The sequence below is a fragment of the Pocillopora verrucosa genome, chromosome 5 (assembly GCF_036669915.1).
Source record: "Pocillopora verrucosa isolate sample1 chromosome 5, ASM3666991v2, whole genome shotgun sequence".
Taxonomy (NCBI): Eukaryota; Metazoa; Cnidaria; class Anthozoa; order Scleractinia; family Pocilloporidae; genus Pocillopora; species Pocillopora verrucosa.
The window spans coordinates 15,598,739-15,742,917 of record NC_089316.1 but is presented as its reverse complement, the minus strand read 5'-3'; the positions used below and the strand labels follow the sequence as shown (position 1 = coordinate 15,742,917).

Genomic DNA, 144,179 nt, shown 5'->3' with positions numbered 1-144,179 from the left:
TGCGAAAAGGCTTAATCTGATCTCTTCATTATCTTCCTTAATACCATTAATATCTTTACTACTGCGTACACTAATACAAAGAATTTCTAGCGCTATGATGAACAGGTAAGCAGAGAGGGGGTCTCCTTGTCTCACTCCCCTTTCAACTGCAAAGGGCTGGGTAGAAAAACCATTGTTTATGACACAACTTGAGATGTTGTTGTAAAATGTGTGTATCCATTGCAAAAATTATGGACCAAAACCAAAAGAGGTTAGAGTGCGAAATATAAAATCTCTACTGACAGTATCGAAGGCCTTTTTGAAATCTATACAAATCATTCTCCCTTCAAGATTATACCTTTGTGAGAATTCCATGACATCTTCTATCGTTCTGACTGCGTCAAAAATAGTTCTTCCCTTAACATATGCACATTGATTATAATGTATGATGTTTGGTAAGACCTTCTCTAATCTTTTTGCAATAGCTTTTGACCCTATTTTTACGTCCACATTGATAAGTGAGATTGGTCTCCAATTCGACAAATCCCGTTTGTCTTTATCCTTTTTCTCAGTTAAGGTAATAATGGCTTCCTTTTGGGAATTTGACAACTCGCCACAATCATAAGAGTAGTTTAAACTGTCTACCATCAGATTTCCTAAAATGTGCCAAAAAGCTCTATAAAATTCAGCCGTTAATCCATCATTACCTGGGGACTTGTTGCTTTCAAAAAGCTGAAGACTCTTGTAACACTCGTCAACTGTTAATTTTCCATCACAGTTTCGAGCCTCATTATTAGTGAGTTTCGGTATTTCAGAGTTATTCAAGAAAAAATTTAGCATCTCCTATGATGGTCTAAGGGGATCATGTTTACAAAGATTGGAATAAAAATTTTTTATCTCTTGGAGAATTCTTTTAGGGTCTGTGATTAGCACACCTTCACTGTTAAAGACTTTGCGAACAGAGCTTTTAGCTTTTTTATGCGTTTCCAGATTTAGAAAATACTTGTTGCTTTTTTCGCCTTTCTCATACCATGTGGCTTTTGATCGAATAATGGCTCCCTTTGCTATCTGTTCATAAATAGAATCGTATTCCATTTTCAACATTTCAAGCTCCTCCTGATTCTCAAAGGTTCGTGACTCATTGCACTTTTCCTCACAAATCCTTAGAGAGGTCTCAAGATCAGAAATATTTTTTCTTTTTTTGAGCGCTTTCTCTTTACTATACTTAATTGAAACTTGTCTGATTCTGTACTTAATTAAATCTCACAACAGTCTTTTATCTGTAACTTCTTCGAATTCCTTTAACCACATAGGCACACTTTCATTTATCAATGTGACAAAATCATCATCGTCGATGAGACTGGCATTAAATTTCCAAAAGGAAGGACCGTATTCCGGTTTGTCTAAAGTATTAAGATGAAGAAAAATTGCCGAGTGGTCTGAATTAATCGAAGGAATGATATCAGATTTCTCAATATCATCCTGGGAAGAATCATTGATTAGCCAATAGTCAAGTCTTCTCTGAATGAAAGGATTTTTTTGCCTCCACGTAAAACGTTTACATTCCGGATTTCGAATTCGCCAAATGTCTACTAAGTCGAAATCGAGACATAAGTCTTGTATTTTTTTGACAGACTCTTTCTTAAAAGGTTTTCCACCGGAACAATCAAGATCGGAGTCCTGTGTGACATTGAAATCTCCCCCTACAAATATCCTATGCTCTTTGTTAACAGCGAAATGTTCAATGTTTTTATTTAAATTTTCAAAAAAACGGCATTGATCTTGAACCTTGTTGGGAGCATAAATATTAACAAACAAGAATAATGAGCCTTGTACCTCAGCTTCCAGTATAATTGAGCGGCCCTCGGTATCCAAATTAACGGACTTAACGCTAAAATCAAGGTCACTTCTCACATAAACCATGTTAATAAACAACTAAAGTGCGTAAGCCGGTAACTGTTTCATCAAGCACGATAGTTTGAATGACATTACCATACAAATAGACAACAGCTCTCTTTTTAATTAGTATGAGAAAATCAACTGTGATGAAAAAAACAAAACGAAAAAGAAATGTATTAGATTCGAAACGAGCTTGTAATTTGCGCACAATATTTGCACCTTGATTAAACGTGTTTTAAGAAAAGACGTTATGATGTACAGCTTGTATGACAGATTAATATGAAAAAAACCCAAACACATTTCAAGAAAAAAATTCACGCGTGAATTCCTTCTAGTGATAAATTACTTTTGAAAAGTTGAGGGAGGATTATTCACCATTGTGTCGAGGTTAACTGCTTGGGTCGGCTTGCCTTTCCCCTGTCATTACTTCACAAAACATTTGATTAAAGAGGGAAAATGTCTTGGGTTGTTTATTTAAAAAAAAATGTGTATGAACGGCAGCTTATAAACTTGGTTGGTTTTCTATGAATGTCAACTGTAAATTCATCAATAGCGGAGAGCTATGTTGTGGGCATTTCGCCTTGTAAAAATCCTCTTCTTTGCGTTTTTGATGAAGCTTGTCCAGTTAATGATCTTTTTATTTTTTTTTATTCCATTTTCACTGCAGTTACATCGTCACATGATAAAATGACAATAATAATAATGATAATATTAATAATTAACATATCAATTAATAAAACTCTAAGTCCATAACAAAGCAGTGGGGTAGAGTAGAAGGGAACTGACGAACCATGCGTGCTAGTCAACCCATTATAAGAAAAGCTAACTTACTAACTAACAACCTTAAGATAATAACAATAATGATAATAACAGTATTAATAGTTACAGTATCAATCAATTAATAAAAAATCTAACTCGTTATAAAAATAATAACTTACAGACTAGCAACCTTACTAACTAACTGCTGATTTTTTCCCAGGTGGTATGAGGGCGCTCAGGGTCAAAGGCCTTATCTTTATAGAAGGTAGTGCATAGTTTCTTAAAAGAAGAAACACTGAAATTGGCAGTCCTCAGCTCATCTGGTAAATTGTTCCATAGATACGGAATCCTGTTAAAAAATGTTTCCTTAAAAAGTTCCTTCCTAACTCTATTCGAACCCACCGAGTTTTTTCGGTAGTTTCTTGGTGGGTAGGAATAAAACTCAAAAGTTTTGTCATCAGGTTTATGATATCACCATATAAAAAAAAAAAAAAAACCAAAACAAAAAAATACCGTTCTTGCCTGGAGATCATCAGGAGGCCTAGTGGCATGGTTGAGCTGGGGCAGGTCAAGAGGTTTAGGCTCGAGACCTTGCCGGGTCATGAAGTGGTCCCAGGAACTTCCAGAAGAATCCATAAAAAAGCATACTCGCTCGAAGAAGGGTAGGCATAGGTTCAATACAAATCGTTCTTTTCTTCGAGTATCGTTTTGGCATTTGTTTAAAATCTATCTTAGGCTAATATTTCCTTTTGGCATTTTTCTTGCAATCGGTTGCAACTTTATTCGTTGCAAAGTTAACAAAACTGTTTTTACATCCCCAGGAGATGAATACTACAATTGTTTGCTAACAAAATATAAGTTTTCCACGAGTCCTGACTGCTTTTCTGATCTAACCACTCCTTGATTTGTCATGAGAAGGAATGAGACGAAAAAAACAAAAAGAAAAAGAAAATACACAGGAAACAACTTGCAGAAATTTTCCCTTTGAGGGCAAATTAGTTTCGTGAAATTAATCCCAATCGAAAAGAAGTCATCGTGAAAACTAGCCTTCAAGTTACACGAAATTCACTGCATAATTATGATCAATACTTAACAGTCCTTAGAATTTACCAAAATTGTCAAAATAGTTAGGAGTTCTCGAGCAGACTGAAGCGCGGAAGATTGTCTGCTTTTTCCTAACTTTATCTTTGAGATTTTACCTGTAAATCATGTTTTTGTTTTAGGCCTAAAAACAACTATTCGCAACCATTTTAAATGAGTAATTCGATAAAAATCTAACAAAAGTTTTGTGTAATACCACATTTAAATTGCACTAAAAAATGCAGGGTCTCTTTTTTTTGTTTCCTAAAGAATGGCGGTATTTTTAAGAGTGTTAAGGTAAATTTGATCCTGAATCGTTCCTTACTTGTGAACAATAACACAGCCGAGAAGTTACCTGTCAATGCAAATAGTTTATTGACGATGCAAAGCAAAATAATGTTTTAATTTATCTCGTCTATATATTTCGAGAGAATATTTACATTTTTTTAGTTGCCCCGTCTTATTAGAGGCGTACAGAATCACTTTTTAAGCTATTTTTCTCTGTTTTGTTTTCTTTTGGATGAAAATATTGGTACTTCTTTTTAACATCCTATCAATTATTCTCTTCCGATGCCACCGAAAGAAGTGAGTAATCACGCTTGTCAGAAAAAAAAATTAACAATGTTAATGTTGAGTAATAAAAATGATAATAATAGCAACGAAGATAATGGTAAAAATACTCTTTCTATATGCGTATGAGATTATGGACTATTTTGGTAGTTCCAGAAGTTTAACCAGTTAAAAATATGAGTTTTCAAGAAATATTGACGTTTATGAAAGGATAACAACAAATTTTAACACGGTCTTAAACTTTATCAATATACTTCATAAAAAACTACTTGGAACATTAAAAATCCCAGAAAATCAACTTGAACTTGAACAGCTTGAACTTTAAAACAAAAGAAGACGAAATTATAAATTATATTGAAAAGTTCGTTCCAGAAGCCATTTTCATCTTACGGACAGTTTGGAAAACTGACGCTGGAACAAGAGAAATGGTTAACAAGAGAATAGAGCTTAATAACTAAATACATATGCCAAACGCTAAAAACTCTTGGAATGTATGCAATTCAAATCAATTCAAATAAGTACCCTACTTAAAAGTTAATTCGAGCGAGGTGATTCTAAATCAAGGTATAACGAAGAAAAAAAAAATTCATGGAGCTGATATTGGTATTGGAATTTTGGAGGTAGTTCCCTCACAAAGCAGAGGAGAACTTGATTGAGAATAATGAGTGTCAAATATATATCAGAGAGGCCGTCTCAGAAATTTCTGCTCGCTCTAAATATTTTCGCCTGTCGGTTTTTACCTTTCCTAAAGGATTTGTCTTCGCTTTCGGTATTAATAGCACAATTCCGTAAATTTGGCAATTGTAGAATTGAATTTTTTTCGGAAATCGATTAATGTTTCCACAACTTTTTTTTTACATACATTATTAAAACGGGAAATGAAAATAAACATGTTCTGTATCTCATTAAAGTTATTAGGTCAGATCTGACGGGTGCTAAGACATCAACTTACTGCCATTTAGCATTTGTGTTTTACTTGGAACATAAATATAGAAGCCTGACATCAAGGAGTGAGAATGGAGAGTTCTGTGCTGCTCGTTTTCGTGACTGGGACTGCGCTGTTGACCCATCCGACGTTTGCAATTGGCGAAGGTGAGGAACAAACTTGACTCAGTTTTGTTCCAGTGTATTTATTTGTAGTTGATACTCAATTTCGGAGCGATCGTCAACAAAATTTCGAGTATATAAACGAGTTGATCGAGTTCATCATGAGTTATCAAGAAAAATTTCGAATCCCGAATAAATTCACTTTCTTCCATTTGATATTGACGGAATCTTTTCAAGCCCGTTTTTTGCTTTAAAGAAGATTTGTCATTTCCCTTCAAAAAAAATTTAAAAACAAGTAACTAAACAAACCTGACAAGTTAGGATTAGCAACAAAGGCAACTTAAGATTAACTTCATGCCTGTCAACTATATTTATGTTGTCATGATCACCATTGAAGACCTCACACGCTAATGTCGTAAATTTCATTTTAGTTTGAAACACTGAATCTTTATGGAATCGCATAGACACAGATTTGTTGCCGCTCTTTACCGAAATCGAAAACTGTTTTGGCATAAGACACAGGGCCAATGGCGGAATATAGCCTTAGATAGCATTTACATTATCATGCATTTTTTAGGCCGGAACATATCATTTATCCATCACAAGATGTTGATCAGCGGATATTTCTGATTAAAGGGAAGTTCTTGAGTCGAAAACTTTAAGAATACGTTTTGAAGGGGGTATTACCCTAAATGTAAATTTTCCTGTTAAAATTGCGCAGGTGACTTCGATCAATATAGACTTTCTTCACTCTATTTATGAAACTGCAACGTTGCGCTCGTTGAGATCTGCCATTCATTCAAAAGACTTATGTGTCAGAAGCCATAATATCTTTCTTTAATCTTCTCTCTCCTTACCATTCAATGCTCTAATAACAAATTTTCAACAAAAGAAAAAGGGTAAATTACCGATTTTATTTGTTCATCAAGTCACCCAAAGGAAACTGTGACATTTAACGGGTGGTAGTAAGTTTATCAATATTTGGAAGCGCTCCCTGTAACCTGTAAATTGTGCAATGTTGCTCGCTCGAGTTAAATTGTCGAGATTGTAGTGAGTGAAAAATGGTATGAGCTGTTATACTAGCATTACTTGGTTAGTGGTTATTAGTCATCCATAAAGTTTTCGCTTTTCTAAATAAGAAAAATGGTTACAATCTATCTCATATGATGAGAAATTACAAACATTTATTCATTCGTGTTTATATGACATTTCTCTTGTTAGAGATATTCAGATTTCAATTCAAATATACTTTTATATTATTTTACTTCACTTTTGATTCTTTCCTTTAACACTGGTCTCTGATTCTTTCCTTCGGTTTGGAAATGAATCGACTGTATATGAAGACGCTCGGAACATATTTAGAGAATGCCTTATTTTACTTCTTATTAAGGCAGTACAGCGTATGCCCACACCCCTGAGAGACAAGCATCAGCTAAAATCAATCAACGAGTTATTCGTATAATATTTTGTTAACCATTTGATGTAAAAGATAACGAGACTGACATATTACCAATGCCTTCCTGTCGTTCCTAGATATCGACGAGTGTGCTTCAAATGACAATAAATGTGCTAAGGGTGCTGCCATTTGTAAAAATACGGTAGGATCCTACAATTGTACCTGTCATTTTGGACATGAATGGGATGGCACTGAATGCAAAGGTTTGTTGACTTCATTTTTCTCACTAGCTTCAGAGTCGGAGGGTAGGAAATGCAACGTCTTATGGACCGGTACCTGTGTCTATATGTCCCTCTTTCTGTCTGTCTGCACACCTGCCTGACAATTCCTCTTCACTGATACTGAAGTGCTTAGCAAGTGACAGGCGCTATGGGTTGAGGTGAATTTTTTTTGTTCCAGAGGGAAAATATCAAATTAGCATATGTGAGACTAAGTGTTTTATTTGTTCAAAGTTAACAAAACGACGACATTGTAAGTTCAATTTATTCGAGTTTCTACCATTTAGCTGATGTATGCCAACTCAACACCGTTCTGTACGATGTTGATAGAGACGTAAGCCACCATGACCCGGAAAAAACAGAATGTGACCAAAATCTCAACCCTGATTGGTATCGCTTCCTGGACATTCCAGGAATAACAATGCCGACTGAGTGTCCTGATCCTGATAAGTGCGGCACATCATTTCCAGGCTGGTTGAGCAGTAGTCACCCCACAGTGACTGAGGGAGAAGTAGCAGGGACTGTTTGCTTCAGCAGAAGCTCGGATATGTGCTGTCACCAGTCGAAAAACATAAGGGTGAAGAACTGTAGTTCCTTTTACGCGCGTCTACTATTTGGTGCCGACGAGCTGTCCCTACCGTTACTGCTTCACACATAACTGAACATCTTAAAACTGTTAAATATTTAAGAATATTGACAGCTTGTTGGGTTAAAACGTATGCTCTTCTTGGGCGAGGTTTCAAGGCAACGAAGCCCAATACGAGAATATTTTTTAACCCAAAGCCGACAATATTTTATGGTCTTGGTGTCTGAAAATCGCACTCAGTTGTTTTTATAGTGATCCATCCAGTAGAAGGATAAGTAAAACTACATACAAATTAGTAAGTGCATGATCAAAAATTCCATTCTCTCTTTCTTTAATATATATCCATGGGAACAGCATCTCGAAGATGAAGTGCTGTGGCGGGTATTTGGAAGATTTTGTAGCATTTTAAATCAATGAGCTTATCTGGAAGCGATAAAAACTTACCAAAATATTCTTCTGGTGAGCTTGAAGTCCGAAGACCTACCAAAGTATAATTATGTAGCATTCAGCTTAAATGTTTTCAGAATGCTGTTTAAAGAATTATTTCACAATGTTTAGGCAGAGGAAGGCCAAATCGGTTGTACTAAGTTAAGGAGCGAATCTTACCTCGTCTGGTCCCAAAGAAATGATACTTCGGTGGTCGGAAATAAGGCTTACATAATTTCTGAGGTGCTTTTTGTCGTGAACATAGAATAGAAAAAGCTATTTTCCTATGTAAACTCTCCTTTGAAATACTTCAAAGATTATTTAGCACCTGTTCTTCATTGATCCCTCTAGTTGTTGATAGTAACATTTTGACGGTTGAAAACTATCAAAAATCTACTTTTTTTTGGTACTTTTGTCTCCGTCTTGGTCCCCTATAATGTTATCGTAGGTATCTCCAACTCTTTATGAACCCTATTGATTCAATTTAAGACTCGAAATTGCAATGCATGAGGAACTGTATTGACCTTGGTTACGGTAAATAATGACCAGAAACTAGCAATCAGGAAAGGGGCAGGACCTTCTGAAAAGAGAGTCAAAACATTTCTTCTTATTAGTAAGATTTGGTAAGGGTGAAACTCTTAGCCGGAAATTCTTAGGTGGCTTTGGTGTAAAGTTCGTTAACTTATCATTAAACATATTTCGACAGAAATAACTCTTGTAATATAGTCATTTCTGTCCGAATATATCAGACTTAGCGCTTAAAAATAAAAAATACTAATACAAATAAAATATTTTTGCCTCAAAAGATAAAAACTGCACATCTTATGTTACCTGCCTTTTAGAATTGATATTAAAAAGGATAATTGGGATTCCATATGGACCTGTAGCGAAGTCAGTGAAAGGCTTACTAGATTTTTTCGTATTTACAATAGAGCAAGTAATAAACATCCACTTTTCAAAACAGCTAAGATTAGACACAAAGCTTATAAGCCCTGGATTGCTTCAGGATTGAGTAATAAATTTTATAAGAAGTGGTTGACAACTCATATAATATACTTTGAATTCGTATAAACGAAATAAAGGAATAAAGGTTTCGTATAAAGGAACAAAATCGCTGATGATCCACCCACTTAGATGTAATTATTATTCTGTTTTTTTTCTGTATCTTTCATATGGTTGTGCACTCTGGGGAAATAATTATAATTCACCACTTTCTAAAGAGTAAAATTAAAAGATAAAGCGGTTCGCATTATCAATGATGTTCCTCTCATGCAACCAATTACTCCTCACTATACAGCTTTGGGACTTTTGAAAGTTCCTGACATTGTCAAACTCAATACATGTTTACTTCTCTACGACTATTCAAATGCTGACAAACGTTCAAACTTTAATCTCTCCTTAGTGTCCAAGCTCCATGATTATGACTCTCGAAGTGTATCCTCCAACCATCTGGCAAATACTTCTTTTCGACATACGTCGGGAAATTTTGTTTAACAATTGTCGGTAGGTATATCTGAAACGATATTCCTCACCCTATTAGAGAGAAACCAACTAAACAAATGTTTTAAAAAAGCACTTTCACATTACTATCTAACTCAATAGTAATTATTCAAGTACTTCATCCTCTGTCTTTCTCTTTGATCTAAGCCGTTTTAGTTAAGTCTAGTTTCGTCAATCACTTTTTATCCTAAATTAAGGGGGAATAATTAGGTATCTAGATGTCCCCCTCTCCTCTCTAAAATTTGAATGCACAGAACTAGAAATGCTTCGTTAATACTTTGTTTATTGTGTTACTTAACTAAGTACTACGTGGAGTGGAAAAATGAATAAAAATAAAAAGAAATATAAAGAAATACAAAAGATTCTCTCTTGAGTGCAGGGAAGTTCATCTTTCTAAAAAGAAACAGCTGGTTTTTGAAGAAGCGAAAGGTAATCGCCATCATGCTCTAAAGGAACTATCCAATGCTCAAGAAGATTTGTTGCTTCGCACCGGTGAATTCGGTGCTGAAAGCCCTGAAGCCCTCCCACGCATAGTTTGGTGGTTATTGGCACTGCACATTAGATCCGTGCCCGAGACGAGAGCGGGAAACTAAAACTGGGATACTTTGTTCTTCAAACAGGCAACGAAACGGGCTAGGAATTTCTGATTTGAAAATCAGAAAGAGGATAAAAGACCCACCGCGGCAACGGTGATTGTTCCGACGAACGTTGGTCATTAATATTTACGCCGTCCGTTGGGACGGCCGAACAAAACACTGCATGCTAGGATTTAAGTCTTAACTAATTAATATTCAAATCGGTCGTGTTAGTTAGTTAGTTGCCGTTCAGCAGTCGCCGAGTTCGGACAAAAAAAAAACAAAAAAAAAACAATACGTTTAGTCGCTGCGTTTTCGTTTTCGAATTTTGTAATAGTTGTAGAATTTATCGTGAAACAGTGATACACGAGCATTTAATCCAATCTCTTAAGAGTATGATGCATAATGATTATAATCCTTAATCTGGGTTCAGCTATGGTCTTGAATGGATAAAATTCCTTAAGCTAACTACATCTCTCCATACGCAAAGATCTTAGGTCATTTGTCAGCCTCACCACACTTGTTCATCACATCTCGGCTTATCATATCTGTAGTCATGCTGAAAATTAAGGCCTAAGACAATAAGTTGAAAGCATTGTAATATGTTAAAAATATCTTAGTACTCATCGATAGGCCTCTTCCTCCTCAAAACAATTTCACTTTTCAAAGAAGTCAGAAGGAATGTGCCAGTTTTTTGATAAACGTGGCTATCCTGTTTCTGTCATTCGAGTGGGTCACCACCGCGCCCAACAAATTGATTGACATTCAGCATTAGCAACGACACAGAAGGAAAATACCGATCGTATCCCATTCACTCTCACATCTCACCCCCATAACTACGCAGTTGATTCTATCTTTCTTTAAAAATTTAAATTGCTTCAAACGGTTCAGAGACCATTGGTATCCTTTCACAACCTCTACTTATTTCATTCAAACGCAACAAAAACTTAGGCAACTTTTTTTCAGAAGTTTATTTCAAACCAATGAGCAACCTGGGATTTTCAAATGCGCTCGCTCACGATGCATAACTTGTCCTTTCATTCATAACGTAGAGAGAATGTCGGGACCCGAGAGACCCATTAAGATTACTGTCATTTTAAGTGCACCTTAGCTAAAGTTATCTATTGCATAACTTGCACTCACTGCAAAAAGTTATACATCGGTGAAACGGGAAGACGATTAGGTGACCGACTCCAAGAACACCTAATGTACTCCATAAGTTCACATTTCCCATACTTTTGATTGGCAGGGTGGGTAACGATTGCAAATTGACAAACAGAATGCCATGCGTAAAAGCAAAGTCACGCCAGTCAGTGAAAATGATTCAGAATGGAAAATGTCAATAACTAAATTTTTGTTTAGCGCATAAACAGCCACGCCGCCTTTGTTCCTATAACAACGACTAGATCCTATTCTTCTCAGAGATTGTATAAACTAGGAATATTGACGACAATCTCTGCTTTTTCTGGTTTGAGATGTTTCTATTACAACAACACACACATTGATGTCATTATTCATCAAATCAGTTTCCAAGGCTACAACTGTTTTAGCTTTGCTCTTAGTTGGATCTTAGTCTTTTTTTGCTCAGTATTTATTGCTGTCTGAGTAATTCTGAGTATTATGAATCAATTTAGTCTGCCACATCCAAGGCCAGCTTTGAAACTTGATGTATACTCTTTACTCTTTGGCCTGATCCACACCACCAAATAATACATACAGAACTCACGTTAAGCACTGTGCTACTGTAACAAACAGACGTCACGAAACACCTATTATCGTCGTTCGTTTGTTCATTATGATACTTTCGTGACGTTTTTTTTTTTCTGCGACGTGCACATTCGTTTTCCATATGTATAGGTCGTTTTCAGTTACGCTCCGAACATAAATCCAGCCTCCAAAGTTAATGCTTTTCAATTTATTAACACAAAGAGAAGAATTTCGGCTACACCTATCATACAGAGAAAGTTATCTTTTCACCAACCAGTCTTTCTGTAGCTCTAAACATTGTTTCATTTTAAGACGTTCTAAAGATTCAACCGCTGAAACCCAAGAACCCTTGTAAGAGTCACATTTCCCTGTAAGTTTAAAATGCTAGCTGCAGCTAATGGCTCATCGTAAGTGTGCTGGAGGGTAGCCCGGTTTCAGAGGCATTAATAGGCTGGGAGTGATGATACTCGGTGGAAACTAGGATGTCCGTACATGGCCAGGTTACCCTTCAGTTTTTTTGGTTTACTGACATTTTCTCAGTATTCTGATACACTCTTGAGTGGAGACGGGCACTGAGAGAATATTTTTTGTGAGAGGAAAGCAACACAGTGACCCAGCCGCAGCTGAACCTGGAACTTTCATCTGGCGGTAAGGGCCAACCAAGAATACCAACTCTGATACAGCCAGGCCTTAGTCAATCGGAAAGATGGCGACAACGGATTGGAACGGATTGGAATATTTTGCGGCGTATGGTCTGTACATTTAAGTGATGGTGAACGAGAGCCGGTCAAGGCCTTTGGATCGGTCAATATCACAAAACTGTTATTATAAATTATCTTTGACGAAAATTAATTAAATTATCTTTCTTCATCGTGATAAGTGCGGATATTGACTGTGACTACGGATTAACAGCTGTAAATATTTCTAGTTATGATAACAAACACCAAAACCAAAAACATAGAATCTATTCTTCTCTCAATGTTGTTACTCTCCTTGGCTTACAACTGAAAAAAAAGAGATAAGGTTGTCCTTAAAACAGAAGAAACTACCTTAGATATTCATTTTCAGCAGAACTGGATAAGAAAATTTGTCAAATACAACTTGATTGTACATAGATTAATTAAAGAAACCCGAATGGTACAGCATGTTTGCCTATTTTCAGTCCTCCTCAATTGCCTATAAAGAATTGGTTTATGCTTAGCAAGGGTATTTCAAGTTATGGATGGACATGGGAAGCTTGGAGAGCACGAGAGAAGCGCAAGAGTTGCTCCAAGTGCAGTCGAGAGCAACTCTAGCTTCTTGAGTGCTCTGCAAACTTTGTAAGTGCACCCATATGCGCACAGCTAAAGGGGTGAACCGAATCTTACATAATATACCATGCAGACAAAATTCGTGCACTGAAAAAGGGTTTAATTAAAATTGTGTCGGGTTTACCACTGAGGTAAATGTGTTTTACCCGAAAACTATGAATAAATAACACGGCAAAACGACCAAGAAGTATTTCGAGACCAAAACTTGATTATCTAAGGTTGTTTTCCAAAAATAGGGTGCCAAATAAGGTCGTACTGCGCGCTGCTTTTTACAGATATTCCTAAAGGTGCCCGAGAAAATAAATTTTAAAGTGGAACAATAGAAAATATTTCGGTTGTTGTCACGCGCGCCGGGACGTTACAAAGAAAATATTTCAAATTTTGTCAAAGCCTCCCACGCTTTTGTTAGTTAGTATCTGGCCAATTTTCTTGAAAAACCAACAAATCAACATATTTTACCAATTCATTTAAGTAGAGGTAACTCGCGTAAAATTCACCTTGAGTTTTAGCCTCCAAAGAAATTCACAGTTTTCACACCTCATTGAAGCGCATGTCGATGGGCTCATGCTGCCGCTCAATGAAATGCAACATTAAAGCCACTGGAACGTAAATTCAACGAAATCCAAAATTCATCGGTAAAAACAAAAGGAAAAGTGGGCAAAGGGTTTGGGTTAAGGAAAATGAAAACTTAAATTCGATTTCATTGGCTCTGGCTCTCTTGCGACTTTCTCTTTATGTCCGTTTGATGAGGACTCTTATTTCTCAACGTTTTGCGAAATGTGACAAATGTCCATGAATGATTCCTTTTTGATCATGATTACATAGTGTTCTTGTTTGTGATACCATTTGTTTCAGAAACTGAGGGCAGATTTTGAAAGAGTTGCGTTCTCCCGCAGTGATGAGAGGGACGGGGGGTAAGCTTTTTAATTTTCATAACTCGTGAAAATACGAGATTAAGATTGTGAATTTTTCAGCTTTTCGCAATACCTGATTTTTATGATGTGGTATAAGGAAGAGTTAAATAAAAAACATCCTAACCTGCTCCTTGCCATCCAAGGTATACTTTCTAACTGACTTACCGTCACATAAGGGAAAAGAGAAAGCCGTCAGGAGAGAAGCCAGGGTCTTCATTTCAACAATGTTCAGTTTGTAGCACCTGCTCGAAAGAACACTCTTCTCGTGTAAAGATTTTTCTCGGTAGTTATATCGTAACATCAATTGCATAAATATAAGGGACAATTGTGGGCAATTATAATTATGAATAGCCGAGTGAAAAAATGGTTGCCCAGCGACAATATTACATCCCCTCCTGGACGGGATGCTGTCAGGCTTTCCTGACAGCTTTTTGGATCAGATTTGTCAGAGAAGAGAGTCCTGTTCAATTACGAACGAAACACAACCATCCAGTCTTTGTCCGTCAATTGGTCGAAGAAAGAGAAAGAAACCGACGAGAACTCTTACTATCTGGGTAAACCATTGTTGAAAAAAGAAAAAAAAAGCAAATTCGTTGTCAGAGATCTTGCCGCTCATTTACTCTTTCTATAAAATACAAAACAACTTACGGTGTCATAATGATTCCTTACAAGACCTTGTTAGCAAAATAAAGTATTTCAGGAATAGTGATTGAAACACTGAATTTTAATTATTTTAAGGATTAGACTAGAATTATGTTACTTTTTGCTATTTTTGCACAATTGACTGTCGTTTTTGTGAATTTAGTTTGTATCATAAGAGGTTTTTTCCTATAACAGTATCAATTTTGGGAAGGTAAGTTAAATGTGTTACGTGCTCATGTATGGTATCACGTTTGTGTCAATCGCCTGTAATCTAATACTGACGTTTATCGATAGAGCCAAGAGAGGCAAGAGAAATTAAAATAAGCCCTTCTTCACAGGGAGTTAAATTTAACCGAGTTCGAGTTGACTGAAAGCAAATGACTGAAAAAATGGAGTAAAATCAAAGGGAAGTGAGATTTTGTTCAAGTTAGCGGGGGGTTCGAGTTAATGGGGTTGTGCTGTATGCTTATTTATTCTCTTACTTTATTTAATGATATTTTTTTGGTGTACATTATTTTTGTAAGACAGAGTCGTGGGGCAGATCATGGATAGCTTAGTGAAAGATATGATTACTCTGACAACTTATTTTCTCATTTATTTTCCTCTCTTGAATGACATCAGCATTCTTGATATTTGTTTGTTTTGTGCCCATCGACATCAATATTAAATATTCCATTTTAAAAATGAAATATCTCCTTTATTTTCCAGTATTACAGTTTTGTAAAACCCACAAAGAACTTCAAGGCCAACTTATTGCCGTGAAAACTTAAAAGCAATACTAAGTTGCAAATAGATGTCATCTTTGAAAACTTGTCTGTTTTTGACCAATTTTCTTGATCAGTAGGAGTCTGCACCTATTTCCATGAAATGAGTATTTTTTATTTCAAGCTTTTAAACGCTCTACTTGAATTGCTACACACATACGCAAACTTCTACAGTGACCTTGAACTTTTTTAACGTATATAATAATAAAAACAAGACATTCGTTTCGAATCACATTTTATGAATTTTATAAATATAATCATGCTTCTGATAAAAGCAGGAACATATGGAATTAAGGTTTTGGGACCTGATCATTATTAGCCGAAATTTACATAATATTTACAGGGCTGTTCAATTATTACGATTGCTTAATTGAATAATTTATGACTGCATGAAATTTATTTTTCAAGTCTCCCCAATGTGCCAGCTTTAAGACTGTAAACATATCTTGAAGTTAGAAAACTAGGAAATTTAAGACAATTTAAAGCGCACACCTTAGATTCTATGAATTTTGTTTTTTCACAATTTAGTTGACCCCATTGAGGGTCTCAGTGGGGTTAACTTTTAGCTGCAAAAAAAAGTAAATAAAACGAATTTTGCCGAATGACGAATTGACTGATAGAGACGAGTTATTTTGTCTTCTGCATGTACCACAAAGATTAACAAATGATGTATCCTTTTACTTAATTCGTTGCTATGGCTGGTGAATCAGCCTATCAACCTATAAACTCGACAGTACTTTTCTCTTTCATAATAATCCTGCAAACGAGATGTTTGGTGTATTTTTCAATTATTTGGCCTCCTTGGGGTTCTTTTCACCTGGATCAGACCGAATGCTGCTTTAATCTATAACACTCAAATTCTGAGCCAATCATAGCTCTCACAAGGAACAAAATGGCATAAAAAATGCATGACCTCGTACTTTCGTAATATCAAAAGCAGCTAAAAGAACCTCAGAAGCTTTTTAGAAGTCACCAGCTATGTCAGAACGGAATTGCTCGAATTAGTTTTCAACATGGCGTTTTTGAACAAATTTTATTTCTTCCTAGTCTTGTTATCTTTCTTGATGGTAGAAGATGCGGGAGGAGAAAGTGAGTTACTCTTTTATTCATCTGAGCAGAGTTTTAGTCGCTAATGTGTACCTTAGGTTTTATTTTCTTGATCGTCACTTCGTTCCTTAGATGAAGTGTCTATTCTTGAAGAGACTTGAACTTAGCGTACACACCTTTAAGATAATTTTTGAAGAATATGGATTTTACGGAAACAGTCCTCTGACATTTTGACTCGTGGTTCAAAATGATAGCAACGCAACTTCACTCCTTAGTGTTGTCGGATGGAAAATTACTCTCAAAAGCTATAAGACCAAACAAACCCATGGTCAGTAAAACTGCTTCTGGCTAGGGAATTATACCCTTATTCCCGACAATCTATGCACATTTTGGTCTTCCTCTCATCTGGATATTTTGGATGGATTATCTTCACCATGCCAACATGTACCACAGAGAATGTAATCATAATTCACACTGCTATTTCAATTATTCCCTCTATGGGATATTACAAAAGGTTGTAGTTCAGAGTTAGTAGGGGACTCATCTTTTGAAAAAGCAATGGGTTCATAAAACTAAAGGTAATCAAAGAACGCACTCTTCACTTAGAGCTTACAGGAAGGAAATATTAATCCTAGCCTGCTGCTCTCTACAAACTTGACCACTCCTCGACTGTTTAAGAGATAATGACAGGTAAAAGCGACCTAAATATGCTGTGAATTCCAAATTACACCCCGTAAAAGAGTTGCATAGGCAATAATGAATTATTGATCGGTTATCATTGAAACCATAAAAGTGGACCTAATTTAATGCATTAGAAATGTTTCCTTTCTCGAAATAGTGCTCGTTTTCATTTATTACGACTTCCTACTCAAGACAAAATACTGCACAAGTTTTTTTTGAGCAAATCTTTATTTTCCCTTGAAAAAGAAAATTGCTTCTTTCCTCGTCAAGATATGAAGTTGTGAGCTGTAAACTTACGTAAAGTCAAATGGTGCTGATCATATTATCTTCAATTCTTTATAGATCTATGTCGTAAACTGGAATTTACATCATCTCTTGCTTTCCATGGTAAACGACTCATAAATCACCTAATAAGAACCGTAGAATCCCTTGTGCAAGACTTCTGCTCCACTCTATGCTACATGGAACTCAACTGCGTCAGCTACAACGAGGTAGTGATTAGCAGCTCTCCGACAGTTACTAAATGTGAACTGAATAATTCCACACACAATGAGCATCCCCAAGATCTCAAGCCCTGGCCAAACTACAGCTATGGAGCAACAATGGTCAGTGCATTCTTAAGCAAGTGTGGCCTTCCCTTCTTTAGTTTCCCTTTGTATTGTTAATTGATAAATTCTCCAACGGCTCTCCGTTGAGCTCTTCAACGGCTCTCCGTCCATCACTAAATGCTAGCTGAATAATGCCACACACAGTAAACATCCTCAGGACCTTAGGCCCTGAGTGAACTACAGCTACAGAGGAGCAATGGTCAGTGCATTCTTAACCGATTTACCCTTTATGTCATAATTCCTTTTAGAGTAAATTTCCACCTATCAAGTTATTCACATGGTAGTTCATTGGCTCACCGTTTTCCTGTAATTACCATAGATTACATTTCAACTGTCATTTCAAATTATCGTAACCATTTGCTTCTCTCGTTTACATACTTTTGCGCTCAACCCCTCTTACCACACTTGTTAGAACACTTGTGGACAAACTCCTTGCCAACACGATGGGACTTGTCAGACTGGATTTACAGACAAAGGGTATAGATGTCTTTGCCCAAAAGGATACGAAGGCAGCAATTGTGAGATAATTAATGGTATGTAAAACGCTTTTATTCCATCAAAAACTTTAAATGAGAAAAAAATTTTGGTTATCTATCTATGAATCAAGCCCCATCCAAAAGTCCCTTTTTATCCCTCTCTGCCTCTCTGCACTCTAAGTCTGTTTGTCTTCCTTTTCTTTTCTAGCAGCAGCCGTCTTGCCTTCTAACTTGTCATCCTATTTGTATATTTTTTTGGAAAAAATCAAGAAGGCCTTTACAAACCTACTGATCTTTTTTCCCAGCCATGGGATGGATACAGATGTCGCCGTCTACAGTTTGCTTTGGCGCCAAAGATGATTCGTATGGTATCTTTAGAACAGCCATTTCAGGTAACATCACTACATTCAAATTAACATACCAACATGGTCATGTCACCTGTCATGAAGCGGACCCAAGCTATCAGTCTAAGTGGGGCTGCCTTTGGCCTCCTCTCATTCCTAATCAAATGGCCACTTTGATAACTGACAATGACCGTAATCTCCTTCTGCCTACTAACGATTACCGATCAAATTTTTTGGGATGTACGTTTTACAGCTTTCCTTGGGCCACAACCGAATCGCCAGATCCGCTCTTTGATAACTTTTCTTCCCCGCTGATGGTGGAGTCGAACCAGGAATTCCAAATCTGGTTCAGTGAGGACTTATTAAGATGGGGCCATTCTGATAACGGATTGGAACGAACATGTGTAGCGGTGTATGGTCTGTATGTTTGAATGGCGGTGATCGCGTTGCCCAACGTTGTTTCGGAACTTTCGCAAAAGTTCATATTTCATAGTAAGTAAGTAAATAATATATCGAGAAGGAAACAAATTCCGGCTCATGTAAATTAAAAACAATAATTAATTCATCAACTGAAGTTAATCAAAGAGCTCCCCCCTTCCAAATAAATTTCTGAAGGTTAACTCAGGGCTTGAAGGAAGGATATACTAGTACGGGCATTTTGCTTGCGATAAACTGAACAATTACGAGACTGCTTGAGCGATAATAACAAGTAAAAGCCACCTAAAAATGCTGTGAATCAAATGCTGGTCTAAAGGTCTAAATTTTAGCGCTTCCTGGGCATTGTGTTTTGTTATCAAGGGAGAAAAAATTTTCAACGGACCTGTCTATCTTTACCAAGTATGGATGAGCAAACTGCCATTAAATTCTGTTTGTGAAATTAAAAAATACTCCTAAAAACGGGATGAAATTTAGCAGGGTGGGTAACACGCCAATCAGTAAGGTCACATAAACGTATCTCAACATTTTCACCTTGTGTACGAGGCAAACAGAGACCAAATGCAACTGGGTTTCTGGAGGGGAAGGATCAAAATTCCCTAATTATTGGGTTTTGCTCCACCACTTTATATTTCGAATGGCAACTTTTTCCCGAGTGAATTGTGTCCAGAGTTCATTGAAGAGGGAGGCCTTTGATCAAACCTTCGGAACGGTCAAAGTCATTAAAACTATTAACTTAACAAAAATTATCTTGAAAGGAAGTCTGTTTAACCAAAAAGTCCAAACGATAGTGACGGAAAATTTTGTAAATTAAAATTGTACGACAACGACGGGCAATGCTTTTTCTTGAGGAAGGGTTCCGGTGCGAACGTGTGGAAGACAAATGCTTCCGTTTCCTTCAAAAATTAAAAATAACTTCGGCGGAATATCTCAACCAATGCCCTGATTGTAACTGTCTGTCTCCTCTCTCTGTCTTGATCAGAGGACCACAATGAGAACTACTGTTTCTACCAGTAATTGTGTAATCCAATAAAGTCATTATATTATTATTATTATCAGGGCGAATGTTGACTGTATTATGTTCTTTTATTTTCTTCTATGGATTTACTGCAGCAGATATTAAAAATATATTGGATGAAGTTTAATATGATATCACGAATCATCAAAAGTAAAGTCTGAGTGATCTGCTGAAGCCAAATGCTGAGGTAGATAACACAGACGTGAAGTTTGATACCTCATGATATTATACGAAAACCGAATTCAATAATTGTTTTATTACTCATGTGTTTAAGTAAACAGCAAAAGAAAACACTTCTTTCTGAGTTTGCAGAAGGATGTTAACACAACACGGACGGGGGAATGGGTAACTAGGCAGTCTTTGAACTTGACATGATAAATGAAATATCTGCTGCAAATGTTTGCTGCAGATATCTGATTGAATGCTCCCGACCGATCAGATTTTTCATTGTAAGTCTAATGTATAACAAATGTAGTTAAACAGAAGGAAACTCTTCTCCTGTTGATATCGATGTTACTCTCCATGGCTTACGCATGAAAGAAAAAGAAAGATCGTCCTTAAAAATGGAAAAGCTTAGCAGCATCATGGATGGAGAAGACCGGAAATATATTTCCAAGGCTTTCTCATGTATCTTGAAAGAAAAATTGAAACATGGAAATAAATCGCTATAGCAAACAAATCTCTAAGCACCTTCAAAAAAAAAACTTAGATTTAGTTTAAAATAAAAAAGTTTCCAAACGCTTGATATCGCTAAGTGCCTTACGTAGTGTCTACAAAACATAAATGTTATGTAAATGACACCTTATAAAATTCAATGCTTAGATCTCGCTCGCTATGGCTATTTTATTTACCTGGTTATTCTTATCATTATTAGCATTATCAATATGTCGTTTAAGTTAGCGTTGCTATTATTCTAATAAAAAATAACAATTTCGGTATGAGAACATGTAAAGTGTGTTCATTAGTAATGTAGTTTGCGCAAGCGAGGTAAAGCTGCCAGTGTGTGCACGTAAACTGCTTGTACGTGCATGTTAGGTATCTGTGTAAGCAATGTAAACTAGATTGGTTTACTAAGTTACGCTTATTATGTAATTATGTTAGCCTCGTAACTTATGTAGTTTGTAAGTACTTTGTAAGTGACTGGATGAAATAAATTTTAAAACCTTATGGACAGATAACTGTGCCATTGGCCACTGATAGTTTTCTCTTTGGGAAAATTTTTGGCAAATTTTAATGGCTAAATACTCTCTTCAGACATTGACAACGTCCAATTCAGAAAGGAGAGTGTCTTCCAATCCGGGAGTAATAAATATTTTACTTTTTTGAAGGATGGTGGTTCTTTTTCCACAATGGAAATTTTACTTCTGAAGTTGTGCGACTTTTAAGTATTTATTTTTATCAAAAATTGGATAAAATCAGTTCATCAAGAAGGAAAACGTTTCTCTCACAATTTCATTGCTCACAAATTTCATTTAAGTTATGTACAAGTGTTTGCCAAACTTTGCGACGAACAAATAATTATTCTAACCTTCCCATGGAAATTTCCTCATTATTATGAGGTATACGAAGAGTCCGACGCAAAATGCAGTTGTGGTGTCCAGGAAGTCAAATTATCGTTGCTCACCTCGGAATAGAGACATCATGCAAAGGCGGTCGTCATTTCCCTGCGAATTAAGGGAGTTTCTCTGGTGTAAGAACATCTGCTTCCAAAATAGATTAGATGAGTCTAAACAGATTTTAGAATGTTATCATTACTCCTTGATAGATGTCAGGGTCTCGAGGAATAATTGTGTTGATATCAGTTCTTTCTTCTTTCTCTTAGGTTGATTACTTTTCCTGTCATAAAAAAGGCCTCTTGTCTTTCATAATTGCTGCTAATAATAACTTAAAAAAAAACTGCCTCTCTCTATAAGAAACTCAATCCACTGCATAACCTACCACTTGTATTAATTATTTCCAATCTTGCAAAATAAAAGCCTGATGTTTTTTATTTCGAGGGCTACACAGAAACAAGCAATTATCTATGGAAAACATGTCTATCATTTTCTGTTTTTGCAGTGACTGTTTTTGAAAGGTGTTGTTCTTCCTGGAAGGTGAGCATGTTTCTTTGATGTTAAATCTATTAAAAGTGAAAGGCTTCAGTCACACTTATTTGACAGGTTACCAAAAAAATAAGATTGGACAATCCTTTGAGAAAGCCGTAATACATCGGTGATTTGTTCTGACTTATCAATAGCGAAAATAGCCTGAAATCATCGGAGGGGTGCATTCATTTTCATGGTTTCACTCAAATCACTTCGAATCAACCACCATTACAGTATGTCGTTTGCAGAAGAGAGATTATATAGCCCACTTTATCTTCGTGTTTGCTTTAGTATGTCTAGAAGACATAAAACTCTTTTCTTCCTTATAATGCTAGAATAAAAAACAGCCCTTCGCCCACCTGTGAAAAGGAAAAACTGTTCTTGGGCGGCAAGCACATGATGTTCAGCCTCCAATCCCTGAGAAGTGATCGCCTCGGATTCTTCGTTTTTCCCTTGCTCCAGCTCGTTCAGACCCTCCAGCAAATCCCCGCTGATTTCTACTTTACATTATCTGGTACAAAACAGACGTTTTAACTACTTCGTTCCAACGAGTGGCCAAAGGATTTCCCCTCACAATACCAATCTATTTCCTTTGGGTAATTATAATTTTCCATCTAAAAGGATAAACAGACAGTTTTTGCTTCACACTCCTCAGAGACTTCCACCAAATAGTACTCGCTGGCCTTCCCAGGCAACTGAAACTTCTTGACTATTAGTCCCAGCGCTTCTGAACAAGCAGTCTTGGACGATAAGGGAATGAATCGGTAGTATAACGTCTTCATACTCATGAAGACATGCAACATCTGAAAAAAAAAAAGCAAAACAAAACAAAAAAAACAGTGAAATGAATGAAATTAATAGAGCATAGCACGATCTATATATCTCAGCTGAAAAACGAGTGACCATAGTGATTTTAATGCCCTTCGAATGGGTTTGTAAAGCGGTAATTTTCACAGGAGAAAATCCGTCCTCTAAATTACTCAATAACCATTTAATACGATAATTGGCGTGTAAATATCAAGATTAACTATGCGTTACGTCTTGAGCCGATGACAAAAGAAAACTTAGGCTCTGTACTACTGAGTTGGGAGAGGTACTGTTGTAACTTCCAGTTGAGTGAGGTATTGTAAGGTATTGTAACTACTAGTTGAGAGAGGTATTGTAAGGTATTGTAACTTTCCGTTGAGAGAGGTATCGTAAGGTATTGTAACCTCGAGTTGAGAGAGGAATTGTAAGTCCCAAGAACTCAACACAAAGACCCTTACCAGCGTTTGAGCCCCGACTGTTTGCCATGAAGTTCAACCATTAGGCCTGCACTTCTCTCACACCTTAATCACTCCTTCATCCCTGCACCTTAACTCAAAGCGCTTTTTGTCAGGATCAGCCTAACGACACTGACAAAACAGAGGGCATCAGTAAGATCATGACGTAAACCTGAAAGGAAAGTGAGCAGTTTACATCAATATTGATGACAACAAACAATATATTTTTGAAGAGAGGGACGATAAAAATTCAAAAACTTATCAGCTGGAATTGTTGATCAGATCCTGGTTGCTTTAAAAGAGGATAATGCCGTCGAAATACCGAAACGTGATAGGATAACGTTTTATGTGTCGGACATTGCTACGAACTTTGAAAAACAGAAGCTTAATGTGCATCAAATTCTCGTGACCAATATTACAAAAGGAATGGAAAGGATTAAGGAGAAATGCTATTCTGATAAGGTGATGCAAAAAATCAGCAAATTAAAGATGCCAATTAAGATCAAAAATGACACTTCTCACAACACTTTTCAAAGCTTTCCCTTTTTTTAATCCATCTTGTATTTATTGAGACGCCATGCGAAGGTAGTCACTCGTTGCCTAGTCGATTTAGGGAATTTTCAGTTTTTTAAGGACACGGCCTGTTTCGAGGAGAGCCACGGTAAGTTCTGTCTATACAGCCAATTGAAGCTGATGATCAATTCACAGTAACGTGGGAGATTTGATAAATCCTAAACTATTTTATACAAAACCAAGGACTTCCAACAGGAACATGGAATCATTTGTCAATTACACTTCTACTAAAATAGACTCGTAATTAGAAGATATGTTTATTTCATGAGCGAAGTTGCCGGACGCTATATATTAATAAAACGACCATTCAAGAAAGATATTTTATCTCTCTGTAGGAAGAAAAGAAAAATGCTCTGAATATGCCTGTCTGATCCTATGAATTTTGAATGTGTTGAAGGAATATCTAAATGAGCTTCAGGCCAGGTGTCTGCTTGCCCTGCCGGGGGTAGAATATTTTCACCTGTCATTTATTTGACTTTCTAGAGGATATATTTACAACGTAACTCGCAGTAAAAATTGCGCCATCAAATATATCTGCTAAAATCAAATTGTATTCCCTCAGTCCTGAATCTTTCTATCGACCGAAACAAAATCGTCAAAGAGATTCTAAGTCGCAAAATTTATGATTGAATTCGTTATTTTATTTACCTCAATACCCTTATAAGGCGAGAAATGACAACCGCCAACTTTGTTGACTTAAGCTTCATAAAATGCCATCTTTCATTAAAACAGGTTGAATTAAACCACCTAATAAAAGACCGTTGTCTTTTAGTAAGCATGGAATTTTCTGCGCTGTTCATGATTGTATCCTACATTCCATTTATGACTTATTTAACGTTTGGTAAAGGTGAGTTGCAAACTGGGATTCATTTATTCTAAGATTCATTTATGGTTGTATCTTCTTTCATTTGTCTATTCAATCGATTTCACTGGTATAAAGCTGTCGCCGCACTCGGCTGATAATTAACATGTCGGTGAGATATAAGTTAACGCTTTTTCGTCACCCTAAATCCAAACCCTGTGTTCACCTTCCATCAATGATTTATCAGAAGAGGCATCTCATAAAAGGACTCGTTTTGGAAAATTTTTGTGGTATCCCATTCCAAAGAAAATTAAAAATTAGTCACAAGGTAACTCGCAACGGCGGTGGCTTCTAGTTATGCTTATGCTTATGCTCTCCTATCAATAACATTCACCAGGGATACTGGTAAAATATAATTCATCACAGTCTGGTAGCGGGAAATTTGAAGTTTTTACATTGTAGAGAAGTAGATCTTCACCACCCTTAACCTACACGAGGAATCATTTTAAAATAAAAATAATGCTGACATATGGAATCAACGATTTACATTTTCATCGTTGTCTATTTGTTAAGAGACATTACTTCCATATATCTACCGAAAATTAAAAAGATAGCATTTTTTTTTGCTGGCAAAGGACAGCTCGCGATACGAACACGTTTTAGGATTACGTTTGAAGGAAGACTTCAACAATCTCAAAAAATAATCAGTGACCTTAAGTGGAAATGCTCTAGTTAAAATTTGACGTAAACGTTTCGTGCAGCTTGAAAACTTTCTTCGCTTTCGAAACTCAAGCCTCTCCGTCTGCTGTTCATGAAAAGTATTTCAGTTGTCACATTAATTCCTTTATTTTTTCCTTAACCTCTAGTGCTTTGATAAAAAAAAATTTTTTCAGCGGTTGATAATAATGATACGCACCGACGGTGATATTTTGGGGCTGGTAATCTGTGGGAGCTGCAACTTGAAACGAGTGGCAGCTCTCAACCATCAAAAAGTGATAACAAACCATGCCAATCTCCATAGTGAGCGCGTGCAAAAAAAAAAAAAAAAATTGGACTATTCCTCGTCTTTGAATGTCAGTTTGACTTTTTCTTTTATTTTCTTACTAAATCATCTTCTATCGCAATATCAATCAGCAGCGTGATGCTAGACAACAATGGATCATACGTCAATATACGCAAACTTCCTAAATTAAACTACCTAAGCGGTGACAACGAAATCGAGAAAGGCAAATGAACACAAACTTTTTATTGTCTTCAGAATATTGGACATCTTGGGAGCGAACTTTTCTCACGGCGAACGATCTCAGAAACAAAAAAAAATCCTTCATTTAGATAATTTCATGTTATCCTTTTTTTCTCTTCAAAGTCATCCCTCTGGCCATTAATTTTAAGAGTTTCTTTTAACACGTCCTCATTCCTTTTGCCGTCGTGATGTGCTTGAGATCGCAGATTTTCGCCAAGGAGTTCGGTGTCTAGGCTAAATGTGTGTGATGAAAACAAAAGTTTTCTAAGTATATTTTTTATTGCTTTATTTTAGAGCGAAATCGGACAATGATGTTTCCAGATTACTTCTTCTTTGCTGAAAGACGTTTGGTAAACCATAAAATCGAAACTAAAAACGTCAAAGACTTGGATCACTGCGAACTTTTCTGCTACATGAACGACAACTGCGTCAGTGCTAACTTCAAAAAAGAGCCAGAGACTGGAGGAATGGACTATGTTTGTGAATTAAATAACGCAACTCATCTTGAATATGGTATTGACCTGTCGACTGATGCTGTTTTTTACTATCGTGGTTCAAAGGTAAACTATAAACTATAACTCAAATTCAGCAACTTGACGCTTTTCGATGAGTTGTGAAAAACAACGGACGTGTATCAAAACTTCCGTTCTTTCATTCATCTATCAATCATTTAAGACATCCATCTTTTCTTTTAAATTAAATTTTATTTTGTGTTTTTTTTTTCAGAACGCCTGCGGTAAAAACCTTCTGTGTCAAAATAATGCAACTTGTCAGTCCGGTTTCACAATCAAGGGATATCAATGCTTGTGCCATCCTGGATTCGAAGGAGAACATTGCGAAAAAGGTTAATTACAGAATATGCCGATAAGAACAATATATTTCTTAGAGTATTGGAACCAACCGTATCTATATATCACGTTTGGCCTTGGAGTGCGTATTATAACGGAATGCTACTAAGGCCGATCTCTGACGACTGATATCCGGCTACAGTTTGGAATGGTGGCCAGAGAGAGATTCCGCTGCAGTGGAAGTTTTTGTTTAGTCTAAATTAACAATCAATTTGTTACAATGGTAACTAACTAAAAGCTTTGTCCCCTCATATGAAAAAAAGCTTTGTCCCCTCATACGAGTTTATTTTGAATGTATATCTCACTCGTGTAGCCACTACCGTTGTAGAATTTTTCTCTTCTGTTCCAAAATTTTTAGATATTGATGAATGCCAAAAAAATATTCACGATTGTCACTGAACACTACTTGTCAAAACACAAATGGATCCTTTATGTGCACCTGTTTATTTGGATTTAACGGAGATGGACGGAACTGCAAAGGTAAAGGCCTTTAGATTGTAATTGCCTCGTTATGACTTTGAGAAATGTAAGTTTTCTTGTGTTTGTTTGTATGTTTGTTAAATTTGTACGTTCCTTCTTGGTTTGTTTGTTTGTTTGATTGTTTTGACAAAGTAGTAACCCTCGCCCTTAGATTTTTGACCAATGGAAGAAAATGAAAATCCTTAATCCCATTTGAAAGCAAGAGGCCAAATGCTGAACATTTTCGTTGTCCAGCTTTCCCTTAAATAAAACATAGCGACCAACAACTCACAAATGAACATCTGCGATGAGAACGCCTCCTGCATTAATACCCAGGGCTCCTACAGTTGCGTCTGTAATCCTAAATACATTGGGGATGGTTTGAATTGTAAAGGTTAGTCTCTTTTAATCCCTATACATTTTTATAGATGGTACTGGCTGAAATCGCTGTAAATAATGTTGAGTGAATGGCTATTCTTGTTTGGCCATGTAACAAATCACATTAGTTTTTAGTGCCTTCAGTTTGCTTGGAAACGTCCTTCGACAAACCATTAGAGAAAAAGAAAGATATATTTGATTTTTTATATCATATTTGTAGACTTGATGTGCATCGTTTTTTTCCTCCAGGAGAGAAAACAATGATCCCCTTTATTTATTCTTGGTGATGCTTTGAAAGGATTGAAAGCAATCAAACAGAATAATCTAATTGGCTCAAATTGATATTGACCGCGGTCAAGATTTTCCCATTTTGATCTGACATTTTTTAATTTTTTTATTAAATATTCCCTACCAATGTCTTTTTCGGAAGATACAATAAGAAAGAGAGGTCACCGTGCTTGTTTGAGAGGCACCCCACTTATGCCTCTACCAGCAGTTTTTCACGCGCGTCATTTCACGGTACATTTTTCGGTAGCTAGAAGCAAGGGTTTTCAAAGTAAACATTAAAAAAAAACAACAACAATTTGAAAGGCATAAATTCTTGAACGTAGAAAACAATTTTATATATAATTTGTGAAAAATCAGGTAATTTCAATTGGCATCGACTTAAAACGTTCCTCGAGTAGTTGCTCTCGAGGTCATAATTTTCATCATCAAGATAATTTTTTAATTTCTCCGATTAAAATGGGATAACTTATGCAATGAAAAATAAAGGTCACCGCGCTCGTTAGAGAGCTGAGGGGCATCGAACCTCTTAGCGTGGTCCATTTATTGAATAGCAATACCGGGTTCTAGGAATTCGCGTGCGAATATTCGTCTGATTACGTGATTTTTATGCGCGGTACAGGGTGGCCAGTACAATACTAAGGAATCTCCTTTAGACTGATAGCAAAATTAAATTTGTTTGGTTCATTTCAATAGCAATTTATTGAAGAATAGTTGCCAAAATTAGGAAGCAGGCAAAGGGAATAAGAAAAACGTAGATCATGATAAATTTGAGTCTAGCTGACAAAGATCCGAGCAAAGTATGAGGTCGAAATTGAAGACTTTTGCAGGCAGAAATCCAAAAACACTTAATGCGAGACTAGGAGTGACTTAAAAAAGTGTTCTATGTTATAGAGGAGTTGCAATGTAGTAAATAGTTCTTCTTCAAACTGATCCTGCATGAGCAGATATGCCTGGACAACTTCGTTGGGAGCCGATTACTGTTTAAGCAATAGAAAACCTTTTTTCGGTGTTTACATTTTCTCATTAAAACATTCAGGAGGTTAGGAAATTTCTTGAAAGTTATGCGAACCCTCGACTGCGTCTCGCGCTTGCATAACTTTCTCAGATTCTCCCAACCTCCTCTCGTGTTTAGATGAGGGTATGTAAGCACTACAATTCCACTACGACACAGCAACCTTTTTCACAGTCAAGTAATTCAAGCTTTTGGCATTTTTTACGGGAGCATTTATTAACAAGTTTGATGGCTTTACATTCATCAACAACCTTTTCTGTGGTCAGCAGTCGATGATTGTAGGGCCGTATGAAAAACAAATCACTGAGCGATCGAGCCACGTCACGCATTGATATTCGGTGAATATGGTAACTTTTCAAGGATTTTGCCTCGAGGCTGTATGAAAAGGTCGGCCATTTTGTCCTTATTCAATAAATAGAAAATAATACATAATGCTCTGATAAGGAATTTCTCTTTGAGTGTTCAATTCGCTCATCAAATCATGAGCGAGAGCAGCGTACAAATAAGGTGTCGAGCAAGAGAATATAAACTGTATCGAGTAGGTATCGAGCTGAACACAAGAGGAGAAGTTTCATATCTGTAAGCAGCTATGTATTATTTTGTTTATCATATAAACACAATAGGCCTCTACTGAGAAAAAAAGTCGACTTTTCTACGTTGAACAATTATAGAAACCGACAATGGGCGTAACTTTATTTCCACAAAATTCTCAGTTATCGACTTTTCCTTAGCGAAAGAAGAAATTTTTTCATTTACACGGCCAAAATCGGCCTGTGACAAATCTTTCAGTTGTCGATATGGTTAACGCTTTGCCATACATTTATTAACCTAACACAGCAGATTGGCGATATCAAACGCGTAAAAATTAACGTACTATTATATGCGCGCTGTTACGAATTTTCTCAGGGCGGGAAATCCTTCGAAAGCACCGCTGTCTTTATGATGATTTTTTTTCCTTAAGCTTTCTTATAGAGAAAAATATATAAAACATCGCGTTAACCGAAATTCAACTTTTTAGCCGATCCGTGCCATAATTACAGAAACCTAAGCGAGGCTGACAGAAAGAGCACTTACATCACACCCCACGGCAAAGAAAAATGTGACCGCGAATCCTCATCCATAATATTCGGGGAATGGTATCGTTTTGTGGGAGATGCAGGAACAAAAATGCCAACCCAGTGCGTACCGGATAATAGATGTGGTGCGGCCTTATCAGGCTGGCTAAAAGGTGATCACCCCACACTGGCAGATGGTGAGGTTTCTTCAAAGGTCTGCTTTACCAGAGGTGGAGATTGTTGCAAGAAATCAAGGGACATAAAAGTGAAAGACTGCGGATCCTACTTTATTTACAAACTACTAAAGGTAACTGCTTGTGATCTGCGCTACTGTGGCACAGACTAAATGCTATAAGCAAGTCCTTCTGCAAAGTAAAAGGATTCACAAATTGATTTACTGGCATGCACATGTACATCAATGATAGCAAGGACTTAAAGAATTTCATATGATCCACTTTTTACGATTAGTGTTAAACAGTGAGTAGTTTCAACACAAGAGTACCTTTGGACTGCTTAGTTTGATCGTCCCAGTAAGAGTACTCCTGAGAAGTTGTGACAACAAGTAGTCAGTAATAGTGACTGACGTTTCTATAACCTCAGCGGAAATCATCATCAGAGTCGACTGAACAATAGTTGTTTAACCGAGTATTAGAACAGACTCCCCCCCCCCTTCCGTCCCCCCAGCTAATTTCAACAACTATGGGCATTAGTAAGCTTCCAAATGGTCATAATATCTCTATCTATTCCAATCAAAGTGCTTCACTATGTAAGTTTTAAGCACTCTTGATGTTTACTGAGGTCGTTAGAAACTAAAGCAGCTTAGGTGTGTTGTTGATAGAGACTGTAATTAATTTCTAGAATCGCATAATTGTTATTCACTGTTGCATTGATACTCAAACTTTCTGATGACGTAGTATGGAAAACTAGAACATTCTATCAGGCTATGTAATTATGATGTATTTCTACCACAATAGTTGTGTTGTAAGCTTCGAATTCCGGAATGTTTTGAAATACTGACTGTAAATATATGAAAATCATGTATGTGCACTGCGGTGAAGAAACAAATATAAGAGATCCTCGCAGTTATGAACACTAGTGAACTAGTAGTTGAAATAAGACCTGAAAAAAATTCAGGCCCGTACGGGATTTGAACCCATGACCTCTGCGATACCGGCGCAGCGCTCTACCAACAACTGAGCCAACAGGCCAACTGGAAGCTGGTCATTATGTTGGATCTCTTATATTCGTTTCTTCACCACAGTGTATATATGATTTTCATATATCTGCAGTCATTATTCATCACTTGGAAGGTTTATTTGGATCCAACATAATAATCAGTATCTAGTTTACTTGTTAATTCAGTTGTTAGAGCACTGCACCGGTATCGTAGAGGTCATAGGTTCAAATCCCGTGCGGGCCTGATTTTTTTTCAGGTCTTATTTCAACTACTACTTCAGTGGTGTTCATAGCTGAGAGGGTCGCTTATATTAGTTTTGAAATGAGTTATGAATGTACATAAGGACTCAGTCAGTTAGGAGTAGTAATTTTTTTTTTGTCGGAAAAGATCGACTATTTAGGAAGCTCTACCAAAAGATAGCTCCGTACTGTGATATACTTCAAAGATTGTGTATTTTGAGGAGATTTGGAAGCAAGGGTGAGTCTTTGGTATCAGTAGAGAGCAAAGTTATAGTTTAATAGTGAGTTAAGTTTTTAAATGACAATTATTGTATTGCGTATAGGAGTAAGTCATGAGAAAGAATTATTACAAGTTGTTTAATAAAATAGTTTAAAATTGTAGGAGTATAGTATTCCTTATTTTGATTAAATCATACCTTAACAGGTGAATCTTGTAGGAAGACGAGTTGCTATTAGAAAATGCTGTCTTTGCTAGTAGCTCTTCTACAAGCCATTCTAACGAAAAACTGAACAACACCAGAAAGAGGCCCGAAATGACGACCAGTTAAAACCTAATTTAATAACCTTTTTAGGCTTCTTTCCGTGTATGCAACCGGTAACAGAGAAGGTGTAATCTGTTACTCCGGTTGCTTTAGTTATAAATGACAATGAGCCTGAGACAAATATCACGTCCAAGTAATCAGAGGTTTGCATGTCTTTGCTGCACTTTAGAAAATCTAAATTGACTTTCTCAGAGGCTAAACCTTCTTATCGCCTGCTATTCAAATTCTCTACATGTAATAAGTTTAAGGTTACATGAGACAATGAATTATCACTTTCCAGATGTCAGTAAACCAAACTGATTCCACTTTATCTTTTTGTTGTTGTTAAAGGTACTGTCGCTAGTGTTGTTGAAGTGCAAAGTTCATCATATTCCTTCGAGTGAATGATCGATAATCTTCGGAAGGGTTTCCGAACTTTAGGAAGAGAGAGGATGATTTGCTGAGATATCTCTTTCCTTTAGTGAGACATAAATCGCCATCTGGTACTTTTTAAATATATCAATATTATCTAGGTTTAATTAAACTCTCGACTTTTAAATGAGCTTTCCTCTAAAATTTATGACGACGAATTTCTGAGAGAAACAGGTTCGTTGATCAATTCTCCCTTTAGTCAATTATTTGATAGAAAAAATCTTTTCAAGAAATCCCACAGAACTGGTATCTCTGAGACATAATTAGACGATACAATCGACTCGTTATCAACATATCCCGGGCAGTAATAAACTATCAGACTTGAAAAACGTTAAAAACATTTATTCTTAAAAGCAATAATTACAATTATTTTAAAATTAATACTTAAATTTGTATCCGATCCGTGTTATGAAGCACAGTGACGACAAAAGAAATACCATTGACGATACACCACTAAATGGTTCAGTGTTCTGTGTCACACAACTCTCCGAGGGATGGTACCGTTTCGTGACAGCTGTAGGAACTAGAACTCCAACAACCTGCGTTGATAGTTATAAATGTGGTAAAGCCAACTTAAGCTGGTTAACCCTTTGACTCCCGGACGCGATTAACCTGTTACTCCTCCCAACAAAATCCATTCATTATCCAGGTAATGAGAATACCCAAACTTATCAGGAAGAAGTTGTTTACCTGAGCTAACATCAAACTCTCTAAACGTATTTATAAAGAAATGTGAAGCACCTTAAAGGGAGAATCAACAATCAGATCTTGGGGGTTAAAGGGTTAACTTGTGCTACTCCCGTAATGGAAGATGGTGAATTTAACAGGAAGATCTACTTTAAACATAAAAGTGTAGGCTGTTGCCACCGATCAGTTCAGATCTAAGTAGAAAACTCTGGATCCTACCATTTATAAAAACTTTCCCTCCCACCGACTTGTGATCTGCGCCACTGTAGTACAGACTGACGTTGAGGAAAATAACTCCACGTAAAAAGACGATTTATGAACCGCTATCCATGTAGACGCCTATCACAAATTTAACAAATTCTATTTCTCATCATAATAATTACCTCCATTATTTTAACTCTAATTGTAATAGTGAATTATTGACCCAAGCGAGATACCCGGTCTGGCTGAATGGTAACCATCCTATAAGTCCTAAGGTTTGGTCCGCTTTGGCACGATTAAAGCACTTTACCAGTGTTACTCAAAAGATTTCTGAAAAATTATGACATCAGCTATGTATACAAAATTGCTTTGAACAAGCTGTGAACTGTGCTTGAGTGGTCCAGACTAAATTCGAAGCAAATAATTGCACCTAATGAGAGGATTCATATATAAATGCATGTAGATAGATGTGTATCCTCCCCTCGGTCCTTTCCTTATTAACATGACGCGTGAGAATTTATTAGATACCAAAATAACTAATGATAAAAATAAGTTTCCAACTTTAGAATTTTGAGAGGCGCGCAATGAGAGTGAAAGGTTTGAACAAATAAAAAATTTCGTGTTTGATTAACAAAGTTATGGCTGAGTTTAAATGTTTACATAATTCAAGTTACCTAGGGCTCGTTTACACTTGAAATTTTAAGGGAGCCATTGACCTTCTCTTCTTTAGCCAGCGGTTACAACAAAGTTAAGCTGCTGTGCTGCAGGAACTGCATCCCAAGCTATCAAAAGTGAGCCAAAAGTTTCATTCACATGTAGAAAGCTTTGAACAAAGTTAAGGAGGCTTAACAGCTAACAAAGAGAACACATTTATTTATTTCAAGTAACACACTTGTATGAGTAAAGACTGCTATTGATTCCCTTACTAAAATAGATGCCGAAATAATAATTCGTATGAAAGACCAGATCTTTGTTTGTGAAAGATAACTTTCTCGTAAACTTAGAGAAATTAAAAAAAAGGTGAAGTAGCTGACGTTGTTTCCCAATTTCTTCTTATCTGCAAGGTATTTCATCGGCTTGATTAGGATTGAGAGGGAAGCAAAGGAAGTTAATAATCTCGAACTAATGAAGGTTGATAAAGTTATCAGAATTTGAAAATAAAGTATATAAATAATAATTCTATGTCCACAAATAAAATGACTTTCTCTTCCTAGTAACAGAGTATCAACAAAAGCACGGAACTTTTTCTCGATTTAAACTTGACGTGCGGAGAACAAGCTTTGAACCTGTTCCTTTTGTCAGACACCTCATTAATTACTTCAAGCCACATCATTTATGCCATGTCCACTGGCTTCAGTGACGGCAAAAGAAGGGTAAAAAAATTAATATTTTGATCTTCTGGGAATAAAAATTACACCCGTTCCTTTAGTCGATCATCATAAGGTCAAAAAATTTTAGAAACCTAGAAGCGCAATTATAACACTGTTTACAATTATCTCATTAGCAGGATATTTCGCATGCTGTTCAATCGATCGAACTTATTTTAATTAACGCATTTTCAATGAGTTTTATTTACCTTAATCAAATCGAGTGCCGCCTAAGCTAAATTCTTAGCAAATCGAAGTTCCTGCAAGGCACAAAGTCGCAAAGAAAATCCACATCTCCTTATGGCATGATTAGAACTCTCTACATACAAAAGAAGTAAACAAACATCAAAATCTTTCCAGAAGTCACCAGCGATGATCCTACATAGCGACTCAACTTAGTCTTTACCATGGCTTCTTTCTCAAAATTTTACTTCTTGGTCGCCCTGTTGTCTTCATTCATAACTGAAGTTGCTGGTGAAGAACGTGAGTTATACTTTCATTTCCTCCGAGCTGACATAAAATCATTACAGTTCAACTAAGTTAGACGAACATTCGATTTCGTATTCGTTATTTTCAGTTTTTTTCCATAGATATATAGGTAACATAGTTACCAGAATAGAGACCATCTAGCCTAAACTTACTCAGCAAAACTCTTAGATAATTGTTGAAAAATTTTGATGTCACATGAACGATAAGCCAAAGGCCGACATGTTGATTTTGGTAAATAATAACAACACATTTTTTTTTGTTTAGTGTTGTTAACACAGCCCAAATTCTAAGCCGCCTATAGCAGCCCACGCATAAAAAATGCATGTCTTCCAGCTGTATGATTAAAATCAGAACGGAATCCTGGTTAGTTTTGTTACAATGCAAGGACAGGAGAAACTAGTGGGTGACAAAACTGCCCGCTATCGAGAGGCAACAAGACTCTTCTTCAGTCTTCTCTTCTTGTTCTTCACTTTACGTTAATCACCCTGAGTAGTTAAGAAAAAGTTTGAAGTTCACAGCAGGCATGGACTTAATGTCTCATCCACATGAATTGAACTAACTTGTGAGATCACCAAATCAAGGATATCAAACGCCCTCTCAATCAAAACAAAAAAATTCAGAGGGTTAAACTTAGACTGGCTTCTTATGATAAAGATCAACGCTGGAATGTTGCTTCTTTCAAATTTAGGCCATCACCCGATTATATCAAATTACCGGTATGCTAAGAATTCCCAATTGATTTTTCAAAGAAACAGAGATATGTGTCTTTATCGATGCACATTAGCAAAAGCGAATTAAAAAACATTGTATTCAATATCAAGTAAAATATGGGGTCGAAAATTCCTTAGACGCGTTAGAAATGGTTTTAACTTCAAATAATTCGCATTTCTAAAGAAATACACGATTCAGTGTGTTGTGCTCCAATTTTTTTAAGCGTAAACTATATACATACTGCTATAGGCAGGGTCGCACTAGTGCTTTTGGTGTTTACATTGGACATAAAATCTGTCATCGCATGCTTGCGACAAGTGCGACCCTTTTGTCGCGCCCAGACATAACTATGTCTGAAGGACCTAAAGATCAAACAAGCCGATGTCCTGCCTCAAAGCAGGTCATATCTTGTCTAATGGCCTTAAAATAACAATTTTTTTGCTTTTCTTCTGTCGTCAACGTCAATCAAATCTGAAATACGGGCAAAAATTGGAGTTTTGCAATTCTGCAAAGACAACACGTGAGCACTGCTAGCTACAGCTATCGGGTTAAAATTTTAGTCACCGGTTTTCTCTTCCAACGTTTTATTATGGCGAATTTCAACCCATACCAGTTTACGAATTTACGTTATTCACCTGATTATTCGCAGTATGGGGATGGATTGTTCGCACCCTTTGGCTCGCAGATTTTTTCCCAAGACTCGCAGCCATCGACTTCGACCTCGAGCTCGCAGCCGTCTTTTGACCGGGCTTTTGAACATCGCCAGCCAACCCGGCCATCACCAGTCCCTTCAGCTGCCTCAGGTGAAGCAAAGAAGTCCAATCAAAGGGAGAGATGGAGTTTCGCCGACGAAAAAGTTCTATTGCAGCTTTGGGCTGACAATATTGAAAAAGTGGAAAGCAAAGATAGACGCAAAGCCTGGGAAGAAATTTGCAAGGCGCTGAACGAAAGACAAGGCCTAAAGAAAAACGTCGACCAGTGCCAGCGCAAAGTTAAGCATTTGAAGAACCAGTACAAAGAAAAGAAGGACTGGAATCGTCGGCAGTGGGGGAAATTTGCGCAAAAGTCCTCATTACGACATAATTGATTCTGTCCTTGGCTGCCGTGATATCATCACGTGTAACAACGTGGAGCAAGCTGGCACGCAGGCTGCAGAAAACAGTGGAAGCTCGGCAAATAGTCCAGAAACAAGTGCTGCTGAAGCGTCGAGCAGTTCCAGTTCGGCTGGTCGCACCACCCCTACAACCGCTGGTAGTTCAGTGGCAAGAAGACGCGAAAGAAAAAAAAATAAAGGGTCAAAAGCGGCCTGCTCGCGTGCACGACAGCGACAGCGAAGATGACACAATTGGCGAGGCCATCAAAAAGCTTGCCACTGAAGGGAAACAAATGGCTAGTTTTATGGAGCGGATGCAAGATTCGCAAGGACAGCAAATTCGCTCATGTCCCAACTTGTTGGCTGTTTTAATAAGTATATGGAAAATAATAAAAAGGAATGAACTGAATGAACTGTCTGAATAATGAATTGAACACACAAACTATTATATTGTTACTGTTATTACACATTGATACGTTATATGTATAGCTGCAAACGCTAATCACTCGTATTTCAAACTTTACTAGAACAAACTTGACACATTGTTGAATACGGTAACTGAAAATGACAAAATACAAACACGCGAATGAGCATAAAATAACTTACATCGTATGAGTGAAAGTACTGGAAAACGACAAAGCGAAATAAACAAGGATACTTACAAGACGAATGTGACCAAACCAAAGACGAAAACATGAAACCCAGAGCTAGATATGTAACGATAATTTTCGCAAACTAGACAACTAACCAAATAAATTACGCGCAACCAATATATATACGATATGCAAATAAATATAACAAGTACAAAACTGGTAACTGACAAAGGACACTAATGAAGACGAGAAAATAAACACCTTACACGAAATTATGAAACGCCAACACTAACAAAAATGATAATAAATATTCTTGCGCCTACAATATGATCATTATTATTTTAAAGTACAGTGAGTTTTATTTTCAAATATCAGATGATTCCATGAAACGATTCAAAATAAACTGATTATAGCGACATGTTTGAATGATTGGGCACATTTTAGCATAATGTCTAGGCGTTTTTGTAGCACTCTCCAACGTCCCTTTAAAATTCCAAAGGCACGCTCTACAACAACTCTTGCCCTGCTTAGCTCTTTGTTGAAGGTTTTTTCATCGGGATCATTTGTTCCCTCTGAAAAGGGCTTTATAAGCCAGGGTGTTAGCGGATAGGCACTATCTCCAACTAGGTATGGACCTATATCATTCCCATCAAAATCTATCCGTGGAGCCTGTACAACGTTTCCCTGTTCAGCCTCTTGGTAAATGTTACTGTTTCTTAAAACCCTTGCATCATGAGCACTCCCAGGGAATCCTGCAACTGCGTCAATGAATTTCCCAGTACCATCTACAATCCCTTGAACAATCATATCATGCAGCTGGTAACGACTAAAATAGTCAACTGCATCTTCTCTGGGCGCGATGATTGGGATATGTGTCCCATCTATAGCACCTGCAACGTTTGGTAACTCGGATCTGGTTCTCTCAAAAGTTGCAATGCACTCAGTCATCTCCGGGATTGTAGTAGGGAACTTGATGTAACGATTTCGCAGATCGTATAAAACGTTCACGACATCTTGTACTGCTTCAATGACCGTGGATTTCCCGACATTAAAAAAGGGGGCAATGGAAACATATGAATTCCCATGTGCTAATCTGTATAAACCTATCGCCAAAATCTTTTCTGCTGGAATACAGCTTCGCATAGATGTATCTTGTCTTGCGACATGTGGACTTACGAGGTTCAAAAGCTGATTAAAAGTTGTTCTTCGAACTCGGAGCTGCTGTTTAAAGAAGTCATCAGGAATGCGGTGATCATTATAATGGATCTTGAACCATGATTGTCGTGGCCGTGGTAAACACCAAAATCTAAATCGGCGATTTCTTCTTCTCTGCATCCGTCGACGTCGGTTTAAAGCGGCAAGGGCCAACATTTGCCGTTGGCGAATGTTGTACAATGCGTACAAACCAGTAAGGTTTTGTACATCGAACAAATTAAACAGAGATTGAAGAAATGTCGCTTATAAAACTAGCACCAGCCTCATGTCTAAAAATTATATTTGGCGCTCTTTTCGCGCGTGAAATATAAAGAGTTGACAGTCTGGTTTCAAATATCATTTATGTCGCGCACGTGCGACCTCCATGACTCCCGTGGTGTAAATGTCGCGACATATTTATGGGACAACTAATGACGCGACATAAGAAAAATAAGGCCACAGTGCGACCCCTGCCATAGTGTTGCAAGTAAATTGAATTTATAATTGTAATAGGACCGAGTGGAGTCTAATTTCGCTCACTCATGAGTATGATTGAAGATCGAATTGGATGACACAAAGTCCCGTTACCGATTGATCATAACCATTACAATTTAAGAAGCAAATTAATACAAGAACATTTACTTGAGAAAATATCTTCGGTAAAGACACTGTTTTGTGGGGTAAGTGGTTTTTGCTACGGTTATTGCAATCAACTCTGTGACTGGGTGATTTGGAGGTGTGGACTTAATATGATAAGCTGCTTTAACTGTCCGATTACAGGTGTCAGAATTGAGTGTCCGATACAGTTGACTGTCCGATTGCCCTGTCTGATTACAAATCTACAGACTAATTAGTGCTAAAATAAAACAGCTAGAGCACCGAAATCATTTGAGGACATTATAATGGTTATGACTGGTCGTGGAGGAGAGAGAGGCGAAACTTTTATGTTTTGTTACTTATACAACTCGTTAGTTTCATCACTCCATTACCTTTGCTTAGTCCCTAAAAAACGTAACTGGTTCTTTACCTGTCTAGATGTAAACTATAAATGGTGCTAATCAAATCCGATTCAATTTCCTACAGATTTCTGTCGCAAGATGGAATTTACATCTTCTCTTACTTTCCCTGGCAAACGGCCCATAAACCACTTGATACGAACCGTGGAATCCCCTGTGCAAGACTTCTGCTCAGCTCTATGCTACATGGAACCCAAATGCGTCAGCTATAACGAATTAGTAGCCAGCGGATCTCCAGTAATCACAAAATGCGAACTGAATAATTCCACACACAATGAACATCCTCAGGATCTCAAGTCCTGGACAAACTGTAGATATAAAGAAAAAATGGTGAGTATATTCTCATCCTATTTGTGCTTTTCGTTTATCCTTGGTTTGGTGAGTTTTGATGGTTGGTTGGTATCCTATCATGGCCAAGCGAATAACATTACTTGTCATTTGGTAGATTAGTATATAAAGTTGGCTCAATCTCGGGTGGTTTAGCTCGTAAATGTTTCGACGGTAAGTTGTTTCACTGGTATGTTGTTTGGCTGGTTGCGCAAGGTTTTTTTGCAACTGGTTTGTATGGTTGACGGGTTGTGTGGCTGGTTGTTTGGTTGATTTGATCTCATGTGACATTTCAATTTTCATTTCAAAGTATTATTACCACTTACCACTTCAATTGGCATATATCTGCTTTTAAACCTCGTTTTCACACCAGAACACTTGTGGACAGACTCCTTGCCAACATGATGGCACCTGTCAGACAGGATTTACAGACAAAGGTTACAGATGCCTTTGTCCACCTGAATACAAGGGCACCCATTGCGAGGAAAGAAACGGTAGGTAAAATGCATTTTTCATTCGGTGAAATACTTTTATGAAAAATTCTACCTAACACTTTAAGTTATCTTTCGATGAATCCAACTGTAAGTCTTATTAAGCCAGCCACTCGTCCGTCTGCTCCTCCAGATTTCTGAATCCCCTTTTTTCCATCCTGCTTTCCTATCCATCTGTCTGACTAAGTGGCTGGCTGTCCTGCCGTTTATTCTTTTCACCCAACTCAAATTCTTTTGTTCAAAATCAATTCATCATATATGTACTGGTTCGTTTCCCAACATTAAGATGGATACAGATGACGCCATCTACAGTTTGCTTTGGGGCAAGAAGTGATTCGTATGGTTTCTTTAGACCTTCCAAGACGGGTAACATCATTACATTCAAATTAACGTACAAATCCGGTTACGTGACCTGTCATTTATCGAACCCAAGCTATCAATCCAAATGGGGATGCCTTTGGAGCCGTCTCATTCCCAACCAAATGGCCAAGTTGACAACTGACAAAAACCGTAATCTTCTTCTCCCTAAGAGTGATTTCCTCTCAGATTATTGGGGCTGCAAGTTTTACAGCCTGCCCTGGGCCACAACCGAATCGCCACAACTGCTCTTTGATAATTTCTCTACCCCGCTGACGGTGGAGACGAACCAAGAATTCCAAATCTGGTACAGTGAGGACTTGTTCAAATGGGGTTATGGCGATAATGGATACGAAAAGACGTGTGTTGCAGTGTATGGTTTGTATGTTTGAGTAGTCGCCCAAATTACAAAGTAAATTGAAGAAGAGAGTGCCAAACTTGTTGTTCATGCCTTTATTACTTCAATATTAGATAACTACAACTCACTACTATATGGTCTACCTAAGTATCTACCTTCAATATTACAATCCGTTTAAAATACAGCAGCTTGAATTATTACACGTACCAGGATGTTGATCTTATGACCCCAATCCTAAAAAAAGCTTCAGTGGCTTCCTGTCCGTCACTGTATAGTTTATAAAATTCTTTTATTGGTTTACAAAGCTATCAATGGAGCACTGCCTTGCTGCATCAGTGGCTTACTTAACACTATGGTCAGTCCTCTTTTCAACACCTTCTGGCGACCACGAAAGCGAGACTGAAGACTTGCGGAGAGAGAACGTTTGTTGTGGCGGGACCAGGACTATGGAACTCGATCCCACTCGAACTAAGATCTAGTTCTTCAATTGACAGTTTTAAAAGGCATTTTAAAACGTATCTTTTTAAACAAGCTTATAACTCCTTTTAGTTTTATTGATGATAAATAGAGAATAATACATGGGCGCGCGTAGATATGGAATTTCTCTTCGAGTGTTTGACTCGATAGCTCACGAGTGAGCACAGCGAACGAGTGAGATGTCGAGTTAAACACGAGAAAAGAAATTCCAAATCTACAAGCAACCATGTATTATTTTGTTTATCATATAAACACAATAGTGCTTTACTAGGAAGAAAAGCCGACTAGTGCTTTACTAGGAAGAAAAGCCGACTTCACTAATGAATGAAAATAAATGAATCGACAATCCTCGAATAACCATCGTAGACGAAAAAATGCGTTCAATCATGTTTACAAAAGCAAAAATGGACGTAATTTTCAATTTACAAAATTCTCATTTATTGACTTTTTCCTTACCGACAGAAGGAGTCTTTCAGGTAAACGGCTGAAATCGGCCAGTGGCAAATCTTTCAGTTGTCGATTTTCATTCTCAGCTGAGAGAAATGCTAACACCAAAGCCACCGAATACGTTCATTCATCAACCAGACCGAGTGGCTCCAAAGGCAAGTGATGTGTCAGCAGCTGATTGGCTATATCAACAGACGTGAAAAAATACGATATTTTTTCACGCGTGTTGTCACGGCTTTTCTCAGTGCCGGAAATCCCTGTATAACACCGCAGTTTATGTGATAAATATGTTTAAGAGCGACGGTCAGGAAATATCGACCATTGAGTGGCAAGAGTTGAAAAATGAATTTCGCTTATTTTCTGACTATAAAAAGCTACTAAGAATAGAAGAAATTTAATGTATTTCTTTTTCTTCCGGAGCGCTTTAATTCTGAGAAAACTGAGAAAAACGAATTTGACCCGCGACGATCCCGAAAGGTCCCGCAAGCAAATGTGAAATTGATATTTTAAAATGACTTTTGGTCTTCAAGGAAAAACGATTCAAAGGATCATGACGCCGAATTTTGATAGAGTGAGTAACGTACTTTCCCAGAAACTATATGACTTATCTTTATTGTTGTTCATAAATAGCAAACAACGCGCAGGAAAGTGCTGTATTTTCAAACGTGAAAAATCCCGCAAATACTTCCTTAATTGAAATGTTTTTTTCACTATGTGGTATAATTCAGATTTTCCTTTTAACTATGTCATTAGAGGGATTTAAGGTTGTCCTCTATAATATGTTAGAATAAGCACGGGTTTCCTTTACAGCGCCTCACGCGAAGGTTTTGAAATGACAGTAATTCATTCAAATTTTTTACAACGACTGAGTAAACAATTCTTGCTGCGTGACCGTAACGTCAAGCGGAGTTTTTATACAGCAGGCCGGAATATACACGAAAGCGTACTGAAAACGATTCTGGTGTGAGCTTTTCGTCTTTTTTTATTGAAAAAAAGGCAATCGGCCGAAGAGGGGTTATTTTTTATCATTGTTAAGGTGAAAGTTTTCCTTTTCAGTGTAAGATGTTTTCCTGATAAATATCAGGATGTCATTTGATTAGCTCTCGGCTAACCTGTTTAACTTTTATACTTGTTTTTTTCGCTTCCTTTGGTTTCAGAAGAATCGGAACGGAAAGAAAAAAATCATAGATGCTTTTTAAATTGATATTTTCTTCAATTGTGAGGATTTATTTTTATTATTTGTTGAAGAAATGACAGAGTTGGCTAAAGCTCGAAGCAGTTTACTAGCCGTGGTAAATTGAATTAGTCAATTAAATGCAAAGAGGGAAAATTTAATTAGCGAAGTTGGAGTGAATTTATTTTGCCAGTTTTGTGTCATCATGGACGTTAAATACTCTTTTAGCTCCTTAGTCGGCGGTTCTTGCTCTTATGACCCCAGAGATAGGAGCAGATCAACTGAGCTTATTCCATTTCTGAACTGCAAAAGAGACGTCGCCGGTCATAAGTCTTCCTAGTCAATAACTGACGTATAAACCGAAATCGAACTTATTTTGGGAAGAGTATCTACATCCTTTTCTTCGGAGTAAGACCTTTCGGAATTAACAATTTGTCCCCAGCACTGCTCATCCCTCGGTATTGGGTGGCGTCGAGGATCGAATCTGTGCCGAGTTCCTCCGCCAATCTCGAAGCACGGCGGACAAGCCCAAAAAAACGCAAAGGCAGAAAGAGGACTTGGCAAAAGTGCTTGTTATTTGATATGGAAGAAACTGGGAATTTTTATGCCAGTTGGTTCAGGTATGTATACATCATTTTTCATCTTTTTCAACCAAACAGACCAGCCCTAAAATGGTGGTCCAATGTAACACTTCAATTAAAGCACTTTGTAAGCACTTTTCTTTTTTTTTTATTTTGACTTTTTCAATAATTAAGAGGCTGTCTCTCTTATTTCCACCCGGTCAATTTTGCGTCAAAAATAATTTTGCCTGAAACTCTGTTAACAGAAAGACTTTACCTAGGAAAGAACTAAATTAGATTTGGTTTGATTCGAAATAATTTTCTGACTGCATTACGGGCCATAATTATTTCCCAGTCCGTAGGGACCGTCGCAACGTCTCGAAAATTGAAAAATACGCATATTTTGTAACGTTGTAAAATATTTGATTCGCATAGTTAAGCCACAGAATTTATATCAGATTGCTTAAAAACCTTTCTAGTTTGCCAAGAAAGTTAGAATTTGCCCTCTCAACAAATTTGAAAAGGCGAATTTTAGCATATTCTGACCACTAGAAATCGCCATCGGCCGATGGCCGTAAATAACCTTGATTTAGACGCTAAGTTTTGGGATTTGGGACCTGGTTGACGATTCTATCCTACACAGCCGTTAAGTTTAGACCTTTATAGGCAAAAATATGCAAAAACCCCTGTACGTTTTCGATTTTTCAAAAGTTATGACCGTTTGAATCAGCACATGTACGAGCATTCGCGATTTTTTCGCCTACACCAAAATCGAACCACTGGAGCAGATTTCGTCATAAATACAGCTTACCCGCTTTGCAGCCCGGCTTCATGGCTCACTTCAGAATTTTTCTAATAACCAAATTGGTGAAATCCATGATAACTTCAACAAATAGCTAGGTATTGCCTTCGAAAAGTTGGCGGCATCCATCGTGATTCGTGGTATCAAAACAAATGCCGGAATTGGCCACATTTCGCGGTGAATCACCCATTTAACATCGCTGCAGAGCTGAATTTTTTCCAAAATCAGAATATAAACTCACCATGTCTGGAAGTTGAGGGAGAAATGAAGGTTTTAGGCTTCTGAAGTGAAGAAATAATCGCTTAAATTTAGATCCAGTTCGATGTTATACTGTTCTCACAAAGGTCCGCACAAAAGAGAAGACCGCTGATAGCTTGTGCCGTAGGTTGTGCCATATGGTTTTGTTTTGTATCCCAAAGTAATATTTGGGCAGAAAAATTTTGGATGAAAAGAATAAATGCTTTTACCTGGAGTTTGATATCATATAATTAATAAATCAATTTCAAATATCCTGAGCTTGCTTCTCTCGGTTCCGCGTCGATTGTGTCCACAGAACAGCAACATGTCAATAGCCGGAGAAATCATGGGTTTATGTGAAATTTCAGATATTCCTCGCTTCCCAAACTGGTGAACTGGACTTTATGATAACTCCAGCAAATACCTCCAAAATTAAGCGGTCGGCATCTGTCGATACTCTTCTTTGACTCGTTGTTGCGAACTAAACTCGAAAACTAAAGCCATGTTTCGCGCTTAATGTCCCTTTGAAACTTTGGATTGCAGCTGCATTCTCTTCAAGAATCAGTCATAGAACTCCACTTGTAAGTCTATGTGTCGAAGTTTGGCGTTTTGGAATTTAAAGCTGAACGATTGCACTATCGCGTATAACAGAGGTCCGCATTAATCATTGCGGGTGAACCCGCTAACCCTTTATTTTTTTTGGAAGGCCTGCAAGTGTAGTATGGCATGCAAGTGCTTTTTCGAAACCAGAGAGGCTTCAGTCTGTAGCGAGCCTTCAGCGAGTTTGTTAAAGCTTTCATTGGACAGAGGATACGCATTGACGAAACACCCAGTGAAGGGAACAACAGCTGCAGTAAGAATAGTAGACGAATCAAAGAACACTCTGTATAAATAAGATCGAACATTTTAGTAGCTTCCACAACTTCGATTCGAATATGGAGATATCGGTCTGAGAGTTTGGAAATGTTATGGAATCGGTAAAGGGAAGTACATTCCATATGACGTAATTTATATTAAGCACCAAGGTCAAACGTCCCTTCAAACCATAGAATCTCAAGGGTTTTATGATCCTCCTGAAAAGCGTGTGGTCAAGCGCGTTCAAAGGGCAGCAATTATTTGAATGCTCTGTGTTTGGATGTGTTGAAGTGTTCGAAACCTTTTCGCAGCTGGAGCTGCACCTGGACGTTGGAAAGCATACAGTCAGCCGGTTAAAGCCAGTATGATGCAATCAAAAGGGACTGGGCCCTTAAGTTCTCGTCGATAGATACCGCTGGTATCGAGTGTTCGAGCTGTTCGTTAGATTCTAGTACACCACTCACTTCTCTCGTGGATACTTCGCCCCACTCGTCTTTACGAACAGGATGGGCCGTAAGCAAACTAAGGGGCAGCGTTAGATTTTCAGAGAAGGTAAAAGAATACCTAACGGCACGGTTTACACTTGGAGAAAGAAATGGGCGAAAGCCCGACCCCGCCCAAGTTGCAGTGGACATGCGAAATGCGAAAAATGAATCAAATGCACGTTTGTTCACTAGAGGACAGTAGCTGACAAAGAACCAAGTTCAGAGCTTTTTCTCCCGGCTAGCAGCAATGCGGCGAAAAGATCAGGGTGTGATCGGGATATCACTGGATGAGGAGGAAGATATCCAATGCGTCCAGGAAAATTCCGAGAGATAAGATCTGGTAGACAAAGTTAACAAAGAGATCAAAGTCTCACATCCAATCTGCTACGATACGTAGGACCTCTGTGAACGTTACCACAATAACACACTTCAGAAATTCAATGTGGTTTTGTTGAGAGCCATCTGTAGTCATTTTAAGATCCCTGTAAAATTGAGAGACAAAAAACAGATCCTCATAGACAAATTTTCGGACGTGATTAGTGATTGTCAGTGTGTTTCTCAGTAGACTTATGTAAACAATGTCTTATACGGTGGCTGAAAGTGTAGAATATGCACTACAGATACAAACTACCTTTACTTCCGATATCAAGTTCTGACGGCGTTGTTATAGTGTAATATATTATAATATCTAGTAGTCAGTGAAATGTTTTGATGAAATCGATTGAAAATTTACCAAAAGCAACACTTATAACATCTGTTCATACGAAGCATGTGTCAAGTTTTTAACACGTTGGTAGCCGATTTCTCCGGCTATTGACAGGTTGCTGTTCTGTGGACACAATCGACGCGGAACCGAGAGAAGCAAGCTCAGGATATTTGAAATTGATTTATTAATTATATAATATCAAACTCCAGGTAAAAGCATTTATTCTTTTCATCCAAAATTTTTCTGCCCAAATATTACTTTGGGATACAAAACAAAACCATATGGCACAACCTACGGCACAAGCTATCAGCGGTCTTCTCTTTTGTGCGGACCTTTGTGAGAACAGTATAACATCGAACTGGATCTAAATTTAAGCGATTATTTCTTCACTTCAGAAGCCTAAAACCTTCATTTCTCCCTCAGCTTCCTGACATGGAGAGTTTATATTCTGATTTTGGAAAAAATTCAGCTCTGCAGCGATGTTAAATGGGTGATTCACCGCGAAATGTGGCCAATTCCGGCATTTGTTTTGATACCACGAATCACGATGGATGCCGCCAACTTTTCGAAGGCAATACCTAGCTATTTGTTGAAGTTATCATGGATTTCACCAATTTGGTTATTAGAAAAATTCTGAAGTGAGCCATGAAGCCGGGCTGCAAAGCGGGTAAGCTGTATTTATGACGAAATCTGCTCCAGTGGTTCGATTTTGGTGTAGGCGAAAAAATCGCGAATGCTCGTACATGTGCTGATTCAAACGGTCATAACTTTTGAAAAATCGAAAACGTACAGGGGTTTTTGCATATTTTTGCCTATAAAGGTCTAAACTTAACGGCTGTGTAGGATAGAATCGTCAACCAGGTCCCAAATCCCAAAACTTAGCGTCTAAATCAAGGTTATTTACGGCCATCGGCCGATGGCGATTTCTAGTGGTCAGAATATGCTAAAATTCGCCTTTTCAAATTTGTTGAGAGGGCAAATTCTAACTTTCTTGGCAAACTAGAAAGGTTTTTAAGCAATCTGATATAAATTCTGTGGCTTAACTATGCTAATCAAATATTTTACAACGTTACAAAATATGCGTATTTTTCAATTTTCGAGACGTTGCGACGGTCCCTACTGACTGGGAAATAATTATGGCCCGTAATGCAGTCAGAAAATTATTTCGAATCAAACCAAATCTAATTTAGTTCTTTCCTAGGTAAAGTCTTTCTGTTAACAGAGTTTCAGGCAAAATTATTTTTGACGCAAAATTGACCGGGTGGAAATAAGAGAGACAGCCTCTTAAGTAGCCGTGATAGTCGCAAATTCAATAGCCTTTGTTTATTTACGTGTTTCTTTTCCTTTCATTATTCTAACATTTTATATTAGTGATTGTAGCAGCAAAAAGGTAAATTTAGAAGCCTTCACCGGACTCCTAAAATTACAGCTTTTTAAAGCAGATTCCCCGATGGCCTATAGATAGTTACAGGGAGACTCAGCCCCTAAAGGGTACCTTTATCAGGCTTCAGGTATATCAAAGGGTAGGGAATTGAAGAGTTGAAGTATATGAAAGGGCAGGAAAATCTATCATTTAAGTTTTTTAAAACAGGTTCCCTTACTTGTGTAAATTAAGACCTTAGTTGTTCAGAATAGTGATTATATCGTATCAGCAAAAACCTGTATTTTCCATCGATTCACTCAACAGGTATTTGTCGCAACTGCCGGGTTAATCTTGACATGCAGAAAATAGGGGAGCTTCCCACAAAGCTTCCGGAGACCAAGAACCTTTCTTACGAGGAAACTGAGACCATTGAGACTTCTGTAAGTTCTGAACTGGCACTCAATGGAAATAGTGTTATTAACAGTGGCACCAAACAAGGCCCGCGGGGCAAAAAAGATAAAAAAAAAAATGGATAGGGACCTTATCATCACAAAGTCTGCATGAGCGGGCCCCGTTTCCTTGCTGCCTTTCCTTAAAATGTAACGAATAAGGATAGAGAGCACAAATTAACCGATTTCGTAGACCTCAAACTGTGTGCTGGTATCCAAGAAAACAATGCCATATGCTTATTTTGTGCTTTCTACGTCAGTTTTTCCTGAGTTCCGCAGATAATGAAGAGGTTTAATACCCCGTGCATTTTATGTCGCCCTTGCGTCTGCACACAGTTTAAATTTATTCAGCGGATTTTCTATTTTTATTCTCACCAAAATCTGAGAACTTGAAGCAGTGGCAACAAGTTAAAGACCACGTAGTCCGCGATGGTAAGCTGAGGCCAAATTGTTCTTTTAAGAATAAAGGGTTCATTTAAAAAATACTGCATTTTTGCTTCCACTTGCCCCCACCTACACACACGCATCCCTCCACTTTATACCGCCAGAAAAACGCTTCGAGTTTCCAATATACCACTCCGGGTTCCTCTACCACTCGCTTTAAAGTTCGTACTTATTTGTCATAATGAAAGGTATTTTATGTAATAAATTAGGCACTTTTTATCATAAATGAAGGCAGCAAAAAAGGTCTTATTTTTGGTCCATAATAAAGGCAACAAAGATCAGGAGGGATTATTGATCTTTGTCTAAGTGTTGGTTAACTTTGATAATTACTGTTTCCTCGACCGAAGCGTTAACGGTATAAAATAGCCACGTTTCAAAGGACTTTCTGTTGTTTATTGATGAGTCTTTCGAAACCTATGATTACAAACAGTTTATCAGGTTATATGAACAAAGTTCAAAGAAAACAAACCACAGATTTTACATACCCGATGGCCTCAGATGTCGACTTCGGGAGGAAGCTTGCCGTACTAATGTTATTAACGGTGATTAACCTAATTAAGTAGCTATGACGTATCTAATTTTCGTCGCGGCCGAAACAATTACGTACCCAATTAATTTTTTTAATACAGTTTACGTTATATTTATTTTGCGTCCTTGTCTAGGGCGTGATGTGTAACCTTTGAATTGCTGCAAGTACTCCTTGTTCGGTGGTAGCACATGACTTACTAGAGCAAGAATCGTCATTATATTTACCATCAACCCTCCTAGAAGAAACCGAGACAAGCACTACAGGAATGAAGTCGGAAGAACCTATTGACCACCTTAACAGTTTCTTAAGAAGTCGAGACGTTAGTCCTATTAGGTACACCCTAAAGACACCTTGGAACGATGCCAGTGGAAGGACCAGACGACTGCATGAGCGCATAGCAAAGCAAGCAGTTTCAGCTGTTCTTGGTGAAATGGCGCCTAATGATCCAGATCTTCTCTGGGAATCTATTATGTCCTCAAAACAAAATAAAACTGGAAATCACACTTGTTCTAGTGGTTTGTAAAAAGAATTGATGTACACGCTGGCAAACTGCTACAAAAATGCAAACGAAAGGGATTCTTGCAGGCAGATATTGTCTATAATGGCGGATAAGGTTAGCTTGGCAACAATTCAACAGTGAAAACAAGTTATCGGTTTAAGGTCGCCAAGCAGCATGCTGTAGTCCATGGCAGTGGAAAACTGGTGCCTACCAATGCACAAACGAAGTCATTCATACCTGAAGCAAAATTAGCGCATTTCCTAGACTTTATCACAAGCTCCCATGTAATTCAAGATCTTCCATTCGGAGCCAAGACAATAACATTGTCAACTAACGAGGTATCCAAGTTCCAAATGTGGTACGGAACATGATACCTGAACGAATCGTTTGCCAGTACCAAAAATATTCTGCCGAGCATGATTTCACACCCATGAGTCGCAGTACACTGCTAAGAATTCTGCATGTTTGTTCCGCTTCGACTCGCAAGTCATTGCAAGGGTTAGATTACGTAAGCTGTTCTGGTGCGCAGGCATTTGAAGATCTTGCGAACGTTGTGCACCAGCTCGGGGAAAACGGAATGGGTCTTACATGGGCAAAAACACAAAAGGAAGCTTTAAAGGAGGCAAAGCGGTACCTCAAGACTGATTTCAGGGTAAAATAAGAAAGTGAAAAAGGGAAATAATTTTGTTGCGCGCCTGGCGTAGGTGTATTATGAATGTTACTCGACTGCCTACTACATGAGTGCTCTCTAATTGGTTACTGCTCGCGTCTAGGTAGGTGAATAAGGGTGGATTCCCACTGTCGCGTAAATTTCACGTGCATACACACGTAGCTTTTAGGCGCGTAATTTAAATAGAGGCAATGCTTGAAAGGTCGCTCGTAAACGTAAAAGTTGAGCGAGGTTAAGCTTTTACGTTTACTCGTGGCATTCCATACGTTCTTCTATTTTATTCACACCCTTAACCCTATTTAGACCGGGAAGGGTTTGAAGCCCCCCTTTGCTTAAAAGTTGAATAACTTCAAATCCGCTCAAGCTTTGAGCACCAAACCTAGCGGCTTTTCCTAAAAATCATCTGGGGACATTTTAAATTCGTCGTAACTTGTACGTCAGCATTGACGTTACCATGGCAACCGAGTTTTGAGAGCCATATTTTCCAAAACTTGCTGTTTTACTCATTCAATTATACCTTACACTGTTCTCATACGCCGTCAAGAAATGCAGTGTTAATATTGTGATTCCGTGACTGGTCGACTCCCCAATATCACGTTTAGTCACGAAACAATTCGTCACGCGGAGTCTCCGGTCGATAGAGTTTAGCGTTTCAGAAATGGCTAAAATTCACCCAGTTTGGCTTTTCTATCTCACTCTTTAAGTAAAAACGCAACTTTGCAACTGTAAAAATTTACAAGGATTAAGAAAAATGAGTATTTGGGGATCAAATATCCACTTTCATGGATTTCGAAACTGGAAGTGTTTACACAATTACCGCCGACATACCATGAAAATTCCTTAACTTCGATACCGCCTTATAGAGATTTCATTCAATAACCCAAGCTAATTCCCAGGTATGTTTTAGATGTATGTCTAAATGTGGGATTTAACTAGAATGAAGTTAATTTGGAGTTGTACCACATGTGCAATATTGCCGTCGAAAATCAATAACAAAACGGAGTTTTTGTTATCCATAAAACCTATTCCTCATTTTTGAATAATTTCTGCTCGGTGAGTGTCGCTTTTGCTCTAAAAGAATCTTCTAGTAAAAGAAGAACAGTGATTCTGTTGAAATAAAGTGTCCAAATTTCTCCGTGCGACTTTGTTTGCGAACGAGAGGCAAGTTGATATATGCAAATTTCACGTAAATGATTAGCCAATTTTGTGACTCCGACCACAAAAACCGATATTCTAATTTTTCTAAAAAATAAAAGGCTTTTGGCGGGAACAATCCACATCAGGTATCTTATCCACCTAAAAACTATTTATGGACAAAAAACGAAAGAAAGCGATTTTTCAACTCTTGCCACGAAATTAAGATTTTGGTCGATATTTCCTGACCATCGCTCTTAATTACTCAGAATTTTTTAAAATTTATTTAGATATATAATTTTTTTTTCTCTTTCCCCCCTTTCTTTTAGCTTTTCTATGATCTTAACGTAAAGTACCATGGACAATTAGTGGATTTGGCGGTGTAAAAATATGTTTACTATTATCATTTATAAATACATGTACTTATGACATCAGGAAAAAAATACTCTAACTTTAGTGACGTTCTTCTCTTCGATTCAAGAACGAAGGAAAATAATGCTTGTCCTGGTTAAGGCTTTGCTTGGAATTGAGAATTCATGAGAATGACTTGTGCGACGATATGCACCCTGAGTATATAGAGATGAAATAAAGAAACTTGAATATATGCCAGTTTATTTTTATTTTCGCTTTGCACCCTTTCCTACAATGGTTGGCCTCCGGATTCACGGAACATTTGAGAATGAAACTGGCAAGTTCAAATTCAAATTCTGCCTCTATTTTCTTATGTAAGATATCTCAAACTGGCAATAGTCCTACAAGCATTCGCCCTTTTTGAATTTTAAAGTTCAATTTGCTGCCCTAAACACTCGCTGAAAAACAAAACTTACACTGATTTCCGAGAATACTTTGTCAGTCGTACTCGTAGGTTTTCCACGAACTTCATAATGATTTTCATATCCAGAACCAAATGATGCTCAGCAGAAAGTAAGGGAGGCAACAAGGTAATTAAATATTATCAACTGAGTTGATAACCTAAATTAGCCACCTTACAGAGTCTAAAGCTGACGAATCGAGCGTTAGTCCGTAGTTACTCGCTCTGACGAAGGGCGAACGCTCTAAACGTCAGCTTTAAAACTCTTTACGGATTCCAATCTACGTTATTAACTCAGTTGCTAAAACTAAATTACCCTGTGATACTCTCCCATCCACGCACCAAAATTTCTTTAGAAACATCTCCCCTCTAATATAAGAAAGTTGGGTTTCTTCTCCATAAAACACCTTATGCATAAACCTTTTGACTTATTTGGAAAATACTCCCAGGGTAAAAAAAAAAAGATAAGAAAGATGGTTAGATTTCAAGCCCGCTAAAGAAATAAAGGAAGAAATCGGACCTCAAATCTTCGGAATCCGCCCTCCGATGCTCTACAACTGAGCCACGGAGACTGTGGTGGGTAAGGCCCACTCCGAAGTTATGCATGATACGCGTCCTGCAAACTGCTAGGATCAGCAATGTCGTTAACGTCATGTTTTGTTAATAGAAAAAGAAAGATGGTAAGATTTTAGGCTCGGTAAAGGAATAAAGAAAGCTGTTTTTTCATCTTGTCTCGGGCGTGGGACGAAGAAAAACTCTGAGCCTTCGCGAGAAATCGAAGCTCAGACCTCCAGATTCCGTGTTCCGATGCTCTACTACTTAGCCACAGAGACTCTATATGACTATAGACTTCTATACTATATTAAAGTTCATATATCAGACACTCGTCCTGCATACTGCTACTATCAGGGTAACAAAGGTCAACAAATAGCGTAACAACAGGGTAATTGCTTTCATCAAGAGAAAGTAATGGTCCCATTATTTCTTTTGTTTTTATTTTTAAATTCAAGTTTTACAGGAAAAGGAGTGGCAAATATTCGTGGGTCATGTGTAACGAGTAAATTGTCGCGACAAATTTTCGCAGGTAAGTATCACGGGTGAATTGAAAAAAAAGGTCGTTCAGTTAGAAAAAGCCGTGAGTATAGGACATTGTCGTAATAAAATCTGCTATTAATCTTACACCTTGAAATTCAAAAAAGAGATGGGGGAGAGAGGAGTCAGCTGGGAAGAGCTGAGAAGAAGGCAAAGGGCAAACAGCATTGGGAGCCTCTGGCCACGGCGAAGATGGACTGAATTATGGTAAATAGCAATATAAATAGCAACACAAAATTAACACCAACATATTTCTTTCTTTAAAACTTAAAGAGTAATAATTCGACAAAAAACTTTTTCGCGAACTGAAGGACGAAAGGTCTTGAAACCACGCTGTCCGCAACGAAAATAATGGGTCGGGCGGTGCACGATTTTTCATTCACTTTCCGTCATTCAATATCCTTTCCTATCCAGATTAATAACTCAAACATTTAAAAAATAAACGAATGACATTGTGGCACAACGTCTATCACATATCAATTTCAGATAGTGCACGGTTGTCGTTCCCCGCTTCGCATATGTTGTAATCAAATCGTTTTTCTTTGTTTTCAGATATGGTAGCGGATCACAGAGCAGTTTCGATAGCCCGTCTACAATATTATAGATCATATCGCCACATAAATTTAAAACTGCCTTATTCTGATTTTTTTTTTGTTTTGAATGTTTTTTTAAGGGCTTCGAACACATTTTTCACGAAAAATGTCGATCGCAGTTATTAATGTAACTCCAAAAACTTTGATGACAAATTTCAGAACAATTGAAACAGGATTATGACTTTCCTATTAATTTCATGTTTATTATTACCAAAGTTGGCAGTAAAATAATTATACGTCGATAAATTCAAACGCGATAAATTTTGCGATGTGTTTATCTTTTTTGCGCGGGATGCATTTTTTGATCTTTCACATTTTGAAAGTATTTGGATCAAAACGTTCAATAGAACTTGAAGGTTTAAGTTTCTGTTATCCTAAGAATATGAAATGATATTCCCTAAGAGACCTTATTCCTTTTTATTGAGCACAGGGGAAAACAACTATTTGCGTCATTTGCGCTAATTTCCACATAGAACTGACAGCTGCTGAGAGCTTTGTTTGATGTATTTTCACGATATGCTTTCCTTCATAACAATAGGTCGGTTTGGGCTGCTTAGTCCACTGCTGGGAGCTGGTGATCGACTTAAAACTTTTAGCACACGTGCAGGGTAGAAATAGAAGACCGTAATCTTGAATTGACTTGCTTGACGTTCGGTAAAGGTGACTGGAAAACTGTCAATCATTTTCCATCGTCGATTCATTTATTAGTGCAATCTTATTTCATATATCACTTTCATTCTCTTCGCTGATACAGAAAGAATAAACGTTACAAAATAAACCAAATAAGGAAAACAGCCACGTTCAACATCCACCCATGACTGGAACTCATTTTTGTAAAATTAAAGAGTATTTAACGAAGATTTTTAAATGCATCCTACTCAGAAAGTTGGATATAAGATGCAAAACACAAACAACTTCGACAACTACCAATTAAGTCAATTCAAAAATCTTACATTCCCAACTCTCTTCTCTCAATAACATGCACGTATTACACTGTTAAGTTAACTTCCATTGTAGTTTACTAAACGGAATTTGATGTCTTTTCATCGAAAGGAGGTAGATTTTTACCGCTCTCAACCATCTCAGAGAATTTTGTTTTACCTTAGAACATTGCTGGAACATGAAATAGTATTTTATAAGTTCTAAAGAAAGCTATTGACGCAAAAGTCTCTAAGGACTAGTTTAATATACTCTCTTCAAAAATTTCACCAAAAACTTAATGACCCAGTATGGTTAGATTATTGGAAAAAATTTGCATAAATGTTGCGTACAACTTGTAAAGTTTCTCTAGTTTGAAAATTTATGGCGTTGCAACGTTCGCTCGTTTGCCATTTATCAATAATAACTTTGATTTGGAAAGATGCCTCTTAATCTTTTTCGTCGACTTCAAATGCCAAGATCAAAACTTTTTACAGAGGAAGAAATAGTTTTTGCCGTGTTATTTCTGGAAAGAACCTCATTTATGCTGGGTGTACATAACAGGTGGCATCTGTAAACAATTAAAAAAGAAATGATAACTTGACTACTCTCCATCTGAGATGTATAACGTTCAAATTTCAAATTTATTTATCTTCCCGGAAGGGTCGATTTATCACGTCACTAAATTTATCAGTAAAAACATTTTTAATCTGCTGCGTGATGTCAGGAAACAATGGTACGTCTCATTGCGTATTAGCATAAATTACCTCGACTCGAAGGAAAAAAAAACTAACTGTTTCCCTCAGGACCAAACATTTAGTGCAGCAAATATGTATATTTTTTTTATAACTTCTCCACTATGACTTAGATAAGACACTTTAAAAAGATTGACAGATCGCTTCTCTTTACGGATTTTGTCCCATCTCCGCTAAAATAATATCGTTCTGGAGAATTCATGAGAATGCCTTGCACGATTTTATGCTATTCATCACAATCATAAAGAGATGAAATAAAGAAGCCAGAGTATATGCTGGTCTACTTTCATTTCTTTTCAATTTCTTTTTAATCTTGATTTAAGTTTTTGTTCGTAAGTAGATTTTGATAACTCGATCTGTTTCAATTTTCCGTCACATTTTTTTTAACTTTTGATACAGTAGTTAGCTTTCGGGTTTAAGAAACATTTAGTGATGAACCTGGTGTGTTGGAAATTTAGATCCTACTCCTATTTTCTACTGTACGTTATCTCAAAGTCGTAGTAGTCCTGTAAATGTTCGCATTCTGTGAACTTTAATGATCAGTTTGCTTCCCCTTAACATTTGTTTGAAAAAGAAATTTATATTCCTTCCGCGAATCCTTTGTCATTTGCGTCAGGTACCTGCAGTTTTTAAATGGACGTTATAAGGATTTACATATCCAGATGTAGATGCTACTCAGAGGGAAGGGATCGAAGTATTTTGTTCGTTCATAAAAAGCCCTCATGAAAAAACAGTTTTAGCAAATTGTTTAGAAAATAATCTTCGATAAACTCCTTTTTTTTGTTTTCTTTTTTAAGATGGATGATTTGGTGCAAAGTGTGTTTTCTTTTCTCAATCCAAGGTAGTTTGTTGAATTTATTTTTGTCAGTAAATGCATATGGTGTTTATATAATAAACAAAAAAATAGATGGTTCCCTGTAGATATGGAATTTCCTTTCCCGTGTTCAACACTCACTCATCTATTGTGCTTCATGATTAAACGCTAAGGCACATCTGGAAGACAATAATGGTTAGAGTAGGAATAGTGGTAATTAGACCTAATAAATAATTAAATTCCCCATTATCCCCATAAACATCCTTGTTTACCTTGAAGCTTATCCGCAATTAGAAGAATGCATATACCAAAGAAGGCCTCACTGTCAGTGTGTTACCGTGTGTTAAAGACCTTGGAACCTCGAGAACATGTGAGGACATGTAAATCAACCGTCACTAACGTAAGAAATTACCTAAAGCTTGATCGTGAAACTCAAACCACTTTCTTACTTAGATATAAAAGTAAATATGTTCCTAACTAAACTCAGGGTCAGGAAACAAAGTAAAGAAAACTTGGAGAATCTCGCACAATCATCGATCAAGCTTGAACTTGTCGGGGAAAAGGAATTTAACTTATTTCTGATAAACGACCACCACCACCGCGACCGTTGTGCATCATTGAATTGATAAATAATATCAGAATGTAATGACTCGAAGTTTTCTTCTGATATTAGTTAACCTTATCATTATTTTAACGCAACGTGGCTGAGATTAGGAATGCCCCACTTTATTTCATAATCCCTTTCAAGAATTGGAAGGTAAAAAATCCAAAAAGAACACTATTCACAGACGCAATTTTTGACTACAGACAATTTTGAAAAACAAGGAAAACAGGTTGTCATAGCCCTCTTAGATATGTTTATACCAAGAGAGAATGCGTCTGTTATAGACACGATATGCAAAAAGACGGTCGTCAGATTCCATGAGAATAAATGGAGTTTTTAGTAGTTTAAAAGCACCTGATGGTGGGAGATATCCACACGCTAAATTTTTATAATATTGTTCTAAGGACTGATTTCGGTGTCTGATACGTATGATAACATGTAAACATAGTAAATAATTATTCTTAAGAGACCCAATTCTCTCCATCGAGCGAAGCGGTTATCATCCATTTGCGTCATTTGCTTTAATTTCCACATAGAACTGACAGCTGTAAGCTTTTTTCTTTAATTTATTATCATAAAACGGTTGCGTTCACAAAAAAACAGGTCGATTTTGGAAGTTGAGTCCACTGATGAGGGCTGGTTATCAACTTAAACTTATGCCATGCATGCGGGGTAGAAACAGAAAACCGTTACCTCGAAGCAGGCACGGAATTTGTCTCATTTTTCATGATAGTAGCCTAGAATGCATTATTGAATTATAGAAAAGGTGAGTCGCAGACGGCGAAGAAAGTTTTATCCTTCGATTCACGGATGAGAGCAACCTTATTTCTCCTTTATTCTCTTTAGCTGATACAAAAAGAGTTAAGGTAACAGCAACTAGCAAAGACTAAGTAAAAAACCGACAACCATGGCGTGTCCTAATGGAAATTAGCATAAATTTCCTCTTTCTATGATCATCGGTCTAAATAACTAAAGACAATCATGTAAACTCGAATATGAAACTTTGAATTTTCAAGCACCTGTATAATGAAGAAAGCGAAAAAAGGTTTATAGAGGAAAATAAATATTTTTTTCATGACTTATCGATCATGAAGTAGAAGAGGAACTTGAAAAAATCAGCGGATAGCTTTTATTAACGGCTTTTGCTCTGTCTTCCTTAAAATAATGTAGTTCAGGAGAAACAAAACACACGAAAATGCTTTCTAGAAATCTTGTGTCTTCACAAAAGACAAGCGTATGCAGTATGCTACCAATTTTTGTTCTCGTTTCATTGTTGTTTTTAACGTTTTGGGGAGGGAGTCGGGGCTGGAGTTAATTATCTAGGGCCCTATTATACAAAAAATTAGGAATTTAAGATATATCCACGGTAACAGCGACATCAGACGAGTGCAGAGTTCTGTCAACGTTTCGAGGTTTTGAAGATTTGAGAAGTGGGTACTAAAAGAAAGAAAGGGAAAAAAGGAAAAAAAGGAAGAAAAAAAGAGGGTAGACGAAAATGAAAGAAAGCGAGAAAAAAAGGTAAAGGCAAGAAAACCTGCTCATCAGTTATTTTCTTTGTTCAAGGAAAAGAAACCGAGTTCCTAACGTACTGGAAAGTGCCTGACATGTGGCTCAAACAATCACGACTCAAGGTCACGTTTATGCATAAAATATCACGCATGACTGCATCATTAACAATTACGTAACTGAAACTTGAAACTGAAAGCCACGCCGACGAACAGACTTTTACAGTTAAGAAAGATGCTGTGTTAACCTTTCATGATTATAAGCTAAAACTTCGAGTGAAGGGAATCATCTGCTTGAGAGTGAAGTAAATCCTGCATTCACGCCTAGAGATCTCATCTGAGATGGCGTCGTCAGAAAATGAGACTATCTCTTTGAATCATATCCATCCAAAACCTGCAAATCTTGGAGAACAACTCTCCATTACGGGAAGCAGAGATCTTCTGACAGCTGCCAATCGTTCTTCTAGATCCCGCCGAAGCATTATGGTCATTCTTGTTGCTACTGCAGTGGCAATTTCTGCAATCATCGCGGCAGTGTTCATTGGAAAATACGTTTCAGAATACCTTAGTGATGATAATATGAAAAGTAAGTATCAGATGTCACTCAAGTTTTGCTATTTATTCAGAAGTCAACAGTAAAAAACAACATATTTGAACAAAAGAGAGAAGTTGGTCGAAATTTCAGCACATCCATGTGTCATTGTCGATGTCCTCAGTAATAGAAAGTAATCATCTTATTTTCACATAAAGCTAAAAGCTAGCGGACAAAATTAATCAATCGATATATGGACAAGACGATAAAGTATTCAGTTTGATCATGTAAATGGTAAGCATTAAAGAAGGAAACATGTAGGAGCACTTTCGTTCGCGTTGTCCAAACCCCGCCAGATTTATTTTTCAAATTCGATATCAAAAGCTTCGTAAATTTAAAAATACCAATTCTACAAAAAAGTCATAAAGCTGGCGTTTTTGTCCTCTCATCAATGTTAGGGTAAGAGCGATAAGTTTTAAATGTGCTTTGGAAATCAAAGAGGCAAGCGATCCGTTGACAGAACATGCACGAGCACATAAGTAGCCGCGAGGCTACTTAAGAGCATTCCAGCGGTAAAATTTCAGTTTTACAGTGTTATCTGCCTGTTTGAATTACCCAGTGGTTACCCAAGCGTGCGTTCCTACAAAAGTGAAGTAGGCTCCCGAATACAACCAAAAGTTACAAAATGGCCAATAAGTAGCAGATAACCATTGTTCCAGTTGTTTTCTTAATACCTAGTTTCATCAGTTAGCTTTAGATTAGTAATAAATTAGTCCTTTTATGGAGGCTGGGAAAAAAATCTACGTCATTCCAGCCATTTTTAAAGAAGTCATGTACAGTTCAATTTTGGGATCATTTGCGATCCGGATTAACTTTTTACAAAAACTTTTTTAAAACTGTTTCTTAAATAATAAACAGCACTGCATGAAATGAGATGCTTAAAACTTGCCTCATTCTCCTACGCGTCCTATTTGACAACAGCAGGAGTTTATACAAATAGGCAAATAAGTTTGCTCAGTGAAGTGAAATGAAGCAAAAGTATGACAAAAGTGTTCTACGTGCGTGACATTTTGAAGACGGTACATATAAGAGTACGCGTTGCGTATGGTGGTCAAAGATTAAGAACTAATTCTACGAGCTGAGTTCTTGTAAGTTTTGCACACGTATTTCGGTTCTTGAATCCATGCTATTTTGATGTAGAAGGCAGAAATAGCAGCTCTAATTTCACTTTAATGGCGTAAGGTGTCACGATGACAAATGGCAAGTTAAGTCGATTAATTTACTTTTCTGATACTTTGTTTTCTTTAACTCTAGATTGCACTGAATTATAAATTCTTCGGACAACAATCAGGCCAAAACGATGTCATATTTCCTCCCTGGGTTAAAGTTAAAATGAATGCTTTCATAAAAAAATTCATCTCTTGTTTTGTTCCTCCATTAAGCTACCTTTTTCTACATTTACTTGTGTCCTCAGGCATCGACGAGTGCAGCACTGGAATCTATGTGTGTGACATAAATGCAAACTGTACTAACACTGACGACTCTTATATCTGCGCCTGCAAGGAAGGATACACCGGAGACGGGCATTCATGCCAAGGTATAATCATTGCATTTGACCTAACAAATAGCGGAATAAAGTTTCCCATAAATTAAAAAAAAACTCTTTCCATTAAAACTTAGAAATCTGATGTTTTTCTCCCTGTCTAGTAACGTTTTGGCAATTCGTTTTTGTTCACAGATGTCAATGAGTGTAGCGATGGCAACCATGTTTGCGATGTTAATTCGAATTGTAACAACACAAATGGTTCTCATATTTGTACCTGCAAAGAAGGATACGCTGGAGATGGACAGTCATGTCAAGGTGAATACGAGTAGTCCACACTGCTAAAAACAAACAGCTTTGCTCCTAAGCTATTGCCCATGAAAATTAGCCCACATTTTAGAGGCCTGTTTTGACGCACCACTATCGTATTTCTATTAAATTACCTTTTATACATCACTGACGTTGCTAGATATCGACGAATGCAGCAAAGGAAGCCATGATTGTGACATAAATGCGTACTGCACCAACACTAATGGCTCCCATAGCTGCACCTGTAAGGAAGGATACACTGGAAAAGGAGAATCATGCCGAGGTAAAATTAGATTAGACTTTGAAAAAAAGCAGAATAACTGTTCATCACAAATAATTGCCTTGTTATCCAAACAAACTGGCTGAAGATTTTTTCTCTATTCAATTACCCATTGAAAATCTTTTGTGTTCAGAGATGTTAAGGAATGCAACGATGGTGTTTGTGATGCTAATACTAACTGTACCAACACTGTTAAGAATATATGAAAGTCATATATTTGAACTGCAGATAAAGACGTAAATGAAAGTGATCCTCGCAGTAATGTGCACTACTTAGGCAGTAGTGGAAATAAGGCCTGAAAAAAAAAAGCAGGCCTGTACGGGATTTGAACACATGACCTCCGCGATACCGGTGCAGCGCTCTACCAACTGAGCTATCATGCCAATTGGGAGCCTGTCATGATGTTGGTTCTAAATAAACCCGTGAAGTGATGAATAAACGGTTAAGAATATATGAAAGTCATATATATTTAAACTGTGGATAAAGACGTGGATGAAAGTGATCCTCGCAGTAATGTGCACTACTTAGGCAGTAGTGGAAATAAGGCCTGAAAAAAATTCAGGCCTGTACGGGATTTGAACCCGAACCCATTCGGACCTCTGCGATACCGGTGCAGCGCTCTTTTTTTTCCATACGAAATTTTTCTATGTTCATGAGTTTGCAGAGTTCCTTTATGTATTATCTATTATTTTGATTTTAAGTCCTACTCCTAAGGTAATTTAAGAAGCGCCCCTCTCGACTAATCGATGACGCACCCCCCTACAAATTAGTGCCCCCCCTCTCCTCTCCCCCCCCCTCAGTTTTAGCCGAAATTTTCAGTAAGCGCCTAAGCGCCCATTGAAAATGTCTAATATTTCAATTATTAAAGTATACACAATATCGCTTGAGGAACTAGACATGTATCTTCCGGAGTCTATTCGCTCTTTTCGACTTAGAGACAGAGAAGATTATGAACCTTCAGGCTTAATATGCCTTGTTTCAAGTTCTGAGAGGTATTTTGATATTTTTTGCTTGCTTTCAGGATGTTGCATTATTTCTATCGAGAAGGGAAATTTATGTGGCTATTATCTTTCATGATCGATTTATTAACCATTGTCTGTTTGACAATTAAATGCTATAAAGGACGAATTTACTCTCCTTATGTAATGTATACTATATAATAAACCTAATACATCACATATAGTCAGTCCGTACGGTATATAAACAATCGTTGCTTTATATCAAAAATCTCACTCGTTTGCTGCGTTCACTCCCTCGACTTTCGATACTACAATCTCGTACGTAAATACCATAAAGACAGACTTTGCACGAATTATTCTATCTATATCATATGTACTACCAGATATCGATGAGTGCCTCAATAGAAGCCATGCTTGTGACGTGACTGCGAATTGTACCAACACTGACGGCTCCCACATCTGCACCTGTAAGGAAGGATACACTGGGGACGGACAGTCATGCCAAGGTATAATCATTACATAAGACTTTGCAAATAGCAAAATGAAGTTTCCCACAAATAAAAAAAAAACTCTTTCTTTGAAAACTCAGAAATTTGATGTTTGTCTCTGTCAAGTAATGTTTCGGCAATTCCTTTTTGTTCTCAGATGTCAATGAGTGTAGCGATGGCAACCATGTTTGCCATGTCAATTCGAATTGTAACAACACAGATGGTTCTCACATTTGTACTTGCAAGGAAGGATACACTGGAGACGGACAGTCATGTCAAGGTGAATAAGAGTTGCCTACACTAATTAAAACAAGCAGCTTTGCACATAAACTGTCGCCCATGGAAATTAGCCACATTTTAGAGGCCTGTTTTCACGCACCACTGTTATATTGTTATTGCGTTACCTCTTATACATCACTTATGCTTCTAGATATAGATGAATGCAGCAATGGAAGCCATAATTGTGACGTGAATACGAATTGTACCAACACTAATGGCTCCCATAGCTGCACCTGTAAGGAAGGATACACTGGAAAAGGAGAGTCATGCCAAGGTAAAATTAAATTAGACTTAGAAAAAAGTAGAATAACCTTTCATCAGAAATAATTGCCTTGTTATCCGACAAACTGGCTAAGGTTTTTTTTCTCCATTCAGTTACCCTTTGCAAATCTGTTATGTTCACAGATATTGATGAATGCAACGATAATAGTCATGTTTGTGATGCTAATGTTAACTGTACCAACACAAATGGTTCATATAATTGCATCTGTAAGAAAGGATACATTATAAATGGACAGTCTTGCCAACGTGGATTAGAAAAGCGATACTTCATGTCGAGCAAAGTAGCTTTTCATAATAAGTATTGTCTTCGTAACTGAGGTTATGATCAAGAAGCAACTTAATGATTTTCACGCCCCGACCTTGTATTTCTATTAAGTTACGGGTTTCATTATATGCATGCATTCACATTTTACCAAGATTTAAAATATAATACGCGCAGATATTTTACGAGTTGCCTGGTATTTTTCCGAGCGCGAAAGGAACAAGGACAATTAAGAGCAATGAGAAAAATTTCCTCTCGTATTATATGATAAACCATCGAATATGTGATTTATTATTAGTTCCTCACTTTTTTAAATAGTATAGATAGAAGGAAAAATCTCTTTGTACAGCCACACTTTTTTTATAACTTTTCAACCTTCAACAACAGCGCAATCAGTACAGCAGAATAATTTTACTTTCAATTTCAGATTTTTTTAAATCTTCATGTGCTTTCAGAGTTCCTCTACGTATTATCTTTTATTTTGATTTTGATGTCCTATTGCTGAGATAACTTAAGGCGGGGTTCCACCTGAAAAAGTGACATTTTTGCATCACTTGTAACAGCTATGGTTTTCATCAAAATCATAGCACACTATACATCATTAGAAAGCTATCGGCCTGAAGATTATGAAAATGTGTATTTGAATGCGGTTTTTTTTTGTAACCTGATACCAAGCCCCTTAAATAGCACATGCTGTGGCTGACCTGGACCTACTTGAGAAAGGATTTTAACATATAGTTTCACATGAAACATGTATTTTTACTATTTTTCTCAAGTAAACAGATTGCTTACTGGGATGAATGAAGGACTTTGCAAAATTTCAAAATGTGAAGCCTCAACACCCATCTAAAGTTGCACAATCACAATTAGGAAGCATTTCTTAAAATAACCTTTTTTCTAAACACTTATGACAAATTCCTTCATTCATCACAACTAACTCAGTGAGACCCAGCTAACCTGAAAATTTCAGGTCAATAGCTCAAATCCCTCTTGAGTTATCTCTTCTCAAAGGCAAAAATGCCGCATTTTGAGAAACGCAGCCTTAAACTTCAGAAATGGAATAATTTGGACGGGACTGCACAGGTACTTGATACATATTTACATACAGGTACATATTTTACCAACACAATCACAATCAATCCTTGTATAAAAAAGAGATGAATGTAGGCCTAAAGAAAATGGTGATAATGACACATTTGTATTCAATAAACATTCAAAAATCTCAACTGGCAAAGGGAGACTTGATGGAAGGGCTTACAGGACAGAACAACGTAGTTGAAATTGGGGGAACCGAGAAAAAGTCTGGTGAGTGGTAACATGAAGGGCTTCTCTCTAGAACCACAAGACAGAAAGACTAAGGTTCCCAAGCTTATGCGCGGCAAATTTTTCTCAATTAATTTTTTTAATGCTTATGATTTTACAGATATTGACGAGTGTAAAGGAAGTCACTCTTGTCACGTGAATGCTACATGCACGAACACCCTTGGATCACATGTATGTCAATGTCACGCTGGATATACTGGAAATGGACAAAACTGCACAGGTGAATTTAATCTCTTCGCTACAATATGTAGAACAGTCCTGCATGACACGTTCGACTACAGTGCTGCACCATTCAGCCGCGTTGCAAGATAATTAGACAATTTATTACTAAGAAATTCGGTCATTTTGTCCTCATTTAATATATAGTGAATAATACCCGGGTTCCCGCTGACTTGAAATTTCTCTTCGAGTGTTCAACTGGATACCTCATGAGTGAGAGCAGCAAACTAGTGAGGTATCGAGTAAGAGAATAATATATAGATTTAGCCAAGCCTAAAAGCGGTGATGTGATTAGCTATACGAACACAATAGGCCTTTACTGAGAATATAAGGCGACTTTTTGAAAAGAATGATATAATAGTTTTCACAATCCGCGAAAAAAAAGTCGTAGTCGTATATCTCACTCGTGTAACCACTAACGTTGTTTAATTTTTCTTTTCTTCCCCATTTTTTTAGATATTGATGAATGCCAAAAAAACACTCACGATTGTCACCTAAACGCTACTTGTCAAAACACAAATGGATCCTTTGTGTGCACCTGTTTATTTGGATTTAACGGAGATGGACGGAACTGCACAGGTAAAGGCCTTTAGATTGTAATTGCCTCGTTATGACCTTACTTGTTTGTTTGTGTTTGTATTTTTAATTGTTTGTTTAATTTGTACGTTCCTTCTTTGTTTTTTTGGTTTATTTTGATAAAGTAGTTACCCTTGCCTTAATATTTTTGACCAATGGTAGAAAATGAAAATCTTTAATCCCAATTGAAAGCAAGAGGATGAAATGCTCTCAATGTTCAAAATAAGGAGGTTTATACATGTATCATGCTCCAAGAATCGTGATTGAAAGCCTGTGATTTCTCAGATATTGACGAATGTGCAAGAAATCTTTCTTGTCATGTGAATGCTAACTGTACCAACACAATTGGATCACATGTATGTACATGCCACACTGGATACACTGGAGATGGACAAACTTGCTCAAGTGATTTTGATAACTTCCCTTCAATGTCCAGAAAAGCCCTTTATGACGGAAGAGAGGCAACCTCCATTGCTGCTCTTTCTATACGTACAATCCCAGCTACTCAAAGTGGGAGGTAATCTGAAACGTCTTTTTAGCTTAAATTATAAGGCTGGAAGTAATCAAACATTTATCCTAAAATTCATCCCTTATTAAAAATTGTGGATTGTTTTGTTTTGTTTTGTCCCACATCCTTTGAGACTAGATTTGCAGTATTTTGGAAAGGTATTCATTATATCTTGATTCGCCAAAACATTTTTCATCATAACATCTAACTCTGGGTTGTGACGTGGTGCACTTGATCCCAATCAGACATTGACGAGTGCTCACAGATGAACATGTGCGATAAGAACGCCTCTTGCAGTAATACCCAGGGCTCCTACAGTTGCGCCTGTAACCCTAAATACATTGGGGATGGTCTAAATTGTAAAGATTAGTCTCTTTTAATCCATGCCTATATTTTTTCGAGATGGTACTGGCTGAACTCGCTGCAAATAATGTTGAGTGAATGGCTATTCTTGTTTAGCCATGTAACAAATCACGTTAGTTTTTAGTACCTTTAGTTTGCTTGGAAACGTCCTTCGACAAAACATTGGGGATAAAGAAAGATAGATTTGATTTTTTACATCATATTTTTGGACTTGATGTGCATTGTTGTTGTCCACCAGGAGAGAAAATAATTTTTTCTTGATGATGCATAGCTGTTCTGCAAATGTAATGATATTGATGATGTCTCAATTAAACAGAATAGTCTGATTGGTTAAAATCGATGTTGACCGTAGTGACGATTTTCTCACTCTGACCTGATAAGGTAATTACTCAGCAAAAAAAAAGACATCTAACAACTTTTTTAGTCTGCCTTTCAATGTTTCCTACCAATGGCTGTTTCGAAAAATGCAATAAGAAAGGCAGGTCACCTTGCTTGTTTGAGAGAAATGACGGGCAACACTTACCTCATTTATGCCTCTACTAGCAATTTTTCCCGCGCGTCATTTCAAGGTACATTTTTCGGTAGCTGGAAGCAAGGATTTTCGAAGTAAAATTAAAAGAAAAAACTTAAAAGGTACAAAGTCTCGAGCGTGGGGAAAATTTGATGTGTAATTTGTGGAATTTATTTATATGTATTACAAATTATTATTACTCAAAACGTTCCTCACGTCGTTGTTTTTAAGGTCATAATTTTCATCATCAAGTAACGGGCTTTGTGCACGCTTTTAGCTATGTCTTTTTTTTTTACCTTCGATAATTTTTTTTTAATTTCTCCAAGTTAAAGGGGAAAATTTGTATACAAAAATTATGCAATGAAAAATAGAGGTCATCGCGCTCGTTCAAGAGCTAAAGAGCATTGTACCTGTTTGCATGGTCCATGTATTGAAAAGCAATACCATGTTCTCGGAATGCGTGCGCTTACTTGCCTGAAGTGATTTTTATGCGCAGTACAGGATGCCCAGTGCAATACTGAGGAATCACCTTTAGACTGATAGCAAGATTCAGTTTGTTTTGTTTATTTAAATAGTAATTAATGGAAGAATATTTGTCCAAATAAGGAAAACGTAGACAAATTTGAGTGTAGCCGACGAAGCTACGAGCATAGTATGAAGTCGAAATTGAAGACTTTTGCAGACAGAAGTCCAACAACACTTAATGCAATACTAAGAGTGGCTTAAACCGAAGGAAGAATATTTTGTCAATCACTGGAAATGGCTCGAGAAAAACTGCACTAACCAAAAAACTTTACAAGGCGCGATGAGCGATTTGGGCTGTTATATCGGGCAAGGTTTCGTCAATTTAAAGAAACGATAAATTTTGATAACGCTCATTTTCAATTGAATCAAACTCCTCCCCTTGAAGTTCTTTCCTTAAGGAGTCGTATAATTCAAACACTTTCGGTATTTTCTGTCAAATTTACGAGAATTCAAAGCTGAATAGTTCCATTTACAGGGTGCTGCCACTTGCTACGTATTTCAACTTCACTTTTTGCAACGCGAATTTTGGTCAGATGCACGATTTGATTGGCTATTTGGAAACACTATCGTCCAGAGCATATGTTGAGAAAATATATATCAGTCATATTATAAACAAACGACATTTACGTTCTTCCGTAACGTTATTGGAGAGTTTTGTTTATAAAAAATATAGGGCACTTTTTCCCGTGTTTATGTTTTCTCAGTAAATATGCGAGGCTAGGAAATTTCTTTAAAGTTATGCAAACCCTTGACTGCGTAACGAGTTCGCGTAACTTTCTCAAATTCTCCCAACCTCATCTCGTGTTTAGGTGAGAGTAGATAAACACGGAAAAAAGGTTCTTTATTGCTTCAGCAGTAATCGGCTCTCAACGAAGTTGTCCGTGCATATCTGCTCAGATATGCAATTTACGGGAGTGCTTATCAACAAGTTTGATGGTTTCACATTCATCAACAACCTTTTTTGTGGTCAGCAGTCGATGATTGTAGGGCTGTATGAAAAGCGATCACTGAGCGATCGCGCCACAGTCACGCATTGAAATTCGTTGAATATGGTAACTTTTAAGGGATTCTGTATTGAGGCTGTATGACAAACTCGGCTATTTTGTACTCATTCAATAAATAGACAATAATACTTGTGTGCGCTTTGATATGGAATTTCTCTTTGAATATTCAACTTATTATCTCGTGAGCGAGAGCAGCGAACGAGTAAGGTATCGAGCAAGAGAATATAAACTGTTATAATCTCTTGGTATCGAGATAAACACGAGAAGAGAAGTTCCATATCTGCAAGCGACCATCTATTATTTTGTTTATCATGTAAATGCAATAGGCCTTTACTGGGAAGAAAAGTCGACTTTTTAAAAAATGAAATTATAGGTTTCACAATCCGCAAAAAAAAGTCGTAAAGCGCGTCGGCGATAAAGCTCAAGATGAAAAAAAGCGTTGAACTATAACAGAAACAGACAATGGGCGTAGCTTTCTTTTCACAAAATTCTCAGTTAGTGACTTTTTCCTTACCAACTAAAGAAATATTTTCACGTTCACGGCCGAAATCGGCCTGTGGCAAATCTTCCAGTCGTCGATTTTCGTTCTCAGCCACGAATAATACCATTACCCAGGTCAAGGACCAGACTTTAAGTTTTTCTTTTCGTATTTTGTTTTACTTCCCCTTCTAGGAAATTTTGAGTGACATTGTCTGTTAGAAATACGAATTTTTCTCCTTTTTTTGACAGCCATAATTCGAGAAAATCTCGACATGCGACCCTGGATTGACCTGACACGGATGATTGTGATATTAAACACATAACCCTAAAACTATACGCGTGTTTAACAAGAATTTCGCGGCTCCTCTCAGGGCGGAAATCGTTTTGAACCACCGCAGTTTATATAATAGCGTTTTCTACTTAAGCTTTCTTTTAAAACAAATTTATATAAAACATCGCATTAACCGAAATTCAACTTTTTAGCCGATCCGTGCTATAATTACAGAAACCTGAGCGATGCTGACAGAAAGAGCACTTACAACACACCCATTGGCCGAGATAAATGTGACGACGAATCCTCATCCTTAATATTCGGGGAATGGTATCGTTTCGTGGGAGATGCAGGAACAAAAATGCCAACCCAGTACGTACCGGATAATAGATGTGGTGCGGTCTACTCAGGCTGGCTAAAAGGTGGTCACCCCACACTGGCAGATGGTGAGGTTTCTTCAAGGGTCTGCTTTACCAGAGGTGCAAATTGTTGCAGGAAATCAATTAATATTAAAGTGAAAGACTGCGGATCCTACTTTATTTACGAACTACAAAAGGTACCTGCTTGTGATCTGCGTTACTGTAGCACAGACTAAATGCTATAAGCAAGTTATTCTGCACAGCGAAATGATTCACAAATCGATTTATTGGCACATGTATATTATTGTATAACAGGGACTTTCAGAATTTCACATGATCCACTTTTTATGATTAGTGTTAAATAGTGAATAGTTGGAACAGAAGATTACCTTTCGACGGTGCAGTTTGATCTTCCAAGTAGGAGTACTCCTGAGAAGTTGTGACAGAAGGTTGTCAGTAATAGTGACTAACGTTTCTATAACCTCAGCGGAAATCATAATCAGAGTCGATTCAACAATTGTTGTTTATCCGAGTGTTAGAACAGACTCCCTCCCCCCCCCCCCCCCCGTGGCAAATTTAAACAACTATGGGCATTAGTGAGCTTTCCAATAATCTTAGTATCACCTATATCTATTCCAATCGAAGAGCTTCACTAAGTAAGTTTTAAGCACAACTTTGAGCATTGTATTTTGCTTATTACAAAACGCTTTGGACTCTTGATGTTTACTCAGGTCGTTAGCGGAAACTAAAGCAGCTTTTAATACCCACCCATTGTGGGAATGTAATTGTTATTCTGTTTAAAAGCCTTCCACTATGAATCACGGCAGTCCGTGATTATGAGCCAGTTGTTTATTATATTCGGTCATGCTTTCATTGGCATCATTATTTACAAGGATTTTTAAATCGTATTAAGTGTGTTGTGGATAGAGACTGTAAATAATTTCAAGAATTATTAGTCACTATGACATTCATACTCAAACTTTCTGATGACATAGCATGGAAAACTAGAACATTCTATTAGGTATGTAATTATAATGCATTTCTGCCACAACAGTTGTGTTGTAAGCTTCGAATTCCGGAATGTTTTAAAATACATCGTGAATGTATATAAGGACTCAGTCAGCTAGGAGTGGTAATTTAGTTTTTCGGAAAAGACTGACTATCAAGGAAGCTCTACAGAAAGATAGCTCAGTACTGTGATGTCCTTCAAAAATTGTGTATTTTGTGCAGATTTGGAGGCAAAGGTGAGTCTTTGGTTTCCGTAGAGAGCTAAGTTATAGTCTGTAGTGGGCTTAAGTAAGTTTATAAATGACAATTTTGTATTGCCTATATGAGTAGCTCCTGAAAAAGAATTATTACACGTTGTTTCGTAAAGTAGTTGCGGGAGTATAGTGTTCCTTATTTCGATTAAATCATACCTTAACAGGTGAATCTTGTAGGAGAACGTGTTGAGTGAAATGGGTAAAATTTCAATGATGCCTACGCTAGTAGCTCTTATACAAGCCATTCCCACAAAAAACAAAACAACACCAGAAAGAGGTCCGAAATGACGACCAGTTAAAACCTAATTAAATAATATTTTCAGGCTTATTTGAGTGTATTTGACCTGTAACAGAGAAAGTATGAGCTGTTACTCTACTGGTCATAGTTATAACAGTCACTGAGCCTGAGACAAATAGCACTTGTAAGTAATCGGAGGTTTGCATGTCTTTACTGCACTATATGAATTATCGTACTGCCTAAAGGAGCGGCTTCTGAGAAAGAATTATTACACGTTGTTTAGTAGTAAAGTAGTTGTAGTAACCATAGTTATAACTGTCACTGATGTTCCAAGGGAAAATGGTTCTCGGACGAATGATTGGATACGGAATCGTATAATCTTTATATTGTTTTATTCGGTCTATAAGAAAGATAAAAAATTGTTGAGAAACCTTATCTAATGCGAGCGGTTCATGAAATTGCACGGGAACTAACAATTCTCAATTCAATCGGTTACAAAACAAATTACTTACTTCTGTGGCGATATCCAATCAAACTTATTTCAATAACAGGTCAGCAAAACGGGTCAGCAGATCGAACAGTAATACACAACAGGTTAGCGACGTTCAACGTAAAGTCCGTAAGGTACAAAACGCTTATGACCTTTGTCTCTAATTTCGCGTTACTTAAAACGTGTCCTAACTGAATGATCAAGTTACTTAGCTATTACGTCATCGACTGTTAATCACGCGGCTAATCAAACAATCAAATGTCAATAAACGGATTAAATATCAATCAACGAAACAACTGAGCCTGACAGAAATAGCACCTCTCTGTAATGAAAGGTTTGCATGTCTTTGCTGCACTTCATCTATTATCAATTGGATAACTGCAATACAAGAAGCAAGTTATTTATTTCGTGTTTTCCGTTTTTACGGAATAATTATGGACCATATTCAGGTAGTTCTCCACATCAGTCAACAATCAAAGTGTCTGACAAGGGTAATACTTTGTAAGAGATGGAAAAATAACTGAGGTTGACTGTGAACAGTCACGCAGTTGAACACTGAGCAAACGAAAATCCAGAGGGTAACATGGTAGGGTTTGAACCCGGGACCAAAAGATTATAATTCTAGCGCGCCCTGGCCACTGGGTCACACTGCCGTAAAATTTGAGAACCTCAATAAAGAAGATTAAAAAGTTTGATGTTTTATTCCCGTTTCAAAACTACAAAGTTTCAAACCAGTTTCCAGAGGCGGAGTAAGAAAATAAATAGTTTAAACAGGTTCACACCGATTCCCAATTTTCCACAAACCAACAGGATTTATCAAAATGGATCGCTCAAACGTTAGTTTGATTCAGAATTTGATGTAGTGGCAAACACTTTGAACATGGCAGTCACGAAGTGTCACGATAGAGCTCATCTCAGCAATTGGACACGTCAATTTCGCATTGCTTCAATATTCACTGAGGTTTGATCATTCTAAAATTAGACGTCAATTTGGTTAACTATCTAATCATATTTTCAACTTGATATTTTATTTTTAAACTCAAGAAAACATAGATAGACGAGTACTTCAAGCTGATGCGAGTTAGTGCAAGTTGTAAATAACACTTTTAAATGGTCGAGAAACTTATCAGTGGATTTTGTTGTAATGCTAGATTTAGCATCAAAGGTAAACTGTGTTTATTGCAGTTTCTCGCAAAGAAAGATTCAATGTTTGTTTGTTTGGCCTTTTTTCTAGTAGAATAATTTCTATATGAGCTCAATATGAGAGCTGTTATTACGAAAAAAACTGCCCTCGTTCGAATAATAAAAAAGACGATTACGGCGTGAAAAAGAAATCTTCAAATGTCACTCTGAGTTGAATGGGGAAATGTTATTCACGATTCCCTTCTTCACATTTTTTCTTCCCATGTCCAAGAAGAAAGTTGAAAACAGATCAAGCTACTGACACAGAACATCTTTATAAACCTAAGAAATCTATCAGAATATGATTAAATCATAGGTGGGCTAATCAAAGAAAACTGATAGAGGTTGATTTTGTAAAGGTGCTTGGCGAATTCAAACTAGCTTGACGAAAATTGTACAGCTCTTAGTCAATAATATGCATTATTTTTACACGAACCATGCACGAAGTAAATTTATACATAAGTCATTTTCAAAGAAGCATAACACATAAGGCATATTAAACTGAGATAATGCATAGCAGCCGCCCGTTCTCATCGCTTCCAGCTACTCACCGCCGCTTGCTTCCTAAAGCATGAGCTAAAACATAAACTTACACGGATATAATACAACAAGCTGTATTCTAAGTATTAATTATTTTACTTGACGACTAAAATAAGAGTAAAGTACAGTGAGGCTGAGTAAGGCCGAAACACGCGCGCACGGTATGAAAAAAGTTTAGTCAAAGCAGTTGGCGTACTCTTGAAATTTACTGACCCAGCCCCTGTTGGTTTGTCTTTGATTTCCAAAGTAGGCTACCGTTGGGAAAAAATGTCATCAGTGACAATTTGCCGGCTGAATCCGATTTGACTCGAGTATAATTTCGCGAAACTGAACGGAAAAATCCCTAAGGCGAGACAACAAAAGGATCATTGTCTTAAAAAATTTAAACCATAACAATAGGCAAAGTTTGATATGAGCCCAGGGTCGCAGAATGCGCTTCGGTAAATGCGCAAATATGGGTACGTTCTCTAGATCTCGCTATCTCAGAGAAGGCTATAGTCCACGGCGGTTAGGTTCGGGGAGTACAGTTTGGCACTAGCCCTATAAGATCTGTATTACTACATTTTTCCCAGAATTTATAGTTGATGCAAAATAGTATATTACCTCATAGATAACGGGAAAATAAATCTGGAAACTAGCAGTTTGTCAGAACCGGACATGATACCAAGAAAAAAATTCATTTTGATTAGTTGCAATCGACAGCCGAATTGATACGGCGCTATTGTTTGCCACAACGAAAACTACATATATTAAAATTTTTCAGAAAAGAAGAAAGGAGCTTTGAATGGAGCATTTTGATGAAATGAAAAATAGAGCAAACATACTCTGATATTATTGCAAAACATGCCAATGGCAAAGTCTGAAACTTTTTTTCTAAATTTATTATATTTCTCAAGAGAGAAATTATTCATTATTTTGTCAACTTCTTTAAAGTTTCCGGTCGGTCAATCGAGGAAAGTTTAATTAGCACACTGCCTTACATTTTTGATATTTTATTAGATAATTAAAGAAACTCAAAATGTATTTTTGGAGAGTAAATTACGGGGAAATAAAGTTATTAACTCTCGATCGAATATACTTCCTATGTTGAGTGGTCAAGACTGCAGGAGTTGCAAATCACCACAGAGCCGCAAACAGTTCCTTTACAGTCGCAGTAAACAACCCCAGGGTGTATGTCTCACAATGAAAACGTTATTAATAGATTGGTCGGAGTAACAAAGTCCTCAAAATTTCAAGCCTTGCAGGTGCATCTTTTGGTCACGGCAATTTCAACCGAAATTTTTAGGGAAAACACAATGATTCTACTGGCTCTACACTAAGGAAAGATGTTTCTATATTCTCACCTACCCTGGTGTATACTTGGTCTACCACAGTGTGCAGCCCTAGTCTTTAGTGGGCTTTTTTAACTATAACGTATCACGAAATATTGTCTAAGAACACCTGTTTGACTAGACTTTAAACGCTGTACGCACGCAAATAATGTTTATAAACACGTCTAATGCATGGGTAGCCGCTCAAATCTTTCAACTTGTATTATTTCATAAACTGATGGTAGAAAATAAGATAAAGAATCATACAAGGAAACTAAACACGTTTTAGAAAATTATGGATGGTAGAAAGAAAACGTCTGGCTTTCCAGTCTCTTTAACATAGATTAACTATATACACACTGTAATCGATTTAATAAAATTCATCAAGCTAAGGAGTACGAAGTGCTAATTTTTCCTCTTTTTGTGTGTCCCCAACCAATTTCACTGGACTTGCCTTGAATGCTTATTTAAGTCTCTCTTTTGTTCTCTCAAATTCACGCTGCGTATCGTTTTATCAATTTAGCTTTTTGGGCAAAGAGCCCAAACAGGAAGAGGGAAGTTTATTTTAATATTAATGATCATCATGTATTGAAACCAACAGTTTCTATCGTAACCATAGCTACCAGACGGTAATAAAAGAAAACACGTTTGGCTGAACAGTTCTAGGGTTTGCCACCAAAGAACGTTGGATCTTGGAAGGTAAGAGATGACTGTACTTATTGCTTGAAAAACTTGAGTTTGACTTTCACCCCATGATAAGATTTGATATCCAGCCTTAACTCCTATTTAAACGAAAATGAAATTTACCGAGTTTCCAAATGTAGATCACAAACACTTGGCGAGAAAACAACGTCAGCTACTTGAAAGAAACAAGATCATTATCCTTAAATTTTATTTTCTTGAATAAAACATTTACTGTGTTAAATAATAGGAGGAAATGCATTGTTTATTCTGGAAAAATGCGCCTAAACTACGTTTTAAAACTCCTACAGAGTGCGTGAAGCCCGCTAAATGTTTCATCGTGCACAAATTGTTGATATGATTTTATCACACGGACGGTAAAAGTGTGCTGTTTGTCTAACTTCTGATGACGAAGCCGTCGGAAGAGGAACGAACGATTTTACAAGAATAGGAACTTTTGAAATAATTTCGCGCCATTGTTACTTGTTTATTTAACATTGCTTGGGACAAGTCAGTAAACAATTCAATTAACTATGAGTAATAAGTTTCAAGAAACTGTGTATGACGAAAAAAATGGTCATATCTGCAGCGTCATTAATTTATTTGAACTACAATGTCGACTACTCATTAAAAACTGTCAAGCTAAAAAATATTTAGCAAAAGACTTAAGGATTTGCCATATCGCAGTTTGTTTAATCTGTTTGTCCTCATTGTCAACTTGAATTTGTATTGTAGCTCTGACGCCCTTGAGGTTCGAGCAAACCGCTCGTATTGCGTGTGCTTGACGTCGCATAAACTTTAATAGATAAATTTCAACACGAATCGTCAGTATTTGCACGAAGACTTCCTCATGGCTGTAGCAAGTTTTCAAACTAAAATTAATAATTATAATAATTTATAGACTTATATAGCGCAATTATCAATATAAGAATTTTCAATTGCACATTACAGTTAAATGTTAAAAATTGAACCTTACATAGATACTAAAAACTAAAAGAATAAAAAAAAAATAATAATAATAATAATAAAATAAAGGTAATAATAAATATAAATGTTCACGAAGGAGATGTAAAAATATAAAATTAGATACAAAGAATTAAAAAGCTTTTGCAAATAAAAAAAGGCTTAATGCCTTTCTTAAACTTGTTTAAAGATTGGGAGTTTCTGATAGAGCCCGGAAGATCTTTCCACAATTTAGTGGCGGCCGCATTGAAAGATCGATCGCCGAGCGTGGTAAGTGTTTTACCCCTGCAAGGAGCAAGGAGTAAGCCGTCATTGGAACGGAAATCATATCTTCCGGTGTCTCTAACAGAAATCAGCTCACTTATGTAGGCCAGGGCAAGACCATGTATTGCTTTAAAAGTAGTTAAGATAATTTAAAAAACTATGCGATATTTTACAGGCAGCCAGTGTGGTGACCGTGGAGCAGAGATGTGATATGACAAAATCTGCTCTCCTGAAATATGAGGCGAGCAGCTACATTCTGGACTCTCTGTAATTTGTGAAGATGGCACTCAGGAACTCCAAATAGGAGGCTGTTACAATAGTCCAAGCGGCTAAATTTAAAGGCATGAATAAGTGTCTCTGTGCATTCTTTTGTTAAATATTTTCTAATTCTTCTAATGTTATAAAGATAGTAAAATGCTGCAGAATAAGTCTCGGCGATATGATCAACCATAGATAGGTTTGAGTCAAACCAGACTCCAAGGTTTTTAACAGGAGAGTGCGGAGCTATATTTACTTTGCCAACTTTAATGTGTCCAATATCAACTTTGGCGAGCTGCTGCTTCGTGCCAGTTAAAAAAAACTCAGTTTTTTCCTCGTTCAACAATAGTTTAAAAATTACGCGACAGGTTGATGAAAGTCCTTTCTTTATTAGAGAACTAACTTTAAAAACTACAAACAAGTGCAACATTTCTTAAGGCAAAAAGAAAAAAAAAATGCAGTTTTCCCTGCCCGTAAAAATTTTACTCAGCCACTACTTAGCTTCACGAAGTTACATACGTCTTAAGTTTAACCCTTTTGATTGATACAAAAATAAGAGTGTTATTTTATGTTTAGAGCTTTTTGTGTAGCTTATGCAATGGAAGGCTCGACGCTTAAGGCTAGCAATATTTCCTTGTCAAAGACATTTTCTCCTTTTTTTTCCTCCTTTGGAAGCTTGATGTTTGAGTCTTCCTTGCCCTTTTGGTTACTGAACTTTATTGATAAATAAAGGGTTTAAACAATCATCGGGATTTCTATTGCATAAAAAAGATGATAATCAGCAGCTTGTAAATGTTAATTAGCCAACTTGTTTAAGATTTTATTTTTTCTCGCTCAATAAGAATATATAATTTCTTTTGCAGTTTTTGTCGAGGTCGAGTCGTTGTCACTTCACATTTTGAACCAAAATTTCTGAATAGAGATTTTTAATGCTGGTACATTCGTTTTTCGATATGCAGTTAAATAGCACCTAACAATATAATAGGATTGATTATCAACATTTTCAGACGATTTTGGGAGCGAAGTTTGATAAGAATAAAACGTCGGCGTAATTAACTCCAAAAACTGACAAATTAAAGCGAACTTAAAACGGGAACATGACTTTTCTGTTGAATAAAATTTTTATTATTACCAAAGTTACTAAACGTAAAATATTAAAAGCAAGATAAATTTTGCAAGCTGTTTGTCTTTTTGTAGGAATGAACGAAAATTAGGCTGAATAAATAGGCTAAAAATATGCTTGATCTTTAAAATTTTGAGAGTTTTCGGATTGAAAAGTCTAACGTACAACTAAACATCTAGGTATCTGCTTTTCCTAGGATTTTTCGCCGTCAATCAGACCTTCTTAAAAAATTAATCGAAATTTTTACAATGTTGGTCTAAGGACTAATCTAGGTGTCTAATACGTATGTTAACATGTGAAGATATTCCTAAGAGACCAAATTCTCTCCATCGAGGGCGAAGCGGATAACATCCACTTGCGCCATTTGCATTAATTTCCACATGGAACTGACAGCTGCAAGCATTTTTTTAAAATTTATTTTCATAATAAGGTTTCGTTCATAACGACAGGTCGATTTGGGAAGCTTAATCCACTTCTGGGAGCTGGCGATCAACTTAAAACTTGTGCCATACGCGCGTGGTAGAAACAGAAAACCGTTACCTTGAAGAGGGCATGGAATTTGTTCATTTTTCGTGTTCTTAACCTGGGCCCGGTTGTTCAAAACCGCGATTAAACTAATCACCGATTAGGCCTAATCGGCGATTAAATTTCTTAATCGTGGGTTAGTTAATCGTTGGTTAAAAAACGGTTGTTCAAAGGGAGATTACTCGGTCGATTTACTAATCCGCGATTAAGCATAAAATGAATTATATTAATTAATTATAATTTATTTTGTGCCAGTTTACGTCATAAAATTGCCGGAATTTTATTTTTGTCAATATGGCTTCTCCAGCGAAGAAAGTGCGGAAAGCAAACTTTTCACCCGCTGAAATTTCCGTTTTAACGGAAATATTTAAAGAAAATATGGACATTCTTCAAAGTAAATTTACCAACAGTATAACAAATGCAAAAAAAAACAAGATTTGGGAAGAAATCTCGGAGGCGGTAAACGCCGTAGGTGTGACAGCAAGATCAACGCAAGAAGTACGAGACAAGTGGAAAAACCTCCAGAGTCACGCAAAAAGAGAATTCAGTTCCTTTAAAAGTGAACAGAAGAAGACAGGTGGTGGCCCTGCTCCCCCGAACCCATCAGAAGCCAGTTTAAAAATAATAAACATGTTCAGTGACACACCGTCATTTACTGGGTTACAGGGGTTTGAAACAGGTAAGTTTATAAATGGAAACATTATTGTAATACCTCTCAATGTCCATACCTTGCATAAAATGTATACTTCGCTAACAAACACAAAGCAAAGTGAAAATTAACGGACTTTAGACTTTTGTTTCTTTCTTATTTTCTTTTACATGTACTCTCATGTAAACAAAAAAACAAATGGCGCCGAAAAGTCTGCCTCGGCCCACTCTTCTCTTCTCGGCTTCAAATAAAATCTTCGGCCAGCGGCCAACTCTAATCAATTAAATATGGCTGCCTTTTAGAAAGGCAGTCAAGTGCAGTTCAAAACACTGCATTTCAACAGATTGCGGTGCTTCTTTATCTAATAAGACTGGCTGGTCCGTAGGTCCAGAAACTCTCATCCTCGAGGTGGTGTCGAGCGAGGCCTTTGCCGATGAGACCCCTAATTCTGTTGCTGAGAAGCCCGACGAGTTAATAAGCAAACACTAAGCCGTGACCAAAGTTGTCGAAGACACCGCTTCCTGTAAAAAAACTATCAAGGAGGTAAGCGAAAAGCCCCCAAAGAGGAAAATAACCCACGACATGGTGCTGGAAGAGCAGTACAAGGCTTTACTATTAAAGCAGAGTAATTTGAAGCTTAATAATTCTTCGTCTGTATATCCATCTATCGTGAAACCGATGCTCCTAAACTCTCTTTGCTTCCTTTTTCTTCGCCCATCAACACCAACACAACCATACAACAAGTCAGCCATGTTGTGATTTTTATTTTTTAATCTGCCGATTAAGGATTTAATCCACCTAGCGAGCAGGGTTAGATTTAACCCTTGGTTTGATCGAAGGTTAGGAATAATCGGGCTTTGAACAACAGAAACTAATCGGCGACTTAAATTTAATCGACGATTAGCCTATTTAATCGTGGATTAGCGCTAATCGCAGTTTTGAACAACCGGGCCCTGGACTGCAATATTGACTAACTTCACTTTTGGAAAAGGTGAGTCGCGGAGGGAGACTCTTTTTTTATCCTTCGATTCACTTATGAGTACAACGTCATTAATATATCTCTCCTATTCTCTTTTACTGATACAAAATGAGTTAAAGTTACAAGAACTAGCAAAGAATAAGTCAAAATCCGACATTCAACATCTACCCATGATTGGAACTCATTTTTGAAAAAAATTAAAGGAAATTTAACGAAAGTTTTTTAGCGTTTCTTATTCAGAAAATTTGATATTAGATGCAAAACGACTAAAAACTTCGGCAAATACGAATTACTTCATTTAAAATAGTTACATTCCCATCTCTCCTCTCTCAATAACATTTAAGCATGACACTATGTTATGTTCAATTTTCCCCGTGTGTCATTAGGCGGGAATTTGATCTTTCTGCACCGTACGGAAGCACATTTTAACCGCTCTCAATCATATCAGAAGAACAGTGCTAACATATGGTAAAAAATAGTTACATTTTTTTATTGTATATTCGTCCATAAACATAGCTTATCTATCAAAAGTTAAAATTGCGCATTGTGCAAGTTTAAGAGAAAGTTATTAGCACAGACATGTTCAATGATTAGCTTAGAGTTACTCACCTCAAAAACAGGTGGCATCTGTCGACCGTTAAATTGCCGATTATTTCGATATTTTTGGTTTGGGAAATATAGTGTTGGACATTTTTAATCTAAGTTTACTATTTCCTGGAAAAAGTCGAATATTCCAATGTATGCTGAATTTATTGATAGAAACATCTTGAACCCATGTATGAATCTGCTGCGTGATGCAAGACAACGATGTCTTGTCTCAATGGAAATTAGCATAAATTTCCTCTTTCTATGATGGTCTAAATAACCAGAAGCAATCGTGTAAAACTCAAGCAAGAAAAATCTGACAAGGACCTGTATAATGAAGAAAGAGAAAAAAGGTTTATGAAGAAAAATGAATTTTTTTCAAGACATATCGATCATGAAATAGAAATCGAACTTGAGAAAAATTTGCGGATAGGTTTAATTACTGGCTTTTTCTCTAAAAACCTTGTGTCTTCACAAAAGACAAGTGATGCTCGATGCTGCCAATTTTTGTTCTTGTTTCACTTTTTTTTACCGTTTTTGGGAGGGAGACGGCTAGAGCTATTTATCTAGGACCCTATTGTACAAAAAGTTAGGAATTTAAAATATAACAGCGGTAAGCGACATCAACAAAAACAATTAAAAACTTTACTCAAACTTGTCTTGTCCCAAGCACTTTATGTGTTAACCTCCTTTATCTCAGCTGAAATCATGAGGAAATCTCTGAGCGCGGAATTGAGACATAGAAAACTATCCTAAATTCCTATGTTCTCAAATAGGCAAAAATCCGCAAATGAAGGCAGTATTAAATTTTCTCCATTTTCCCGTATTCTCATCGGCGGGCTGGTTAAGTTACGCAGAACCTATAATTTCCCTTTTTTTTTCTTATTTTGTTACAAGACAGTACACCAAAAGTAGAGTTATAAGGAAAAAAGGATTTGATAACCGTTTCCTTATAGACTCCTGTCCTTAAGAAGACCGTAGAAAATGAAATAGAGGCAATGCATAATTCAGGGTACGAATGAAATTTATTAGATGTCTTACCACCTTGATGTACTACGAGCCTGCTTCTTAATGTTCCTACATGATTTTAAAAACCTAATGCTGTAATGTTTCCGTGATGGCTAAAAGGTTCCAAGGATTCTGTTATCGATTATAAAACGACGATGTAATGCCAGTTTCTGAGTGGCCTTGAGTTGTTTTCCTTCAACGGAAGCAGTATTGCTATGGTAGTCAGCGTTTAACTTCCCGAACTGATTGTTTCATGAATGCTTAAGTAAAAACCAGGCAAATCATAAATTTACCCTTCGTTAAATGTAAGATGCAAAGTTCAGGATGAAGACTATAACACACACGATGCTTCGCAAAGTAAATCTTGCAAGCTTCACCTCAATATTCTGTATTTCCAGCATCTGCACTTCCTTGATTGTTAATTCCATATTCTACATATTCATGTACTAACTTCGTTTCAAGGCGCCAATGAAACACATTATTGCGTGTTGATTTAACGTCGCTGGAGACAAGACAGACGACAATTCAATAAACTATGATTAATATGAAAAGGACTTGAGCAAGTTTCAAGACAGTGTGTATGACGAAAAAAAATAGTCATATTTGCAGCTCCATAAATTTATTTGAACTACAATGTCGACGACTCATTAAAAACTGTCATGTTAAAAGTATTTGGCATATCAGCGTAAATTTATATCGCATTTTGTTTAATCTGTTTGTCCTCATTGTCAACTTAAATTTGTATTGTAGCTCTGAAGCCCTTGAGGTTTTAGTAGATCGTTTGTATTGCGTTTTCTTGACGTCCGTGAAGTATGGTCATCGTGGCTTTCGCGCAAGATGGAGCTGTATAAATATTCATAGTAAATTCCAACACGAATCGTCAGTATTTGCTCGAAGACTTCCTCGAGGCTAGAGCAAGTTTTCAAACTAAAAATTACGTGACAGGTTGATGAAAGTCCTTTTTAAGTTAGAAAACTCACTTTCAAAACCACAAACAAGTGCAACATTTCTTAAAGCAAAAAGGAAAAAAAAAGGCAGTTTTCCTTGCCCGTAAAAATTTACTCAGCCCCAACAGATGTTAGTGTTATGTTCCTTTGCCACGCGCTCTGAGTAAGGAAACAAGACCAGATTTCCTGATTTCCTAATTCATGTACCTTTCGGTTACGTCGTCGAGTCTTCGGGGAATAAAGTACACTGGTACTTTCTTTTTCCTTTAAGTCGACGATCGGTAAGGCATTTTAAATGTTTTGAAACATTATATTAAACTGCAAATGAGAAGATCCTCGATGAAGTCTTTTTTTTTTCTAAGGAAGGACGATAAAAGTAAAGGAGAATGGCTTTCTTAAATATATTTACACCGATAGAGGATGCGTCTGTTATTGACTCATCGTGCAAAAGACGGCTATCAGTTCCCAAGGAATAAAAAGATTTTTCATCAGTCTAAGGACACTTATTGGCTGGAGATTTTCGGCTGCTAGAGAGCTTTCTAATTTAAGTTAATTAACAACTCCTTCAAACGATTTTCATCAAGGTTTGATGAAAATAACATCACTTTCGTCTTTTCAAATCCAAAAACAGACAAAGTACAGAATATTTGAAACAGGATCATGACTTTTCTGTTAATTTTATGTTTATTATTGCCAAAGTTGTTTAAAAAAATAATTATAAGTCAAACATTCGAGCGCGATAAATTTTGCGAGGTGTTTATCTTATGGTAGGAATGAATGAAAAATGCACGGGATGCATTTTTTGATATTTCAAATTTTGAAAGTATTTGGATTAAAAGTCCAATAAAACTTCAACGTTTAGGCATCTGTTATCCTAAGAATATGGAGTGAGCATAGCGGAAAACAACCATTTGCGCTAATGCCCACATAGAACTGACAGCTGCTGAACGCTTTGTTTCATGTATTTTCCATCGTTCGATTCATTTGAGTGCAATGTTATTTCATATATCACTTTCATTCTCTTCGCTGATACAGAAAGGATAAAAGTGACAAAATAATGTATTTAATATATTTCCATAAGACGCTTTCTTCATAAAAATAGGCCATAGGTCGGTTTGGGCTCCTAGGGCCACTGCTGGGAGCTGGTGATCGACCTAAAACTTGCGGCATACGTGGGGATAGAAATAGAAGACCGTAATCTTGAAGCCAACATGGAATTTTTCGCATTTTTCATATTCGTAGCTTGTGATGACTTGCTTGATGTTTGGCAAAGGTGATTGTAAAACTGCCAATCATTTTCCATCGTTCGATTCATTTATGAGTGCAATCTTATTTCATATATCACTTTCATTCTCTTCGCTGATACGTATACAGAAAGAGAAAAAGTTACAAAATAAACGGAGTAAAGAAAAGAGCCACGTTCAACAGGAAAAAATAGTTTTTGCCGAACCCCACTTATATTCACAAAGACTGAGACACATAACAAGTGGCATCTGTAGACAATTAAAAGGAAAATATAACTTGACTACTCTCCGTCAGAGATGTATAATGTTTGACTTCTTTCGTTTTAAATTTACTTATCTTTCGGGAAAAAACAATGGCACGTGTCAATGTGCTTAAGCATAAATTTCCTCTTTCCATGATAACCGGTCTTAATAGCCATAGTTGATTATCAAATGCAATTTTTTTATAACTTCTGCACCATGACTTATATAAGAAACTTGAAAAAAGATTGGCGGGTCGCTTTTCTTTACGGGTTTTGTCCTATCTCCCCCAAAATAATATCGCTCCGGAGAATTCATAAGAATGCCCTGCTCGACTTAACGATATGCACCATAAGTATAAAGAGATGAAATGAAGAAGCCAGAATATGTGCCAGTCTATTTTCATTTCTATTTTAAGTTTTTGTTGGTAAGTAGATTTTGGCAACTCGATCTGTTTCAATTTTCCATCACATTGCAACTTTACATATAGTAGTTAGCTTTCGGGTTTTTTGGAGATGAACCTGGTGTGTTAGAAATTTAATTTCTACAAAGTCGTTAATCGTCGTTAATTTTCTACAAAGTCGTAGTAGTCCTGAAAATTTTCGCATATTTTGAACTTTAGCGATCAGTCTGCTCCCTTAGCATTTTTTTGAAGAAAAAATTTACATTCCTTCCGAGAATCCTTTGTCATTCGCGTTAAGTACCTGTAGTTTTTTAATTGAACGTTATAATGATTTACACATCCAGATGTAGATGCTACTCAAGGGGAAGTGATCGAAGTTGTTTTTTCACTCATAAAAACTCTCATGCAAAAAATTTCTTAGCTAAGTTATTTAGAAAATAATCCTCGATAAACTCCTTTTTTTGTCTTTTTTTTTGAAGATGAATGTTAAAAATTTTTTTGGTGCAAAGTGCGTTTACTTTTCTCAATCCAAGGTTGTTTGTTGAATCTATTTTTGTGAGTAAATGCATATGATGTTTAAATAATAAACAAAAAATTAGATGGTTCCTTGTAGATTTGGAATTTCCTGTTTCGTGTCCAACACTAACGAGTGAGTGCAGTGAACGAGAAGACAAATTATCTACGCGCGCCCATCTATCGTGCTTCATGATTAAACGCCAGGGCACATCTGGAAGACAATAATGGTTAGAGTAGGAATAGTGGTAATTAGACCTAATAAATTATTAAATTCCCCATTATCCCCATAAACATCCTTGTTTACCATGAAGCTTATCCGCAATTAGAAGAATGCATATACCAAAGAAGGCCTAACTGTCAGTGTGTTAAAGACCTTGGAACCTAGAGAACATGTGAGGACATGTAAATCAACCATCACTAACGTAAGAAATTACCATAAGCTTGATCATGAAACTCAAACCATTTTCTTACTTAGATATAAAAGTAAATATGTTCATAATTAAACTCAGGGTCAGGAAACAAAGCAAAGAAAACTCGGAGAATCTCGCACAATCATCGATCAAGCTTGAACTTGTCGGGGAAAAGGAATTTAACTTATTTCTGATTAACGACCACCACCACCACCACGACCGTTGTGCATCATAGAATTGATAAATAATATGGGAAAATAATGACTCAAAGTTTTCTTCTGATATTAGTTAACCTTATCATTATTTTAACGCAACGTGGCTGAGATTAGGAATGCCCCACTTTATTTCATAATCCCTCTCAAGAAAAAAGAGCACTATTCACAGACACAATTTTTGATTACAGACAATATCGGAAACAAGGAAAACAGGTTGTCATAGCCCTCTTAGATATGTTTACAACAAGACCGGATGCGTCTGTTATAGACACGATATGCAAAAAGGCGGTCGTCAGATTCCAAGAGAATAAAGGGAGTTTTGAGTAGTTTAAGAACACTTGGTGGAGGGAGATATCCACACGCACAAATTTTTATAATATTGTTCTAAGGACTGATTTCGGTGTCTGATACATGTTAACATGTAAAGATAATTAATTATTCTTAAGAGACCCAATTCTCTACATCGAGCGAAGCGGATAACATTTATTTGCATCATTTGCTTTAATTTCCACATAGAACTAACAGCTGCAAGCTTTTTTCTTTAATTTGCTTTCCTAAAACGGTTGCGCTCATAAAAAACAGGTCGATTTTGGAAGCTTAATCCACTGATGAGAGGTGGTGATCAACTCAAAACTTATGCCATGCAAGCGGGGTAGAAACAGAAAACCGTAACCTCGAAGCAGGCACGGAATTTATTTTATTTTTCATGATCGTAGCCTAGAATGCATTATTAAATTATGAAAAAGGTGAGTCGCAGACGGCGAAGAAAGTTTTATCCTTCGATTCAAGGATGAGAACAACCTTATTTACATATCTCCTTTACTCTCTTTTGCTGATACAAAAAGAGTTAAGGTAACAGCAACTAGCAAAGACTAAGTCAGTAACCGACAACGATGGCTTGCCTTAATGAAAATTAGCATAAATTTCCTCTTTCCATGATCATCGGTCTAAATAACCAAAGACGATCATGTAAACTCGAATATGAAACTTTGAATTTTCAAGGACCTGTATAATGAAGAAAGCGAAAAAAGGTTTATAGAGGGAAATGAATATTTTTTTCATGACTTAGCGATCATGAAAAAAATCTGCGGATAGCTTTTATTAATGGCTTTTGCTCTGTCTTTCTTAAAATAATATAGTTCAGAGGAACATAACACACGAAAATGCTTTCTAGAAACCTTGTGTCTTCACAAAAGACAAGTGTTCATCGATGCTACCAATTTTTGTTCTCGTTTCATCGTTGTTTTTAGCGTTTTTGGGAGGGAGTCGGGGCTAGAGTTAATTATCTAGGGCCTTATATTACAAAAAATTAGGAATTTAAGATATAACAGCGGTAACAGCGGTAACAGCGGCATCAAAAAAACAAAACAAAACAATTAAAAGCATTAGTTAAACTTGTCTTTTCCTTAAGCATTTTATGTGTTAACCTTCTTCGAAATAGATGTCTCAGCTGAAATAACGAGGAAATCTCTGAGCGCGGAATTGAGACATGGAAAATTGTCCTAAATACCTATGTTCTCAGATAGGCAAAGCCGCCCTACGTGCCACACGGCATGATGGGCATGAATGAGTGAGTCAGATAGGCAAGAATCCGCAAATGAAGGTAGTATTAATTTTTCTCCATGTTCCCGTATTCTCCTCAGAGGGCTGGTTAAGTACAATAAAAGTAAAGTTATAAGGAGAAAAAACCACAGAACCGTTTCTTCATAAATTCCCGTTCTTGAGAAGACCGTAGAAAATGAAATGGAGGCAATGCATAATTCAAGGCACGAATAAAATTTAGTGAATGTTTTGCCGCCTTGATGTTCTACAAGCCTGCTGCTTAATGTTCTTACATGATTTTAAGAACCTCAATGCTGCAATGTTTCCGTGATGGCTAAAAGATTCCAAGGATTCTGTTATCGATTATAAAACGACGAATGTAATGCTATTTTTTGCGTGGCTTTGAGGAGTTATAAATGAGTGGTTTTCCTTTAGCGGAAGTAGTATCGCTTTGGCAGTCAGTGTTTAACTTCCCGAACTGATCATTTCATGAATGCTTGATTAAAAACCAGGCAAATCATAATTTATCCTTTGTTAAACGTAAGATGCAAGGTTCAAGATGAAGACTATAACACACACGATGCTTCGCAAAGTAAATCTTGCAAGTTTCACCACAATATTCTGTATTTCTAACATCTGCATTTCCTTGATTATTAATTCCATATGCACGTACTTACTTCGTTTCAAGGCGCCAATGAAACACATTTAACGAAAGATGAATCGTAATCGTTGGAAAATAAGTCCACATGAACTTTATTCGCCGGAACGGTCTGGTCCATACATAACTGCAAAAATAGCACGATTTGATTTATCGCTTGCTTAAATAAAGTATTTTCAACAGTTGACAGTTTAAGAGCGACCCTAAAGTTTTTAAGAGCGACGCTAAATGAGTTACCTGAAAAATGCGGACGCCTTAGCTGAGGCAAACCCCATGTCCTGAAAGCTGTCACAATTCTTTGCTAAAACATTTTCTTGAATTTATGCACAGTTCTTCGCCTCAGATATAAAATAAAAATGTAACGACTGCTTTAAGTTCTAAAGAGTTTTCAATTCCAGAAAAGAAACCATCCGTGCATTGAGACTACTACAATTGCAATTTAAACAACAGAGGCTTGAGGAATAGAAATGTGGATCGCACGATTTTTCCAATGTTTTATTTCTTTAATTATAATGAAGTTCTAAATTACTGAGCTATTTTTCAGAGGCATATCGCACCTAATGAGAACTTAAACAGTTTTAAGCGTAACTTGAAAATTCGAGAACCTTCCACCGAAGAATTAGGCAAGCTGAAAAAATATGAGATAATTTATTAATGAGGTCATTTGGTGTCTTATAGAAAGACATAAACAGCTTCTGGTATCTGCCTTGTCTGTCATCTTAAACAAAACATTTACTATGTTAATTAAAGGGGAAAATGTATTGTTTATTCTGGTAAAGTGCGCCTCAACTATGTTCTAAAACTCCTACAGAGTGCGTGAAGCCGGCTAAATGTTTCATCCTACACAAAATTAATTGTCGGGATGATTTACCATGCAGACGGAAAACGTGCTTTTTGTCTAACTTGTGGTGACGAACCCCTAGGAAGAAGAGCGCACGATTTTACATGAATAGGAACTTTTAAAATAATTTCGAGTCGTTTTTACGTGTTGATTTAACTTTGCATGAAACAAGACAGTGTACAATTCATTAAATGTGAGTAATATTAAAAGAACTGAAGCAAATTTCGAGAAACTGTGTATGACGAAAAAAAATTGACATTTTTGCGGCGCCTATAATTCATTTGAACTACACTGTCGACGACTCATTAAAAACTGCTCGACGGTCGAGCTAAAAAATATTTAGCTAATTAGAGAACTAACTTTCAAAACCACAAAAAAGTGCAACATTTCTTAAGGCGAAAAGAAAAAAAAAATACAGTTTTCCCTGGCAGTAAAAATCTACTCGGTCCCTACTTTTTTTAAAGAAGTTCCATACACTGTGAGTGGGACCCTTTTGATTGATGCAAATATAAGAGTGTTATTGTATGTTTAGAGCTTTTGTGTACAGCTTATGCAACAGAAAGCTTAACGTTTCTTGAGGCTGGCAATATTTCCTTGTCAAAGACATCCTTTCCGTATTAGTTTTCATTAGCGATCCTTTTTTGTCACACGGTGGAGTTTCTTTAGATAAACACCGGATTATTTGAGAACTTGAAGGAAATCTTCTTAAACAACGTTTAAAAGCTACTTTAGACCGAATATGGTGTTTCATAATGATAATTTGTCAACGTTACCGGCCGAAACTTACGCTTATTGCAAAATTTGAGATCGTGATCGTGGTAACTATTGTTTAATTAATGTCATGGTTCAGTGACATTGTAGAGAGAACAAGGAAGTTCTTTTCTAAAGTTAATCATCGTTTTGGCTTGAAACCAGGTCTTTCTATGGTAACCATAGCTACCATATTGTTATAAAAGAAAGCACTTTTACCTCGAAAGCAGTAAGGGACCAAAGAGCTTTGCATCTTGAGAGGTAAGAGTTGATGATATCGAAAACTTTGATGGGTTATTTGAGTAATACTTTCCCTGGAAAATCCATATTCTTTACGAAAAGGATATTTACCCGCGGCTCCTTTAATTCTACATACCAAAAGAAAAAGGTCGGCTTCATTCTCAAATAAGGATATGGTACGATTTTGAAAGCAAACTAACGTAGGGTTTTTTCAACGAAAGCAGATTATCAATACTCGGGGATTACTAACTGAACCTATCTTCTATGCAACACGAAAGCTCTGGTAAACAATATGTTGCTCGGTTTACCACAAAAATTACCAAAAGGTCGCTGAAGTTTCAACTCCGTCCAAAATGTTTGATGTATTAGAAAGGATTATTCATTGGAAACTTTATGTTTGAATCTCTCTTGCCCTTTTGGTTATTGGACTTAGCAGATAAACAAAGGGTTTCAACAATTATCGGGATTTTTGTTTTATATAAGATGAGGATAAGCAGCAGCTTGTAAATGTTAATTAGCCAACTTGTCAAAAATCGTATTTTTTTCCTCGCTCAATAAGAATATATTATTTCTTCTGAGTTTTTGTCGAGGTCGAGTCGTCGTCACTTCACATCTAAAACCAACATTTCTGAATGGACATTCGTTTTTCTATGGGTAGTTTAAGAACACCTAGTGGAGGTAAATATCCGTGCGCTAAAACTCTCTCAGACAATTTTTAGGAGCAAAGTTTGATGAAAATAACACGTCTGCGTATTTTAACTCCAAACACTGACAAATGAAAGTGGACTTAAACGGGAACATGACTTTTCTTTCTATTATATGTCTATTATTAGAAAACGTGCCATACGACAAATATTAAAAGCATGATAAGTTTTCCAAGGTGTTTATCTTTCGATAGGAATGAATTAAAAAATATGCTGGATAAATATGCCGAAAATATTCTTCATCTGTCAAATTTAAATAAAAAGTCCGAGAGAACTTAACGTCTAAATATCTGCTTTTCCTGGGGGTTTTTTGCCGTCAATTAGACGTTCTAAAGAAATAGATCGAAATTTTTACAATGTTGTTCTAAGGACTCATTTCAATGTCTAATAAGTATGTTAACTTGTAAAGATATTCCTGTGAGACCCACTTCTCTCCATCGAGGGAAGCGGGTAACATCTATCTGCGACATTTCTATTACTTTCCACATAGACTTGATAGCTCCAAGAATTTTGAATTGTTTTTTATGTTTTGATTGACTTTCATAGTATGGTTTCTTTCATAAAAAGAGGCCAATTTTGGAAGCTTAATCCACTGCTAGGAGCTTATGATCAACTTAATACTTGCGCCATACGCGTGGGGTAGAAACGGAAAACCGTTACTTTGAAGCAGGCATGGAGTTTGTTTAATTTTTATGTTCATAGCCTGGAATGCATTATTGACTAACTTGACTTTTGGAAAAGGTGGGTCGCAGACGGCGAATCATTTTTTATCCTTCGATTCACTTATGAGTACAACCTTATTTATATGTCTCCTTTATTTCTTTTGCTGATACAAAAAGAGTTAAAGTTACAACAACTAGCAAAGACGAAGTCAAAAATCCACATTCAGCATCCAGCCATGATTTGAATTCATATTTGAAAAATGAAAGGGTATTTAGTAAAAATTTTTAATTGTTTCTTATTCATAAAATTGTATATTAGATGCAAAACGACAAAAAACTTCGGTAAATTCGAAAGACTTCATTGAAAATGGTTACATTCCCATCCCTCCTCTCTCAATAACATGCACGTATTACACTATGTTATATTCTTTTTCCCTGTGATTTATTAGGCGGGAATTTGATCTCTCTGCATCGTACGGAAGCACATTTTTATCGCACTTAACCATCTGAGAGAAATTATTTTTACAAGAGAACAGTGCTGAAATATGGTAAAGAATAGTTACATTGTTTTGTTGCATATTCGTCCATAAACATAGCTTATCTATTAAAAATTAAAATTTGGTATTGTGCAAGTCTAAGAGAAAGTTATTAGCACAGACATATTGAATGATTAGTTTTAAGGTACTCACCTCAGGAGCAGGCGGCATCTGTCGACCGTTAAATTGCCGATTATTTGGATATTTCTGGTTTGAGAAATATCGTGTTTGACATTTTTAAAGTTTACTATTTCTTTGAAAAAGTCGAATTTTCTAATGTATACTGAATTTATTGATAGAAATATCTTAAACCCATAGATGAATCTTCTGCGTGATGCCAGACAAAGATGGCTTGTCTCAATGGAAATTAGCATAAATTTCCTCTTCCTATGATAATCGGTCTCAATAACCAAAGGCGATCGTGTAAACTCAAGTAAGAAAAATCTGAATTTTCAAGGACCTGTAAAATTAAGAAAGAGAAAAAAGGTTTATCAAGAAAAATGAATTTTTTTTATGACTTATCGATCATGAAATAGAAAAGGAACTTGAGAAAAATTTGCGGATAGCTTTAATTAATGGCTTTTGTTCTATCTCCCCTAAAACAATATCGCTCAGGAGAAACAAAACACACGAAAATGCTCTCTACAAACCTTGTGTCTTCACAGAAGACAAGTGATGCTCGATGATTCCAATTTTTGTTCTTGAATCTCCCTTTTTTACCGTTTTTGGGAGGGAGATGGCCAGAGCTATTTATCTAGGACCCATATTATACATAAAGTTGGGAATTTAAAATATAGCAGCGGTAACAACGACATGAACAAAAACAATAAAAAAACTTTACTCAAATTTGTCTTGTCCCAAGCATTTTATGTGTTAACCTCCTTTATCTCAGCTGAAATCACGAGGAAATTTCTGAGCGCGGAATTGAGACGTAGAAAATTATCCTAAATACCTATGTTCTCAGATAGGCAAAAATCCGCAAATGAAGGCAGTGTTAATTTTTCTCCGTTTTCCCGTAATCTCCTCGGAAGGCTCGTTAAGTTACGCGGAACCTGCAATTTCTCTTTTTTTTTATTTATTTTGTTACAAGACAGCACACCAAAAGTAGAGTTATAAGGAAAAAAAGGATTTAGCAACCGTTTCCTTATAGACTCCTGTCCTTAAGAAGACCGTAGAAAATGAAATAGAGGCAACGCATAATTCAAGGTACGAATAAAATTTATTGGATGTCTTACCACCTTGAAGTTATACGAGCCTGCTGCTTAATGTTCCTATATGATTTTAAAAACCTAAATGCTGTACGGCTAAAAGATTCCAAGGATTCTGTTATCGATTATAAAACGACGATGTAATGCCAGTTTCTGAGTGGCCTTGAGTTGTTTTCCTTCAACGGAAGCAGTATTGTATGGTAGTCAGCGTTTAACTTCCCGAACTAATTATTTCATGAATGCTTGAGTAAAAACCAGGAAAATCATAATTTACCCTTCGTTAAGTGTAAGATGAAAAGTTCAGGATGAAGACTATAACACACACGATGCTTCGTAAAGTAAATCTTGCAAGTTTCACCACAATATTCTGTATTTCTATCATCTGCATCTCCTTGATTGCTAGTTCCATATTCTACATATTCACCTACTTACTTCGTTTCAAGGCGCCAGTGAATCACATTTAACGAAAGATGAATCGTAATCGATGGAAAATAAGTCTACATGAACTTCAGTCGAACAGTTTGGTCTAGTCGTAATTGCAAAAAATAGCACGATTTAATTTATCGCCTGCCTAAATAAAATATTCTCGATATCGTTGGAAACACGAATGAGACCAGACGACCGTTAAATGACAACTATCAGATAACAATTTGAATAGTAAACAGGGCCTTAAGAGCGGCGCTAAATAAGTTCCCTGAAAAATGCAAGCCTCTTAACTTAGGGTTAACCCTAAGGCAAAACCCCATGTCTTGAAAGCTGTCTTTGAAACAATTTCACTATTCTTTACTGAAACGTTTTCTTAAATTTATGTACAGTTCTTCGCCTCAGATACAAAACAAATATGTAGCGACTGTTGAAAAATGTTCGTCCGTACATAAGTTCTAAAGATTGTTTGACAGTTTTCAATTTCAGAAATTAAACCATTCGTGCATCGAGACTAATACAATTGAAATTTAAACAATAGAGACTTGAGGACTAGAAATGTGGATCACACAATTTTTCCAACGTTTTATTTCTTTAATTAAATTGAAGATCGAAATTATTGAGCTATTTTTCCGTGGCATATCACATCTAATAAGAACTTAAACAATTATAAGCGTAACTTGAAAATTCGAGCAAATTCCACCGAAGAATTAGGCAAGCTGGAAAAATATATGAGATAATTTATTAAAGACGTCATTTTGTGGCTCATAAAAAGACATAAATAGCTTCTGTTATCTGCCTTGTCTGTCATCTCGAACAAAACATTTACTATGTTAAATAATAGGGGAGAAATTAATTGTTAATTCTGTTAAAAGTGCGCCTAGAAAAAATGTTTTAAAACTCCCACAGAGTGCGTGAAGCTGGCTAAATGTTTCATCGTGCAGAAATTTTCGGGATGATTTTATCATACCGGGACGCAAAACGTTGTGCTTCTTGTCTAACTTGTAGTGACGAAGCCCTGGGAAAAAGATCGAACGATTTTACAAGAGTAGAATCTTTTGAAATAATTTCGAATCATTATCACGAGTTGATTTAAGGTTTCTTGAGACAAGACAGTGGAAAATTCAATGAACTATTAGTAATGCGAAAAGGACGTAAGCAAATTTCAAGACAGTGTGTATGACGAAAAAAATAAAGTCATATTTGCAGCGCCATTATTTTATTTGAACTACACTGTCGATGACTCATTAAAAACCGTCATGCTAAAAAATATTTAGCAACAGCTTTTAAGTATTTGGCATATCAGCGTAAATTTACATCGCATTTTGTTTAATCTTTTTGTCCTCATTGTCAACTTGAATTTGTATTGTAGCTCTTAAGCCCTTGAGGTTCGAGCAAATCGTTTGTATCGCGTGTGTTTGACTTCCGTGAATTATGGTCATTGTGGCTTTCGCGCAAGATGGAGCTGTGTAAATATTCACCGTAAATTCCAACACGAATCGTCAGTATTTTCTCAAAGACTTCCTCAAGGCCAGAGCAAGTTTTCAAAGTAAAATCGCGCGACAGTTTGATGAAAGTCCTTTCTTAATTAGAGAACTAACTTTCAAAACCACAAACATGTGCAAATTTTTTTTCTCGCTTAGTAAGAATATATCATCTCTTCTGAAGTTCTTGTCGAGGTCGAGTCGTCATCACTTCACATCTAGAACCGAAATTTCTGAATGGAGATTTTTAATCCTTGTACATTTGTTCTTCTATGGGCAGTTTAAGAACATCTAATGGAGGGAGATATCTGCACGCTAAAAAGCTTCGTATTAAGGTTTATTATCACCTGTTTCAGTTGATTTAGGGAGCGAAGTTTGATGAGAATAATATATCTGCGTATTTTAACTCCAAAAACTGACAAATTAAGGCGAGCTTGAAACGGGAACATGACTTTTCTGTTAATTAAATGTCTATTGTTACCAAAGTTGCTAGACGTCAAATATTAAAAATACAATTAAATTTTGCAGGGTATTTATCTTTTAGTAGGAATGAATGAAAAATGTGCTAAACAAATATGCTGAAAAATATGCTTGATCTTTTAAATTTTGAAAATTCTTTTTATCAAAAAGTTTAAAAGAAATTAACGTCTCAGTATCTGCTTTTCCTGGGGTTTTTCGCTGTCAATTAGACCTTCAAAAAATTGATCGAAATTTTTACAACGTTGTTCTGGGGACTAATTTCACTGTCTGATACGTACGTTAACATTTAAAGATATTCCTAGGAGATCTAACTCTCTCCATCGAGCGAAGCGGATAACACCCAATTGCGTCATTTGCATTAATGTCCACATAGAACCGACAGCTATAGGCCTTTTTTTAAAATTTATTTTCATAATACGGTTTCGTTCATAACGACAGGTCGATTTGGGAAGCTTAATCCACTGCTGGGAGCTGGCGATCAACTTAAAACTTGTGCCATACGCGCGTGATAGAAACAGAAAACCGTTACCTTGAAGAAGGCATGGAATTTATTTCATTTTTCATGTTCATCGCCTGGAATGCATTATTGACTAACTTCACTTTTGGAAAAGGTGAGTCGCAGACGGCGAATCATTTTTTATCCTTCGATTCACTTATGAGTGCAACCTTATTTATATATCTCCTTTATTCTCTTTTACTAATACAAAAAGACTTAAAGTTACAACAATTAGCGAAGACTAAGTCAAAAACCGACATTGAACATCCACCCAAGATTGGAACTCGTTTTTTAAAAATAGGTATTTAACAATAATGTTTTATCGTTTCTTTATTCAGAAAATTGGATATGAGATGCAAAACGACAAAAAACTTTGGCAAATACAAATTACTTCGTTTACAAGAGAACAGTGCTGACATATGTTAAAGAATGCCTACAATGTTTTGTTGTATATTCTTCCATGAACATAGCTTATCTATCAAAAGCTAAAATCGAATATTGTGCAAGTCTCAGAGAAAGTACAGGTCAGCAAAAATATATTTAAGGATTAGTTTAAAGGCACTCACCTCAAAAACAGGTGGCATGACTACCGTTAAATTGTTGGTACTTTCAATATTTTTTGTTTGAGAAATATAGTGTTTGACTTTCTTCATTTAAATTTACTATTTTACAGGAAAAAGTCAAATTTCCCAATGTATACTGAATTTATCGATAGAAACATCTTGAACCCGTATATGAATCTCCTGCGTGATGCCTGACAACGATAGCCTGTCTTAATGAAAATTAGCATAAATTTCCTCTTCTGTGATAATCGATCTAAATAACCAAAGGCGATCGTTTAAACTCGGGTAAGAAACTCTGAATTTCAAGGACCTGTGTAATGAAGAAAGTGAAAAGGTTTATAAAGAAAAATGATTTTTTTTCATGACTTATCGATCATGAATTAGAGGAGGAACTTGAGAAAAATTTGCGGATAGCTTTTTTAAACGGCTTTTGTTCTATCTCCGCTAAAATAATATCGTTCAGGGGAAACAAGAAGACACGAAATGCTCTATAAACATCCTTTCTTTACAAGTGATGGTCGCTACTGCTAATTTTTGTTTTTGTTTTTGTTTTTAAACTTTGGGAGGGAGGGAGGGAGGGCAGGGGTTAATTACCTTGTGCCCTATTACACAAAATATTCAAAATTATGATAAATTACAGCTAAAGTAAAAGATTGACGGATCGTGTTCTTAACGGATTTTGTCCTATCTCCCCTAAAATAATATCGCTCCGAAAAATAGAGAGACTGAACCCTCTCTCTAAAAGCCTTGTGTCTTCACAAAAGAAAAGTGATGATCGCTGCTACCAATTTTTGTTTTCGTTTCTCTTTTGTTATGAAAGTTTTTCTCAGTGGGGAAGGGGGCAGGGTGTAATTACCTAGTGCCTTATTATACAAAATATTCCAAAATTTTGATATAACAGTGGGCACAGCTTGATCAAAAAACAATTATAAACTTTATTCAAATTTTTCTTTTACGCAAGCATTTTATGTGTTAACCTACTTTATCGAAATAGAAGTCTCCGCTGAAATCATGTGGAAATCTCTGATCGCGGAGTTGAAACTTGGAAAATTGTCCTAAGTACTTATATTCACAGAAAGACAAAAGTCAGCAAATGAAGGTAGTATCAATTTTTCTCCATTTTCCCGTAGTAATGGTTTAATTGAGATACAGTTCTTTGTTTACCAAGCGTGTTATTTTGCACGCTTAATAACTGGAATCGTGAGTTCATTTCTGTATGAAAAGAAAAAATTGTTTTTGTTATATTTTGATTGCTTTATTTCAGAGCGAGATCGCACAATGCTGTTTCCAGATTACTTCTTCTTTGCTAAAAGACGTTTGATGAACCATAAAATCGAAACCAAATACGTCAAAGACTTGGATCACTGTGAGCTTTTTTGCTACATGAACGACAACTGCGTCAGTGCTAACTTCAAAAAAGAGCCAGAGACTAGAGGAATCGGTTATATCTGTGAACTGAATAACGCCACTCATCTTGAAAATGATACTGACCTGATAACTAATGCTGATTTTTATTATCGAGGCTCAAAGGTAAAATATAAGGTATAATTCAAATTCAGCAACTCGGTGATGAATCGTGGAAAACAACCGACGTTTAACAAAACTTAAGTTCGTTCATTCATGTATCAATTATTCAATACATCGATCTTCCTTCTTTATTATTTTTTTCTTTTTTCTTTTCAGAACGCGTGCGGTAAAAGCCCACTTTGTCAAAATAATGCAACTTGTCAATCCGGTTTCACAATCAAGGGATATCGATGCTCGTGCTCTCCTGGATTCGAAGGAGAACATTGCGAAAAAGGTTAATTACAGAATAGACCAATAAGAACACAATATATCCTGGAGTATTTAAACCGCCATATTTATATATCACGTTTGGCCTTGGAGTGCGTATTACAACGGAATGCTACTAAGGCCGATCTCTAACGGCTGATATCCAACTACAGTTTGGAATGGTGGCCAGAGAGAGATTCCGTTGCAGTGGAAGTTTTGGTTTAGTTTAAATTAACAATTCATTTATCACAATGATAGCTAACGTAATGCTTTTTCATCTTATAAAAGTTAAAAATGAATGTGTTATCCGACTCGTGGAACCACTTCCGTTGTAGAATTTTTCTTTTCTTTCCCATTTTTATAGATATTGATGAATGTCAAAAAAATACTCACGATTGTCACCTGAAGGCTACTTGTCAAAACGTTAATGGATCCTTTGTGTGCACCTGTTTATTTGGATTTAACGGAGATGGACGGAGCTGCACAGGTAATTGGCTCGCTGTGACTTTGAGAAATGTTAGTTTGCTTTCGTCTGTTTGTTTTTTTAATTTGCACGTTCCTTCTTAGTCGGCTGATTTGTTTGTTTTGATAAAGTAGTTACCCTTGCCTTAATATTTTTGACCAATGATACAAAATGAAAATTCTTGATCCCACTTGAAAGTAAAAACAAAATGCTGAACATTTTCGTTGATCAGCTTCAGATCTATAGTAAATAGCGACCAACAACTCTCTAACGACAACTATCGCACTCAATGTTCAAAATATAGATTTGATTTTTGATTTTTTTTGTATCATATTTGTAGACTTGATGTGCATCGTTTTTGTCCTCCAGGAGAGAAAAAAATCATCCCATTATTTTTTCTTGATGATGCATAATTTTTCTTATAAATAGAATCATTATGAGGTTATGTCTCGAAAGGATTGAAAACAATCAAACAGAATAATTTGATTGGTTAAAATCGATGTTGACCGCGGTTAAGATTTCCCATTCGGACCTATTAAGGTAATTCCTCAGAAAAAAAAAGTTATCCGAAAACTTTTTAATTTAAAAATAATTATAATAAAATATAATTACGAAGAAAGGTCACCCTGCTTGTTTGAGAGAAATGACGGGCCAAACTTACCCCACTTCTGCCTCTACGACCTCTACTAATGCATTTTCACGCGCCTCATTTCACGGTACATTTTTTGATAGCTGGAGAATAGTTTTTAAAGTAAAAATTCAAAAAAAATTGACTGGTACAAAGTCTCGAGCATAGGGAAGATTTTGGTGAATAATTTGTGAAAAAAATCACGTAATTTTAATCGACGTCGACTCGAAACGTTCCTCTAGTCGTTGTTTTCCAAGTCATAATTTTCATCATCAAAAAACGGGCTTTGTGCATGCTTTTAGCCATATCTTTTTTTGCCTTCGATTATTTTTTTAATTTATCCAATATAAAGGGGATAAAATTTGTACACCAAAATTATGCAATGAAAAATAGAGGTCACCATGCTCAAGAGCTGAAGAGCATCGTAACTCTTTGCTTGGTCTATTTATTGAAAAACAACACCGTGTTCTCGGAATTCAAGCGCGCTTGTTCGCCCGATTACGTGATTTTTATGCGCAGTACAGGATGCCCAGTGAAATACTGAGGAATCACAAGATTCAGTTGTTTTGTTCATTTCAATAGTAATTAATGGAAGAATATTTTCCCAAAATTAGGAAGCGGGCAAAGAGAATAAGGGAAACATAAGCAAATTTTAATCTAGCCGACGAAGCTACGAGCAAAGTATGAAGTCTGAATCGAAGACTTTTGTACGTAGAAATCCAACAACACTTAATTCAATACTAAGAGTGACTTAAACGGTAGGAAAAGATTTTGTCAGTCGCTGGAAAAGGCTCGAGCAAAACTGTACCAACCAGCAAAAATTTACAAGGCACGATGAGCAGTTCAAATTCCTTAGTTCTCAATCACGTTTTAGGGCTGTTAAATCGGGCAAGGTTTCGTCAATTTAAAAAACCGATAAATTACAGTGAAATTCATTTTCAACTTTCGTGGTGTCGTATATTTCAAACGCTTTCGGTATTTTCTGTCCAATTTACAATATTTCAAAGCTGAAGCTTTGATTGGCTATGTGTTGTCAGACACGCGATTTGATCAGCTATTAGGAAACACTATCCTCCAGAGCGTGTATTGAGAAACAGATAACAGATAAGTTATTAATAAACAAGATTTACCTTCTTCTGTACTTCCGCCTCTGGGAAATTTTGAACGACACTGTCTGTTACAAATACGATTTTTTTCTGTGCTTTAAGCAGCCATAATCCGACAAAATCTTGACAAGCGACTCTGGATTGAGAACAGTCAACGCTTTGCCATTCATTTATTAACCTGACACAGCTGATTGGTGATATCAAACACATGTAAAAAATTATCGTCATATTAAGCGCGTGCTATTACGAATTTTCTTAGGGCGAGAAATCCTTCTAAAACACCTTTATAATATATATAAAACATCGCGTTAACCGAAATTCAACTTTTTAGCCGATCCGTGCCATAATTACAGAAACCTGAGCGAGGCTGACAGAAAGAGCACTTACAGCACACCCAACGGTCAAGGAAAATGTGACGACGAATCCTCATCCATAATATCCGGGGAATGGTATCGTTTTGTGGGAGATGCAGGAACAAAAATGCCAACCCAGTGCGTACCGGGTTATAGATGTGGTGCGGACTTCTCAGGCTGGCTAAAAGGTGGTCACCCCACACTGGCAAATGGTGAGGTTTCTTCAGAGGTCTGCTTTAGCAGAGGTGGAGATTGTTGCAAGAAATCACACAACATTAAAGTGAAAGACTGCGGATCCTACTTTATTTACAAACTGAAAAAGCCACTTACTTGTCCTCTGCGCCACTGTGGCACAGACTAAATGCTATAAGCAAGTTATTCTGCAAAATGAAAGGATTCACAAATCGATTTATTGGCACGCACATGTACATCAATGATAACAAGGACTTAAAATATTTCATATGATCCACTTTTTATGATTAGTGTTAAACAGTGAGTAGTTTCAACACAAGAGTACCTTTGGACTGCTTAGTTTGATCTTCCAGGTAAGAGTGCTCCTGAGAAGTTGTGACTGCAAGTAATCAGTAATAGTGACTGACGTTTCTATAACCTTAGCGGAAATCATCATCAGAGTCGACTGAACAATAGTTGTTTATCCGAGTAATAGAACAGACACCCCCCCCCCCCCGTCCCCCAGCTAATGTCAACAGCTATAGGCATTAGTAAGCTTCCAAATAATCATAATATCTCTATCTATTCCAATCGAAGTGCTTCACTATGTAAGTTTTAAGCACTCTTGATGTTTAATCAGGTCGTTAGAAACTAAAGCAGCTTAGGCGTGTTGTGAATAGAGACTGTAAATAATTTCTAGAATTGCATAATTGTTAGTCACTGTTACATTGATACTCAAACTTTCTGATGACGTAGTATGGAAAACTAGAACATTCTATTAGGCTGTGTAATTATGATGTATTTCTACCACAATAGTTGTGTTGTAAGCTTCGAATTCCGGAATGTTTTGAAGTACTGACTGTAAATATATGAAAATCATGTATGCGCACTATGGTGAAGAAACAAATATAAGAGATCCTCGCAGTTATGAACACTACTAAACTAGTACTTGAAATAAGACCTGAAAAAAATTCAGGCCCGTGCGGGATTTGAACCCATGACCCCTGCGATGCCGGCGCAGCGCTCTACCACCAACTGAGCCAACAGGCCAACTGGAAGCTGGTCATTATGTTGGATCTCTTATATTCGTTTCTTCACCATAGTGCACATATATGATTTTCATATATTTGCAGTCATTATTCACCACTTGGAAGGTTTATTCGGATCCAACATAATAATCAGTATCTAGTTGGCTTGATAGCTCAGTTGTTAGAGTTCTGCACCGGTATCGTAAAGATCACAGGTTCAAATCCCGTAAGGGCCTGATTTTTTTTCAGGTTTATGTCAACTACTAGTTCAGTAGTGTTCATAGCTGAGAGGGTCGCTTATATTCGTTTTGAAATGCGTTGTGAATGTATATAAGGACTCATGAATAAAGGGGTAAGTTTCTAAAGAAACTGTGGTGCTGCGTCAGTGGGAGAGTATAGCAGGTAATTTAGTGTTAACAACTGGGTTGAAAACGTAAATTAGCCACCGTAAAGGGTAAAAAAGCTGACGTTTCGAGCGTTAGCCCTTCGTCGGAGCGATTGCTATTACAAGTTGTTTAATAAAATAGTTTAAAATTGTAGGAGTATAGTATTCCTTATTTTGATTAAATCATACCTTTACAGGTGAATCTTGTAGAAAAACGTGTTGCTAGTAGAAAATGCTGTATATGCTAGTAACTCTTCTACAAGCCATTCCAGCGAAAAACTAAACAACACCAGAAAGAGGCCCGGAATGACGACCAGTTAAAACCTAATTTAATAACCTTTTCAGGCTTATTTGCGTGTATGCAACCGGTAACAGAGAAGGTGTAATCTGTTACTCTGGTTGTTTTAGTTATAACTGACAATGAGCCTAAGACAAATAGCACGTCTAAGTAATCAGAGGTTTACTTCTCTTTGCTGTAATTTGGAAAATCTAAATTGACTTTCCCAAAGCCTAAACCTTCTTATCGCCTGCTATTCAAATTCTCTACATGTAAAAAGTTTAAGGTTACATGAGAAGAAAATGAATTATCACTTTCCAGATGTCAGTAAACAAAACCGATTCCACTTTATCTTTTTGTTGTCGTTAAAGGTACTATCGCTAGTGTTGTTGAAGTGCAAAGTTCATCGTATTCCTTCAAGTGAATAATCGATAATCTTCGGAAGGGTTTCCGAACTTTAGGAAGAGAGAGGTTGATTTGTTGAGATATCTCTTTCCTTTAGAGAGACATAAATCTGGTACCTTTTAAATATATTAATATTTTCTTGGTTTGATTGGACTCTCGACTCTTTAAATGAACTTTCCTCTAAAATTTATGACGAAGAATTTCTGAGAGAAACAGGTTCGTTGATCAATTCTCCCTTTAGTCAATTATTTGATAGAAAAGATATTTTCAAGAAATCCTACAGAACTGGTATCTCTGATACAATCGACCCGTCATCCACTATCCCGGGCAGTAATAAACTATCAGACTTAAAAAACGCTAAAAACATTTATTCTTAAAAGCAATAATTACAATTATTTTAAAAATTAATACTTAAATTTGTATCCGATCCTTGTTATGAAGCAGAGGGACGACAAAAGAAATGCCATTGACGACACACCACAAATGGTTCAGTGTTCTGTGTCACACAACTCTCTAAGGGATGGTACCGTTTCGTGACAGCTGTAGGAACTAGAACTCCAACAACCTGCGATGATAGTTATAAATGTGATAAAGCCAACCCAGGATGGTTAACCTTTTGACTCCCGGAGGCGATTAACCTGTTACTCCTCCCAACAAAATCCATTCATTATCCAGCTAATGAGAATACCCAAACTTATCAGGAAGAGGTTGTTTACCTGATCTAACATCAAACTCTCTGAGCACCTTAAAGGGAGAACCAACAATCAGATCTTGGAGGTTAAAGGGTTAACTTGTGCTACTCCCGCAATGGAAGATGGGGAATTTAACAGGAAGATCTACTTTAAACATAAACGTATAGGCTGTTGCTACCGATCAGTTCAGATTTAAGTAGAAAACTCTGGATCCTACCATTTATACTAACTTTTCCTCCCACCAATTTGTGACCTGCGCCACTGTGATACAGACTGACGTTGGGGAAAATAACCCCACGTAAAAAGGGCATTAATGAACCGCTATCTACGTAGACACCTATCACAAATTTAACAAATTTTATTTCTCATCATAATAACTACTTCCATTGTTTTAACTCTAATTGTAATTGTAAATTGCTGACCCAGGCGAGATAACCAGTCTGGCTGAATGGTAACCATCCTATAAGTCCTAAGGATTGGTCCGCTTTGGCACAACTAAAGTACTTTACCAGTGTTACTATAAGATTTCTGAAAAAAATTATGATATCAGCTATATATACAAAATTGTTTTGAACAAGCTGTGAATTGTGCTTGGGTGGTCCAGATTAAATTTGAAGAAAATAACTGCACGTAATGAGAGGATTCATATATAAATGCGTGCAGGTAGATGTGCATCCTCCCCTCAGTCCTCTCCTCATTAACATCTTCTTTGAAAGTCAAATATTTTTCTAGGTTCAAATTAGCAGTTCGAGCGCACAGGGACGAATTAGACTTAGAACATAGCAGCCCATTGAACATGGCACGTTACCTAATTTAAATAGCGCTTTGATTCATACGACCCTCTTACAATATAAAAAGAAAAGTAACACAAATCTTTAAATAATTTACCGGCGTTACTTTTATGTTGCCTTATCTATTATCATCTCGAATCTCGGGAAGAGCCAAAATCATTTCACCTAGGTTTCTTGCGCTCTTGGTTATCTGCTTGTGTAGAGTGCGTGACATGTTTTGTTGAGTTCATGAACCACAAAGGGTGTCGGGAAGAAAAAAGAGAAAAAGCATGTGCTCGGAGTTTTCGAATAAATACAACCTTGTGTTTAATTAATCTGGTGATTTGAGTGTGTAACATTTGCAGGTTCTCATAGCTTCTAAAACCGTAGAATATTTCTTTGTTTGAAAATGTAAATTTCCACCACTGACCGTTATGAATTTGACAGCGAAAGTGAAAGGCTTGAACAAATCAAATATTTCGTATTTGATTAACACAGTTATGGCTGAGTTTAAATGTTTACGTAATTCAAGTTACCTAGGGCTCGTTTACACTTGAAATTTTAAGGGAGCCATTGATCTTCTGTTCTTTAGCCAGCGGTTACAACAAAGTTAAGCTGCTGTGCTGCAGGGACTGCATTTCAAGCTATCAAAAGTGAGCCAAACGTTTCATTCAAACGCAGAAAGCTTTGGACAAAGTCAAGGAGGCTTAACAGCTAACAAAGAGAACACATTTACTTACTTCAAGTAACACACTTGTATGAATAAAGACTGCTATTGATTCTCTTACTAAAACAGGTGCCGAAATAATAGTTCGTATGAAAGACCAGATCTTTGTTTGTGAAAGATAACTTTCTCCTAAGCTTAAAGAAATAAAAAAAAAAGGTGAAGTAGCTGACGCCTGCAAGGTATTTCACCAGCTTAATTTGGATTGAGAGGGAAGCAAAGGGGGTTAATAATCTCGAACTAATGAAGGTTGATAAAGTTATCAGAATTTGAAAATAAAGTATATAAATAGGAATTATGTGTCCACAAATAAAATGACTTTCTCTTCCTAGTAACAGAGCATCAACAAAAGCACGGAACTTTTTCTCTATTTAAACTTGCCGTGCGGAGAACAAGCTTTGAACCTGTTCCTTTTTCAGACACCTCATTAATTACTTCAAGCTACATAATAATAATAATAATAATAACCTTTATTTATTACCTTTGGCGATAGGAATTACGGTAATATTACAATAAAAATTCAAAACACTACATAATATATATACATATCAAATCAAATTAAGTTTAGCTCCTCTAGGAACAAATGATTGTTTGTGCCTAACAGTGCGTGATACAGGTATTCTGAGGTGCGCTGGGTTAGTCTTACAAGATCTTAGATTATGGCCATGATCCACTGGCTTTTCTAAAAAACGTTTACAAGGATGTGCTTCAGATTCTAGGATACGTTTAAATTGTTTCCTCGTCAAATTCTGACGCCTTGTTACAAGTGACTCAACAGTATCCCTAGGGAGACCAATGACATTTAGACATTTATTCTGCACTCTCTGTAGATCTTCTTCGAGGCAAATGGGCAGCCCTCCCCAGACAGGCGAGGCATATTCTAAAACAGGTCTAATCTTAGTGATGTAAGTTGTAAGACCAATGTCTCTGGGGAGATGGGCTGTTCTACAGACCCTAAGATAGTAGATCCGTTTACACGCTTTGCTGACAATACTTGAGACATGTGTATTCCACTTGAGATCGTTCTGTACATATACACCCAGTAGTTTAAACTCTGAAACCCTCTCCAGTTCAGTAGGCCCTATATTAATAGGAGTAGGAATTGGACAGGACTTTTTGAAGGTGATCCACATATCTTTGGTCTTTTTAACATTCAGCTCCATTTTATTCTGCACAGCCCATCTTTTCAAGTGAGTCACAGCATCCCGCATTTGACTGACAGAGTCCTTAAAAACAAGTTCGTATTGGGTGCAGTCATCAGCGTACTTGCAAGTGGATACAGGTATTTCCCTGGAGATGCAGTCCTCAATATCGTTGACATGCACAATAAAAAGTGTAGGAGAATTGACACCACCCTGGGATACACCAGCAATCACCTCACCATGTCTGGAGAGGACTCCCGGGAGCTTAACCTGCTGTGTTCTGCCTAATAGGTAGCTCTGTGTCCATTTCCAAAAGCTCATGGTAATGCCCATGCCCGATCATCATGTGGTCAAAAAATTCTTAAAACCTAGAAGCGCAATCATAACACTGTTACAATTATCTCATTAGCAGGATATTTCGCATGCTGTTCAATCGATCGAACTTATTTTAATTAACACATTTTCAATGAATTTTATTTACTTTAATCAGATCGAATGCCGCCTAAGCTAAATTCTGAGCCAATCGAAGCTCCTGCAAGGCACAAAGTCGCAAAGAAAATCCACATCTCCTTATTGTATGATTAGAACTCTCTGCATACAAAAGAAGTAAACAAACATCAAAATCATTTCAGAAGTCACCAGCGATGATCCTACATAGCGACTCAAATTAGTCTTTACCATGGCTTCTTCCTCAAAAGTTTACTTCTTGGTCGTCCTGTTGTCTTTATTGACAACTGAAGTTGCCGGTGAAGAAGGTGAGTTATACTTTCATTTCCTCCGAGCTGATATAAAATCATTACAGTTCAACTAAGTTAGACGAACATTCGATTTCATATTCGTTATTTTCATTTTTTTCCATAGATATATAGGTAACATAGTTCACAAGAATTGAGACCATCCAGCCTAACTTACTCATCAAAACTCTTAGATAATTGTTGAAAAATTTTGTTGTCATATGAACGTTAAAACAACACAAATTCTAAGCCGCCAATAGCAGCCCACGCATAAAAAATGCAGGTCTTCCAACTGTATGATTAAAATTAATACGGACTCCTGGTTAGTTTTGTTACAGTGCAAGGACAAGAGAAACTAGTGGGTGACAAAACTCCCCGCTATCGAGAGGCAACAGGACTCTTTTTAGGTCTTCTCTTCTTGTTCTTCTCTTCACGCTAATCACCCTGAGGGAGTTTGTCTCTCTACGGGTAATTAAGCAAAAGTTTAAAGTTCACAGCAGGCATGGACTTAATGTCTCGTCCACATGAATTGAACTAACTAGTGAGATCGCCAAATCAAGGAAAAGCCCTTTTAATCAAAACAAAAAAATTCAGAGGGTTTAACTCAGACTGGCTTCTTATACTAAAGATCAACACTGGAATGTTGCTTCTTTCAAATCAGGCCATCACCCGATTATATCAAATTACCGGTATGCTAAAAATTCCCAATCGATTTTTCAAAGAAACAGAGATGTGTGTCTTCATTGATGCACATTACCAAAAGCGAATTCAAAATATTGTATTCAATATCAAATAAAATATGGGTCGAAAATTCCCTAGACGCGTTAGAAATGGTTTTAACTTCAAATAATTCTCATATCTAATGATATACGCGATTCAGTGTGCGGTGCTCCAATTTTCTTAATCGTAAACTATATCCATACTGCTATAGTGTTGTAAGTAAATTTAATTTATAATTGTAATAGAACCGAGTGAAGTCTAATTTCGCTCACTCATGAGTATAATTGAAGATCGAATTGAATGACGCAAAGTCCCGTTACCGATTGGTCATAACCATTACAATTTAAGAAGAAAACAAATACATTTACATTTACTTGAGAAAATATCTTCGGTAGAGACACTTTTTTGTGTCCGATTGCCCTGTCCGATTACAACTCTAAAGATTAATTAGTGCTAAAATAAAGCAGTTAAAGGACCAAAATCATTTGAGGACATTATAATGGCTATAGCTGGTCGTGGAGGAGAGAGAGGCGAAACTGTTATGTTTTGTTATTTATACAACTCATAAGTTTTATCACTCAACTGCCTTTGCTTAGTCCCTAAAAAACGCAACTGGTTCTTTACCTTTCTAGATGTAAACCATAAATGGTGCTTATCAAATCCGATTAATTTCTCACAGATTTCTGTCACAAGATGGAATTTACATCTTCTCTTTCTTTCCCTGGCAAAAGGCTCATAAACCACTTGATACGAACCGTGGAATCCCCTGTGCAAGACTTCTGCTCAGCTCTATGCTACATGGAACCCAAATGCGTCAGTTATAAAGAATTAGTGGCCAGCGGATATCCAGTAATCACAAAATGCGAACTGAATAATTCCACACACAATGAACATCCTCAGGATCTCGAGTCTTAGACAAACTACAGATATAAAGGAACAATGGTGAGTACATTCTTATCCTGTTTGTGCTTTTCGTTTATCCTTGGTTTTGGTGATTTTTGATGGTTGGTTGGTGTCCTATCATGGCCAAGCGAATAACATTACTTTTCATGGGGTAGATTAGTATGTCAAGATGGCTCAACCTCGGGTTGTTTGGCTTGTAAATGTTTCGATGGTAAGTTTTTTCGCTTATATGTTGTTTGGCCGGTTGCGCAATGTTTGTTTGGAATTGGTTTGTATGGTTGACGAGTTGCGTGGCTGGTTGTTTGGTTGATTTGATCTCATGTGACATTTCAATTTTCATTTCAAAGTATCATTACCACTTACCACTTTAATTGGCATATATCTGCTTTTAAACCTCGTTTTCACGCCAGAATACTTGTGGACAGACTCCTTGCCAACATGATGGCACTTGTCAGACAGGATTTACAGACAAAGGTTACAGATGTCTTTGTCCACCTGAATACAAGGGCACCAATTGCGAGGGAAGAAACGGTAGGTAAAAAAGCATTTTTCATTTGGTGAAATACTTTTATGAAAAACTCTACCTAACCCTTTGGAACCGTCTCATTCCCAACCAAATGGCCACGTTGACAACTGACAAAAACCGTAATCTTCTTCTCCCGAAGATTGATTTCCTATCAGATTATTGGGGCTGCAAGTTTTACAGCCTGCCCTGGGCCACAACCGAATCGCCACAACTGCTCTTTCATAATTTCTCTACCCCCCTGATGGTGGAGACGAACCAAGAATTCCAAATCTGGTACGGGGAGGGCTTGTTCAAATGGAGTTATGGCGGTAATGAGTACGAGAAAACGTGTGTTGCAGTGTATGGTTTGTATGTTTGAGTAGTCGCCCAAATTAGAAAGTAAATTGAAGAAGAGAGTGCCAAAATTGTTGTTCACGCCTTTATTACTTCAATATTAGATGACTACAACTCACTACTATATGGTCTACATAAGTGACTACGTTCAAGATTACAATCCGTTTAAAATACAGCAGCTCGAACTCTGTTACACGTACAAGGATATTGATCTTATGACCCCAATCCTAAAAAAAGCTTCACTGGCTTCCTGTCCGTCACTGTATAGTTTATAAAATTCTTTCATTGGTCTACAAAGCTATTAATGGAGCAGTGCCTTGCTGCATCAGTGACTCACTTAATTATCGCACCTCTAAACGGACACTATGATCAGTCCTCTTTTCAACACCTTCTAGCGACCACGAAAGTGAGACTGAAAGACATTTTAAAACGTATCTTTTTAAAAAAGCTCATAACTCCATTTAGTTTTATTAGATGATAAATATGTTTAATCACCTCAGAATTTTTTCAATTTGTTTATTCCTGTATATAGATAAAGAAATTTTTTTTCTCTTTTCCCCCTTTCTTTTAGCTTTTTTATGATCTTAACGTAAAGCATCATGGACAATTAGTGGATTTGGCGATGTATAAATACATTTTCTATCATCATTTATAATACATGTACTTATGACATCGGGAAAAAATACTCTAGCTTTGGTGAGGTTCCTCTCTTCGATTCAAGAACGAAGGAAAAGAATGCTTGTCCTGGTAAAGGCCTTGCTTGGAATCGAGAATTCATAAGAATGACTTGTGAGATTTGAAGATATGCACCCTAAGTTTATAGAGATGAAATAAAAAACTTGAATATATGCTAGTCTACTTTCATTTTCGCTTCGCATCCGTTCCTACAATGGTTGGCCTCCGGGTTCATGGAACATTTGAGAATGAAACTGGCGAGTTATAATTCAAATTCTTCCTCTATTTTCTTATGTAAAGTATCTCAAACTGGTATTAGTCCTGCGAGCATTCGCCCTTTTTTAATTTTAAAGTTTAATTTGCTGCCCTTAACACTTGTTGGGAAACAAAACTTACATTGATTTCCGAGAATACTTTGTCATTCCCGTCGTACTCATAGGTTTTCCATGGACTTCATAATGATTTTCATATCCAGAACCAAATGATGCTCAGCAGAAAGTAAGGGAGGCAACAAGGTAATTAAATATTATCAACTGAGTTGATAACCTAAATTAGCCACCGCACAGAGGCTAAAGCTGACGAATCGAGCCTTAGTCCGTAGTTACTCGCTCTGACGAAGGGCGAACGCTCTAAACGTCAGCTTTAAAACTCTTTACGGATTCCAATCTACGTTATTAACTCAGTTGCTAAAACTAAATTACCCTGTGATACTCTCCCATCCACGCAGCACCAAAATTTCTTTAGAAACGTCCCCCCTCTAATAAAAGGAAGTTGGGTTTCTTCTTCATAGAACACCTTATGCATAAACCTTTTGACTTATTTGGAAAATACCCACAGGATAAAAAAAAAAGATAACAAAGATGGTTAGATTTCGAGCTCGCTAAAGAAATAAAGGAAGAAATCTGACCTCAAATCTTCGGACTCCGCCCTCCGATGCTCTACAACTGAGCCACGGAGAGTCTGTCATGCATGATACGCGTCCTGCAAACTGCCAGGATCAGCAATGTCGTTAATGTCATGTTTTGTTAATAGAAAAAGAAAGATGGTAAGATTTTGGGCTCGGTAAAGGAATAAAGAAAGATGTTTTTTCATCTTGTCTCGGGCGTGGGACGAAGAAAAACTCTGAGCCCTCACGAGGAATCGAACCTCAGTCCTCCGGATCCGTGTTCCGATGCTCTACTACTTAGCCACAGAGACTCTGTATGATTATAGATTTCTATACTCTATTAAAGTTCATATATGACATCCGTCCCGCATATGCTACTATCAGGGTAACAAAGGTCAACAAATAGTGTAACAACAGGGTAATTGCTTTCATCAAGAGAAAGTAATGGTCCCATTATTTCTTTTTTTTTATTTTTAAATTCAAGTTTTACAGGAAAAGAAGTGGCCAATATTCGTGGGTCATGTGTAACGAGTAAATTGTCGCGACAAATTTTCGCGGGTAAGTTGTCACGTGTGAATTGAAAAAAGCCGTGAGTAAAGGACATTGTCGTAATAAAATCTGCTATTAATTTTAAACCTTGAAATTCAAAAAAGAGATGGGGGAGAGAGGAGTCAGCTGGGAAGAGCTGAGAAGAAGGCAAAGGACAAACAGCATTGAGGGCCTCTGGCCACGATGAGGATGGACTGAATTATGGTAAATAGTAATATAAATAGCAACACAAAATTAACACCAGCACATTTCTTTCTTTTAAACTTAAAGAGTAATAATTCGACAAAAATTTTTTCGCGAACTGAAGGACGAAAGGTCTTGAATCCACACGAAAATAATGGGTTGGGCGGTGCACGATTTTTCATTCACTTTCCGTCATTTAATATTCTTTATTATCCAGATTAATAACTCAAACATTACCTAAAGCTTGATCATGAAACTCAAACCACTTTCTTACTTAGATATAAAAGTAAATATGTTCATAACTAAACTCAGGGTCAGGAAAACAAAGCAAAGAAAACTTGGAGAATCTCGCACAAAGCTAAAATATCGAAAAACAAGGAAACAGGTTGTCATAGCCCTCTTAGATATGTTTACAGGATACGTCTAAAAGCTAGCGGACAAAATTAATCAATAGATATATGGACAAGACGATAAAGTATTCAGTTTGATCATGTAAATGGTAAGTATTAAAGAAGGAAACATGTAGGAGCACTTTCGTTCGCGTTGTGCAAACCCCGCCAGATTTATTTTTCAAATTCGATATCAAAAGCTTCGTAAATTTAAAAATACCAATTCTACAAAAAAGTCATAAAGCTGGCGTTTTTGTCCTCTCATCAATGTTAGGGTAAGAGCGATAAGTTATAAATGTGCTTTGGAAATCAAAGAGGCAAGCGATCCGTTGATAGAACATGCACGAGCACATAAGTAGCTGCGAGGCTACTTAAGAGCATTCCAGCGGTAAAATTTCAGTTTTACAGTGTTATCTGCCTGTTTGAATTACCCAGTGGTTACCCAAGCGTGCGTTCCTACAAAAGTGAAGTAGGCTCCCGAATACAACCAAAAGTTACAAAATGGCCAATAAGTAGCAGATAACCATTGTTCCAGTTGTTTTCTTAATACCTAGTTTCATCAGTTAGCTTTAGATTAGTAATAAATTAGTCCTTTTATGGAGCCTGGGAAAAAATCTACGTCATTCCAGGCATTTTTAAAGAAGTCATGTAGAGTTCAATTTTGGGATCATTTGCGATTCGGATTAACTTTTTAAAAAACTTTTTCTTAAATAATAAACAGCACTGCATGAAATGAGATGCTAAAAACTTGCCTCATTCTCCTATGCGTCCTATTTGACAACAGCAGGAGTTTATACAAGTAGGCAAATAAGTTTGTTCAGTGAAGTGAAATGAAGCAAAAGTATGACAAAAGTGTTCTACATGCGTAACATTTTGAAGACGTTACATATAAGAGTACGCGTTGTGTATGGTGGTCAAAGATTAAGAACTAAATCTACGAGCTGAGTTCTTGTAAGTTTTACACACGAATTTCGGTTCTTGAGTCCATGCTATTTTGATGTAGAAGGCAGAAATAGCAGTTTTAATTTCACTTTAATGGCGTCTTTCAATCGTAGGGTGTCACGATGACAAATGGCAAGTTAAGTCGATTAATTTACTTTTCTGATACTTTGTTTTCTTTAACTCTAGATTGCACTGAATTATAAATTCTTCGGACAACAATCAGGCCAAAACGATGTCATATTTCCTCCCAGGGTTAAAGTTAAAATGAATGTTTTCATAAAAAAAATTCATCTCTTGTGTTGTACTGTTAAGCTACCTTTTTCTACATTTACTTGTGTCCTCGGGCATCGACGAGTGCAACACTGGAATCTATGTGTGTGACATAAATGCGAACTGTAGTAACACTGAAGACTCTTATATCTGCGCCTGTAAGGAAGGATACACCGGAGACGGGCATTCATGCCAAGGTATAAGCATTGCATTTGACCTAGCAAATTGCAGAATAAAGTTTCCCACAATAAAAAAAACTCTTTCCATTAAAACTTAGAAATCTGATGTTTTGCTCTCTGTCTGTCTGGTAGCGTTTTGGCATTTCGTTTTTGTTCACAGATGTTAATGAGTGTAGCGATGGCAACCATGTTTGCGATGTTAATTCGAATTGTAACAACACAGATGGTTCTCACATTTGTACTTGCGAGGAAGGATACACTGGAGATGGACAGTCATGTCAAGGTGAATAAGACTTGCCTACACTAATTAAAGTACACCTTTTTTTGCGCATAAACTATCGCCCATGGAAATTAGCCCACATTTTAGAGGCCTGTTTTCACGCATGACTGTCATATTATTATTGCGTTACCTCTTATACATCACTTATGCTTCTAGATATCGATGAATGCAGCAATGGAAGCCATGATTGTGACGTGAATGCGAATTGTACCAACACTAATGGCTCCCATAGCTGCACCTGTAAGGAAGGATACACTGGAAAAGGAGAGTCATGCCAAGGTAAAATTAGATTAGACTTAGAAAAAAGCAGAATAACCGTTCATCACAAGTAATTGCCTTGTTATCCAACAAACTGGCCAACATATTTTTTTTTCTATTCAGTTGCCCTTTGCAAATCTATTTTAATCATAGGTATTGATGAATGCAACGATGATAGTCATGTTTGTGATGCTAATGCTAATTGTACCAACACTAACGGTTCTCATAATTGCATTTGTAAGGAAGGATACATTGGAGATAGACAGTCTTTCCAACGTAGATTAGAAAAGCGATACTTCATGTCGAGCAAAGCAGCTTTCCCTAATAAGTAATGTCTTCGTAACTGGGCTCATGATCAAGAGGCAGCTTAAAGATTTTCACGCCCCGACTTGGTATTGCTATTAAGTTACGGGTTTCACCATATGTATATGATATCAGATCATATGTATACATACACATTTTTTCGTTGGTTTAAAATGTAATACGCGCGGATATTTTACGAGTTGCTCAGTATTTATCCCAGCCCAGGAGGATCGAAGATAAATGAGAGCGGGTGAACAAGGTCTCTTCTCCTATTACATTATAAAACATCGAATGAGGGTTCATCATTTCACTGTTACCTGGAATATTTTTCTCCACCCCCACCCTTCCCCTCCCTCATTTTTTAAATAGTATAGATACAAGGAAAATCTTTTTCTACTACCACACTTTTTTTTATAACTTTTCAACCTTCAACAAAAATAAATCAGTACAGCAAAACAATTTTGTTTTCCACTCCAGATTTTTCTAAGTTCATGTGCTTCCAGAGTTCCTTTATGTATTATCTATTTTTTTGATCTTTGTCCTATTGCTGAGATAACTTAAGAAGCGCCCCTCTCGACTAATCGACAAAGCGCCCACCCAACAAATAAGTGCCCCCTCCCCCTCCCCCTCCCCCTCCCCCTCCCCCTCTCCCTCAAAGTTTTTTGCCGAAACTTTCAATAAGCGCCCAAGCACATATTGAAAATGTTTATCATTTCAATTATTGAAGTACACACAATATTGTGACGATAAGTTTTCGCTCGCTACACTGGAATTTTCGGAAAACGTACAAACGGGGGGGGGGGGGGAAATTAGCTCGAGAGAGGCCACTCGGCTTGCGAGAACGGAAACTCGTCACAATTTCCTGGCACACGAAGATCTGCTTCGAGTGAGCTTGTACGGACGTCAAGGATGAAACAGCGTTTTGGTTCCACAGTACTTTTATTCTAGGTCAGGCCAACAAGCGACATGACCTCTAGCGTACTCAAGTTTGTAATCATCAAAGCTGTACAAAGTACTTCCTTAAGAACTAACTGGTGTGAGGTGCTATTGTTACACAGATCGCAATATTTGAATAGGGACACAAAGGAGCGGAAAATAGGTCTCTTTGAAGTTCAACGAAAACTACTTAAATACTCCATCTGTCTCTACGACGGAAAGAATCTCAAAATTAAAAAGACGGATGCAATAAACTCGAGGCCATTAAAAATAGAAAACTTAGGTGCGAACTCACAGCTCTGGTATAGACAAAAATACCTAGTATCTTAATTACAGCAGAGCAGCTTAGGAAATAAGAACGGAAAAGTAATTAAAAGTTTCTGATTATCTATGCAAGGTTGGTTTGGAAACTATCGCGTGAAAGAAATTAAAGATACGAGTTTAAACTCAGCTGCTATTTACCTTGAAAACTAATGTTTCCCGAAAGACCATCAACACTTATATTTACCTAAAATAACCAAGTAATAAATAACAAAAGTGCCGACAAGCAGGTGCATATGATGAAAGCGAGTAACAACAAAAATCTATTCCAAAAGCTACAGTGATTTTTACACAGTCTTTTGATTTACTAAAATGAAGGGAGTGGAAATGGTTAAATGTGAAGGGTTACGAATAAACATGTTCCGAATAACAACCACACGGAAAAATCATTAAATTTTCCCGTAACAATATCGGCTGAGGAACTAAACATGTATCTTGCGGAGTTTATTCACTGTTTTCAACTTAAAGACAGAGACGATTATGAACCCTCAGGCTTAACATGCCTGGCTTCAAGTATCGAGAGGTACTTTGATATTTTTTGCCAGCTGATAGTATGTTGCATTATTTCTATCGAGAAGGGACGTTTGAATGATTTAAATCTTTCATGATCGATTTATAAACCATTGTCTGTCTGACAATTAAATGTTATAAAGGAGGAATTTACTCTCCTTACGTACATGTAAACTTTATAATAAACCTCATACATCACGTAAAGACTGTCCTTACGGTACATAAACAATCGTTGCTGTATGTCAAAAATCTTACTCGTTTCCTGCGCTCACTCCATCGATCTCCGATACTGCGAGTTCGTGCGTAAATACCATATAGACAGACTTACTATGAAGTATTATATATCTATATCATTTCTAATACTAGATATCGATGAGTGCCTCGATAGAAGCCATGCTTGTGACGTAACTGCGAATTGTACCAACACTGACGGCTCCCACAACTGCACCTGTAAGGAAGGATACACTGGGGACGGACACTCATGCCGAGGTATAATCATCACATTAGACTTAGCAAATAGCAGAATGAAGTTTCCCACCAATAAAAGAAACTCTTTCCTTAAAAACTCAGAAATTTTATGTTTGTCTCTGTCAAGTAATGTTTTGGCAATTCATGTTTGTTCTCAGACGTCAATGAGTGTAGCGATAGCAACCATGTTTGCCATGTCTATTCGAACTGTAACAACACAGATGGTTCTCACATTTGTACTTGCAAGGAAGGATACACTGGAGATGGACAGTCATGTCAAGGTAAATAAGAGTTGCCTACACTAATTAAAACAAGCAGCTTTGCACATAAACTATCGCCCATGGAAATTAGCCCACATTTTAGAGGCCTGTTTTCACGCATCACTCTCATATTGCCATTGCGTTACCTTTTATACATCACTTATGCTTCTAGATATCGATGAATGCAGCAATGGAAGCCATGATTGTGACGCAAATGCGAATTGTACCAACACTAATGGCTCCCATAGCTGCACCTGTAAGGAAGGATACACTGGAAAAGGAGAGTCATGCCAAGGTAAAATTAGAAAATTAAAAAATTAGATTCGACTCAGAAAAATGCAGAACAACTGTTCATCACTAATAACTGCCTTGTTATCCAACAAATTGGCTATAAAAAAAAGTTTAAAAAAACTCTTTCCATCAAAACTTAGAAATCTGATGTTTTTCTCTCTGTCAAGTAACGTTTGGCAATTCATTTTTGTTTACAGATGTCAATGAGTGTAGCAATGGCAACCATGTTTGCCATGTTAATTCAAACTGTAGCAGCACAAATGGTTCTCATATTTGTACTTGCAAAGAAGGATACACTGGAGATGGACAGTCATGTCGAGGTGAATAAGAGTAGCCTACACTAATTAAAACAAGCAGCTTTGCTTTTAAGCTATTGCCCATGAAAATTAGCCCACATTTTAGAGGCCTGTTTTCACGCACCACTATCGTATTTTTATTAAGTTACCTTTAATATAACACTAACGCTGCTTGATATCGACGAATGCGGCAAAGGAAGCCATGATTATGACGTAAATGCGAATTGTTCAAACACTAATGGCTCCCATAGCTGCACCTGTGTACACTGGAAAAGGAGAGTCATACCGTGGTAAAATTAGATTAGACTAATAAAAAGCAGGATAACTGCTCCTCACAAATTATTGCCTTGTTATCCAACAAACTGGTTAAGTTTTTTTTTCTCTATTCAGTTACCCTTTGCAAATCTATTGTGTTCACAATGCGACGATAATAGCCATGTATGTGATTCTAATGTTAACTGTACCAACACTAATGGTTCTCATAACTGTATCTGTAAAAAAGGATACATTATAAATGGACAGCCTTGCCAACGTAGATTAGAAAAGCGAAACTTAATGTTGAGCAAAGCGGCTTTTCATAATAAGTATTGTGTGCGTAACTGAGGTTATGATCTAGAAGCAGCGTAATGATTTTCACGCCCCGATCTCTTACTTCTATTAAGTTACGGGTTTCATCATATGCGTACATTCACATTTTTTGATGTTTAAAATATAATACACGCGGATATTTTACGAGTTGTTCGGTATTTTTCCGAGCGCAGAAGGAAAGAGGATAATTAAGAGCAATGAGTAAAATTTATCCTCGTATTACATGATAAACATCTAATAAGGGATTTATCATTTAACCATTTTTCTGGAAAATTTTTCTCGAATATGCGGCCACGCCCGGATAACCACCCCCCCCCACCCTTCTCCTCCCTCACTTTTTAAATAGTATAGATACAAGGAAAATCTGTTTCTTCTGCTGCACTTTTTATAAAACTTTTCAACCTTCAACGACAGCGCAATAAGTACAGCAGAATAATTTTATTTTCCATTTCAGTTTTTCTATCTTCATGTGCTTGCAGAGTATTTTTTATGTATTATCTATTATTTTGATTTTATGTCCTATTGCCAAAGTAACTTAAGAAGTGCCCCTCTCGACTAATCGACAAAGCGCCTTCTCTACAAACAAGTGCCCCCTCCCCCTCCCAGTTTTAGCCAAAATTTTAAATAAGCGCTCAAGTGCTCCTTGAAAATGTCTATTATTTCAATTATTAAAGTAGACACAATATCACCCGAGGAACTAAATATGTATCTGGCGGATTTTATTCGCTCTTTTTGACTTAAAGACAGAGAAGATTATGAGCCCTCAGGCTTAACATGCCTTGTTTCAAGTATTGAGAGGTATTTTGTTATTTTTTGCCAGCTGTCAGTATGTTGCATTATTTCTATCGAGAAGGGAAATTTATATGGCTTTTATCTTTCATGATCGATTTATAAACCATTGTCTGTTTGACAATTAAATGTTATAAAAGAGGAATTTACTCTCCTTATGTACATGTATACGATATAATAAACCTAATACATCACGTATAGTCAGTCCGTACGGTATGTAAACAATTGTTGCTTTATATCAAAATCTTACTCGTTTGCTGCGTTCACTCCCTCGACTTCCGATACTACGATCTCGTGCGTAAATACCATATAGACAGACTTTGCACGAATTATTCTATATCTATACCATGTCTACTACCAGATATCGATGAGTGCCTCAATAGAAGCCATTCTTGTGACGTAAGTGCGAATTGTACCAACACTGACGGTTCCCACAACTGTACCTGTAAGGAAGGATACACTGGGGACGGACACTCATGCCAAGGTATAATCATCACATTAGACTTAGCAAATAGCAAAATAAAGTTTCCCACAAATAAAACAAAACTCTTTAAAAACTCAGAAATTTGATGTTTGTCTCTGTCAAGTAATGTTTTGGCAATTCATGTTTGTTCTCAGACGTCAATGAGTGTAGCGATGGCAACCATGTTTGCGATGTCAATTCGAACTGTAACAACACAGATGGTTCTCACATTTGTACTTGCAAGGAAGGATACACTGGAGACGGACAGTCATGTCAAGGTGAATAAGAGTTGCCTACACTTATTAAGACAAGCAGCTTTGCGCATAAACTATCGCCCATGGAAATTAGCCCTCATTTTAGAGGCCTGTTTTCACGCACCACTGTCATATTGTTAATGCGTTACCTCTTATACATCACTTAAACTATGCTTCTAGATATCGATGAATGCAGCAATGAAAGCCATGATTGTGACGTGAATGCGAATTGTACTAACACTAATGGTTCCCATAGCTGCACCTGTAAGGAAGGATACACTGGAACAGGAGAGTCATGCCAAGGTAAATTAGATTAGACTTAGAAAAAAGCAGAATAACCGTTCACCAGAAATAATTGCCTTGTTATCCGACAAACTGGCTAAGATTTTTTTTCTCTATTCAGTTACCCTTTGCAAATCTATTACGTTCACAGATATTGATGAATGCAACGATAATAGTCATGTTTGTGATGTTAATGTTAACTGTACCAACACAAATGGTTCATATAATTGCATCTGTAAGAAAGGATACATTATAAATGGACAGTCTTGCCAACGTAGATTAGAAAAGCGATACTTCATGTCGAGCAAAGTAGCTTTTCATAATAAGTATTGTCTTCGTAACTGAGGTTATGATCAAGAAGCAACTTAATGATTTTCACGCCCCGACCTCGTATATCTATTAAGTTACGGGTTTCATTATATGCATGCATTTACATTTTACCAAGATTTAAAATATAATACGCGCAGATATTTTACGAGTTGCCTGGTATTTTTCCGAGCGCGAAAGGAACAAGGATAATTAAGAGCAATGAGCAAGATTTCCTCTCGTATTATATGATAAACCATCGAATATGTGATTTATTATTAGTTCCTCACTTTTTTAAATAGTATAGATAGAAGGGAAAATCTCTTTGTACAGCCACACTTTTTTTTATAACTTTTCAACCTTCAACAACAGCGCAATCAGTACAGCAGAATAATTTTACTTTCAATTTCAGATTTTTTTAAATCTTCATGTGCTTTCAGAGTTCCTCTACGTATTATCTTTTATTTTGATTTTGATGTCCTATTGCTGAGATAACTTAAGGCGGGGTTTCACCTGAAAAAGTGACATTTTTGCATCACTTGTGACAGCTATGGTTTTCATCAAAATCATAGCACACTATACATCATTAGAAAGCTATCGGCCTGAAGATTATGAAAATGTGTATTTGAATACGGTATTTTTTTTGTAACCTGATACCAAGCCCCTTAAATAGCACATGCTGTGGCTGACCTGGACCTACTTAAGAAAGGATTTTTACATCTAGTTTCACATGAAACATGTATTTTTACTATTTTTCTCAAGTAAACAGACTGCTTACTGGGATGAATGAAGGACTTTGCAAAATTTCAAAATGTGAAGCCTCAACAGCCATCTAAAGTTGCGCAATCAAAATTAGGAAGCATTTCTTAAAATAACCTTTTTTCTAAACACTTATGACAAATTCCTTCATTCATCACAACTAACTCAGTGAGACCCAGCTAACCTTAAAATTTCAGGTCAATAGCTCAAATCCCTCTTGAGTTATCTCTTCTCAAAGGCGAAAATGCCGCATTTTGAGAAACGTATCCTTAAACTTCAGAAATGGAATAATTTGGACGGGACTACACAGGTACTTGATGCATTTCTTTTGTAACCATTCCCAACAGAAGGAAAAGCACTATCATATTTTACCAACACAATCAATCCTTGTATAAAAAGGAGACGAATGTGGGCCTAGAGAAAATGGTGATAATGACACATTTGTATTCAATAAACATTCAAAAATCTCAACTGGCAAAGGGAGACTTGATGGAAGGGCTTACAGGACAGAACAACGTAGTTGAAATTGGGGGAACCGAGAAAAAGTCTGGTGAGTGGTAACATGAAGGGCCTGTCTCTAGAACCACAAGACAGAAAGACTAAGGTTCCCAAGCTTATGCGCGGCAAATTTTTCTCAATTAATTTTTTTAATGCTTATGATTTTACAGATATTGACGAGTGTAAAGGAAGTCACTCTTGTCACGAGAATGCTACATGCACGAACACCCTTGGATCACATGTATGTCAATGTCACGCTGGATATACTGGAAATGGACAAAACTGCACAGGTGAATTTAATCTCTTCGCTACAATATGTAGAGCAGTCCTGCATGACACGTTCGACTACAGTGCTGCACCACTCAGCCGCGTTGCAAGATAATTAGACAATTTATTACTAAGAAATTCGGTCATTTTGTCCTCATTTAATATATAGTGAATAATACCCGGGTTCCCGCTGACTTGGAATTTCTCTTCGAGTGTTCAACTGGCTACCTCATGAGTGAGAGCAGCAAACTAGTGAGGTATCAAGTAAGAGAATAATATATAGATTTAGCCAAGCCTAAAAGCGGTGATGTGATTAGCTATACGAACACAATAGGCCTTCACTGAGAATATAAGGCGACTTTTTGAAAAGAATGATATAATAGGTTTCACAATCCGCGAAAAAAAGTCGTAGTCGTATATCTCACTCGTGTAACCACTAACGTTGTATAATTTTTCTTTTCTTCACCATTTTTTTAGATATTGATGAATGCCAAAAAAATTCTCACGATTGTCACCTGAACGCTACTTGTCAAAACACAAATGGATCCTTTGTGTGCACCTGTTTATTTGGATTTAACGGAGATGGACGGAACTGCACAGGTAAAGGCCTTTAGATTGTAATTGACACGTTATGACCTTACTTGTTTGTTTGTGTTTGTATTTTTAATTGTTTGTTTAATTTGTACGTTCCTTCTTTGTTTTTTTGTTTATTTTGATAAAGTAGTTACCCTTGCCTTAATATTTTTGACCAATGGTAGAAAATGAAAATCTTTAATCCCAATTGAAAGCAAGAGGATGAAATGCTCTCAATATTCAAAATAAGGAGGTTTATACACGTATCATGCTCTAAGAATCGTGATTGAAAGCCTGTGATTTCTCAGATATTGACGAATGGGCAAGAAATCGTTCTTGTTATGTGAATGCTAACTGTACCAACACAATTGGATCACATGTATGTACATGCCACACTGGATACACTGGAGATGGACAAACTTGCTCAAGTAATTTTGATAACTTCCCTTCAATGTCCAGAAAAGCCCTTTATGACGGAAGAGAGGCAACCTTCATTGCTGCTCTTTCTATACGTACAATCCCAGCTACTCAAAGTGGGAGGTAATCTGAAACGTCTTTTAAGCTCAAATTATAAGACTGGGTGTAATCAAACATTTATCCTAAAATTCATCCCTCATTAAAAATTGTGGATTGTTTTGTTTTGTTTTGTCCCACATCCTTTGAGACTAGATTTGCAGTTTTGGAAAGGTATTCATTATATCTTGATTCGCCAAAACATTTTTCATCATAACATCTAACTCTGGGTTGTGACGTGGTGCACTTGATCCCCATCAGACATTGACGAGTGCTCACAAATGAACATGTGCGATAAGAACGCGTCTTGCAGTAATACCCAGGGCTCCTACAGTTGCGCCTGTAATCCTAAATACATTGGGGATGGTCTGACTTGTAAAGGTTAGTCTCTTTTAATCCATGCCTTATATATTTTTTAGAGATGGTACTGGCTGAACTCGCTGCAAATAATGTTGAGTGAATGGTTATCTTTGTTTGGCCATGTAACAAATCACGTTAGTTTTTAGTACCTTTATGATAGTAACGATTGCTGAATATTTTTGCAGCGATCGCAGCGATCATATCTTAAAAGCTTTTACAGTTTTTTAAGCATTGTCTAGTTACCGCCTCAATTTCAATACTAATTAGGCGGCGTGTGCGCGATTGTTTGCGGAGGCGGAGCTTAGCATACCTTGATATTCTCGCGGGAAGTTTAAAATAGGTCACTTGTATTCTCGTGGGGGTCTCCAAAGGACACATTTGGATGGAACACTACGATGCTGAGCAAACGTTTTCGAAATTCGCGTTTTGCGACTACTTCCAAAGTTTGGAATCCCTTGAAAATTTCTATGACGCTTTCTAGAATGTCAAATAAAAGTAACCGTATGGTAAAAGATAAACCTAGCAATTGAGTGAAGATAAATTACGCCTGAAAGTGCGCCGAGATCGACTTCTCATACAAGCAGGATGCTAACATTGTCAATTTTCAAGGCAAATTTGCGACCTCTTCTGAAAGCGCAAGAACAAAGTGAGAATGATAGACTGTTCAATTGAACTTTCTTCTTTAAAAGCCATATGGTAAAAGTAGCATTTGAAAAGTAGTTTATCCGTAAACGAAGAGAACGTAAGCCTTCCTCGACATTTTCAGCCCTTTTCCTTTATTGTTTGACAATCATTTTCTAATTAGCTTTTAAATTTAGCGCCAGCGTCTCAATGAAAGTCCCGGATATGTCGCTGAATTCTGGGCGATGGTTTGCTTGGAAACGCCATCGACAAAACATCGGGGATAAAGAAAGATAATTTTTTTTTTTTTACATCATATTTTTGGACTTGAAGGCATTGTTTTTGTTCACCAGGAGAGAAAATAATTTATTCTTGATGATGCATAAATGTTCCGCAAATGTAATTATATTGATGATGCCTCAATTAAACAAAATAGTCTAATTGGTTAAAATCGATGTTGACCGCAATTACGATTTTCTCACTCTGACCTAATAAGGTAATTCCTCAGAAAAAAAAAGTCATCTAACAATTTTATTAGTCTGCCTTTGAATGTTTCCTACCAATGGCTGTTTCGAAAAATGCAATAAGAAAGGCAGGTCACCTTGCTTGTTTGAGAGAAATGACGGGCAACACTTACCTCATTTATGCCTCTACTAGCACTTTTTCTCGCGCGTCATTTCAAGGTATATTTTTTGGTAGCTGGAATCAAGGGTTTTCGAAGTAAAAATTAAAAGAAAAAACCTAAAAGGTACAAAGTCTCGAGCGTGTGGAAAATTTGATATGTAATTTGTGGAAATTATTTATATATATTAGTAATTATTATCACTCAAAACGTTCCTCACGTCGTTGTTTTCAAGGTAATAATTTTCATCATCAAGTAACGGGCTTTGTGCACGTTTTTAGCTATGTCTTCTTTTTTTTTTGCCTTCGACAATTTTCTTAATTTCTCCAAGTTAAAGGGGAAGATTTGTACAAAAAAATTATGCAATGAAAAATAGAGGTCACCCCGCTCGTTCAAGAGCTAAAGCATGGTCCATTTATTGAAAAGCAATACCGTGTTCTCGGACCTTTACCTCCCTTTGTAACGTTATTGAAAAACTTTGCTTATAATATATAGGGCATTTTTTCCCGTGTTTATATTTTCTCAATTAAACACTCGAGGCTGGGAAATTTCTTGAAAGTTATGCAAACCCTTGACTGCGTATCGGGTTCGCATAACTTTCTGAAATTCTCCCAACCTCCTCTCGTGTTTAGGCGAGAGTATGTAAACATGGAAAAAAGGTTTTCTATTGCTTAAGCAGTAATCGGCTCCAACAAAGTTTTCCAGGCATATCTGCGCAGATCGAATTTTAGAAAAACTAGTTACCTCACTTTATTTCTACTACAATACAGAAAACTTTTTCACAGTTAAATAATTCTAGCCCTGGGCAATTTTTGCGGGAGCACTTATTAAAAAGTTTGATGGCTTTAAATTCATCAACAACCTTTTTTTTGGTCAGCAGTCGATGATTGCAGGGCTGAATGAAAAGCGATCACTGAGCGATCGCGACACAGTCACGCATTGAAATTCTTTGAATATGGTAACTTTTAAGGGATTTTGTATTGAGGCTGTATGACAAACTCGGCTATTTTGTACTCATTCAATAAATAGAGAATAATACTTGGGTGCGCTTTGATATAGAATTTCTCTTCGAATGTTCAACTAGTTATCTCGTGAGCGAGAGCAGTGAACGAGTAAGGTATCGAGCAAGAGAATATAAACTGTTATAATCTCTTGGTAACGAGAAAAACACGAGAAGAGAAGTTTCATATCTGCAAGCGACCATGTATTATTTTGTTTATCATGTAAACACTATAGGCCTTTACTGGGAAGAAAAGTCGACTTTTTAAAAAATGAAATTATAGGTTTCACAATCCGTCAAAAAAAAGTCGTAAAGCGCATCGGCGATAAGGCTCAAGATGGAATACGTTGAACCATTACAGAAACAGACAATGGGGGTAGCTTTCTTTTCACAAAATTCTCAGTTATTGACTTTTTCCTTACCGACAAAAGAAATATTTTCATGTACACGGCCGAAATCGGCCTGCGGCAAATCTTCCAGTTGCCGATTTTCGTTCTTAGCCACGAGAAATACCAGCTAATACCATTACCCCGGTCAAAGAACTAACTTTAGGTTTTTCTTTTCGTATTTTGTTTCACTTCCCTTTCTAGGAAATTTTGAGTGACATTGTCTGCTAGAAATACGAATTTTTCTTTGTTTTTTTTTTAGCAGCCATAATTCGAGAAAATCTCGACATGCGACCCTGGATTGAGAACGGTCAACGCTTTGCCATTCATTCATTAACCTGACACAGCTGATTGGTGATATCAAACACATGTAAAGAATTATCGTAACATCATACGCCTGTTTAACAAGGATTTCCCGGCTCTTCTCAGGGCAGGAAATCGTTTTAAACCATCGCAGTTTATACAATAGCTTTTTCCTTAAGCTTTCTTATAACGAAATATAAAAAACATCGCATTAACCGAAATTCAACTTTTTAGCCGATCCGTGCTATAATTACAGAAACCTGAGCGATGCTGATAGACAGAGCACTTACATCACACCCTACGGTGGAGAAAAATGTGACTACGATTCCTTAATATTCGGGGAATGGTATCGTTTCGTGGGAGATGCAGGAACAAAAATGCCAACACAGTGCGTACCGGATAATAGATGTGGTGCGGTCTTCTCAGGCTGGCTAAAAGGTGGTCACCCCACATTGGCAGATGGTGAGGTTCTCTCCAAGGTCTGCTTTACCAGAGGTGGAGATTGTTGCAAGAAATCAAAGGACATAAAAGTGAAAGACTGCGGATCCTACTTTATTTACAAACTACAAAAGGTACCTGCTTGTCCTCTGCGCTACTGTGGCACAGACTGAATGCTATAAGCAAGTCATTCTGCTCAACGAAAGGATTCACAAATCGATTTAATTATGGGCTCATGTACATTGATGTATAACAGGGACTTTAAGAATTTCACATGATCCACTTTTTATGATTAGTGTTAAACAGTGAATAGTTTGAACAGAAGAGTACCTTTGGACCGCATAGTTTGATCTTCCAAGTAAGAGTATTCCTGAGACGATGTGACTGAAGGTTGTCAGCGTTACTGATTGACGTTTCTATAACCTCAGCAGAAATCATCATCAGAGTCGACTGAATAATAGTTTATCCGAGCATTAGAAGAGACTCCCCCCCACCCTTAGCTAATGTCAACAACTATGGGCATTAATGAGCTTCCAAATAATCTTATCATCATCTCTATCTGTTCCAATCAAACATCTTCAGTAAGTTTTAAACGAAACTTTAAGCACTGTATTTTGCTTATTACTAAACGTTTTCAACTCTTGATGTTTACTCAGGTCGTTAGAAACTAAAGCAGCTTTTAATACCCACGCCTTCTGTACATGAAGTTGTTATTCTGTCTGAAAGCCTTCCATGATGGGTCACGGCGGTCCGTGATTATAAGCAAGTTGTTTACTATGTTCAGTCGTGCTTTCATTAGCATCATGATTTATAAGGATTTTTAAATCGTGTTCGGTGTGTTTTGGATAGAGAAGTGAATGATTTCTAGAATTTTTAGTCACTATAACATCGATACTCAAACTTTCTGGTGACATATCACGGAAAACTAAAACATTATAATGGGTTATGTGGTTACGATCTACTTTTACCACAACAGTTGTGTTGTAAGCTTCGAATTCTGGAATGTTTTGAAGTACGTTATGACGGTATATTAGGACTCGGTCAGCTAGGAGTAATAATTTCTTTAGTTAGAAAAGACCGAATATCTAGGAAGCTCTACAAAAGGTAGCTCAGTACTCAGTGCTGTGATATACTTAAAAGATTGTGTATTTTGTGAAGATTCTCTCTCAGTAGAGAGCTAAGTTTTAGTCTGTAGTGGGCTTAAGTAAGTTTTTAAAGGACAATTATTGTATTGCCTATACGAGTAGCTCCTGAGAAAGAATCATTATATGTTGTTTAATAAAGTAGTTTAAGTTGTAGGAGTTTAGTATTCCTTATTTTGATTTAATCATACCTTAGCAGGTCAATCTTATAGGAAAGCGTGTTGAGTGAAATGGGTAAAATCTGAATGATGTCTACGCTAGTAGTTCTTTCAAAGCCATTCCAACAAAAAGAGCTCCGAAATGAAGACCAGTCAAAACCTAATTTAATAACCTTTTCAGGTTATTTGTGAGTATGTGAGCGGTAACATAGTCATATGGTGTGACCTTTTACTCTGGTTGCTTTATTTAACACTGACAGTGAGCCTAAGACAAATAGCACGTCTAAGTACTCCGAGGGTTACGCGTCTTTGTTGCACTTTAGAAAAATGTGCATTGACTTTCCCAAGGGCCAAATCCTCTTATCGCCTGCTATTCAAATTATCTACATGTAATCAGTGTAAGGTTACATGAAGCAATGACTTATCACTTACCATCGGATGAATAATCAATAATCTCCGGAGGGGTTTCCGAACTTTAGGAAGTGAGAGGTTGATTTGTTGAGATATCTCTCTCCTTTAGTGAGACATCAACGGCCTTCCGACACCTTTTAAATGTATTATTATTATCTAGGTTTAATTGGGCAACAATCTCAATTTTTTTTAATGATCTCTCCTTTTGAGTTTATCCAGACAAATTTCTGACAGAAACAGGTTCGTTGATCAATTTTCCCTTTAGTCAATTATTTGATGGGAAGCTGATCTTTTCACAAAATCCCACAGAGTTAGCAAAAACACAAATACATGTACATTTACTTGAGAAAATATCTTTGTTAGAGACACTGTTTAGTAGAGTAAATGGTTGTTGCTACGGTTATTATAATCAACTCTGTGTTTGGGGGATTTAGAGGAGTGGACTTAATGTGATTAGCTGCTTTAACTGTCCGATTAAAGGTGTCCAATTACAGTTGACTGTCCGATTGCACTGTCCGATTACAATTCTACAGATTAATTAGTGCTAAAATAAAGCAGCTAAAGTACCTTCTTCAATTGACATTTCTAAAAGACATTTTAAAACGTATCTTTTTAAACAAGCTTCTAACTCCTTTTAGTTTTATTAGGTGATAAATATGTTTAATTACTCAGAATTTTTTCAATTTGTTTATTCCCATATATAAATATATATATTTTTTTCTCTTTCCCCCTTTTTTTTAGCTTTTTTATGATCTTAACGTAAAGTACCATGGACAATTAGTGGTTTGGCGATGTATAAATATATTTACTATTATCATTTATTATCATTTATTATACATGTACTTATGACATCAGGAAAAAATACTCTAACTTTAGTGACGTTCCTCTCTTCGATTCAAGAACGAAGTAAAAGAATGCTTGTCCTGGTAAAGGCCTCGCTTGGAATCGAGAATTCATAGGAATGACCTGTGCGACTTTACGATATGCACCCTAAGAATATGGAGATGAAATAAAGAAAATTGCACATATACCAGTAATTTTCGCCGTGCACCCTTCCTACAATGGTTGGCCTCCTGGTTCATGGGATATTTGAGAATGAAACTGGTGAGTTCAAATTCAAATTCTGCCTCTATTTTCTTATGTAAGATATCTCAAACTGGTATTAGTCCTGCGAGCATTCGCCCTTTTTGAATTTTAAAGTTCAATTTGCTGCTCTCAACACTCGCTGGAAAACAAAACCTACTCCGATTTCCTAGAATACTTTGTCATTCCCGTCGTACTCGAAGGTTTTCCATGGACTTCATAATGATTTTCATATCCAGAACCAAATTATGCCCAACGGAAAGTAAGGGAGGTAATAAGGTAAAATCAAGTATTATCAACTGGGTTGATAACCTAAATTAGCCACCGTACAGAGTCTAAAGCTGAAGAATCGAGCGTTAGTACGTAGTTACTCGCTCAGACGAAGGGCGAACGCTCTAAACGTCAGCTTTAAAACTCTTTACGGATTCCAATCTACGGTATTAACTCAGTTGCTAAAACTAAATTACCCTGGGATACTCTCCCATCCACGCAGCACCAAAATTTCTTTAGAGACGTCCCCCCTCTAATAAAAGGAAGTTGGGTTTCTTCTCAATAAAACACCTTATGCATAAGCCTTTTGACTTATTTGGAAAATACCCACTTGGTAACAAATAGAATAGGAAAGATGGTTAGATTTCGAGCCCACTAAAGAAATAAGAGTACCAATTCGACAAAAACCTTTTTGGCGAACTGATGGACGAAAGGTCTTGAATCCACGCTGTCCTCAACGAACATAATGGGTGGGTGACTGCACGATATTTCATTCACTTTCCGTTATTCAAAATCCTTTCCTATCCAGATTAATAACTCAAACATTTAAAAAATAAATGAATGACATGGTAGCACAACGTCTATCACATATCAATTTCAGATAGTGCACTGTTGTCGTTCACCGCTTAGCATATGTTGTAATCGAATCGTTTTTCTTTGTTTTCAGGTATGGTAGTAGATTACAGAGCAGTTTTGATGGCCCGTTTACTATATTATAGAACATAACGCCACATGGATTTAAAAAATGCCTTTTTCTGGTTGACTTTTGCTTTGAATGTTTTTTTAAGGGCTTCGAGCAAATTTTCCACGAAAAAATGTAAGTGGTCGATTTTATTAATGAAACCACGTGGGAATCCTATGAAGCACTTTTCATAGCTCACGAATTAAATTGGGTGAAAGGAGTGTTTTGTAAAGGTACAGCTCACTCGGCCAAGTATATACAGGGCTAACGATCAAAATCTTGAATCACAGATGAAAATTTAAGCACAACAGATATAGGCGTTATATTCCATTGCCACGCGCTCTAAGTAAGGAAAGCAGACCAGATTTCCTGATTTCCTAATTCATGTACCTTTTGGTTACGTCGTCGTCGAATCTTCGGGGCTAAAAGTACACGGGTACTTTCTTTTTCCTTTTAGTCGACGATCGGTTAAGCATTTTAAATGCTTCGAAAAATTAAACTGCAAATGAGTAAATCCTTGATAAAGTCTTTTTTTTTCTAAAGAAGGATGATAAAGGCAAAGGAGAACAGGTTATGCGGCCTTCTTAAATATGTTTACACCGAGGGAGGATGCGTCTGTTATTGACTCATCGTGCAAAAGTCGGCCATCAGTTTCCAAGGAATAAAAACATTTTTCATCAGTTTAAGGACACTTACTGCCTGGAGATAGTCTGCCGCTAAAGAGCTTTTCAATTAAAGCTAACTATCAACTCTTTCAAACGATTTAGGAGCAAGGTTTGATGAAAATAACATCACGTGCGTCTTTTTAACTCCAAAAACTGACAAATTACAGAATAATTGAAACAGGTTCATGACTTTTCTGCTAATTTCATGTTTATTATTGCCAAAGTTGATAGCAAAATAATTACACATCAAACATTCGAACGCGAAAAGTTTTGCGAGGTGTTTATCTTTTGGTAGGAATGAATGAAAAATGTGCTGGATGCATTTTTTGATCTTTTAAATTTTAAAAGTACTTGGTTCAAAAAGTCCAATGGAACTTGAACCTTTAAGTGCCTGTTAATCCTAAGAATACGGAATAATATTCCTAAGAGACCTTATTCCTTTTCATTGAGCAAATCGGAAAACAATTATTTGGGTCATCTGCGTTAATGTCCACATAAAACTGACAGCTGCTGAAAGCTTTGTTTAATGCACTTTCATAACATGCTTTCCTTCATAACAATAGGTCGGTTTGGGCTGCTTAGTCCACTGCTGGGGCATGGGAGCTGGTGATCGACTTAAAACTTGTGGCATACGTGGGGGTAGAAATAGAAGACCGTAATCTTGAGTTGACTTGCTTAACGCCGGTCAAAGGTGATTGGAAAACTGTCAATCATTTTCCGTCTTTCGATTCATTTATGAGTGCAATCTTATTTCATATATCACTTTCATTCTCTTCGCTGATACATATACAGAAGGAATAGAAGTTCCAAAATAAACTAAGTAAGGTTAATAGCCACGTTCAACATCCACCCATGATTGGAACTCATTTTGTAAAATTAAAGGGTATTTAACGAAGATTTTTAAGCGTATCCTACTCAGAAAGTTGGATATGAGATGCAAAACACAAACAACTTCGACAACTACGAATTACGCCAATTGAAAAATCCTACATTCCCAACTCTGTTCTTTCAATAACATGCACGAATTACACTGTTAAGTTAAGTTCCATTGTCGTTTATTACCCGGAATTTGGTCAGTGTTATCCTTCTCAGCCGTTTGTAGTGCTGACTGTCGATTAATTTGTTGGGCACGGTGGTGGCCCGCTTGAACGACAGAGACAGGATGGCCACGTTTATCGAGAAACTGGCATATTGCCTCTGATTTTTCGAAAAAATCAGAGTCGTTACTACATAAACAACGAAGTCTGAGAAACTTTGAGAAAGGTATGGAGTTCTTGACTTGTGATGGATGATGGAAGAACTCCATACCTTTTCCGTCAGCTTTTTTACCCTTTACGGTGGCTAATTTACGTTTTCAATTCAGTTGTTAACACTAAATTAGCTGCTATACTCTCCCACCGACGCAGCACCACAGTTTCTTTAGAAACTTACCCCTTTATTCAAAGGTTATAAATAACTTTGCCGACCTGAATACGTGGGCACCAAATGCGAAGGAAGAAACGGTAGGTAAAAAAAGTATTTTTAATTTGGTGAAATACTTTTATGAAAAACTCTACCTGACCCTTTAAGTTATTTATCGATGAATCCAACTGTCAGTCCTATTCAGCCGTCTGTCTACTCCCCCAGATGTCTGAATCCCCTTTTGTCCCCCCCGCTTTCCTATCCATCTGTCTGACTGAGCGGCTGGTTATCCAACTCACATTTTTTTGTTCAAAATCAATTCATCACATAAGTGCTGGTTCTTTTCCAAGCAATAAGATGGATGCAGTTGACGTCATCTACAGTTTGCTTTAGAACAAGAGATGATTGGTATGGTTTCTTTAGAACTTCCAAGGCGGGTAACATCATTACATTCAAATAAATGCACAAATCTGGTTATACGACCTAGGCATTTATTGAACCCAAGCTATCAATCGAAATGAGGATCCCTTTGGAACCTTTTCATTCCCAACCAAATGGCCACGTTTATAACTGACAAAAACCGTAATCTTCATCTCCTAAAGAGTGATTTCTTGCCAGATTATTGGGACCGCAAGTTTTACAACCTACCTTGGGCCACAGCCGAATCGCTACAACTGCTCTTTGATAATTTGTCTACCCCGTTGACGGTGGAGACGAACCAAGAATTCGAAATCTGGTTCAGCGAGGACTTGTTCAAATGGGGTTATGGCGATAATGGATACGAAAAAACGTGTTGCAGTGTATGGTTTGTACGTTTGCAAAATGAGAAAGTACATTGAAGAAGAGAGTGCCATGATTGTTCTTCATGCCTTCATTACTTCAATATTAGATAGCTGCAACTCACTGCTTTATGGTCTACCTCAGCATCTACTTTCAAAATTACAATCCGTTTAAAATACAGCAGCTTGAATTATTACATGTACAAGGAAATTTGATCGCATGACCCCTATCCATAAAGCTTCACTGGCTTCCTGTCCGTCACCATATAGTTTATAAAATTCTTTCACTGCTCTACAAGGCTATCAATGCAACAGTTGCATACCACATTTGTGACTTACTTGAATATCGCACCTCTAAAGGGACATTAAGGTCCTCTTCTCAATACCCTCTGGCGACCCCGAAAGCGAGACTAAAGACTTGCGGAGAGAGAACGTTTGCTGTGGCGGCACCAGGACTATGAAACTCGATCCCACTTGGAATAAGATCTAGTTCTTCAATTAATAGTTTTAAAAGACATTTAAAAACGTATCCTTTTAAACAAGCTTATAACTTTTTTTCAAATTTTTTTTGGTGGTAAATTTGTTTAATTATCTTAGAAGTTTTAAATTAGTTTATTCCTACATAGGGATATATTTTTTTTCCTTCCCTTTTTTTCTTTTAGCTTTTTAATAATATTAATATCAAGCGCCATAGACAATATTAGAGGATTTAGCGCTGTATAAATATCTTTATCATTATCATTTATAATAATCTACGGTTTGATTCAGCGATGTGAACACATGTAATTATGACATCAGTGAAAAAAAAATACTCTATCATTAGTGACGTCACTCTCTTCGATTCAAGAATGAAGGAAAAGAATGCTTGTCCTAGTAAAAGCCTGGCCTGGAAACGATAATTCATAAGAATGACTTGTGCAATTTTATGATATGCACCCTAAGTATATAGAGATGAAATAAAGAAACTTGAATATATGCTGGTCTAATTTTTATTTTCCCCTTGCACCTTTTCTTACAATGGTTGGCTTCCAGGTTCATGGAATATTTGAGAATGAACCTGGCGAGATAAATATTCAAATTCCACCTCTATTTTCTTATGTAGGATACCTCAGAGTTTCAACGGTTCTGCGAGCATTCGCCCTTTTTAATTTGAAAGATCAATTTGCTGCCCTAAACACCTCCTGGAAATCAAAGCTTACATTAATTTCTGAGAATACTTTGTCATTTCCGTTGTACTCGTAGGTTTTCAATGGACTGCATAATGATTTTCTTCCAGAACTAAATGATGCCCAACGGAAAGTAAGGGAGGTAATAAGGTAATTAAGTATTATCAATTGATTTAATAACGTAAATTGGCCACCGTTCACATTTTAAAGCTGATGTTTGAAGCGTTAGCCCTTCGTCATTCTCTCTGACGAAGTAAGGGAAGATTTCTCTTAGTTCGTTCTTTATTTCGTTGTTTATATATCGTGTTTTTTGCTCCCGTGGCAAAATAAGAGCAATTTATACTGTATATTTGCTGTACCAACGTGAAAAATGTTCAAAATAACGGTTTAACTTACAGGTTCTACTAGAGAATCGCATGAAACCAGAAAATTGCCAAAGAGCGTTCTGGGTTTTCACACATGTACATGTATGGCTCCTGAATGAAAACCAAATCCCAGTTTTATTCTTTTCTCTTTTTCCCTTTTCTTTTGAAAAATATTGACGAATGCAAAACATATCCTGGCAAATGTCACGTAAACGCTACTTGTAATAACTCCTACTAATCACACGATTGCACATGCAAACCTGGATATAATGGAGTTGGACGCAATCGTACAGGTACAGTCAATAATCCCAGATTGTTGTCTTTTTTTTGATACCATGGAAAGCCAAGATTTAATTTTTGTAACGTAAAGGAAGGCAGTTACCTTACTAAAACTTTCGTAGTGCTAGCTACTTGTTTTCTACATTTAAGACAATCTCTTGTTCTGGCAATCCAGCAAAGGGTTGACTACAGCCATAGCTTGCAATCTTTAACACGGTAACGGTTTATGTACAAGCACGTTTACATAATTATTCAATCTTCTTCTATCTGTAATTTCTCAGATATTGATGAATATAAAGGAAATCATTCTTGTCACTTAAGTGCTACCTGCACAAACAACGTGGGATCACACGACTGTCAGTGTCAGCCTGTATATACTGGAAATGGACAAAGCTGCACAGGCAGTTGCTCGCTTTCCTTTCAAGTAAGAAAATTCTCACCTGAGCTGGAGGGAAAGTCTTACTTCAGTGCAGGGGCAGTCGATGATTTGTTTTACACTGTTTTCAATCATGTTACAAAACCTGTCAGATCATTTTTCGAAACTCAGAATTCTGATGCTTTTTGTTTGTTTCTTCTGCCTTTGGATGGACGTTACATTAATGACAACATTCTGGAACGAAATCGCAAGTTTGGCTTTGAATCTTAGAGCTAAAAGAAGGTGTAAAATTCCATAAATACGTCAAACAACAAAATGAAGATGAAAAGAACAATTAAATATAAGTACAGTATGCATTCAAACAAAATTTCAGTAATCGGTGACGTTAGTATTGACTACCCGTCTAAATATAGCAAACTCCCGTGTAACAAAAAAAATAAAATTTAATGAATTCAGATACTGCTATCCATCGCTACTTCTTGACCTTAGCACCTAATAATAACTATGAGTTGTTGTTGTAAAATGAAAGCTCTGGTTTTGGTCGCTAAACTACTAAAATTATGAGACGCTTTAACAAATCAGTTAACCATTTATTCTAATTACTACAATCATCTTTAACTTTGTAGCCGATCCGTGTAATACTTATAAAGAACTGAGCGATGCCAATAGAAGAAGGAGTCACAAAATGCCCAAATCTGGACCAGTGTTGGGTGACAACCAACTCCTTAAGGGATGGTTTCCTTTTGTGGGAGCTGCAGTAACAAGAATGCCAAGAACGCGTGTGCCAGCATATAGATGTGGTACAGACTGGTCAAGCTGGTTGGATGGTGCTCATCCTACAGTGGAAGATGATGAGGTTCGCAGAAAGGTTTGCTTTAAAAATCGTCCTACCGGTTGTAAATACCCAACAGAGATTTCTGTTGGGCATTTACATAGAAATCATACCAGCATTTACATTGATCCTAAGGTGCATTTTTTTCAGAGATTTTACGCAGTCCTCTTTTCGTCATAATAACTTTAATGATTTAAAATTACTTGGGCAGATTTTCTACGTTGATGACGTCCCCATAAACTGTGCAATCAAGAGTGCTTCAGAAGAATTTCATCGTTCCGGTTATTTTCATTACCTCGGTAGATTTTGTACACTGGCCGCGCTCTGTTAATGATAAAAAATCTCATTCGTAATAATTTGTAAGACATGTTTGCAACCAGAATAAGGTACGAAAAAAAGAATTAAAAAATTTTAAACAATGAAAACGAAAGGAAAAAATAACAAATATTGATATTCTGAACAAGCAGGATCACCATTTAGCATGACCACTAGCAAAATAAGAAGATTCTTTACAAGAATTAGATAGCTGTAATACAGGACACAAGTTACCTCTATCACGTGTTCCATTTTTACGCAATATTTATGGACCCTAGGCAGGTGGTTCTCCACATCAGTCGACGACCAAAGTGTCTAATAAGGGTCATACGTTGTAAGAGATGGAAAAATAATTGAGGTTGGCGATAAAAAAAGCGCAGCCATACAGTTGAACACTAGGCAAACGAGCGTAGCATGGTGGGGGTCTGAACCCGGGACCAACACATTACAACTCCAACGCGCCCTGGCCACTTGGTCACACTGCCGTCATATTCGAACACATCTATAGAGAAAATTTAAAAATTGGGCGTTTTATTCCCGTTTTCAGAACTTCAAAGTTTCAAACCATTTTCCAGAGGCGGAGTAAGAAAACAAATAGGTTAAACACATTCACACCGTTCTCAATTTTTCACAAACCAACAGGATTTATCAAAATGGATCGCTCATACGTTAGTTTGATTCAGAATTTGATACTTTGAACATGGCAGTCACGAAGTGTCGCGATAGAGCTCATTTCAGCAATTGGACACGTCAATTTCGCAATGCCTAAAATTTGTGATGATATACACCGAGGTTTGATCATTCTAAAATTAGACGTCACTTTGGTTAACTATCTAATCATATTTTCAACTTGATATTTTATTTTAAACTCAAAAAAACATAGATAGACAAGTGCTTCAAGCTGATGCGAGTTAGTGCAAGTTGTAAATAAGACTTTTAAATGGTCAAGAAACTTATCAGTAGATTTTGTTGTAATGTTAGATTTAGCATCAAAGGTAAACTGCGTTTATTGCAGTTTCTCGCTGAAAAAAATTTAATGTTTGTTTGTTTGGCTTTTTTTCTGGTAGAATAATATCTATTTGAGCTCAGTAGGAGAGCTGTTATTACAAAAAAACTGCCCTCGTTCGAATGACAAAAAAGGAAGATTGCGGCGTGAAAAAGAAATCTTCAAATGTCACTCTGAGTTGAATGGGGAAATGTTATTCACAATTCCCTTAATTTCATTTTTTTTCCCATGTCCAAGAAGGAAGTTGAAAACAGATCGAGCTACTGACGCAGAACATTGGCTGGTTTCTTTATAAACCTAAAAAACCTATCAGAATATGGTTAAATCATAGTTGGGCCAATCAAAGAAAACTGATAGAGGTTGATTAATTCCAAGGATTAACTTGATAAATTTTGTAGAGATGCTTGGCGAATTCAAACTAGCTTGACGAAGATCGTACAGCGCCTAGTCAATAATTCACGGCAAAAAAACTAGTGTTTACCGTACCGAACACGAAGATTGAATTCACGGAAAACGCAGCATTTTACAAACGTTTACACATGTTTTGCGTACGGAAAATCCAACGTTTTCTATGCGTTTTCCCATCGGTGAATCCCAGTTTTCGTTCCATCATACGGTAGTTTTCCCTCGCGGTAAATGTAGGTAAACAAATCATTTTCCGGCATTGACCGCTCGGTTAACGCACCGCAAACAGCTTGTTTTCCTTTCGTTCATTGCATTTTCCCAGTGTACAGCAACGTATTCACCGGAGTTTGCGGCTGAAAACACGCATTTTCCTTGAAGGTTATTGTGTGTAAATGCAGGAAAACGTAATGATTTATTGCGTTTGCCGTTCGTACAACGCATAGCAAATGTACATTAATTTTACACGAACCATTTTCAAAGAGTGTTCTGCAGTGATTGAACATCAAAGTAAATGTAATGGACCTTTCAGAATCTGTTAATCCGTTTTCACACAAGCACAAGCTACACAATACAGTAAGTTTCTACGATTTCTGCTAGGCCTGGAGGGGATTTGAACCAATGACCTCTGCGACACCAATGCAGTGCTATACCAACAAAGCTGGCAAGACCACTGAAGGCTGGTCATTATCTTAGCCTCATAATAAACCCGTGAAGTGATGAATCGATGACTGTGAATACATGAAAGTCATTTAGATGAATTGTGCATTAAGAATTGGGAGCTTGTCATAATGTCGGTTCGTAATAAACCCGTGAAGTGAATATATGAAAATCACATTAGCTCTGTTGGTAGAGCATTGCAGTGGTATTCCAAAGTTCATGGATTCAAATCTAGTATGGCCTGAACTTTTCAGGCTTTATTTTCACTACTGCTTAAGTAGTGCTCACTGCTGCGAAGATCTTTTTCATTTTCATTCATTAATCCGCAGTTCCCATGCATGATTTTCATATATTCACGGTCATTAGCTTTATTTTCTGTTTTGCAGGCAAGAATCTCGGGTACGAAAATTTGAGAGAAATTTCTTTGCTTTAATGGCCTAAAACGAAATCAAAGATCACCATTTTTTTTTTAAATACGCCGAGAGTATTTAGACAGGGATTTTGAGGGAGACCTTAACTCATATTCGGAGATTTATCAACCGAAGAAGAAATGAACGATAAAGGCACGGGTAGCCTAGGCTCGCTGGATGCGCCCTATTAAATGTGCAAATATGAGTACGCTCTCTCGCACTCGGAGGAGACTATAGTTCGCAGCGGTTAGGTTCGGGCGGCACAGTTTGGCACTAGCCCTAAGATGTGACAGAATTTAAAGTAGATGTAAATTCCTATATTACCTCATAGATAACAGGAAAATAAAGCCTGTAATCTTGTAGTTTGCTAGAACCGGACATGATATTAAGAAAAAATTTTGATTATTTACAATCGACAGCCGAATTGATACGGCGCTATTGTTTGCCACAGCGAAAACAACACTAAAATTTTGCAGAAAAGAAGAATGGAGCTTTGAATGGGACATTTTGATGAAGTAAAAAATAACCCAACAAACTCTGCTAATATATCAAAAATGCTTATGGCAAAGTTTGAAACTCAAGAGAGAAGTCCTTATTTTGTCAACTTCTTTAAAGTTTCCATAGGTAAATCGAGGAGATTTCAATCAACACACTGCCTTACATTTTTAATAGTTTGTTTCATAGTTAAAGAAATTCAAAATGTTTTTTTGGAGAAAAATTGATAGGGAAATAAAGCTCCTTACTCTCTATCGAACATACTTTCTGTGTTGAGTGGTCAAGACTGCAGGAGTTGCAGATCATCGCAGAGACGCAAAGAGGTCTTAATACATTAGTCAGAGTTGCAAGGTCTCCAAAATTTCAAGCCTTGCAAGTACAACTTTTGGTCAAGGCCATTTCAACCCAAATTTTTAGCGAAAACACAATGATTTTACTGGCTCTACACTGAGTAAAGAAGTTCCTATATTTGGATCTCACCCACCCTGGTATCTATTGGGTTATTGCGCGATATTATCGAAAACCACCTGTTTGACCAGACTTTAAAGGCTGAACACACGCAAACCATGGTAATAAACACGTCTAGTGCATGGGTAGCCGTTCAAGTCTTCCAACTTGTATTATAGTATAAACTGATGGTAGGAAATAAGATAAAGAATCATACAAGGAAACTAGACAGGTTTTCTAAAATCATGGATGATAGAAAAATAAACTTCTGTCTTTCCAGTCCCATTAACATAAATCAACTTTGTCTGTATACTGTAATCGAATAAAATTAATAAAGCAAAGAAGTACGTAGTGGTAAACTCTCCTCTTCTTCTGTGTTTGTGTGAGTCTCAAAACCACTGTGTGAGTCTCAAAACCACTTGAAGTGCCTCGAATTCTTATTGAAGTGTCTCGTTTCTTCTCTTAAATTCATCTGCATTGCGTTTGTTTGACATGAATTACTAAAAAAAAAGATCTATAATTGTAATGCCTTGCAGGCGATACTTTCAAGCAATTAATAATAACAGTTATGATCCAAGAGGCATTACTCCGGTCAATCCGTTGCATTAGGTTAAATTATTCGCTGCGTATTATTTTTTTACCAATTTAGCTTTTTGCGCAAAGAGCAGTCTGCTAGAGCAGGAAAAGATACTTAAAAAAAAAAAAAGTCAATTTTGGTTACTTACAATCGACAGCAGAATTGATACGGCGCTATTGTTTGCCACTGCGCCGCCGCCCGCCGCCGGTGGGCAGAAATTTAGGACAGTCAGCGGTTCGTGACGCGGGCTCTATTCTGTACATTTCGACCCTACTGAGTCTGCGTAGCTTGGTTGTGAAGCAGTCAGAAAGCTATCAGTGAGCGAAATGCCAAAAATTTTGTCTTATAAATCGCTGAATGATCTCAGTACCGCGGATTTTTACACAGAGAGAAAGAGAAAAAATCTAGATTCTACGAGATCGATGAGTCGTTTCAAAAAGAGTCGGTAAGGAAAAAGTAAGCGAATCTGCTTTGCTCCGAGTGTTTGACCGAAATGAATCTCTCTTTCATAACGAATACTCGTTAAACCTTACTCAATCGTTGGTCTAGATTGAATATTTCATCAAGTGGAAGGGCTACTCGAGCCTACAAAACTCCTGGGAACCAGAAGAGGATTTAAACGCCTTTGCTTTGAGGTGAGATATCATGTGTGATTAACAGCTTTATACCTGTAATTACACAAAAAACAGGGGGAATCCGTTACATTGGTTTCCTCTGTTGATATTCTGTGCTTGTATGTAATAATTTCCTATTCAATGTAAAAATTGTAATACTATTTTTGAAGATGAATGTTTTTTCCTTGCCCTTAGGTCATTCAACAACCCAAGGCTCACACAGCAAGAGATTGCTGATGCCAGTGAGGGTCTCCACATTGGCATTTTAGAACAGTTAAAATCAAAGTCTCAATTACCCACTGTCATTGCTTTTAACCACACTTATTTTAACTTTTTGTTTAAAGTTAAGGGACGGAAAAGTAATGACAGTGGATACATCCTCCTTGAAAAACAGGATTTTATAAGATGCCACTTTCCTAATGGGTGGCACAGGCTAATAGATAGTATAGGGGATGGGGTGCAAATTGACTTTCCTGTGAAGGTCAGATTGTTTATGTCATGGAGTCCAAAGACTCATAGCTTGACAGGGGAGTCAATTACACCTTGCCCACGATATAGGCCAGAAAAATTGAGTATTTCTTTTTGTAAAGCAGAATGTAGCCTGACATGAGACAAATTAAAGAAACCAAGACTTGATTTGATTCTATTTGGCATTGTGTATTTATTACGAAATAGAAAATCTATATTTTTTTAGTAGTTCATCACATATTCTTATATTGAGTCAAATTTTTCATATTTACATCCTAGAAGTACTTGCGGTGTGCAGGCTGTTTTACAATTTGCTAAGTAAGTATAAAGGACACAAGAGTAGACCTCCACTTCATTAAATGCCAGCTTTAAGAGAACATTTTTACAATCCAAAGAACAAAAAAATCAATAGTTTTGTAGTATTTGAGATTGCTATCCCAATCATTGTTGTTATTGTTCTATTTTTCAATACTGAGTTCTCTCCATTGTTCAGTGCAGTGGTGGTCTACTGAAACTACCCTAGATATATATGTTACCCTCATGGTAAACTAACCGTTACTCAGGTCCTTCAGGATCAAATGTTGTTTTCCTTTTCTTGCTCCTTGCCTCAAGGAGATCTTTTTCCCAGTATTCTGTATTTGATTTGTTATATGGCCTTTTCTCCCTTTCTGATTTACTTAGTGCCCATTGTCTGGCCTCAACTTTTAGGACATCTGAGGCAACATCCCATTTATTTGATTTATGTAATACAATGTTTCTAGCATAATCATTGTTTTTCTCCACACCCTGCCCTGTGAAAATTTTTACAGACTTGTGGGTCCTGAAGAACTTGGGGATATGGAACACCATAGCATGGATATATGGTGTTATTTGTGCACGTTCATAGCCCTTTCTTTTGTCTCTTAGAGAAATGAAAAGGTTTACCCAGCTTTTAGCCATTTCAAAAAAATCTGTAATTTTCTTATCTGAATTTTGACCACTTCCAATAAATGTATATAGTTCCCTAAAGTCTTCCCATATTTTCTTGACAGTATTTGAAGTTGAAGTCTGAACAACACTTAAAATTTTGCCTGGGAGCTCTCTCAGTAGTTGCTTTTTGTCATTCCCAAGCAAACTTGTAAAATCATAGGTGCCTGATCCCTTTCCATCAGCACTGGTTTTTTCCCAGATATCAAAACTAACCCCACATGAGCGTATTGCAGCCTGTAGCCTCTCTCGATGAACACTTCTCTTTTCTCCCCTTTTCTTATTTAAATCATCTTTTTTGTCCCACTGTAATACATCCTCCAGTTAATTATTTAGTAACACATCAACTACTCTAAGTAAAAGGTGCAATTCGTTTAAAATTACATGATCTAACTCAATGTTTAATAGAGGCTCATGTTCACAGCAAAAATTTTCTCTGCCCTTTTTTGATAATTCTTTTAATTCTTTTAGTGTTCTTTGCAATGGTGGCTTATTGTAAAAATCTTCTTCATGGTTCATATCCCATCTTTTATCTTTGTGAACTTTGCACCAGGCACAAGCATAGAATGAGGTGGCACCTTTGAGACCCAACATGATTAAAATGAATTTATAATCTCCCCCCAAAAAGAATTCAAGTTTTATTTCTTTCCCATTAATTGTGATTTTGGTCATTGAATTTAGATCATTTATGTCTGAAAATACATTAGCAAATGACTCCTTCGGTGTTTCATAATTTTCTGAGCCCTTCACAATGGCGATTGTGTTATTTCCCCTTGCTGACATTAAATGACTGTTATTTTGCAACAAAGCAAAAGAAAGAATGATAAAGGTTGTATTGCGAGTCATCCTTGCCCCATCCCCTGATATTTTAACTTTAACACTTTCATTTTCAAAATCAAATTCTGGATTTTGGTTGATTAAATTTTGCACCCTTTCCTTGAGAAGTTCCTTGAATGAAACTTCTGCACCCTCAGCCCTCCCAGGTGTAGATACAATATGGCACATGTCATTTAGTTGTGTTCGCCGTTGCTTAATTAGATATGATTTTGGAAGATCATTATACATTGAGAACTCATGATAAAATGAGTCCCCCACACAAAATTTGTCTAAAAAAAAATAAAATTTTATCTACTTTTTCTTTTTCCT

The 144,179-nt window shown here is 36.8% G+C and overlaps 5 protein-coding genes, 2 long non-coding RNA genes, 1 other non-coding gene and 1 pseudogene across 11 annotated transcripts in view; 7 read left to right on the top strand and 2 right to left on the bottom strand.

The window, feature by feature from the left end:
- Positions 1-24,721: 24,721 nt before the first annotated feature.
- Positions 24,722-30,391, top strand: LOC136280744 (uromodulin-like). The gene is made up of 4 exons (XM_066166424.1): positions 24,722-24,807; positions 26,300-26,565; positions 26,732-26,849; positions 30,009-30,391. Exons 1-4 carry the CDS (start codon positions 24,738-24,740, stop codon positions 30,389-30,391), a joined length of 837 nt encoding a protein of 278 aa, XP_066022521.1. The 5' UTR covers positions 24,722-24,737.
- Positions 30,392-37,948: 7,557 nt separating this feature from the next.
- On the bottom strand, positions 37,949-38,926 carry LOC131783118 (uncharacterized). Its single transcript, XM_066166423.1, has one exon. It carries the CDS (start codon positions 38,924-38,926, stop codon positions 37,949-37,951), a length of 978 nt encoding a protein of 325 aa, XP_066022520.1.
- A 10,061-nt stretch (positions 38,927-48,987) lies between these two features.
- LOC136280883 (uncharacterized) lies at positions 48,988-51,126 on the top strand (annotated as a pseudogene).
- Positions 51,127-59,444: 8,318 nt separating this feature from the next.
- On the top strand, positions 59,445-70,530 carry LOC136280743 (fibrillin-2-like). Its single transcript, XM_066166422.1, has 10 exons — positions 59,445-59,807; positions 61,228-61,350; positions 61,492-61,614; positions 61,766-61,888; positions 63,228-63,350; positions 63,490-63,612; positions 63,763-63,885; positions 65,579-65,698; positions 66,154-66,276; positions 70,148-70,530. The coding sequence occupies exons 1-10, from the start codon at positions 59,564-59,566 to the stop codon at positions 70,528-70,530; spliced, it is 1,608 nt and encodes a 535-aa protein (XP_066022519.1). The 5' UTR covers positions 59,445-59,563.
- A 5,441-nt stretch (positions 70,531-75,971) lies between these two features.
- Positions 75,972-79,395, top strand: LOC136280890 (uncharacterized). The gene is made up of 3 exons (XR_010717459.1): positions 75,972-76,015; positions 77,400-77,565; positions 79,055-79,395. It is a non-coding gene; the product is annotated as an uncharacterized lncRNA (long non-coding RNA).
- Positions 79,396-79,424: 29 nt separating this feature from the next.
- Positions 79,425-80,268, top strand: LOC136280742 (nuclear apoptosis-inducing factor 1-like). The gene is made up of 2 exons (XM_066166421.1): positions 79,425-79,809; positions 80,123-80,268. Exons 1-2 carry the CDS (start codon positions 79,425-79,427, stop codon positions 80,266-80,268), a joined length of 531 nt encoding a protein of 176 aa, XP_066022518.1.
- A 10,040-nt stretch (positions 80,269-90,308) lies between these two features.
- Positions 90,309-127,237, top strand: LOC131799832 (uromodulin-like). Its single transcript, XM_066166420.1, has 7 exons — positions 90,309-90,378; positions 96,293-96,465; positions 98,178-98,443; positions 98,597-98,714; positions 122,726-122,848; positions 123,596-123,715; positions 126,861-127,237. Exons 2-7 carry the CDS (start codon positions 96,396-96,398, stop codon positions 127,235-127,237), a joined length of 1,074 nt encoding a protein of 357 aa, XP_066022517.1. The 5' UTR covers positions 90,309-90,378; positions 96,293-96,395.
- On the bottom strand, positions 102,382-102,457 carry Trnaa-ggc (transfer RNA alanine (anticodon GGC)). Its single transcript has one exon. It is a non-coding gene; the product is annotated as a tRNA-Ala (tRNA).
- Positions 127,238-141,214: 13,977 nt separating the features above from the next.
- LOC136280888 (uncharacterized) overlaps positions 141,215-144,179 on the top strand; it is a 4,840-nt gene continuing 1,875 nt past the window's right edge. For 2 of the 4 annotated variants that reach the window (XR_010717453.1, XR_010717452.1), the window contains exons 1-2: positions 141,215-141,620; positions 142,347-142,385. This is a non-coding gene — a long non-coding RNA (uncharacterized lncRNA). The remainder of the gene's footprint in view (positions 141,621-142,346; positions 142,386-144,179) is intronic. The other 2 variants (XR_010717456.1, XR_010717455.1) reach the window with 2 other exon arrangements.

Excerpts from the sequence above, each read along its gene's own strand:
- LOC136280744 (XM_066166424.1), top strand. The coding sequence starts at position 24,738 with ATGGAATTTTCTGCGCTGTTCATGATTGTATCCTACATTCCATTTATG. Across the intron at positions 26,566-26,731 it reads TTTACTATCGTGGTTCAAAG|AACGCCTGCGGTAAAAACCT; the intron begins GTAAACTATAAA and ends TTTTTTTTTCAG. Across the intron at positions 26,850-30,008 it reads AGGAGAACATTGCGAAAAAG|CCGATCCGTGCCATAATTAC; the intron begins GTTAATTACAGA and ends TCAACTTTTTAG.
- LOC131783118 (XM_066166423.1), bottom strand. The coding sequence starts at position 38,926 with ATGTTGGCCCTTGCCGCTTTAAACCGACGTCGACGGATGCAGAGAAGA.
- LOC136280743 (XM_066166422.1), top strand. The coding sequence starts at position 59,564 with ATGGCGTCGTCAGAAAATGAGACTATCTCTTTGAATCATATCCATCCA. Across the intron at positions 63,613-63,762 it reads AGACGGACAGTCATGTCAAG|ATATAGATGAATGCAGCAAT; the intron begins GTGAATAAGAGT and ends TTATGCTTCTAG. Across the intron at positions 63,886-65,578 it reads AAAAGGAGAGTCATGCCAAG|ATATTGACGAGTGTAAAGGA; the intron begins GTAAAATTAAAT and ends ATGATTTTACAG.
- LOC136280742 (XM_066166421.1), top strand. The coding sequence starts at position 79,425 with ATGGCTTCTCCAGCGAAGAAAGTGCGGAAAGCAAACTTTTCACCCGCT. Across the intron at positions 79,810-80,122 it reads GTTACAGGGGTTTGAAACAG|ATTGCGGTGCTTCTTTATCT; the intron begins GTAAGTTTATAA and ends GCATTTCAACAG.
- LOC131799832 (XM_066166420.1), top strand. The coding sequence starts at position 96,396 with ATGGAATTTATTTCATTTTTCATGTTCATCGCCTGGAATGCATTATTG. Across the intron at positions 98,444-98,596 it reads TTTATTATCGAGGCTCAAAG|AACGCGTGCGGTAAAAGCCC; the intron begins GTAAAATATAAG and ends TTTTCTTTTCAG. Across the intron at positions 98,715-122,725 it reads AGGAGAACATTGCGAAAAAG|ATATTGATGAATGCCAAAAA; the intron begins GTTAATTACAGA and ends CCATTTTTTTAG.